This window comes from Rhinolophus hipposideros (genome assembly GCF_964194185.1).
Source record: "Rhinolophus hipposideros genome assembly, chromosome: 8".
In the NCBI taxonomy this organism is placed as follows: domain Eukaryota; kingdom Metazoa; phylum Chordata; class Mammalia; order Chiroptera; family Rhinolophidae; genus Rhinolophus; species Rhinolophus hipposideros.
Window position 1 is genome coordinate 78,369,450 of NC_138054.1, and position 123,758 is coordinate 78,493,207.

At 40.9% G+C, this 123,758-nt stretch overlaps 3 protein-coding genes across 6 annotated transcripts; 1 reads left to right on the forward strand and 2 right to left on the reverse strand.

Annotated features, from left to right (window-relative positions):
• Nucleotides 1–348: 348 nt before the first annotated feature.
• Nucleotides 349–53,302, reverse strand: MACO1 (macoilin 1). Of its 2 annotated transcripts, XM_081056573.1 has the most exons (12): nt 53,288–53,302; nt 52,353–52,540; nt 38,851–38,992; nt 37,267–37,393; nt 33,158–33,281; nt 31,403–31,581; nt 29,628–30,129; nt 13,014–13,172; nt 11,518–11,700; nt 9,258–9,378; nt 6,851–7,025; nt 349–2,293 (listed from the first exon to the last, which is right to left on the reverse strand). In XM_081056573.1, the coding sequence occupies exons 2-12, from the start codon at nt 52,430–52,432 to the stop codon at nt 2,091–2,093; spliced, it is 1,995 nt and encodes a 664-aa protein (XP_080912699.1). In that variant the 5' UTR covers nt 52,433–52,540; nt 53,288–53,302; the 3' UTR covers nt 349–2,090. The 2 variants fall into 2 exon arrangements, with proteins under 2 accessions (XP_080912699.1, XP_080912698.1); XM_081056572.1 differs by lacking the exon at nt 53,288–53,302 and having other exon boundaries at nt 52,353–52,748.
• Nucleotides 53,303–61,200: 7,898 nt separating this feature from the next.
• LOC308501111 (RH-like protein) lies at nt 61,201–94,732 on the forward strand. 2 transcript variants are annotated; one of them, XM_081056843.1, is made up of 10 exons: nt 61,228–61,406; nt 71,450–71,639; nt 75,275–75,425; nt 76,954–77,101; nt 77,987–78,153; nt 79,765–79,902; nt 82,185–82,318; nt 86,537–86,616; nt 89,845–89,921; nt 94,492–94,732. In XM_081056843.1, exons 1-10 carry the CDS (start codon nt 61,259–61,261, stop codon nt 94,516–94,518), a joined length of 1,260 nt encoding a protein of 419 aa, XP_080912969.1. In that variant the 5' UTR covers nt 61,228–61,258; the 3' UTR covers nt 94,519–94,732. The 2 variants fall into 2 exon arrangements, with proteins under 2 accessions (XP_080912970.1, XP_080912969.1); XM_081056844.1 differs by lacking the exon at nt 79,765–79,902 and having other exon boundaries at nt 61,201–61,406.
• A 1,175-nt stretch (nt 94,733–95,907) lies between these two features.
• TMEM50A (transmembrane protein 50A) lies at nt 95,908–113,067 on the reverse strand. Of its 2 annotated transcripts, none has more exons than XM_081056845.1 (7): nt 112,495–113,067; nt 110,193–110,297; nt 108,512–108,624; nt 106,020–106,087; nt 104,091–104,183; nt 101,100–101,160; nt 95,908–96,391 (listed from the first exon to the last, which is right to left on the reverse strand). In XM_081056845.1, exons 2-7 carry the CDS (start codon nt 110,283–110,285, stop codon nt 96,346–96,348), a joined length of 474 nt encoding a protein of 157 aa, XP_080912971.1. In that variant the 5' UTR covers nt 110,286–110,297; nt 112,495–113,067; the 3' UTR covers nt 95,908–96,345. The 2 variants fall into 2 exon arrangements, with proteins under 2 accessions (XP_080912971.1, XP_080912972.1); XM_081056846.1 differs by lacking the exon at nt 112,495–113,067 and adding an exon at nt 111,879–112,486.
• Nucleotides 113,068–123,758: the final 10,691 nt, after the last annotated feature.

A 123,758-nucleotide genomic window follows, 5' to 3' on the forward strand; every position in this document is an offset into this window, starting at 1 on the left:
TCTAACCCTACCTCAAAGTTGATTTTTAAGGAAAGGAGGGTTGTACCAAAAGACAAGTCTGCCTTGGTTCTAATCAGATGCCAGAGAGGAAAAAAAAAAAAAGGAAGGGGGAAGTAAAAGGAGGAAGAGGGAGGGAAAGAGAATGAGAACGGATATGTCTTAAGAAAGACTAGAACTGAGACCCTGGATGGATTCATCCCCAATCCTGTGTTTGCTCCCCACCGCATGGGACACTGCTACTTGATGGGGTGCTGAGACGAGGAGCGAACAAGAGCAACAATCTATGGTCCATTCAGAACAATCTACCTTGTTGTGCCCTCCTGAAAAGTTAAAAAGGCAGAAAACTAGTTTTATCTGTAAGAAAATGTTTATTCTTTTGAACCCCACAGGAAAAAATAAAAGAATGCAGCCAAGACCGAGTATTTAACAAAAACAGTGTCCCAAAAGGCAGCAAAATGGGGGAAACCTCAACACAAAGTCAGTGACAATTTTCCATGTTTTTGCACAAAGATGAAAAAAATCTATGACAATTCTGAGTAACACTTTCATGGTGACATTTACACAAGATGATTCAAAAATGCAAAATGGCAGCAACATGCACACCTGGCTAAAGCTAGAAGTTTTTTTACCCCAAAATAAGATCTGTGATTAAAAGGATGATTCTTTTTAATACTTCTATTTTGCTGACTTGCTTGTCCTACTTAATTTGCTTTAATGATGCGTACATGCCAATTAACAGGAAATTTGAGAAGAACTATGTCCTTCCAGAATCCATGGCAAGGAAGCAAAATCAATCTATTTGGTTTCTTAATTTTCCTAGTTTCCAAATACAATTTTGCTTTGCCCCTCCCTCTCCCAGTCCCTCCCCCCACCCCCACCCCGATTTTTAAACACTTCCAAAAGTTGCCAGTGCAAACACTTTCCTACCAATGTATAATATACACTTGAAACGGACATCTTTGTGCAGAGTTCTGAGTTTAAAACTCTTTAAAAAAAAAACCCTCCTTGGCACAAGAGCTGAGGAATAGTCAAGTTTCTTTTAAACCATCAAACACAAGATGATGAAGAGTGGGAAGCACAGTTAAATGAAATGAAATGAAAACAAAACCAAAATGAAAAACCTAGGACTGCAGCTTTTATTAGCTGTCATTGTAGTCTCTCGTATACAAATGTTCCCAGCTCCCCTTCCCAAGGTGTTGGCCACGTGTCAAGTCCAGAACATTGTGGAGCTTTCTATGAAGGGAAACAGAATATTTAGCCATGGTGGCAATGAACAGCCCAGCTACCCACCAGGGTGACAGCAGGATCGCAGCGAGCTCAATACAGAAAGAAGACAGATGGTGACAAAAGGGGAAAAGAGTTTAAAATCACCAAGTTTCCTCTTGAAATATCTTTTCCCAAGGCACTGTGAACAAGACTGCTGCTAGCAATTTTCTAGAACTAAACACACGGATGAGAACAGAAACATGTCAAACACAAGCCCTGTGACAGTCTCACAGCTAGTCTCATCACCTGAGTCTCTCCCCTCAACTTAAAAGACACTCCTTGAACTTTTTTGAGCCTTAGAGGGGTAACTGATTTTTATTTTCTGTCATATCAACAATCACCTTCTTTAAAGCAGCTATACAATCAAAGCTGCATTCAGTTATTTAACCTTCTCTAACAACTAAAAGTTTTCATTATCATCCCATGTGAATCAAATGTGCAGGTTTTGCTTATTTAAGAACAAAATAAAAATAAAGGGCTGAGAAGCAAAAACCCTGCTTTTTTTTTTTTCTTCAAGAGGAAACTGTAAGAATACATAAAAGGCAAAATTGGCTACTTGAAATCCAAGAATGGTTTTAATGGATTGGCCGAAAAAAATAAACTGCAAAGTTCTGTGAGGTCGTCTAAAAATTTACAAGAAAAACTGATGGGTAGTTCTAATCAGACTTAGATGTTATCTTTTCCCCCCTTTTTAAAAACGACAACATATACAGTCCCACAAAATACAATATAAACTTTTGTTTGTTTTAATCTTGACTGCCAGAGACGCTCCTTTGTGATGCTATCTGGTAACCAAATTGTTGGGCAAAACACACAGCTGGCCTTCACTTCTTCAGGGGCTGGTAAACAGAGGCATTGGGATCGAGTCCAGAGGGGCTGGTCTCCACAAATTTGGAAGAGTAGTGGGGGGAGACAGAGCTCAGGGGGCTGGTGGCAGCACTGTACGTTATGCTGGGCATGACGGCCATGACTTCAGCTATCTTCTGTTTTAGGTCCTTGATTTCCTGGTCTTTCTGAAGAATTTGTCCTGGAAGATTGAAGACCCACCGTTAGTGAGAAGGGAAGGGCCAACTCAATGCAGGGCTCTCTTGGGCCAATCCCACGTGGATTTGACTCCAGCTATGATAGTTTGTGAGGGTAGGCAAGCGGTTCCTAGAAAAGGCCAAGTAGTATTTTAGGTGTTCTGAGCCACACACTCTCTGTCATGTTTTGGTTTGTTTTTCTTTTTTTTCAAACCATGGAAAAATGTGAAAACCATTCTTAGCCCATGGGTGATATAAGAATAGGCATCAGGCCAGATGTGGCCTGTGGACGACGGTTTACGGGTAAAAAGGGATTGTTTATGTAGGGGTGACTAAACAAAGAGGTCAGTTTCCAGCAGCCATGTTTTGAGCATGGTAGTTACCTGTGGCAGTCTAGGAGGGTGCTGATTTTGAACTACGGCTTTCCCTCTTGAGCTGTAATATTTTTCTGGGAGGATGGACCATCTCTAAGTGTCAAACCAAGGAATATGGAGACCTCAGACTCGGTCACAACAATACACTTTGCCCTGAGTTTTCTTGTAGAAAATAAACGGAGCTCTGTGGCTGCCCCACTGGGGGCTCTCACGTGACTCACATCGCTGCCCCTGCCTCCTGGCACAGTGCCCCTTGGACTGACTGCCCAGTTTGCCTGTGGTAGATGCTTTCACAACACCCTCCCTCACCACACTCAGTGTCGTGATCCAACCCGCTCCTGCCTGCCTCAGAGCTGCTACCATTTTTGTATTTCTCCTGTTTTCTCTGTGCTGAGGTTTCCACTTCTACTTCACAAAGCTTTTGGTGATCCTCCCATATAAATCCTCCCACCACCCCAACTCCTAGATTCTCAACACATCCTAAACTTTCTTTTCTGTCACTTTATTCTTCGTAATGATCATAATCACAGTAGTTAACACATATGTGCCAGGCACTGTTCTAAGTACTTCCATACACAAACTCATTTATTTATCACAACAACCCTATGCGGGGGAGGGCTATCACCATCATCCAATTTATAGATGAGGAAATGGAGGCACAGAGGTGGAGTGAGAGCCTGGATTCCAGAGCGCACTCCTGCCTACCGCACACTTCCACCTCCAGTAACTGTTCATGTGGGTGAGGATTTGTGTCCATCATCTCTCCACTGGCCCCTGAGCTCCAAGAGTTCAGACTGTATCTCCTTTATTTCCACTGCTACCACCCTAGTGCCCAGCCCAGCAGAAAGCTGAAGCCCTGCTTTTAAGGTATGTATCTTGCCCAAAGACACTCAGTTATTAAGAGGCAGAGCAAGATGTCAACCCAAGAACAAAGCCCATGCAATTTCCACCATGCTTTGAAGCTCCCTGTTCTAGGGGAAGAACATTTAGGAGTAGCCTGTCAGAAACTTAAATGCTTAAAAAAGAGGCTGCATTTGAGCTGCACTCACTGAGTCCTGCAGAAGACGGTAATAGATTAAAAATGTAACAGAGCATGGTGGCACATTTTTTAAAAAGATGTAGTAGAAATGAAAGTCATTTTGGAACCAGGATGAATCAAATGATATAGAAAGTAGGAAGGAGAAAAGCAACAGGAGTTTGATTTGAATTACAAAGTTGGGTTCTTACTAGAATATTCTGAGCATGACAGCGGAGGGAAATAGTGGGGAAGGCAGCAGCAAAGAGCTCCCTCTGACTTCCTTCACATCTGCTCAGCTTCAAGTAAGCATCAAAATCCTTCTTCCCTTTGAACAAAAGCCTCAGGTGAATAAAGTACCTAAGGCATCTGACACAAGAGCCACCGGATCTTTTTTTCATGCTGATTTAAGTGGGATTTCTTTAATCAGTAATATGCAAACATTCCCAGAGCACTGGAAAAGACATTTCTCTTTGCTTTTTTTTGTCGCTTTACAAGAGTTCCTGGGCTGACAACCCAGGCTCCCCTTGCTACTGAGACCAGGTGCTGCTTCACTGCAGGGTGGAAGCTCTTCCAAGTTTACAAATCCAAGTAAATGGGATGAGGCAGAGAGATCATCTGGCCACATCTCAGAGAGCTGAGCCAAGCAGGCAAAAAAAAAAAAAGTGTATGATCAGAAGTTCAGCTTCAAAGGCAGGATTCCCAGGAACCTTTCTTTAAAAAAAAAAAAAAAAAATGCCTTTCCCTGAGTCCACAGATTAATAAGCCTGATTCTCAACTCCCTTCTCTTCTTGCTCTACCAGCTTGGCCAGTCCAAGTCACTCCTTTGGCTTCACTAACTCCTCCCAACTTCTGTATCCCACCCCCGCCCCCAGGGGTGTTGGTCCTCTGGGGCTTAGGCCCTAAATCCCCACTGACTGATGAAGATCTTCGACCTGGGTGTCCAGGAAGCGACTGCAAATGAAAACATCCCAAACCAAACTCATTCTCTTCTTACTCCTTACACCTGGGCTTCCTTGGCTCCTCCGCCACACTCGTCACCTCTGAGATAGAACACGTGAGACAGTGTCCTAACTGGGCTCTCTGCCTCCACTCACCCTTTCAACTCTGTCCTTCACACTGCGAGTGGAAAGAGCCCCACAGTAACAGCCAGAACACGTCGGCCCCTTCCTCCTGAAAATCCAGGGCATATATTCTCTGGTATGTCTTTAGTCACGGTCGTCCTCACCTCCCGCTCTCTTCCTCCACATCCCCCAGCTTGAGGTCACTGGACCTTTCACGTGGACCTTCCCAGCACTTTCTTTCCTTCATTTACACTACTCCCTCGGGTAACAGTTCTTTCTGCCATTCTCCGCTCTCAGAATTCACCCTTCAAAGCCCACTCAGTGAGCCCTCCCCTCATTAGCCATCCCTGACCTCTCTTCTGGCTTTTCAATCCTTGCCTCTACCTAATGGCAGTGGCTTCACCTGGCGTGCCCTCTCACAGGGTCCAAACTATCTCCAAAGTTATACTAAGACACTATTTGCCTTCTGCACACTCATTCCCTCATGGGCGTAAGTGGAGTCTTCCAGAAACATGGCAAGTGAAATTACAACAGATTGAATGTAGGAACAGAGATGAGAAACGAACTATCTTTTATTAAGCCAGAAACTAAAGAGGTTTCCTAAATGTACAACGATGCCACTTTTCTCATTAATTTTTTTGTTTGTTTTGGAAAATTTAGTTATTTTTCACAAAAATGTTACTTACGTTAACAAGTATACATTTATTATGTTATTTTAAAATGAATTAATAAATAAATGTTTTAATTTCTAATAGGTAAATACTGATAGATATAATCCATTAAAAAACAAAAACCTCCTTGGTGTACTCAATAATTTTAAGAATGTAATGGGGTCCCTAAGATAAAAAGTTTGAGCACCACTGCCCTCATGGATTCCCCACTAGAACGTCTTGTTCATCAGTCTCCCCTTTAGCTTCTAGTGCAATGCTTCACACAGGATAAGCATGAATACTCTTTAAGTACTTGCTGAAATATTCTTTTCCTTCTCCTAAGTCAATCGTTTGGATTTATTTTTTTCAGTAATCTACTGGTGGCTGATCAATTTCTCGGACAAAATCCAAATTTCTTTTCCTCAGGTCATGTCATGCCTCTGTTCAGAAGCCTTCCAAAGGGTCCCATATCACTCAGAGTAAAGTCCAAAGTCCTTTCTGGGGGCTACAAAGCCTGGCGGAATGAGGCTCCTGCTGCTTCTGAGGCTGACCATTCTCCCTCTCATACAGGCTACAGCCCCAATGGCCTCCACGCATGCTCCCTCTGCCTGAAGTGCCTTTCCTTTACAGATTTATATGACTCATTCATTCTCTTCCTTTCAGTCTCTGCTCAAAGGCTACCTGTTTAAAAAATCTGCCATGTCCCCACATCAAACTAGCAGCCCTACAAACACACACACACACACCCTACCTCACCACTGCTTTCTTTTCTTCACTGCACCATCACCACAGACATATTATCCATTTGCTTGTTGTTGTCTGTCCCCTCAGGGATTCTCACAGTGCCTGGCACACAGTAGGTCTCAGTAAATATCTGCTAAGCAAACAGCCAGCTCTGCAGACTCTCCTCCCGACTCCCTCATTTGTCATCTTCACTCCAGTCAGGCAGAACCAACTGCAGCTCTGAACACATCAGGCCCTCCTAGCTTCCCTGGCCTTGCTCAAGCCACTTCTTTTGTTAGATGCCTCTCTACTCCTCATCCCTGCTACCTTGCTTCCTCACCGGGCTAAGCCCTTTTCATCATTCAAGACCCAGCTCAGACATCAGCTCCCCTGAGAAACGTCCCTCAAACTCCCCAGACTGCCTTAGGCCCTGCCTCTTTCTCTGCTCCCACAGACCTTGGACATGTGCTGCACCAGCACCTTTGGGTGACTCTGTGGTTCTCTGTTTCTTCAACAACACTGTGAGCCCTGGAGGACAGAAGCTCATACTCTTCTCTGTATGCTTCACCCCAATAGGTGATGTCTGTGGAATGAATTAATGTGATGACTCCTAAATGTCAATGTTGGGCGCTTGGCAAACCACTTGAGGAGGAATGGAAATGCCTTTGGTTCTGAGCTCTAAGGGTCCCTGTGCATTCCCAGCCACACCACCTAACCTGTGGCCCGCTGCTCTCACCTTGAGCAATCTCAAGTTGTCGCTTCGCGTCCCCCAGTGCAGAGAAGAGATCCAGCTTGATTCTTGTTTCTGCGCTCAGGCTGTTCTCCAGGTGCTGCGTTTTATCCTGCATGGCTGAGAGGGCTGACATTAACACCTCAGTGTCCTTCTCGTTTTCCTTATACTTCCGAAGCTCCTATCAACAGCATTAAAGCAGCAGTGTTACAAGATAGTTTGGGCATCAATGTCTACAAATTAGCCTGAAATCACAAGTATTAATAAAATCCCATTATTATTGACTGGGCCCCTAGAACGTAGAATGCTGGTATTTCATGGGTTCAGACCTCACCACTTAGAGGGAGTGCAAAACATATTTATATGGTGATCTGTACATATGAAAACACTTTAGTAGATAAATTTGACTGTGTTGGACTGTTTCTAGATAACAGCGGACTCTATCTCCAAATAAAACACTTTCTTACAAGCTTAATTCAGAACCACAACAAATTTATTCCTTGTTGCTAGGTGCAAATGTTGCTGTAATGCTGTAAACAAATCTGACAAAACGCTACTTTCAACCTGCACTAAAAATAGTAAAGATATTAATTATTTTGATAGGGCAGGGTATATTGCAGAATAAGCCCACTTAAAATTTCTTATAATGTAGCCAATAAATATACAGAGGGTGCCAAAAAAATGTATACACATTTTAAGAAAGGAAAAAGCTGCATAATATATACTGATGACAAAAGATGAATACGAGATGTGTATACATTTTTTTGGCACCCCCGGTGTATACACAGGTATTTTAATTTCTTTGTTTTAATGAGAAATCTAAACTTACTACAGAGAATTAAAAAATATATTAAAGTTCAAAGAAGAAAACAACAATCACCCCAAATCCCTGTGAAAAATTTGATATATGTTCTTTTAGTCTTTTAAGCATATGTGTATCTTTTAATATAACTAAAATCACAGTATATGTACAGTTTTGTTACAGTTTTTAAAAAACATATCTCAACTGCTCTTTGAAAATGTAATTACTAATGGCTGTATAATATTCCCACATGTATATGTACCATAATTTACTAAACCAATTGCCTATTGTTAAGATTGTTTCCATTTTTCTTTTGCATTTATATACCACTGCAATGATCAGCTTTGTATACCTATCATTGGAGAGATTTAAAAATATTTACCTTAGGCTGGAGTCCTAAAAAGGGAAATAGTTAAAAAGTACAGGAGGTTTTTCCAGAAAGTTACACTTTTACCAGCAATGTATGAGGCCTATTTCATTGTAGGCTCCCCCAGACTGGCATTATCATTTAAAAATTATTTGCTGATTTCATAGGAGATAAATGGTATCTAATCTCAATCTACATGGTTTTGGTGATTGATGAGGTTATCTTATGTTCTTCTCAGCCATTTATACTTCTGTGAATTCTTTGTTTGCATCCTTTGCCTATTTTTAGGTATATTTGAGCTTTTCTTAGAAATTTTTATGAGCTTTTTATATATTGAGTGTTAATTCCTTATTTATAATATGTGTTGCAATATCTGTACCTTCCCCAATTGATTTTTTTTCACTTTGTGATTTCTTCCATTTTTGTTTGGAAAGTTTTCTCCTGTTTCAAGATCAAATATGTTCTACAGTTTTACCTAGTTTAAAACAAAATGTTTCTTTTTTTTTCTGCATTCAACTCTTCATCTAGAATTTTTGTGTGGTATGAGATGACCTTCTAAATTTTAAACTTTTTTCCAGTTATCGCTGTTTCAAAGCCTTTTATTGACTAATCCTCACTGTTCCCATTCATTTCTGACTCCACCTTTACAGCACACTTTTTAAGATTTGTCTCTAGGTCATCTATTCTACTCCACTGACCTGCCAGTAATTTCTTACCAGTTCCATATAATTCAAATTACTGTTAACTTTATAATATCTGACATTAGTTTTAAATGTCCCTTTGAAGAGCCAATGCCAAAAACTTGGCTAAGGTATACATGGCCCAGAAAACTGGCTATGTCCACAGCAGTGGTGGCTTTGCTCACAATGCCCTGCTGAGAATTGCAATCTGCAAGGCTCAGAGCCACCCAGAATAAATAGTCAGTTCCCTGGCGATGGACAGAGGGTTAGGGCTGAAAATGGGTGTATACATTCCAAAGGACACTAATCTGGCCTGTAACCTGAAAAAGTATAAAACACATAAAAGAACCGTCAACATTTCTGGCTTGTATCAGAATCTGGCTGAATTAAATACGACATGAATGAGCTGGAGAAGATTAGAGCTTCCTTTTGTCATAGAGAGATTTTCAGATACAATGGGATTTGCCTGTATTGAAAGACACCATCTCCCCATTACATCACAGACCACAAATCAAACACAGATGAGGAATTCAAGGCTGAGAAAGTCTTTTGTTCCCTCATTACCTGCACTTTGAGTTCTAGTTCTCTGATCTGGTCTTCTTTCACCTTCATGTCCATTGTGAGCTTCTTGCCCTCTGCCTCTAATTCTCTGATCCGATTCCGTAAGGTTTCGGTGCATTCTCCCCTTTTGAAAAAGAAGAGAAGAAAATAAAGGGATTACAAGACTACAGTTTTACTTATATTGCATGATTGATATTTCGCTTATACTCCAGAGTCAGGTATTAGCTTTTGGTTCAGTCTGTTCATTCTATTCTTTGATAATTTCAACAAATGATCTAAAATAGTTATCATTAACTGGTATCTAATATGGTCCAGGCACCAAGCTAGGTACTTTACAAACACTACCTTCTTTACAGGGATAGTGTATATTATTCCATTTTCCAGATAGGAAAACTAAGGCTACATACATATAATACTAGTCCAAGGTCACCTAGATTGTAGGTCACGGAACTGGAATAAGAACTAAAGTTTCCCAGGTTCCCTATCTAGCAAGCTTCCCATGAGGTCACAGAACTTGAGACAATGCACACAAGCTGAGCAAGACAGAGCTAGACATACCCAGCAGGGGGCAGTGAGCTCATTTTTTTTGTTTTCACTTTTGAGGGGCTGTGCATTGGGAATTTCACCTTTCTTTAGTCATGAAGTGGCCACAAGCCTGAAGCAAATCAAAAAAGAAGGGAACAGCATTAGTCGGCTTCTCAGGGCTATATAAGGACAAACTACAGAAGATGATGGCAGTGGCCAGTCCAAAGCTGAGTAAGGGTTCAGGTTTCAGAAACAGCCGGATGGAGAAAGGTGTCTTTGCTACCAAACAGGAAGGTCCAATGACAGACGTAACGCCTTGAGATCCATTTAAGAATAAAAACAGCCTGTACATAAGTAACGGTAAACAAGGACCATCCAAGGATAAGACCAAAACAAATAAGCTTAACTAGAAGCAAAATAGATTAAAAATTCTGTGGCATAAGAGACACTAAACAATATGGTTAAGGAACCGTCATATCTTCCTCAGTGGATTTTTTTTTTTTAAAGGGTAGGCGCTGGATGAATTAAGGACAGCAAAAGCCACACTAGATGATTGTTCAGGAAAATCTCCTGCAAATCTTAAGTGTTTCGGAAATGCTTACTAATCTTTAAACAAATACACAAACATAAAAACCCACATTAGGTTAGGGTTAGACAGGTTAGTTAAGGGTCCCGTGAGTCCGCACAGATGCTGATGGGCCAAGTGAGCTCAGCCACCTCAGTGCAGAGCCTGCTGGGGGAAGGCAGGGACACACAGGAGAAAGCATTCTCTCCTGCTGTAACTTCCCAGAAGGTAAAAGGAGGACTGATCAATTATTCTGCAAATGCTAGAACCCAAAGGAAGGCTATTAACACATCAAACACAAAAAAGCAAAACTCAATGAAGAGTTAAAATAGAACTGCATCAGACAGATGCAATTTGTATAGACACTTAAAATGAAATAAATAGTAATAATTGACCCTCACTCTGTATCAGTAAAACCTATAACTGACCCCTATCATATAGATGGACTTCTCTAGTCAAGAAAACAGAGAGAGAAAAAACAAGGGATACAGAGAAGTAGAAGCCAAAACAAAATAAAAAGGCTCTTAACTATCTTCTGTCCTTGCTGGAATCAGATGGCAGTTACGTATCAGGGTTTGGAATACTTGCATACTTTTCAACGGTAGAGGAAGTAGTCCTAATTTTCATTTCTCCACAGATTCAATGATAACTAATAGTGACTTACGTTTTGTTTTTCCCCCCATCATTTCCAGCTCATTTGACAGTGTGCTGATACCCAACAAAGACATGAGCAGTCAGTACACAGCACTTGGGGAACCACGATTTTAACCTTTCTTCCATTTTAAGATAAAAACTCCAGAAACACACACCTAAGAGTAGGGACAATGATAGTTGGATGAAGGGAACACAATTCCAGGTTGGTTCTTTCAAAGCATTTGGTCTTAAAGAAAGTGACCGCAAATCCTTTCATGAGCAGCACTTTGCCTCCTAGGTGTGGGAGGCAGGGTGATTCCCCCATCTCACTTCACAGATTAGGTGACCGAGAGATGAGGTTGTCATAAGAGAGCGCAAGCTTGCACCGATGGCGTTTAAACCAGCTAGTAAAAACGCACTTAAAAGCAATCCATCCGTGAAAGATTATTTCCAGTCCTGCCCAAAGCATCAAATTCCCATGGCTAACTTGGTATACGAAAAGCCAACCGTGGATTAAGCACTCAGGTGACATGGACATACCTAGACGCAGCAGCAAATGCAACAGCCCGGGCTGCAGTAGCTTCTTCTAACTTCTTCCTTTTTTTCTCCTCCATTAACTGCTTTTCTACAAAACTTCGGGCTTCCTGCTCAGCTTTCAGCTTTTTCTCCAACTGGCTGATGTTCTGCTTGTCTTTTTGCTTCATTTGCACAGCATTATGTAACCTATATAGAAATGATTGTCATACAGTTTTACAATTACAAATGCCCACTATAAACCCTGGAGAAACATGGCTCCTCTTTTATCATTTTAAGGCCAAAGGAAACAGGAGGTTTGAACAGCAAATCATAAATGTCAACTCCCAGAGTGCCCAGAGAAAACACACTATCATTATTATTTAACAATCCCTCAACACCGATAAAAAAGCTGCCGTACAAGATACAGAAGCAGACCTCGGCTCTATCAAGGTACCCATTCTACAGAAGGTAATTCAGAAAATGGCATAAACAAGTTGCTATCAGAGGGACAGACAGAACTAATTCGAGTGCCCCAAAGCACCTTCAACGAAGGAACAGCTGATGGAACTAAACCCACTGAAACTAGAGTGGGAGGGGGAAAGTCTTTGCTTGAATATAATTATGCTGCAGCCTTTCCTTTCCAGCTGTGAGACATTTTTTTTCTGAGTATCCCAAAATAGATCTTGTAGAGTCACAGGATGCTTGATTTCAGATAGAAATTTCAACCATATTCCCTTCCCTGCCTACTACTACCTCCGCTTTATCAATGGAAGGTGAGTTTATCTCGTAGCAATAAAGATGAGATGTTCTCTAGTATCAGTGCTAGAGACGTCACACATGTGGGTCAGAAGCAATGGAAAGGCTATTTGCTTATAATGCTTTAGCTTTTGAGTTCCATTCCTTAACAATGTGGAAGGACTCTTTTTCAATGGGACAAGCCCAGAAAGCCCAAGTTTAGAACAGTAACCACTACTGCAGACACACACTGCTTAGAGGTTTAACAATAGGACAGACCCACATGGAGTGAAGAAGTAATTCCAGAATGAATTAATGGAAAGCATAAAAGAATTCACAAAGAAGAGCTGGCCTTTCGCCTGCCTCTTCAAATGAAATCAAAGTTCAATGTCATTTTTCAGTTTCAGAAATCAAAACAAATAGAGTTGATTTAATCATCTGGAAACTCATGCAAAGGAGCAAAAGTTTCAAATTGTGGCAGAAATACTTCTTGTCAGTTTTACTTATATTAGCACAAAGGCTCAATAAGTACTTTAAACTAAGAGAACAAGTTATTCAATGAGAGAAGACAAAATAGTAATATTAATAAACTGTTTTGTTGAAATAAGTCCTTATAGATTTTATAACATGTTGAATATCTGGTATAAAATTAAATATTTTCAACATTTTCTTGAAAAACTCCTCTGCTAGGTCCCTTTGATATCATGAATCTTGTGCTCCAATCCTTGGAAACAAAAGAAGCCGTGAGGTCCCTTGGCTCAGCAAAGGCCCGAAGGTACACGTACTTGTTCTGCAGCAGCTCGTTCTCCTGCCGGAGCTGGCCCATTTCTGAGCGGATGCCTCGCTCGGTGCTCGAGAGGGAGCTGATCTGACTGCGGAGCTCTTGTTCCACTTGCCGGCTGGCCTGCAGGTCAGCCTTTAACTTTTTAATGTCTTGTTCCAGCCTAGGAGAAGAAGAAAGGCAACATTTTCATCTCAGGGAGGGCACCCACAGGGCTCTGTGGGAAGCCCTGGCTGACGTCCCAGACTGCTGGGTGGGTGGCAGAGGACCCCCTCTGGCAGCTCCTGCGTCACCAGGACTCCTGTCTGCAATTGGCTCTTTACTGAGTGCTTCTGCCTGCGTCCCCACCTCTTCCCACCAGAGGGTCACTTCTGATTTCCCCCAAATGTTTGTGAACACTGACGGGTGAGGATGGTACTCAGGAGTATTTGAGCTGCTAATAAAGGGAGAGTGGAAGGCAGGCAGAGGGTGGCTGAAGAGTAAGGTCCCTCCCAACTGCTCCCGTGCCCCTCAGCAAGGGAGAAATGTAACACCCAGCTCAGGACCCACCTGCGCTGAGGTATTCTGATATATCAGATACTGTCTCAGATTCCCCCCAAGCACAGGCTTAGAAGAAACCAGGGTCTGAGATAACCTCCTGAAATTACTAACATCCTTGCTACATGATGTTCATACTTCTGGTGATTGTGACAGGAGGGTTCATCAGACTCAACGACAATGAAGAAAGGAACAAATTCCGTGCTCTAAGTATCATAAGAAAACTCCATCTGTGAACCCAAGCCTTTCTTTTCTCTTCAATTCTTTAATTCTGTTCCATTTTCTTTAATACAGTAATAGTTTCATTTTAAGTGATATGTATTGCAGAACTATTATGTGCCCATGTATGACTGACAAAGATCAATGAAAAGTGTAACATCAAGCCCCTTTCTTTATGAGAGGACTTTACAATTTCATTAGGGTCCAATCAACACTTAAAATGGTTAAACAGTAACACAAGGAAGGCCATGATTAGATACATGCTAGAAGGAATAATAATGTTAAATGAGAACTATGTACCAGCCACTGTTCTATAGATTTCAATATTATGCATTCATTCAATCTGCACAATTTATGGCTAAGTGCAATTATTATTCCCGTTTTTATAGATGAGGAAATCTAGATTCAGGAAAGCTTCCAGCCCAAGGTCACACAGGCATTCTGTGCTCGAGTCCACTCCTCACCAGTAGGCTCACCTGTAACTCTATCAGCCATAGCATGGTACGGGTAGAAATGCCACATAAGTTCTGAGGAGAGAAAATGGGAACTGAGTTGGGCGTTGATAGCTGGGCAGATTTAGAGAAATGGAAGGGAAGGAGGCGGGGGGGCGTTCTAAACAAGCGGAAAACAGGCTCAAAAGTTCAAAGACAGGAACAGCCATAGATACTAGCGGGACAGAGCAATCAGTCTGGCCTCTGAGGAAGGCTTATACTCTGGGAACAGAGTGAGAAAGAACAGAATGGGTCTGATAGATAGGACTGTGGACAGGACGGGCTGCTACGTGAGACTCAGAAGACACCTTTTCCTACAAAATTACAGGTAGGCAAAAATCCGTTTGCTCTGATGAGACTCTCGTGCATTTCACTAATACAACGTACCGAAAGAATCAGGATTTCTGGAGAGCAATGGTGATCTCTCCTTGGGACTGCCAGCTCCAACAGACTAAGTCCTGACAGACATGCTTCATTAAGCACTAAATCCCCAGGGCCCACCAAAGAGCAGCTTTATTTACCTATATAACTTTAGCCAACTAAAACAAAAATCTCAAAAACAAGAAGTCACAAAGCATCAATGGTCATCTTCCAAGTACAGTAGCCAGTCCCCTGTCCAGTGACCAGGAGCAGACTGGAGACCTTGTGTTCCAGAAGCACTGCCGGGTCTCCTGACACAGCTCGCTCCCCAGGGAAGGGTCACAAGTCGACATCACGCCACATTTCCCCTATTGCCAGGGTTATTCCAGTTGAATGTCCTCCCGGAACGGCTCTAAACAATTACAGACTGGCATTTATACCACCCCACACCATCCCTCATTCATCCGAAGTAACCCAAGGGATGTTTTCCGAAATAGGCCGATGTCGTCAGGTTATCTCCATTAAGAAGTTTGGCTGAGAAACGTGTTAGGTAATTCATCTTTCTTGAGAAATCAATTTCACAGTTTAAAGATTGTATTTTTAGTAGAAAGGATGAGTTTTAAGATGAAAATAGGGACTTATCATGGTTTAGTAATAGGGTTTAGGATCAGGATTCTAGACTCGGCTCTGGTGCCAACTCTGTGACCCCGGGCAAGGCACGTACCCTTCTAGGACTCAGTTTCCCCATCTAAGGCTAATGATTTCTAAAGTTCCTCCCAGGTTGGTCTAGGATTTCTCGGCCTGACACACTTACTGCCGGCTGCTGATCTGTCTCTTCAGATTAGCAGCCTGAGCTGTATTATATGCAGTGGCACAGGAATCAAGTTCCACACAACCAGCTGACTGGGGCAGAGCGTGTGCCACGTTGGGAAGGAAAGAAAACTTAAATCTGCACATACTATACATCAATAATTTGCAGTTATTACTTTTTTGCACTTTTTAAATCGATAAAAGCCAATTTTCCTACCATGAACTAAGAATAACAATATTCTGAGTGTAATTTTAGAACTCCCTAAAAAACGTAAAAATGCAGAGTTAATGCAGTTATAAGAGCAAAAACTACAAAATATCTAGAGTGCAACTTCTGGAGACCACAGAACACTTAAACAATATTTTTTATTTAGAACTATGAAAATTTTGTCAAAGACATGTAGTAACAAGAAACAACAAAAATAAGATGATGTGGTTTCAAGGGTTGTGAAAATTATAAGTTGTACACTTAAGATTTACGTACTTTTGTGGATGTGTGTCATACTTCAATAAAAAGTTTATTTTCAGAAATAAAATAACTTAATTTCACAAGACACAGAACAAAAATGCTCCAGGAGAATCATAACTGCTACCATTTATTTTGTAAAACTCTGAATTATCGTTTTCCAAAGAGTTGTATCAAACCTGTGAGTTACCTACCAACAGCTTTGCCCAGTTTAAGAAACACTGCTCTACAGAAGCACTGCATAATGACATGTAAGATACCGTAAAGTGCTAAATGGTAAATTTGAAATAATTCTTAAAATTTCTGAGGGGAAATTTTTCATTGTCTAGCTACAGAAAGCATTAATTTAACCTTGAATGCTCAGTATATTTTAAAATCTTTACTGAGGTAGGTGGCAAAATGATTTACAATCTCTTATTAGATTTGTTTTGTTTAATTGCAAAAGTGATACCCAATCAATATAAAAGAAACTGCATATAATAACAGAAAAGCATAAAGAATAAAAATGTAAATAACTCATAATCCTCTTCAGACAGAATCATTCACTATTTGTATTTCGTTTCCTTCTTTTCTGTCTTTTTTTTCTTTCTCTTTCCTCATACATGTAAATATTTTTAGTATTGGTGTGAATACCACATATACTGTTTACATATCTTAAGCACCTTCCCATACCATTAGGAATTTCTCATCAACAATTTAATTGCTGCATAATATTCCACTGTCTAGATGTACTACAAAATCCTATTTTCTGAGATATATCTCAATTTTTGTATATACTCAATAGAAAAATGTATGCATGAGTTTTGAAAGAATTATGTGAATTATTAAATTGAACTAAATTGAGCCACACAAGTGCCAGCGGCATTTATTAGACAGATAACTACTACTTGTCTTTATGGTTTACTTAATCCTTTGGTGCTGAAAGTATTTCCTAGGTAAAACAGATATGTAATTTATTGATATGAAGAACCAAGAAGTACTGACTAAATGGTGCTAAGAGGTTAATGCAAAATCTTCAAATATATTCATGGGATTTAACCAAAGCATCAATAGCTACAACCTAAATTAGAAACAAGTGGTCAAGAAGAAAATGAGGCAAAAGTAATAGTTTATAACCTTCACAACTCATTTCAGTAAACTGGAATCGAAAGAAAGGAGGAAAAAAATTCACCCATGAGCTCAGACCCCTCTTATCAGAGCTAAATCTACTATTCTCTTCCTTACACTATAGAAGATTGAGGGGCAAAAGGGAAATTTCCTCCAGAAGAGCTACATCTCATCCAAAAAAAGAACAAAATTGGGCCAGACAGACCTTAACCAAACTTTGGTAAAGCTTAGGCAGGAAATAAATACACTTCCTGCTTGCCCAACTCCTGTGGTACTCGTTTTCACCCCTACAAAGGCTGCCCAACGGTGTCACCACCTGGGATACAGACAGGGCCCATGGCAAAGCCGGAGTCTGTGTCCAGTAAACATGTCCATTTCTGCCCAGTTAGGCAAGCCAGGGTTCTAATCAACTCAAATGGTTACCTTTTAGGTCCAGGCACCTTTCCTAGCCATTTCACTGATAATTTTAGAAGACAGCATCCAACCTCTAACCTTGTGAAGCTCCGGCTGAACTCCAGCAGACTACCTAGCTCACAAGCAAGAGGTGGGACCATCTGGAGTGGAACTTTCCCAGGTCTCCACTCTGACGGCCTGGGCTGACTTCAAAGCAAAACTGCCAAGCTGAGGATCCCTGCCTGTACCCACTCCAAACCTTAACTCTATGTCATCTTCTCTCTCATCCCTCCCAACTGTGGTAAACTACAATGTAAGTGGCTGACAGCTATTTAATTCTAATAGGAAAAGATTTACATTTTAGTAAGGGCAATCTCCAAAAGACTGAAGCTCAAACATTAGCCTTTTAGGCAGGCTAAGTAGGAAAGGTATCTTTGAGTATCTTGAAGTACACCTGGTAGAAAATACAGTAGTACCCAAGTGTCAGTTTTTAGTTGAAAGAGGTATTGTTTTTAAGTATCTGAAAGGTAGGAAGATACTTATGTCTAAATGTCTGCAGTCCTCATTTTTTTGTGAAGGACTTGAATTACAGCCCACAGTACTCTGACTTCATTAAAAGTTTAAAAGTCTCCAATGGGTAGTGCCAATAACTTTATGGTTTTATAAAGCCTGAGGCTTTATGAGGCCTGTCTGACAGCACAGAGGAACTTGATGGCTTTGGAGCAGTAAATTTCCTCAGGAAGTAAATCCTGCAAAAAAAAAAAAAAAAGAGGGAGACCTTTTCTACTAGGGATGACTAACTTCCCCAAATACTCTATGAGTCACACTCCATGCCCACTCCAGAAAACTACCTAAGTGTGTATTTCTATGGGCTGCTGGCTCGACCCCATGAGCCCACCAGGAAGACAAGGAGCCTCGGCTCTGCTGGTTATCTCTGAACTCTAGAGAGATAGCCAGAGACGCTGTAGGCTCTGCGAGACAACACAGAACTTATAATTCCGCTTGCTCTGTAAGAAAAGGGACTTCAGAAGGTTATCTCCGAATCATACAGCCAAGTGACTGAAGGATGGATTTTTCTAACAAACTGGTCACATGAGCCAAAATGACCCACTCCTTGTTTCCAGACATCTTCTGCCTTTTATTATAGCACCCCTCTGGGAAGAACGGCTTCCAATTTTCAAATCTTACTCTTCAAGACCCAGTTAAAAAATAAAAACAAAAAACAAACTGAACAACTATCCAACATGAGGCACTGATCTTCAAGGCCTAAAGTTCCCTCTCCTTCTGAAATCTGAAAGCACTTACTGTTGGTACTTGTCGTTTGGCATTAAACCATTGTCCTGCCCTGCTTTTTAATTTGTTCTGGTTTTTAATCTTTTCCTGTGTATCTTATTTCTAAAAAGACTATAAGTTCTTTAAAGCCAGAGACCGATGGCGCTATAAAATTAGAAGCTGGAACCGTATTTCTAAAGTTTGTTCCAATCCTTCCAGACCATGTCTCTAACCCCGATTCTGTGTCCATATCCTCAGTATGTAGATAGAACAGGGTCAGTGTTATGACATACGAGGCTCCAGAAACAATCTATCTACAGCAGGCCATCAGATTTTTAGTTTAAATAGTGGCTGAAGGAGATAGAGGTCAACGGGTATTTGCTTATCATAAAGGCAGGCGCACATGAAAAGAATGAATGAAGAACAACTGCTCCATCTTGGTAGGTACCTAATTCCATTAGGAGATCCCCCGGTACACATTAATCATACAAGACAAGACTCGTCTGGGGACCACACAGCTGTCTCTGCAGAAAGCTGAGCTCATAAATCAAAGCTCGATCCCCAAAAGAAATACTGTTTACCGTCTTCACCAACCACTCCGCTCCCTGCCCCCCAGGTCATTCACACTGACAGGACTGGCAGCATGGGTCATTCACATAAAAACGTGAAGGTATCTCATCACTGACTTGAAGCTGCTCCAGTAAATCCTATAAACCACAGCTGCAGAAATAGCAAAATGATGCTGCCTCGGGTCTCACCGTGGTTCCTGCAACTGCTGCCTGCCAGGCACAAGGAACCCAATATACGCAACAGCCCAATGACCTGATGACTAGGTGTAAGCGTATCACACAGTACCTTATGTCTCTGTTCCCTAATCTGTCAAACACGAAAGGGAGACATTCATTTTCATTAAAGTAAGCGAAGAAATGTAGAAAAGGAATTCTAGAGACTTTTACATGACTGGTCATTTAGGGAAATGGAAAACGGATTTCTTGAAGCCCTTAAGAATAAAGCTATGAGTACCACGCACTAGTATTTTTAATAAGATCCTTAAAGGACATGGTCAGATTTGATAGTTTGTATCAAGTCTTTAAAATGTTCCTATGTGTTGATGCAGCGCCCTCCTCCCAGACATTGACCTGGAGGACTGCTGATATACACAAAGAAGTATGTAGAAGTGTGCTTGTTGCATTATGTATAATAAGAAAAAAATCAGAAACACTTAAATATTCAACAGAAGACTGACTACATATACTGTATATTCATGTGTCTGACTGACACGCAACCGCTGAGGAAGAATATTCAATGACGAGAGAAAATGCTCACGATGCAGTCAGTGAAAAAGACAAGTCACAAAACAATATACAAGGAATGAACTCCACTTTGTAAAAAGGATACGTATGCGTGTAAGAGAAAAATAACTGACAGGCTATATATTAAGATAGTAGCCATCTCTTCTTTACCTTCAAAGTTGGATATAATCAACATGTATAACTTGTTTTTAACATTTTAATTATTATTTTATAATTGGGGGAAAAGTTATTTTAAAAGGAGGCTGTTAATCTGCTGTCCATGGCTTTTCAATGTTCATCGTTGCTCTTAGATTCGTCCACGTCATAGGCCAGTTTCAGAATAATCTGGAAGCCGCAGAGAAAATCCAACTCTTTCACTTCACCAACTTTTTAGGTCACTCCGAAAAAGGGGAACTTAACTTTTTGAAGTAGACAATGCTTCAGTTCCTAAATATACATCAGCTACTTCCCATTCATCAATTCCTACCCAAACAACCGTTTTTCTAAATCAAGATTCTAGAGCTACAGTTCTGCCTCCCTTAGGAAAGAGAGCAGGCATTGCTCTGACTTCAAGTTTGACGTTATACATGTTCCAAGAGATGGTGCTGGGAGGTCCCGATTCTAAACCACCTGGCCTGTGTGTCTGTGAATAACTAGTGTCCATATCCTGAGTTTTGGTGTATTTTATGCTTTTAAATCCCAGTAGTGCTGGGTACAGGAGGCCTACGTAGTACTCTGCACTGAATTGTTTGAGGAACACCAGAGACCCAAACTACCTTTCTAATCACAAGGCTGTCTGGGCCCCTCTCCTTCTAAGTGGTCTGAAAGCCTCATGGTCAGGTGTCAACAATAAAAGGTGTGGTCTCTGACTGGGGGTGGGGTGATGTCAACAGGTCTCTGTTTTCCAGGAGCATAAGAAACTAAGGAGAAGAGAAGGAAAAAAGGTCCCATTAATACACGGCAGATTAGCTCATGGGACTTACTCCCTAAGAGAAAAGTCCTCCCTATAGGAGTCAAGTTTTGATTGGTAGGGCTGGGGGTAGGAGAGCAGGGAGTACAATATAAGAATAACAGGAAGGGTCAGGTGCAGAGGTTGCAAACTGGTGCACCCATCTGGTCCATAAACATGTTTTGTTTGACCCTCCCCCACATGATGTAAAAAAAAAAGGTGTTTTTAACTGGGAGATTTCACATAAACATATCTGTTTTGGGCATCTCTTCAAAACATCAGATTTAGCAACACTGGGCCTGCAATCCCCCGTGGCCACAACTGGTTGTCCTGTTTGGAAGGGTGTGTGCTCCCAAACTCTAAGGTGCCCAGTGCGGTACTGAATACGAATGATGCCAACTACAAACGCCCCCTCATGCTCCGCCATCACGCTCCCGTACTTGTCTGAATCTGCAATGCCTGCTCTAGAGCCAGGGGGAGCATAAGGGCAACGGTCCTTTCCAGTTCACGATTCTATGCTTCTGTTTCCAATCTGTTACAGCACTCTACCAAGAAAGGTGAACTGTACCGCATGAGAGAGAAGACTTGTCATTTTTCCCATAAAAAAGAAACCAAAACCTGTTTTAATCCTGAGAGTCCCAGTTAGCTAGAAAAAAAGGTCTAAGGGATCCCTAAGAGATCTGCACAGACGGAAGTATACCCACACTGGCTGTCAAAGTATTCAAACAGCCAGTTTCTAAATGACAGCATGAGTAACATTTAAAGAATAGAGTGCCTTTTCCTTGGAGTATTTCCCCCCTTCGGGGAATCCACCCCTATCCCCTCAGCTGGAAATCTCAATTCATCATGTGCCAGCGGGGTTGCTGACTCAGATTTTAACACACAGTTTTAGAGTAGTTCCTTCTGAACTCTAGGAAGGAAACTTTCCAATTGTCTTACTAGAAATCCCTGTTTTATTAGCATAAACTCTCAGTACTCAACAAAAAAAATGTTTCTAATGTGGACTCCATCCCTCAAATAAGTTATGCTAGGCAAACATAAACACATGTTTACACAGAGAGAAAACTAGCTCACTAATCTTATTAAACAGAAATCTGGCTCTACTACATATTTTTTCCATGTAATAATTTCCAAATAATTTAGTAGCAGCTAAAACCAACACACTTAATCTACTCTAGTTAGAACCCCCAAGTGTCCAGGTTTCATAATCTTCATTCTGAAAATGTCATACATTTGTCCTAAATTTCACCTCAGCTAGAAATGATTCTGTTACAAGTAAAGGATGACACGCTCCTGTGGAAGTGGAAAAGCCTGCTTTGTTAGCCAGCTCTCACTGGGGAAGGTGACAGGCAAGTCACTGGAGCAGTAGCTGGTCAGCGCTGTGTGTGCAGGGGGCACAGGGAGGGAAACCAGCCAGGGTAAAGCCACAACCGTCAAATCACTGTCTCCCTCCCAAGGTCAGATCGTCTTGTGCAAACTATTTGTAACACACAGCAAAACGTATTCCAGTGCAAAAGAGAACAAATTTGTTCTCTCTCCAGTACCAGAGATGATACGCATGTATAAGCAGTCAACATTTTCTAACTTGGGGAATTTCCTTGGAGGAAAAGTTGGAACAGAAACATGGGATCTGAGCTCCTCCAGCTACCACAATACCACAAAGACAAAGAGAATGGCCACGGCTGGGGGCAGGAGACCCACGGCGAAAGATGAACAAGACCCGGCAAACCGAGATTTCCTTCCAGCTCCTGGCCGAGAAGTAGCTTGTGCCAGATTCCTTGGCCCTGAACACCAACCAACCCACTGCCAGAGCAAATGGCATTTTCAATAGCACTCCCTTAAGAGTTTTCTCCCCTTGACTCTTATTAAGTTCCAGAAGTTCTTGAGCCTCCTGCACAGGCTTGGAAAAAGTACTGACAGAGTACTGATTTTAAAAACTTCCTGGGAAATACCAAGGAATGGGGAATAGAGTGGAAAGTCTTTTAATTTTTCAGAAATAAAATCGATAACAACCTACTCAAGAACAACAGTTTGCCCCTGGATATCTGGTCCTTGGCCTAGTCTAACGCAATATTTAGGTTTTCTAATTTCAACTCAACTTTGAGTTACACTGCAGTCAATGAAATTACTGAGGCCCAACCTCCCTTCTAATATTTTCCCTGCACAAAGGTAATATTCATTCAACAAGTTTTTATTGAGTATCTACTTTGTGCCAAGCACTGTGTACTGTGACAGACAGAACAGAAGGTCCCTGTCCTCATCAAGTTACATTCTATTATGGGAATAAGCTTGTGTACAAATTTAAACCATATCCAAATAGACAGTGTAGAAAGGAAACATCCCCTACAATCAACTACAATTGACCATTCGGCATACACTATTTCAAATAACTTTCTGTGTACATGGAACTATATCCACTCATTATTTTGTAATGGGTTCATACTAGATAATCTGTTGTGCTACTTCCTCCTCTTTAATACCATGTTTCCCCGAAAACAAGACCGAGCCGGACCATCAGCCCTAATGCGTCTTTTGAAGCAAAAATTAATATAAGACCCGGTCAATCTAGGGGTCTTTCCATTACCTTCTTTTAAGATGGGTTTCCACCTTTCAAGAGAATCCCTTTATAACCTTCCCCACTTAGGACTCTTCCGGGCCTAGAGGGCGGGCTAGGATGGTCCTTACCAGGCCACCTCCCCCGGGGTACCTGTCCTAGGAATGCTCTAGGCTTTCCCTCCTCCATTGACTGCTGTGTCTTGTTTCTTCCTCACAGTTAGGTCTCAGCTTTGGATTCTACTCTCGCTTTGCGCCTGCAGTTTGGGACTCCATCTCTGAATCTTCCTCCCCCACTTTCTGTGGTAACCTTGGACCAGCACGTTCTTTGCCCTTCCTCGCCCAGGGAGCTGGGAGCCAGCCCCACCCATTCCTAACCACAATGCAGGCCAGCTCCCTCCACGGGCAAGGAAAGATGGACAGTTGTAGGAAGAAGAACTGGTGTCTCTTTGTTGTTCTGGTAAATAGCATTAGCCCTCAATTTTCCTTGTTGCTTTGAAATGCTTCTCTAAGTTGACAAAATAGGGGTTCCTTGGATTTCTCTCTTCACTTCGCTCTTTTTCAGGTATTCACACCAAATCATACTGAATCCACTGATTATTAAAAATCAGTACCTAGAAATTGGCCCTTTCTTTTCAATGGGTATATACTTTTGGTTGTGTGTGAACATCTTAAAATGTGGGGAAATGAAAAATCGGAAGTATTGTACACTGTCTCCTGTTGTTTTCCCCCAAACAGTAAGACTACACTAAGGAGCCTGGTATAAGTCAGAGGTTCCACAACAATCTCAAATGCTGGTGTATGGAAGATAAGATTAAATTCAGAAGTACAAAGAACTGAACTGCTTATTCAAACCACATTTGGGCAACGTGTGCCACCAGCAAGTCCAGGCAAAGGGGAAAGCTGGATGTTTTTAGTTTTTGCTATCTTCATCCCCCTTTTTAAGAGAAACCTAAAATCATAAAGCATAAATACAAGGTTTATATGGGCTAGAAAGCAGAATGGAGAGCAATGACATTTTGCTCACCACTAGCTTAAACTAGAAGGAGTCCCAAATACTCATATAGCAGCCCACTAAAACACAATACTAATTAACACACTCATTGATGGACTAGAACATCATACAGCCTGTTGATAAAGTATGCTGGCATCAATCTATATGCTCCAAAAGTACTTTTCTAGGACACAGATCTGGTAATATAAGTTAGATTCTAGGTATCAGTGTAAATTAAAAACACTTCTCGGTATGAGTAAGATTTCTTACAGTGCCTCTCTATCCCTCCTCTCTCCCTTCTTCCTCTCTGAGGCAAGGTTACCACTTGCAAAAATCCTGATAAACGCTTTCTCCTTTTCTCCCCAGGATCTCAAGTCTCCTTTCTCCCCAGGCTCTCAAGTCTCCGAATAAGCAGAATTATATGAACAAACTAAGTTATACATAATAACATTTTGGTATACCTGAAATGGTCAAATGAATTTAGGGTCGAATAAAAGAGTGAGTATTCAATATATTACAACTTTCCCCACATTTCCACTTTCCCCTGAAGAAAAGGCTCTCCCCCATGCCATGGCTTCAAACTTTCTCAGAAGTTACTATAGCAGCAATGCACACACCACAGGCCCCCAGGCCTTCCAAGTAGTCAATCTGGTCTCTCCTGGGGATTAAATTGATGGTTATATTGCTGGTCTTAAATCTTCCAGTTCAGGGCTCTTAAGTCTGCTGCTGTCAAGCTAAACCTACTCCAGAACTATCACTAATGGGCAGATTCCATGCTGGGTGGCTCTAGGCTGTCTGGACCAGACTAATTCCCAAGTCAGATATAACGAGAATCAAATTCTCAGAGACCCCATAAGCTTTCAAGGGTCCAAGTGGATGGCCCCCTTCTGTTCCGAGATAAGTATGCCCTTGTGTCTTTGGCAAAAGCAAGAATTTTTAATAAAAACACTTAGAACAGGATCTCTCTAGAAGAAAGGAAAATAAATGAATTCTGAAATTCTAAGCATTTCTTCTACAAATTTTAGCCACTGGAGCAAAAAATCTTGCTCTGGTGCCAATCCTTGGGCCAACTTTAGCTGTATGCGCATTTAAAACAAACAATGGTGGAACAGAAAAGAAACTTTGGTTCTGGTCCTGGCACCGCCACTCAGCTGGGTCACTTGGACTAGCCATTTAATCTTTTAGAGTTCGTTTACTTCACTGATAAAAACACAGGGTTAAGTCTGGTCTAGATGTCTCTTAGATCTCTTATGGTTACCCCTCCAGCCCCAAAAAATCATCATTCTGAATTCTACTCCGTTTTGTGAAATGCTTCTGTACTAGGCAAACGGGATATTTTTCCTTTATGACTCTTCACACCAGACATTATTCAACTACGTTCAAGTTGACATCTTGTTAAGAATAGGCACTAAAAATAAATAAATAAAAAGATGAATCTTCTGTCTTGGGTACAAAAAAAAAGGTAAGTGGAAAGGCAATAAACCAAGAGGAAGTTTCTGCTTCAATATTTCTACAGAATATGGATCACTTCACATTGTATATTCAAAGTTTTAAATTCTCTCCCTTAAGCAGAAAAACTAAAACAAGTGACAATCACCAACAAGAAACCCCAGTCTTGGGCTGTATTAGAGAGGGAATTCTGTGCCAAGTGCAAACAAAACTGTTGGCTCTCCTGCTTGCAGGCCCTGAAACTGCAGGAAAAGTGACTCAGGTGTCACACCCTGATCTGCCCCATCTTAGCGTGACTGCTGAATGATCACACAGACCTGCCATGGAATATTCCACATCCAGTGAAAATGAGGGTTAGGCTAAGTTGGGAAAATGATTTCAATATAATTTAAGTGAAGAACACAAAACTACGGCCACAATTACATAAATTTAGTTGAAAATACAATAAAATTTTAACAGTAACTTGTGTCATAGTGGTGGGACTATTTTCTCCACCTAAATTTTCTATCATTTTTTCCACACTAAAAATATCATTAAAATGACCACTGAAGAAAAATATTTAAGCAAACTTCATTCTAATTTATATTATTTCTTTCTAACCCAGCACCTAGTTAAAAAACAACCAAAAAAAAAAAAAACAACAACAAAAAACTGAGTTTCCTCACTGTTTTTTCTGTTGTCTAGAATTTTTCCCATGTCAGAATTAAAAATATTTTTGGCTACCAACATTGTAAGTCTGTTTCTAAATATCTTGGGTGAAGAATTCAGAAATCAAGCCGGCAGAAATTTTGTAAGATTTATAAATATTTCTCAAAACAAAATAGGTCTTTGGACTGGCTTTAGCAAGTTCCCTGGGAAGGATCCCATAAGCAACACTTATTCCCAAGTTTCCCACCTTCCCCCACGTTCCTTAGCCCTAGTGACCTATCAGCATACTTTTTCCTAAAGGGCTAAACAGTAAACACCATTGGCTTTGTAGGCCATAGGCAGCTCCTCAACGCTGCCACTGTAGCGCAAAGGCAGCCACAAATCCTACGTAAATGAATGAGCGTGGCTGTATTCCAATAAAACTTTTTACAAACACAGGCAGTGGGCCAGATTTGGCCTGTGTGTAGTTTGCCAACCTGTGGGATACAGCACTCTAGAGAATATCCATGGAGCTTGGAGAAATGGAGAAAAGACCTGAAGGACTGCTTGCTCCTTCACAGGGAATGGCCATCAAAGCTTATTTTGACAACCACCCAGATCTACAAGAATTCTCTCTGCAAGTGGAGTACTAATGCATTTTCCCTTCAAAAGTCACTGAATTGATTTCGCAAATATAGCAGTTCTCAGCCATGATATCCAGACAGGCATAGCTGTAGAACGTGTTGCAATTAATTTACTACTAATAATATAGTAATGGCTTTCAAATTATTTTTTAAAAAAATGTTTCAAAGGGTAGTTCAGTCTTCTCCCTACAGCCAGCCTGGCCCAGTACACAGCTCTGAGTGTGTCTGTAGTAGCGAAGGGCTCCTGTACACGGTGTCAGCCCGTTTGCGTTGCATCAGAAGGAGTCTCAGAGACCACTGAGTCCATCTCTCTGTCTGAAGCAGACAAACCCACTCTCGAGCTAACAACTCAAATATCTGAAGTTTAGATCAGTTACAGTCTTAGTAATAGTCATCAAGACATACATGAAGTCGAATAAGAGGAAACAGGAGATAGACAAGAAGGGTGAGAAGAAGTGTGATTAAGTCCTCTTATAGCCAAGTTGGATAATTTGCTCAGACAGTCTTCATTTTATAAACTTTCCTTGTTATTTACCATAGAAAAATGTGAAAGTACATGAAAGCAAGAAGAAAAAATAAAGTCCCGTGTAATACTACCATGGGGCAATAACTACTGTAATCACTTTAGTTTCTTTCCCTTCAAATGTTTTTCTGTGTATATTTAAAAAAAAATGTTTTTAATAAAATCGTTTTCTACTTTATAAAATATTCTGTCATGAGCACTTCCCTATATTGTTTAATATGGCTCAAAAATACGATTCTGTAATGTCTGTATTAAAAGTCCATCAAATGAATGAACTATATAATTTGTTTAAATTTCTCCCCGTTGTTGGGTATTTAGATCATCTCATTTTTCTTATATTACATTCAAAATTGAAAATAATCCTATGGATGCTTATAAAACTATTTAAGTATAATATTTTCTATTTATGTATTTGACAGAGGTATTCCCTAAAACAGAGTAATATTCTGGGACCCTTCAGATCAGACACATCACGAGTGACCACAAGAAAAAGCATACATGCCAGTAGCAGTCACGGGAGCACTGGACCCACCTACTGGGAAACTGGCCATCTGTATGAGTCCTTGAACTTCTTACTAAAGGCAGATCAGGCAGGATAGTTAATCAACACACCAACTGGGGCCCCAGTGAGATGGTGTCTCAAGACTGAGCCTTGACTGCTCTCTCTGCAACACTCACAGGAGAAAATTATTTTGACTTGACTGCTATTACTAAAATTGTATAGGAGAAAGGATATCCAAAAGCTGTGGCAGACGTTTCATTTATAGCATATAATAAATTTGTGGGATATTTCCTTTGAAATAGAAGTTCAACTAATTGGTCTTTCTCCCAGGGGCATCTGGAGGAGGCTACTCTGCTGACTGTTTTCTCTGCAGGGCATAGTGGGCAGAATGTCATAACACACAGATGTGGATACCAGCCCAGCATCAGCAACAGCATGGTCCACTTCCAAAAGTGGCCGGAGGCTAAAAAACCTCAAGAGTCTTTAGCAGTAGAACCCAAATATATTTCCCTTAATCTAGCTACCAATCAAAAAAGTGAAAACAAATTAATAATCTTGTTTATATGATTTATAACACTGGTCACCTTCCCCCCCTAGAATAAACTGCTTCTTAAGCAAGCCAAAGGAAGAGGAATATAACTTTGTGAAAGGAAGGAGTTACAATTGCCCTCTCAAATTACACATTAAAAAAAAAAAAAGCTCCAGTTCAGATCTCAGCTTCCAAATTGAAAAACATGAAGTAAAATGAACATTGGTATTTTATAAAATACATAAAACATGTAAAATACAGCAAAATTAAGTCGGAGCCAGTCAAGGTAATGCAACAATATTATTCTTCTAATTAAAGATGGGAAAAGGAACATTTCTGATTAAAATCACTGTATTTACCTACGGAATTTTTTAAAAGAAATTACTTTCAAACCTAACTTTCCCCGAGTTATCTGGGGGATAATTTACATTGTAAGTGAAAAAACAAAAACAAGTACAAGGTGGTAAGGACAACTTTTCCCACCACCCATTTTTGTATCTATCTGACAAATTTGCATGAACAGGACACAAAATCTGCTTTTTGTGTTTATGCCACAAGAACTTTGGATATGCAGAAAGGAAAGGAGAAAGACTAAAGGTCTGCTTCTCAATATCACTGGAAGAATCAAGTTACATGTAAAGTTGTCAGATGTGGAAAGTAATCACGGTCACCTCTCACTCAGAACACTGGAAAGAGCTGGAGTCAATGCGTCAGAACAGTGGCACTGGGTGGTGAACAAACCCATGTGAAATCAACACTAAAATGTCAAATGCCACAGAGTTAATAGTCAAAGTATCTGATCACAAACAATTCCTACAGGCCAGTATGAAAGTGTTTGCTTTTCAAGACCTAAGTCAAGTTTATTGGAAACTGTTGGTAAGGACACAGCAGGCACACTTACCTTACCAGTGCATCTGGTTTGCTTAGCTGGTTATTAGGAATACAGTTTTCCATTAAGTCCTTGTGTGTACTTGGGCTCTTGCTAGTGCATTTCTGCTTCTTCTCATTTTTACTAGATGAGGAAGGAATGCTCCCATTTGTGGCGCTGTGGCTTCGAGGTGAGGAGTTCACAACTCCACTGGCATTTTTGTAATTTTTTGAGGAAGCAGTGCATGAGTCCTCTTTCAAGAGATTTTCTGTACTTCCCACAAGATCATTATTTAATCTTTTACTATTGATATGGTTTTCCATATACTCAATTTCTTGTATTTTAGAGTCTACAGGTTGTAGAATATTGTTGTTATTTATCCCAAGGTTGTGTTTTTTGGCATCCTTGTCTTTTTCTTTCCCTTTTTCTCGGTATTCTATCTCTGGCAAAGTTGTGGAGAGTTTTTTATTGGCTGGGATACCTCCATTGTGATGTATAAGGATCGAGGAATCCATATCAGGTAATCCTTTGGCTGCTACAATACCAAAAACAAACCAACAAACAAAAAAACCACACCGGAATATTTAGTTGTATAAAAACACAAAACAGACTGATTCAATAAACGGCATCATCTATGCTTAGAAACTCACTACATTAATCTGCAAGCTCATTTATAAGAAGTAGTAACTACACCACATCATGCTAACTTCAAGAAGCAAATCCAAATAAATTCGAAAAGCTGAACATTTAGAAAATTGCCATCACTTATAAACACCAAGTTATTAATGTTTTTGCCTTGAGAACAAGATGAGGATTTTATAATTAAGTCATATTTCATTATCAGTCAAATCAAACTTGTCTATCACTGGGGTGAGAGGACACGGGCAGAGCGTATTCTTAAGAGGCCATATTTTAAAAGATGCTTGGATTAAACAAACTGTTAATAACTTTACTGAAAAGAAAGAGATTAAATGAAACAAAAGGAGAAGTGTGATGTTAGGATATAGGGCACCTATATTTTTTCTTGACTCTAGTGTTGACTTATGAAGTTTGTATCATTTACTAGGTTACTTGTAAAAAATGTTCAGTATCAGGTCTACCCATTCCAATTTGTTAAAGTCTACTTGAAGAGATATTTTTACACCATACCCCAGAATAAGATTTTGGCACATATCAACTGAAAATATGAACTCAACCTTTCATTCTCAAACCAAAGAAAATTGGTACTACTGTCGATACATCTACTGAATTGGTTATATCCTCATTCGACAGGTCCTGTTACAAAAGGTTCAATTTAAGCTCCACATTGAATTTTATGAACCATTTAGAATGGGACCTATCCATCTTTGCTCTATTCAGAAAAATTTTGATGTATAAAACAATTCTATTTGTCTACATCTCCATTTTATTTACACTTTGGTTCTTGGCTTGCTTTAATTACAAACTCATAGAGTTATACATACTATTTTGCTACTGAGAATAAATATTTTAAAATATTTGTTAACAAATCAAATATTAAATAAGCCATAAAAACAAAATATATAAAAATAAAATAACATATTTGCATACTTAAAGGCACATGGTCTTCAGACACTAGATGGAAATCACCCACCCTGTATTTTATGAAAAATATTTTCATAGAATTTTTTCTTATAAAAGAAAAACAATGGTTCCTAAAGAGGAATACCGTAAAACTGGAAATCCTTGGTAATTTTCCAAAGTCCTAGCAACTTTTCCAAAAACAAAAATTCTGACAGATATAATAATGAGTAACCTATTGAGTCAACAGCTTTAGGGTAAAGACCTACCTTCCTCAGACTCTTTGTCTGGCTTCTGTAACATCTGTTGCTCTGGGGGTAGGGCTTGTTGAAGAAGCTGCATGTAAAATTCGTTCTCTTTCTGCACTTCCTTTTGCTTCCTTAACCGCATTTTGTAGCTTACGTAACTTTTGAAGCCAAAGCCCAAAGTCACCACAGGGTACCCAATACTAGAAAGAAAATAATTTAGCCAGTAATTGCAAGTTAAAAACAAAACCATGTGCATCAAACACATGAGGACACCTAACACTGCAATTACGAAATAAATTCTAGGTGATGATGATGACAGTTGAGCATTCAGTAAACACGTAAATAAATGTGAGGTCTCCTTGTAGAAATCAGAGGCTGTGAGCAGTTGGTATGCAGAACAAACCGCCAGGGAACAACATGACTCCTAGACCATAAAAGGCTGCCATTAAACTTTGGCATTCTTCAAACCAACTTGAGAAATTAACCACAGTGACTGTTGGACACAGTGGCTAATGTCGTTAATTAACATTGAACTGCCTTGTACATTATTAGAACTTGGGCACTATGCTTTTAAGAACTAACAGAGTAGAGATTTTATAGGTGGTCATAAGCAAACATTGTCAAGTGTTAAAAAAATCAAAAGGACATCACTTGGTTTTCAATACTAGAAGAGAGAGTCAAATTCAGGTGACTCTTTAATCTTCTTGCTGCCTGAGGGATATTATCACCAGCTATTCCTGGAAAATTAGTTCATAAACACTCTGTCATACATAAATTCTAGAATCATTTAAATAAGTATCCGACATTATTAGTGACAACATTTGGTTTATGCCACCAAATTAAACCAGCTGTACTTACAACTCTAACCTGCGGGATAAAAAGTTGAAATATTTTCATTCAACTCATTAGTCTGTCTAATATCATTTCAAAGTCTCTGCAAACATCGTCAAAACTCATATTAAACTTCATTAATATTAAAATTTATCAGTCATAATTAGTCTAAAAGTGATCTCAATTTAAGTAACAAGTTTTATTGACCAAGTTTATTTAATTCACTTATTTGTGAAAATACTTTTAAAATATTAGAAACTATTTTTTCAGTTGGTTGCTATTTATTTTGCTTTCTGCCATAAGTATTAGCAAAAATTGGTTGTGTTTAGAAGAAACACAATTTAAGTGGTGATGTCTACAATATATTAACAAAAATCAAGCTCACTTTTCAAAAAGGTTTCATGGGTAAGATTAAATGAATAAAATATTTTAATATTCATTTACATTTCAAAAGGAAAACTAATATTCCTTTAAAAAGTATTAATATTCTCTTGCTTTTGTAAATAGCTAAGGAAATTATAAGTACATTAAAGCTTCAGGAAATAGCCATATATTTCATCAAGACTTTTTGGAATCAACATGATATGATGAAAATAGATTAACAATTACCAGACACCTATGTGCTTGGCATTAAGTTAAACACTTGGCATATATCACTTCGTTTCATCTTTCCCATGACCCATGAGACAGGTCCCCAATATACAGATAAGAGAACTAAGGCTTAGAGAGAGTGATGTATTCAAGACAACAAAGCTGCTGGGGACAGAGCTGGGATTCTAACGCTCATCTGCCTGAATAGAGCAGAGAGCTCATGCTCTTTACAACCATGTTATGTTGTCTTCTGGGTTCATGTAAAATTTCTAAGAAAAAATTTACAATTGAACTTACCATTTATATTAAAAACACTGAATTGAATTAGAGATTAAGAATATAAATAATACTCACCAGTGAGCAGCAAATGGACGACAAAGGTCTACATGAAAATTTTTGAGATCTTTAAATCTAATTGCTGCTTCAATATAAACAAAGAGTATCCACAGGGACACTGTGGGCAAACACACTCCCCTTTCTGTGGAAAAGCAGAAGAGAGGCAAGCATCAGTGATAAATATTAACTAGCAGAACAGGTAGCTTGTTTGAGAGATTGGTTCAACTACAGTAACTTTCATTAAAACTTTTACAAACCAATTACAAAGCAATCTGACCCAAACTGAAAGCTTTTATAGACAAAAGATACTATGGAATCATAGACAAAATAAAAAGACAAAGATTCTGGCAGAAAATACTTACAATATATGTAAAACAAAGGAGTTATAGCCCTAGTATACAAAGAGCTCCTACAAATCAATAGACATGCAACTGAATGCAAGTAATAAAAGAAAAAATATAGATGGTTAAAAAACATGGAAAGACGCTGAACTTCACTATTGATTAGGGAGACACAAATTTTAAAAATGAGAAACCATTTTTTTAATCTCTCAAATAAGCAAAAATTTAAAAGACAGGTAACAGTATAGAGAGGGTATGGGAAAAGGTTTTCTCATACTTGGCAATAATATAAATTAGGACAACCTTTTTAGAAGGCAATTTGGCAGTATAATTAAATTTAAAATACTTATACCTTTGACCCAGAAATTCCAATTTCAGAGATCTACCCTACAAAAATATATAAGAGCCCTGGGATAAATGTATAAGAATATTCATTATATTATTATTATTTGCAATAGTAAAAAAATATAGAATTAATTTAAATGTCTATCAATAGAGAACTGCTTCATTTTGGTAAACCTATATAACAAAATACGATGTAGTTTTCAAAAGAATAAAGATCTGTACTAATATGAAATGATATGTAAAAAAATAAAGACTGAGTTACAGCACAAAGAAATGTTTCTGACATTTAAGTACTATCCAAAATTTTTTTTCCCTAACTACAAGCTCACATTCCTTTTAATTAAAAACAATTTTCAAGGGATGAAAAGCAACTTGCAACAGAATAAGATACAAATAATGGGATAATTTTCAGTGGTTTTAGAATCAAAATCTGTTGACTAGGTAGACCTTTGTCAGGACATGATCCATCTTTGTCAGGACATGGCTAATAATGGGGTGGGTATTTTATAAAGATAGACTAGACTACATAGGCATGAGGTCCAATAACTGTGGCAAGAGCTTCTTCGAGACTGTATGAGACAAGCAAGTTACAGAAATGAAAATAGGAAGGCATAATCAGTGACCTGAAGGACCAAAGGGCTTTTTACTAAGGCTCTCTGGGATGAAACAAAAGAAAAATCTTGGAACTAGAATCTTGGAACTAGAAAGACCATTTTATTGAAGAGTGAAGTGAGACCCAGAGTTTATATAAATTGGTCCAGCTTTACAGAAATAATACTAAGTCTACTTCTAAGGAGAACCTAAGTCCCCTTAGACCTAGTCCATGAAGAAGGAAGACATTCCAAGCTCTGTGAAGGTAGCTAATGGCCTCAACTGTTCTTATAGGTTTAATATACTAAAGAAAAAGGGTACTTTCACAATGGAGGAAGACAAACAGGAACCAAGGATAATGCATCTTCAAATTCATTTTAAGATGCATTTTCAAAAATTTGTATTTCCCACTCCCTATATTAACTTCTAGCTATCATAATAAGCGTGTTACAGAAAAAATAGAAAAATTTTAACAGAATACCTGTATATCTAAACCTATCAAATAATAAAATAAAACCATGTTGAAAATATTTTTGAATAAATGTAACAGTCATGTTGTACATACATGTTATGTATCCTGTTTTTTTCCTCTTCATAGCAAGGGGAAATAAAGTTTATAATATTATCATTCTTTTGTGGCAATATCTAATTTCATCAACCATTCCTAACATTCTTAAGGAAGAATTTTATTTATTTATTTATTTGTTTATTTAAGTTGCAAATGATTTTTTAATTTTTAATTCTTTCTGTAGTAAATGGCCTTCACTAGACAGATACCTCTATTTTTTTTGTCTTTTAACATTATTTTTATTGGTTTCAGGTGCACAAAACAATGTAATAGTTAGACATTTATCATTATCCTTCACAAAGTGACAGCCCCCCTGTCCACTTAAGGAAGAATTTAAAATTTTAACAACTGGAAGAGAAACTAATCCAAATTATATAAATTATACTCTTATTTGTTGGGCCCAAGAAGAACATTGTTTTGTTTGTTTGAGCACTAATCATTCCAAATTAAAACATACCTCACAGCTTAGCTATTCTAACACACGTTTCTGAGCCTAGAGCTCAGTACCATTTATGACATTAGCTTCATTGCTACCCTGTGGGTCACGTACTGAACTTGTTCCCAATAGAGTCTATTAACAGTTATATGAGTAGTGTTTTCTCAACTACTAAGACATTATTAAAGTAATTTAAAGAATCACAACAGTTCATTGGAGTCAAGGATTATCTGAGCTGAAAAGCTCCCTTAAACGTTATCTAGATTACTCCACTTTCATGTGACAAAGAAGAAACTGAGACCTAGGGAGAATGACGAGTGTAAATGGCAACTCACTCAAAAATGAGGCCCACGACAAAGAAATATAACTAAAAACTGGTGTGTAGAAAAATCACTTTAATTAGAGGTTAGCAGACCAGGGAACCATCATGCTAGCATATAAATCAAGTGAGGTATGAGTGAGTGCTAAAGTTGGAGAAACCATGCTTGTAGTGGATACTTTCAATAACAGAGCTGAACTGTGTCTTCTACATGGGCCAACATCACCCTCTTAGCACTTTTAAGAAGGGGATGAATATTGCTCCAGAGAGCTTTTATTAGTTAGCGTTCCGTCAGTGGTCAAAATCCTACAGGTTGCAGCTGGGCCTAAGAATCAAGTTTCATGCAGCTTTGCAGACAAGTATAATGATCTTAGAGCCAATCCTCACATCCCCATGCAACCCAAGTTCAGGTTTTCACAGTGGACTGGAGCTGTCAAAATATCTTAGTTTGAAGTAGCAGAAGAATAGCTCTAAGAAGGGAGATGACTATCTCCGGTCAAGTCAAGACATACCCAAAATAGTACATTTTGGTGAAGAGAACCACTAAGAACTACGGAGATCAAGATGGTGAAGTGCTTAAAACATACAAGAGAAAAGCAATAAAACCAGAGATGTTTTGTCTATAGAAAAGAAGACTTGAGGGGATGTGACAGTGGCTCTAAGGCGTGTGTGTGTGGGGGGTCAATGTTTCGCCTCGAGGGGATGATCTATAGGCCCCCTGAAATTTTAAGAAAATGTTTTGTACATTTCCATATATTTTTCCTGGGGAAAGCCTCTTTATATGCTCTAAGAGATCAGCGAGCCCTAAAACAGTCAAGAACTGCTGGGTCAAAAATGTAAGGAGGAAAATTGTGGCTCAGTATGAGAAAGAATTTTCTATTACAGCTGCCCAAAAACAACAGTACTAAGTTCCTGTCACTGTAGAATTTTGATCAGAGATTAAACCACCATGTGCCAGGGACGCTGCGGGGATTCTTGTACCAAATAAGGCTTCAACTAAATGACCTTTAACTTCCTTTCAATGCTGAAATTCCAGGAACATTTTTCTTATTTGGCACATGGCTGTCTTCAAGTCTACCTAAATAGAAATCACTTCAACTTTTTAAAGAAATGTGTATCTCCATGATGAGAGTGGTAACTGAAATGCCTACAATTGAGATACCAAATCATAAAGGCTTAAACTTTTGATTCAGTGATGACAAAAAGATAAAATATATTTTAAAGGTATATTATAATCTATTAGGAAAAGTCAACTTTAAAACATCCACATTAAACTCAACTCTAAATAATTTACTCAAAGAAATCACCACATTAAAAGTTTGAGTCTGATCAAATATATGGTGATGGAAGGAGAATTGACTCTGGGTGGTGAACACACAATGGGATTTATAGATGATGTAATACAGAATTGTACACCTGATACCTATGTAACTTTACTAACAATTGTCACCCCAATACACTTTAATTAAAAGGAAAAAAAAGTCTGAATCTAATATTTCTACCCGTCTAGAAACCATTAAGACTTACCTGTATGCCATACGTACTGAACCCATACGTATGTGCTAGCAGCAAAAAAAAGCCACTGTATGGGGATGAACAGCAGACATATTATATTTGATGTGAATGCTACACAAACAAAAAACACTGAGAAGGCCTAAAGGAAAAAACAAAACAAAACAAAAAACACATCTTAGAACCTGTTATTTTCAAATAGAGATGACTAAAAACATGTTGGACAAAATCTCTGAAACTGCCATGCAATAACTACAGAGCAAGTTACAACAAGAAATTTTAAACATTTAAAATCAACCATATAAAAAAAGCAGTGGTTAATTTAACACTAAAAAGTAATCCTATTTTTGGCCTCAAATCATAAAGAAAAACTGGACCAGGACAAATTGAGGTTGGTTCCCAGTGAGTTTACTTGGACTCCACAGGTGGGTTACCTAAAGAACTAGAACTTTAACACAGAAAAGGTTCCTCTCTCCTCACCCCACATTGCTAAAGAGCTTCATTCTTAAAGGCACAGTGTTGGAGCACAGATGGACCACAATAGTAGTAAGAACTACACTGATGTTGATCATTTTAATAATGCAGCCTTCCTCTGGATACCTCTACCTATTGCCAAAAGGACATGAGCTCAAAACCATCTTTTCAAGGCATGGATTTGCTCTGACCAAAGCTCCAGGACCAGGCAGAAGAGTTACAGGTTTAAGCTGTGGCTGCAAAACACAACAGAACTACAGGTCAACCAAGGGAACAAGACCCAGCCTGCGCCCTTGTTCTAACCCAGTAGTTCTCAACACACGGCCTGGGGATCCCTGGTTGGTCTCTGAGATCCTTTCAGTAGGTTTTCCAGGTCAAAATTATTTTCATAATAATAAGATGTTATCTATCTTTTCCATAAACATTCACTTAGGAGTTCTGGTGGTGTTTTCTAGAAGGTACGTGGTATGTGACTGAGTTCAGAAGCAGATATGAAAATCCAGCTATCATCCATAAAGCCAGACATTATATAAATTTGCAGAACTGTAGTAAACCTTCTAAGTTTTTTGTTTGGGAGAATATAGTTATTTTTTTCATTAAAAAATGTAATCTGTATTAACAAGTAATAAGTTTGTTATTTTCAAGTGAATTAATAAATATTTACATTTTTTGTTTTAATTTCTAATATATTAACTATGGACAGATGTAACCCACATAAATAAAAGCTCTTTGGAGTCCTCAATAATTTTTAAGAGTGCAAAGAGGTTCGGAGAACAAAACGTTTGGGAACCACTGCTCTAACTCTAACCCAATCACTAACTTCAGAAACACTTCAGAGTAAAACTGGGCAATTATTTTTCCACTACTTTCTCCCTCCCCAAATCTTTCCTCCCTCCCCTTTTTTTCACTGGAATGACAGAGAAGGGAGTATGACTTGATCAATGGGTTTAGACAAAACAGATTTAGAGGCCAATTTCAGTCCATAGAACCTACTTATCTCAATATAGTCACCTAAGTATTGCTAATAAAATCTACTTTAAATAGTTTCACTATCAATTCGTGGAGATTTTCTTGGAAGGGTTATTAAATTCATTATACTTTAAAAACATGTATTAATAAACATACCAGTCCCTGGTATCTGAAGGAATCATAGACGCTTCTGATGAAAAGCCAAAATGGCCACAGGTATTCAAATCGGAACTCCAGGACAAAATCTGCCAGTAGGACAAGTGCCCACACTACCAGAAACTTCAGGTACAAAAATGTACTGCAAAATATAAAAGTAAAGAATTAATTCGAAGTCATTTGTGAAGAACTAGAAAGAAAAAAATGTACCGTTTTGCTTAAAAGGGACAAAAAATATCTGTATGTATCATGAAAACAATGGAAATATAGGTTAAAAGAGATGCTGCCATGGCGCGTCTAAAATTTAAAAGCTCTGGTGTTCATTCTGAGACCCTCAACAATCAAAATAAGATGACAACCAAATATGCTTAATTCAATTTCAGATGAGAAAAAATTAAATCTCACCACTATTTTAAATGTGTTAAGTGTCTGACATCAGAATACTGCAACACTCTTAAAATTACAGCTTTCAAGCTGTTCTTCATTTAGAAGAAAATGTCACGGTTGAAAGGCTTCAAATTTGCTATTTCCCCACCCCTCTACATCTGTTTAACGTCTCTGAAATTCTTGATGCACATCCCTACATGCTTGAAGAATTCTTCCCTCCCCCTTCTTGTTTCTCTATGTAGTATTCATCTGCATTAACCAAATAAAAAAACCAAATGACTTCCCAAAATAGAAACTAACTTAGGGAGCAGATGCCAATCAATGCTAAGGGCTGTCAGGGCACAAAAGTGTGCATTAAAGATGAAGCCCTAACGCATCCCAGCCTTGCTTTGGCCGCGATATAAATGTGTGCACCCAGTTCCCTCTGGACTTATGTTAAATAGAAACACACTTTGACAAGCCAGTTAGAACACACAGCTAACCATTGCAGTAGCTCGAAACAAGGTTAAGAACAGCGATAAAAGAAATTATTTTTCATATAATCTAAAAGTCCATTCTTCTAGTTCATTAATTGTATAATAGATAACAGAAGACCTGATAATAGAAGCCTTCAGATTTTACCTATTAATAAGCCCCTAATTCTATGTCCTTAACCCTATCAATTCTGGAGCAGGTTAAATTTAGGTATTAAAAGGGGGGAGGCATTTATAAGATATACGGATTTGAAATACCTAAAACTCACTTTGACTTGGGCTAGAGCTTTGCATGGTGTTTTGCAATACAAATATCACAATATTGATGGGATTAAATTAGCTGTTTGAATATACACCAGCAACAACGAAATCAATATTTTTTATTTAATAAATATCTTTGAAATGAAGGTACAAAAAGACTTAATATACTTGGAGGGGAAACAATAGAAGCAGGATCCAGCATTGAGGATTCTTCCTACGTCCTCTCAAGCCACACAGGTAAAAAATGTCAAGAACAGACACTCAACAGACCCTCAACGATCCAGCACCATAATGATACACATAATTTGTAACTAGGGTCAATTGCTAATACAATTCTTGGTAGAACTCTTTGGGCTTGGTAATAAGTTTCGATTAAGAGGTTTTCTGTAGAATTGAGGAACCCAAGGCAAACCAGAAGAACACAGGCTTAAATCTTAAATTCTACCTTTTAGTTTCATTTCACTAGAGTCATGTTAGCCAAATGAGGATGGGGTCCTAATTCTCACTTATTAAATCCTATTATTGGTCCGGTGAAGAGCAAGGCATATTTTATTAGAAGGAACAACTGAGTCATGCAGGCATTCAGAAGCACAAATCTAGTTTGCAACTAGATTTCCAAGCTGCTTGGCTTTAAAACTGAAAGGTTTTTTTCCCCCCTCTTTTTTCTAGGTTGTAAAGAAGAAATAATAGCCCCTCGTCCATGATTCTAAGGCACTTAAGAAATGGCATGGAAATGTATTCACGGATGAATTCTTTTTTCCATGGGGCTGCCCCTGGAATGCGTCTGAATGAGACCTGGTAGTACTTCTACGTGTCTAGCTGTTATCATTCTCCAAACGGAGAAAGTAAAGTACAACCAACTGCTCTTTGCCCCAAATGCTCCCAAGGCATGGCAGGATCTAGTGGGCAACATTTCATTTCACTTGTTAAGAGAGCATTATCCACAGAATGGCAACCTATTGAACACTTTTTAATAACTCAATCATTTAAAGCTAAGGCAATACAGAAATGACATCTTTGTTACACTACTCTTCTTCAATTCTGCAATTTCAAGGGGATTCCCTTTAACATATTTCACTTCTTTTCAAACAACTACTCTCATACCTTTGATGTTCCTTGACACCCAGTTCTGAGTCCCAGTTTACATGTACAGATATCTAAGAACACTTAATCATTCACAAAATATGCCATACCCTTAGCTTTCCTTCCTTTTAGATGGGCTTGCATCTAAAAAAAAAATCAAGAGTCAATCTAATTAACAAAATTGACTCTACTTTAGGACTAGTTTTGAATTCTATTGATTCAACCTTATAAAGTTTAAGAAAGTTTATGACAGTTGCCTGATTTAGCATTCTCTTAGCCCTCTTTATCAGTAAATTATGCCTATTATCCTTCTATAGGTACCTGTACAAAAGTTAAAAGACAAGTAACCTAAAATGACTGCTCATCACTGTAGAAACCCTAATTCCTTTCCTTCCATGTTCCGAAGGTCATAAGATTTTGTCAAATCCAAAGAAACACATTCTAAAGGGGGAGAAAACTAGACAGAGTTTTAAGCCTTTACAGCATTCTAAAATATTTTTTAAAATCATGAAGAGAATGATTAAATATAAAATATTTTATATACAGTTCATAATGACTTATGTTAACTTGATGTTACTTTAATTCTCTGATCCAAATAAGTTTACTAACAACCATAAAACATATTGAACAAAAACTTAAAAGCATAACTACAACAAAAAGATATTTTCCATAATAATATAGTGAAACAAGAGCAGATTAATAATATCTTTGGATGGTCGTACAAGTTTCTATTTTGGATGTTAGCGTAATAAAGAAGAGACATATGCAATTATTAAGCTTAATGGTGGTGATTTTTTCAAAGCGGATATTATCTATAAGATTCCTTCTCCCCCATTCTATTTTTCCCCCATCCTACCTTTGCCATCTACAATTACTTTTTACCTGAATCTATTTAGCAATACCCTCCCATCTATGGATTAATCACCTATGATTAATGAAAAGTAGTATTGAACATTCTCCCTTTTCCAAGTAAAGTGCACCTTCTCTCTAGTATCTCTAGCTGCGGGTCACTTAGATCATTTTCTGGAGTCCACATAATTACCAGAGGGTGGCCCTCAATCCTCAGTACTTGACCTTTTCCTTCGGTGGATTAATGGCCATTTAGTTTACTTATTCCTGACCACAGAAAAGACTCTGTGGAATATTTCACTGGCTGTGCTAGTGGACATCTATCTCAATCCCTAGCTTTCCTGTCCTCTCTGTAATAGTAACTGTGAATTGCTTTTAGCTTTCAGGATGCAGCATGATACTTCTTGCACCAAACTGCTGTCTTCTCTGTTATCAAATACGTCTCCCTATTTGGACATCACCTCTAGAATATTCATTCAGCTTTTGTCCAGCTGGTATTCCTGCTTAAGTCTTATTACGTATAATTAGAGTCTTGCTACTCAAAGTGTGGTCCATGGACCAACAGCATCATTAAGCATCATGTACGTGCTTTTTAAAACAGCAGTTATTTCTGGGCCCACTGCAGGCCTATTTAATCTAAGCCAGCATTTTAACCAGATCCTGAGGCCATCTGTATATACATTAAAATTTGAGAAGTATTGGCCTATAATAAAACCTCTCATTGCCACGGAACTTCCACTGAATTTCACAATTACACTAAATGAAGTCACTGCCATCACTACTCATCCTTTAGCACATAGCATGAACATCGCTTCCTCAAAAAAGCCCTCCCTGACCCCAAAGTAAAGACCCCATCATAAGCTCACATAGCATCGTGTGCCCTAAAAACATTTAGTCAAAATTATATGAATAATGTTCTGTGTAATTAACTGTTTAAATGTAAAACCCTGCAGAACAAAGGAGCCCCCCATTTTGTTCCCTGCTCTATCCTCAGTGCCCAGCACAGAACCTTGCACACTGCAGGAGCTTAACAAACATTTGTTGAACGAATGGCCTGCAATGCACAAGAGTGCTTAGGACCGACAGTAGGGTTTTTATCAAAGCACACACTTACAATGACGGGAGAGGGATAGACGAGGCACAGGTGACTGACAAGGGTATCTGAACAAAGCAACACCAACCATGATAACAAATACAGCTTCTGCCTGATGGATTACAAGCCACCTGCTTCCAATCTGTTCTGACTGTTCTTCGTGGGGAAGAAATGAATCTGACCAGCCTCGCTCTGGATGCCAGACTATCGCTCCACTTGCCTTACCCGCCCCTGGCTCTGACTACAGCAGGGGGCTCAAAGTGTCTTTTATTAAGATGCCATTAAAGAAATCTGCGAAAATGGAAAACCACATCACTCTTCTCTTGGATTTATTATTGCTATTTTTATATGAATTAGTAATTAATTTAAAATTTTCTGCCTTAATTTAAAGATATAACCCATATAAATCAAAGCTCTTTGGGATTCGCAATCATTTTAAATGTAAAGAGGTCCTGAGAACCCCCCCAAAAAAGAAGAGAGGGAGAGAGGGAGAGAGAAAGAGAGAGAGAGGGAAAAAGAGAGAGAGAGAGAGAGAGAGAAAACGGTGGACTACAGAAAGTTGTGCCTAAGTCTCAAGATAAAATGGACTAGAACCAGTGCTGCATTCTAAAACTACATCCTTGTATAAGCTATTGCATATTTTTCTTTTCTATTCCAGACCTCCTGCAGACTGCAGAGAGAACCTTTCTAGAGCCAATTACACACACACATTCAGACACACACACACGTATATATATACACAGCTACTGCAACGACAAATCTAATAGTGTGAAATATGCCCAATTTAAAAGGAAAAGAAAACCCCTAGAATGGAAATCACTAAAAAAAGTTTTAAGAACTGCGTGGTATATAGTATTTTTACAAAATACTATGTAGACTACGGAGATATCAAGGACAGGTGCTGTAACCTAATGCAACTAAAGTTTGGAGTTTTGGAATTTCTGCTTCAAAAACACTTTCAATAGTGTGGACTCTGGGGTTTGGGATGGCAATGGGTTAAGAAGCACATTAGGAGAAGAAAATAACCCACAGGCCCTAGAAAAACTGTGTTAATGTTGTGTAAACATTAGAAATTCATTTCATAAATGAATCAAGGATTATGCTTCGTATCTTCAATAGTAACACTTATCTACCTAATCTAACCACACCTCGAATTTATGTCACATATGTAACTTTTCCAAATGCTTTCATATTATCTCATTTTATTCTTACAACTGGGAAATAGGCAGGGTAGTTATTACCATTTTATAGGAAAGAAACCTGAGGAACAGGGAACTAATAAGCTGCAAGACAGTGCTGAAAGAGCACAGAAATGAGAGTTAAGAGACCGCAGAGAACAATGAATTCTCATGTAATGCTGTGTTGCTGCGAAAACAAAAAAAAATTATGTAAAGAAATAGAGAAGAGATTAATTGAGGAAAAACGCCAAGAAACTATTGTGTAAAATAGAACCCTACTTTTGTTAAAGAAATACACACACCTGCTTATATAGCAAAAGGAACTATCCTTACAAATTTTACAACAGTGATTATCCCATAGCAGGTGTACATACTAAGGTCTTTTATATTATACGCTTTCATATTGCCTTAATTTTAGTTATAACAAGCATGTATTACTTTTATTTTTTAATTGTTCATTTTGAAATAATTTTAGACTTATAGAAAAGTTGCATAAATAGTAAAGAATTCCCTTATATCTTTCACCCAGATTTCACAAATGATAAAAACATTTTATAAAGTTTGTTATTATTCTCTTCCTATATATGTATACCTATTTTTTTCCTAAACCATTTAAAAATAATCTGCAGACATAATACCCCTTTACTCCTAAATGTCTTGAAAATAAGGATAGTCTCTTATATAACCACAGCACAATTATCAAAATCAGGAAATTAACAGTGATATAGTACTATTAAGTAACCTATAGACCTTATTCAAATTTCAGTAATTATCTCACTAATGTCCTTTATGCAACAGATAGATAGATAGATAGATAGATAGATAGATAGATAGATAAAGACAGATAAATAAATCAGTCCGATCCTGGTCCAGGATCACATTCTGCATTGTTGTCATGTCTATATTGACTTTTTTTTTTTTAAGAGGAGAGAGTCTCTTTTTTTTTTTTTTTAAGAAGGAAAAAAGGTTAATGGCCTTGCACAAGACACTCTTGGTACCTGTTGCTCCACCTGGAAAATGAAGACAACGACACTTTCCGTACATACAGTGGAGACTTTGAGAGGATCACATGACTTATTACATAAACACCATTCAGAAAGGATGAAGTCGCACAATACAGTAAAACAAAAGGTGGACAGACTTTGGGGTTGGACACACATGGGTCTCTATCAAGTAATTAAACCTCCAGCAACCCCGGTTTCCTCACTATGAAACCAAAGCCAATATCCTTAAATACCTTTACTGGAACTAAGTAAGACAATGAAGATAAAAATGTAATAACAGTAGTAACAGTAAATAACTTTTTAAGTAATTTGTCTGTGTCAGGCACCATGCTAAGTATTTTATGTGACTTACCTCAATTATCCTTATAATAATCCTATAAAGTAGGTAATATTTACTACCTTCATTTTACAGATGAGAAAACTGACAGTTAAAGCAGATAAACAACTTGTTCAACATCATACAATTAAGTGTCAGGGACATTATTTGAACCCAAATTTATATGACTTTAAAGTCCATATGCTTATCCATCACACTGGACCTTCTCATCTCACATTACATGCTCAATAAATATTATTTTCCTTCTTTATATCTCTTCTTCATATGTATTCAAGCTACATAAGTTTTAAATTCTCCAAGAGAACCGAGTTTTAAAAAAATGAGCAAAGGTACTTTATGAAAGAATAAACCCTCAGTATCTTAATTCATAAACTATGAATCTGTAAACACACTATGAAGCTCTGTAGAAGAAAAAGTTTTAAGTGACATGCTCTTTACAGAGATAACAAATGGCACAAAAGATGAGGCAACTCAAGACTACTTTCCAATAACATTCACACTCCCAGAATGGTCACTGTAATAGAGAAACAAGCAATTTAAAAATAAAAAGACAAGTCGTTTTTTAAAAAAGTCAGAAACACAATGAACCATGAGGTATAGCTTGTCAACCCTAGAAAAAGACAAGAAAATAACACATATTACATCTGAAAAAAGACTTCAGTTTGTATTTCTCTTATCTGAGACAGGATATTTTGTATGACCATGAACATGGTACTCATTCTCATTACAGTTCAAGTGTCCTCGCTGTAAGATATGCAAAGTACTAACTTCAGTACTGAGCAGCTTATTGGATTCTTAAAAGTGTTTTGAAGATGAACAAAGTAATAACACAATTTAAAAACAGAGCGAGATTATTTCTAGCCACCTCCCCTGAGCTGAGTAGGAAACAGATCCCAAACAGCTCAAATGAATCGCTGATATCTACAGATACCCCTAAAGTGAACTAGCTGCATCATTTCAATCCATGAAACCTAAAAACCTCTAACTAAGAAAAGGCAACAGAGGAGACGGGGTGAGGGATAAATTACTTCTGATGTCACAATCTCATGACTCAATGTGAGCACATGGTCCTTAAGGGAAGCATAGGAAAAAATACAAAGGAATGAAGGCCAGTGCTATGAAAGGGTTTCAAAGTCTGGGGATGACAGGAGTCTCAGCAGGTTAATGAGCTGAAGACAATTTGATGTCAGTTAAGATAAATGCCAAAGTAAAGATATAAAGCCTCAACGAATATATTATACTCTAACAGGTGATTACATTTTTGAAAGTTTCCATTACTAGGGTACATGTGCCTGAAGGTGAGAGACTTTGAAGAAATGGTCACTCAGGTATTTGAAGAAATCCATGATGAAAAAAAGACTAGCAAAAAATATTTATTTCTGTTGGTATATGCCATTACATTTATGCAGTTTGTTGAACAGACCGCTTATTTTTCTTCTGGACCTATTTCTTGAAAATGATCCAACTAAAATAAGTACACCCAAATCTAGTAAGTCTAGAGAATAAAGTAATCAGTGTATTTGAAGAGCACACTAAATCTCATCAGGAAAAGCAACCCGATTACATTATTTCACTTTGAAGTCTTAACTACATTGGTAAAATTTCTATCTTACCCTCCAGACTTCATAAGATATATACTCGACAAGTTCTATCTTGTTTTTTGCCCTTAAGTGATACCTGGATGGTAGCCTAGAAAATGACAAAACAAAACACACATCCACACTCATAAAACTCAAAAGGGTTAATATTAGTTGGGAGATCTGGGAGAAATGGCCAAAGAAAAAGACTCTGGAAATACAACCCTTTATAGAATGTGAATTGGGTCCACCTAGGCATATAACAAGAAAGTGAAAAGAATTACTAAATTATTAAGTCTACCATTAAAATCAATCTCCAAATCTAGTGAGATTCAAGAAAGACCATAATGAATCAATGTGAAGAAAAGGAGAGTAGCACTGATAAAACAGGAAGCTTTTAAGCAAATAATCTGAAGTAGATCATGTTCTCTCCTTTCCCTTCCTCAACCCATAGCAGTAATTTAAAGGGATTTTCACAACATCTAGTGAAACTGAACTGCCAAGAATGCTCACAAAAGCAGAATCATAAATGAAAGTTAGACAAAAGTACTTTTTTAAAAAAAGTAGCACATTACTAGCAAAAATTAAGTACAAAATTCCAGTGTGGCAGATTTGTTTAAACGTATTTCATAGACACTACAAGTAAAAGGGTTTAGCAAAACACCCAGCTGGAAAGGTTAACGAAACATTTCAGTTTCCCCATTGTACCTACCCCATTGTACCAACACCTCTCTAAAACAAAACCGAATTTATCACTCAAATGTCAAGTCCAGCATTGTTGAAGTTAAAGCCTACCAAGATTACCAAAATGCTTTTAGGCTGTGAGGTTGCAACATTGGAATCTGGGGTTTCAGTTGCAGAACACATGTACAATCAAGGCAGCCAAGGGTCATGCCAACCTCCAGTGGCTTTAATAAGCATAGCCCAAAGGAGTCTAAAACTAGGCTTAGGAAATATCATTAAGGAGGCAGGAAAAACAGTAAAGTGAAATCTCTGGAGACCAGATTCTTTAGACAAGGGTCTGAAAAAGGAAATTAGGAAGCTGAGAAGGATGCAAACTTTGACCATTTAAAAAGTCAAAAGCCAGAAAACTCTTCTCTGAAATAAAGATGGGAAAAGGTATCATATATTCCAGGAAAGTCCTCAGTCCTCAGTCCTAGTTTTAAAACATAAAACTGTAAAAATGTGAGAGTTAGCTACAGTACTGCACTGCCTAAGCTTTAGGCAACATGTCAGAAGCAGAACCCAGCACGATGACAGGAAGTATTCATAAATGCACAAGTGAAGAGGTACTTCCTTCAACCACCAGTAACAAAGATATAAAATAGTTTCCTAAAGCTTAAAACATGCACCTTACTTAAAATTTTTATTATACTTACTTCGGTAAGTAACAATTTTAAATGCAGAGACTTTAAACATAAATGTTTCTGCCTCTGTCTTCTACTTATCACATCTTATCTCCTCATCTTCCTATTGTACAGTAATTCTCAGGTGAAAGGGAGTGGTGAGTACGGCAAGGAGAAAGGTGGGTGAATCACACAGAATCCCCTGAAGGCTTTTAAAAACTACAGAGCACTCCAAGCCCACCTCACCTGGAGAATCACTGCATGTAGTTAGACATTACTGCTGGGAGTCAGTGGTACCCGTGTAAAGGCAGACACAGGGAGAGAATCTGCCAGAAAACCCGAGGACCTCTGAAATGCAATGGTTAAGTAGAACTATTCTTTTTACTTTCTATTAGTAATAACTTCTGTTCATAACATCGAAAGTACTTCCACATCTATCTTGAGTTAGAAAATAGTCCCTTATTCAGTGTCTACTTCATCATAAAATAGCACAGCAAAATAAAGCTGGTAATGTAGCAGGTGACCCACTAACACACAGCCAACTAAAATTTAATTCAACATAAATATTTTTACTTGAACAGTTCTTTAGACCTCAATCACTGTACAAATTTAAGAGGGAATTATTATGGCTTACTAGACTGTAAACTCCTTGAAGACAAGGAAGTATGTCTTACCCTGTATCCTCCATAATTCCCTGAACAATGCAGGCTCTTAAATGAGTAGAATCAATTAGCTTATATTCATTTGTTTATTAATTCACTTACTCAACATTTATTGAGCACTGAATTCCTACTCTTTGTCAGGTTATGCGTTGGCTCAGATATTTTTTAAATGACATTGAATTTTAGCCCTTAATTATTTACATAAAAGAAAATGATGGCCATTCTTGTTTCCTTTCTCTCATTCTTCATTATTAACTTGACTGGAAGAACGTATTTCTACATATTTCAATTTTCCAACGATGGGCATATATCTAAATGTAGCTAATGTTAACATAATATCTAAAACCCATTTTCCTTCTATCTTGCCCCTGCAACAGCATTCTGTCCCAGCCATTAAATACTGACAACAATATCACTTGACAATCACCTCAGTCACAGTTGCTGGATTGCAGCCCATGATTAAAAGAGTATCAGCAACAGGGTTTTTTTCAACCAGACCAACAGCAACTGACCCTTGTTTTGACTACTCAACTTTTGTTTATAGTTATATCAAATCTTATAGTCTTTCCTGCCTCCTTAAAGCCAAACATGTGATAACAACATGGCAAATAATATTTGTATAGCATGCTGGAATTTATGAAGTTTACAAACTGTATATACCTCCTTTGGTCCTCAAAACTCCTTTGATAGATGAGAGAACTGGGGATCAAAGCTGTGGATGCCCTGCCTGGCCTAAGTGGCAGAGCTACGATGTGGAGTCTGAACCTAGATCTCCTGATGCCCTCAGGACAGTGCTCTCTTCACCACAGCTGCCTCTTTGCTACGCCAAAGCTCAGAAGAGTTGTACAGACTGAGAACATGAAAATAATAAGTCCATGAAAGATTATGCTGTGAAAGAGTGAACAGTGGTTGTCAAAACTGTCAACAGAGCCTCAGAAAAAAAAAACACAAAGCTCTCTGTTTAATGAGACCCAAATTGGCCAGATGTTGAGAAAAAAAAATGGGCAATAGATTGTGTGAAAAACAATTTAGTATAGACTTAAATTTGATCATCAACAGGAATTTGATATTCACAAATTCTCAAACACCACACTTTATAACTAGTCCACTTATTCTGTTTGCTTTAGAAATGATTGGAAATTTTCTAAATCGCTTTTTAAAAACAATTAGAAAAAAACCAACTACTATGATCTTGTTCTTTAGTCCAATACTCCATAATATTAACTAAGAAACAGATAACTGGAATATTCATTTGGTATGTGATGCTCCAATGGGAAAAACAGGTAGAAATATATGTATGTCTTTTATTAACACTTAACTTAAATGATGCCAAATAAAAGAAAGCAAACAGATTTTAGAGCTGAAGCATTGTTGGTTTCTTAAAATTTTACAGATGAAACTCTAAATCACTTTTCATAAGGAATTTACTTAAATCTTTAGCATAAAAATTCAAATTCCAAAGGGTCATCAGTAAAATAATTTTCATTAGACAAAGAATTCACATTGATTCACACTGATTGAGTGTTGACAATGGGCAGGTACTAAACTGGACATATTTGTTCAAACACAAAAAGAACTGAAATACAACAAAAGCTATGTAAACAATATGGGATTCCCAATCTTCTTACTACATAAATGGAGGTACATCATCATGTTACTGTAAATAGCAGCCATTCAAATGCCACAGTTGTCCTTGGTCTACCAACTCTGTTTTATATACTTTTTCTATTCTTGTATCACTATTAATATTTAATTGTTCGAATCTTTTTCAATAGCCAGGAAAAAAAGGCCTTTTCTTAATTCAAGAATTAAAACATATGCAACTTGAAGAGACTTTTCCCCATTATTAAATGTATAGGAGAAACGGTGTTCTTTTTCCCCCGCCCCAGTTTTAGTTAAAATGGTCAGGTTTGATTCATTCAGCAGGGATTTTGGTCTGTTTTACTCACTGCTGTACTTTTACTGGATAGAACAGGGCCTGGCACACAGAGGATATTTTTGGTGAATGAATGAATGATTACTGATCTATGGCTCATTACATAAGAATATATCCCAGAACTTTTTCCTTTGACTTAATGCTTTTAAACTTGAAATAAAGGAAACCCTCAATGTTTACATCAGTCAGCTGCTTGTGAAAAGCAACCATTTCATACGTGTCAACAAAGCATGTGAGAGAGGGGTAGTTATGCTAAGACAACGTGCGCGTCATCAGCAACCTCACGGATGTCTCTTAAGTTCCCACAGCTAAAAGAGCTCAATTGTAAAACACCAGGAGGACGCAATTACGCCTATATCCACCTGCTGAGAATTCTTTGTCAACTACTTCTCCACTGAAATAATTGCTTTATCAGGGCAAGTACCATTTAGCATTCACATTCTGAGAAGAACCAGAAAATAACAGTCGTACACAGATTCCGCTTAGGGAAGCTGTGATGGTCACTAAGCCGCCCCACGAACCTGTTGTCCTCCCCCCATCAGAGTCCTGGATTCAATTTCTACGTAAAAGCACATTGGTTTTCTTTTTGAAGGAAAAAAATACGCGAATTTGAGAAAACCCCTTTGAAAAGGTTCGAAGAATACCATCCGCTTGGAACTGTGAAAATCATGTTTGTTGAGCAAATGATCATCCGCTCCTTTGGAGTCTGGAGCGGGGCCACAGGGCATGAGTCGGGGGTGTAGATTTCATCCCTGGGGGCCAAGTTTGAGATACCGTAAGAGAAGGAGAAGGCAATAAAAAGGGTCAACGTGGCCACCTGCCGGTCTGCCAGGGGCCACGGGGCCACGACCTGTTCCCAACTTTGTCAGCCTTTCCCTCCAGTACACATGGCCCTCGAGCTTCCCGGCTCAGGTCCGCGACTCCCACGCTAGAGCCGCGCTGGGACGGCCCGCGGAAGCCCGTCGGCCCCGAGAGCGGACCTCGGAGTCGGCGGCGCTGGCCAGGGCACTCGGGAGACCAGGGGGCTCGCCGCCCCTCCCCCCGCCGGGGCTCGGGCGCTCCCAACGGCGGAGCCGCGGCGCCCTCAGGCCGCGCCCGCCGCGCCCTCCCAGCCCGTACGCGGCCCTCGGCCACACCCCGCGCCCCCGGGGCGGACCTCCGGCGGACTGGCTGGGGCCCCCGATGCAGCGCTCCTCGGGAGGGCCCCCCGCGCGGGCGTGCGGCCTAGTCGGGGTTACATAACGGGGCCGGGCCCCTCTCGAGCGGCCCGGGGCCGCAGGGCCCAGGCCGGGGGAGGCGGGGGCGCCGCCGCTCACCTGCCGTAGATGCCCTCGGTGATCCGGTTCCGCTTTAGGGGGCGGCGGAGCTTACTGCAGTCAGCGTTCCGCCGCTTCATCCTCCCGCTGAGGGGCCGGGTGCCGCCGCCGCCGCCGCCGCCGTCTCTCAGCTCAGCCGCCGCCGCAGCCGCCGCCGGCCCGCCCCGCGTCGGGCCTGGACTCTACCCCTGGGGCCAGTCACACAGACATGGAGCCAGCACCCGGGGGGGAGGGGGTGGGACGGGGAGGGGGGGACTCAGAGCCTCCTCCGCCTTCGGAAACAAAGAAATGACAATTCCGGGGCCCGCCCGCCCCAGCACCAGCCAGCCGCCTGCCCCGCCTCTTCGGCTCCGAGGGACAGCCCTCGGGGCCAATCGAAGACGCCGCTACGCCGCTGCTGGCCAATCCCAGGGCCCGCTAAGGCAAAGCGGACGCTAGAACCCGCCTCTTTGAAGGACAGAAAAATACGCCAATCATTATGGTGTCTGGGCCGGTGCCTCGGCCTATCAGAAAAGATTTAAATAGAGGCTTATAAATAGGCCCTATAAATATAACATCCTATATTATGCCTTGTCGCGAAGGTACACTTGATTATTGGAGTGCGTTTCACTGTATTGTAATTCATACTATAGCATACCGTGCTATTTTCATTGTAGGCTATCACTAGCACTAACCAAATCGGGAGGCCGGGGTTTGCGGCATGTGCTGTTTCTGCGCTGACATGTGCTCCAGTCAGTCGCGTCATTATGTAAGGGGCTCGCAGCATCCTCCCCATCCGGGAGCCTCCAGGGGCAACGCCGGGACTTTTTCTGCGGATCCTGGAGCGCTCGGCCCGGCCCGCGTCAGCGCACACGGGGATATGAATGACAAAGCAAACCCCACCACACATACGTGTACCCACACACACACACATACACACACACACACAAACGCACCCTGCCAGCTTCCCGCGACGTGGTGACAGCACGGCGGCCAATCGAAGGAAGCGCGAGGCGGGGCTACTGCGGTTCCGCCCCCTGTAGTCACGTCACGGGGGGCGGGGGCCGTGGGTGCGCGACGTCGCGCGAGGTTGCCGAGGGTGTGTGGGGCGGTGCAGCTGGGGCTCCACGTCCGCAGGGCGGGCTGGGCGGCAGGCTCTGCGGGCACAGCGCCCGCTGCACTGGGCGAGCGTCGGCGTGGGAGGCGTGTCTGCCCTCGGGCTGTGGGGACTGGGGCTGGGCGAGAGGCTGCTCCGCGGGGGCTGGGCCTCCGCCGGTCTCCTCGCGGGTGGAGACGCCGGGCCAGCTCTCCTTACCTGACACTCACTCCTAGGGCGTTGATTTTGTGCCAGGCACCGTGGTTGGTGCTTTGCGTCTGTTTGTTCATTTACTCCTCATTACTCCCCTGCAACATAGGTATGGCAAAATCACTACTGAAAAAGACAACAAAGTTTTTGTTTGTTTGTTTAAGAGAAACAGAATACATGTCATTAAATCATACGGAAGATGTAGATAGAAAGGCGCTGGAGGGAAAAAAACACCTAAGTATCTCATCACCTTAACACAACCACTCTTTGTACTCTACATTTTTTCTTTTCTAGTACTATTACTGTTACTGTTGTTATTAAACAGAATAGTGATCATACTAGATACTCAATTTTGTATTCTGTTCTTTATTTAACAAGCATGTTTATGTGTTACAGTGAACCCTTCCTAAATATTTCTGATGTTGTAGAATCTATCAAGTGGCTGTACCAACTTTACCACTCACCCACAGTGGTACTGTTAGGTGACCTTCCGGCATGTTTTTTTTTAATTCCAGGATGTAGATGGCATCTTGTTTTGTCATGAGCTTGGGTAGACCTCTCCCTGCCCTGTGATCACCCCCTTAATCAACACCCACTCCAAGGAGGAACTTGTAATTTATACCAAATGCATCCTCCTCAACCACTGCTCTCTGTTACTTTATCCTGCTCACACATCTTCCCCCAGCACCTGAAGGAGAAAACCCATTCTGCTTATTATGGCATCCAGAGCTGGTCACAGTGGGGGTCCACTCTCCTTTTCCAGGCCTACCCAGGCAAGCAAGCCTTATCTACTCACTGTCCTCAAACCCACTACAACCTTATTTTCCCGCCTTCCTTCCTTTGCTCCCACACTGAGCATTTTTCATCAGTACTGCTCCTGACACATGGTTTCTTTGCTGAGGCATGTTCATCCACTTAGTCAAAAAGCTTCTTGGGGTTTGTTTGGATCCATAGCCTCTGGAGATGCAGTTTCGAAAAACGGCATGAGTACTTGCTTTTTTAGACTAGGATTGAAATTCCAACTTGGCCACTTACTAGCTTGGCAAGTTACAGAATCTCTCAGAGCCTCTGTTTCTACTCAGGTATGTTTTAAGGCTTCCAGGATAATGAAGTTTCAAGGCAGACAAGAATAGGTAAGAGTAAGTAACTACTGTTAACAGGATACTTTTTTTTTTTTTATCCCTCACCTCTACTCCAGCATGTTGATAAAGTGGCACTGGGTGGCCAAGAATACACTCTGAGCTCAAACTTTCACCAAGGCCACCCATCATTGTGAAAGGATCTGAATGGAATAGTCTGCTTGAAGCAGCAGAAAAAGGTGGATTTGTTGATGGGGGAGGATAACAGGCAAGGCCTAAATCAAATGGCTAGAGACTTGAAGGCATTAGGAAGGACAGGTACATAGTGAAATCCTGGCTCCAGACTCCATGGGACCCCAGATCTGAATAACCCTCATCTCCATGACTGCAAGGTTCCAGATTACCTGGGTCAGAGACTGAGACAACCAACGTGATGAGACCATATCTGTGGTCCTTTCCCACTCCCCACTGTGTCCCTATTATCTAGGACAGTGTCATGGTACACTGTGGAATGGATAGGTGAGTGATCCAGAGAAAAGATTATAGAGGCACTGGGGACACATGCCAGCTTTCTGGAGCTTTCTGTCTAGCCTGCCATCAAATAGGTTCCTCACAAGGGCATTCCGTGCTGTGACAGAAGTGTGGAGCAGCTGGGAGCTATTGGAGTGTGTGGCTAAGTGGTACTGTTGGGCATAGAACTATGTGGCAGCAGAGAAAAGGCGGAGAGAATCTCAGTGTGCTGGCCCAAGAAGAAACAATCTGGAGGTCTGGGTTCCAGTCCCAATTCAGATGCCAACTCACTGGTGTCCTCAGTTGAGTCACCTGCCCACCCTGTGCCGAGATCCCTTCTAGAGACGCTTCAAGCCTTATGTTTAGAAACAGGCCATGTTAGTTCCATTTTACAGATGAGAAAACTGAGGCTCAGAGAAAACAAGGTCATGCAATTATAATGGTAGAGCAATTTAGCTCAAGGTACAAGGTGAGCAAGACCAAGTCTTAAAGCTATAGGCACATGCTCTGGTGCCTGTAAATGTCTGCTGATGGTTAGGGTTGTTGATTTGGTAGTTGGCTGGAGTAGGGTGGTGGGAGTCCCCTCCTTGCTGAGAGCTCAAGGGCAGGCTACAGTAAGACTGCCCTTCTTCATTCCCTTCTCTTTCACTCCTCCTATCCCATCTGGATCTTCTCTTTTCCTTGCCCACCCTAGCCCAAGCCCCTTTGGCTCTAGCCTAATGCCAGCCTTTTCCCTCTGAGCCCTGAAATGGCCCTTTGGGATATTAAGGGTACAGAACTGGGCTAAGATGAGGCAGGCCTCCTGCCTTGCACAGAGCTCCCCAGCTCTTCACACCTCCACCACCAATCAGAAACCAGAGATCAACAGTGGCCATTTTACAGAGGAGTAAGATTGAAAGGGAAATCATTTGCTCTCATTCAAAAGACCAAGGCCAGACCGGAATTCAGGACTGTCCTTCCTCTTTTAGGACTTTCTGATGGGCAAGGGGTTGGGATTTGCACTTGAGCTTCAATTAAACTCAGAATAACCTGTAGAGACCACATCACAGCGTATCACAAAAAAAGGAAATTGCATTCCCACCTTTCAGCAGCTTTGGATATCAAGCCCACCAAGTAAAGCTGGCGTAGCTGCCTTGAACTTTGTTCCTGTCCCACAGGAATCACGAAAAGTTCAGACACTGGGATGGCCACCTCTTATGCAGATACGTGTATCCCCCCAGAGAACCTTGTTAATGGAGGGTGTTCACTGTAGTGCTTAGAACAGAAACAGGATAGAAATAACCCAGCTATCTTACAAAGGGACTGGTCAAATAAATGATCACATATCCCCATCATGGAAGTCAGTGTAGAATAGAGAAGGATGACACATGGCACTGTGTGCAGTCACTCCTCTAAGTACCATATGCATTTTCATCTAATTCTCACAACAACTCTATAAGGTATAGATTATTACTGACACCACATTACAGATGAGAAAACTGTGGCATAGAGCAGTTAAATAATTTGCCTAAGGTCACACAGTAAGTGATAGAGCTAGGATTAAAACCCAGGCAGTCTGGTGTCAAACCTGGGCTCTTAGCCAGCAAGCTATAGTGTTATGTAAAGATTTTCCTGGCTTGGAAACTGCTTGTGATATACTGTTCATGAAAAAAGCAAGTTATCAAACAGTATGTGCTATATAATCCCATTTTTGTAGGGGGCAAAAAGGCATAAATTCACATGAATAGAAAAAACCTGAAAGGATGTGTATACAAAGAAGTAAAACTGGTTTTTGGAGATGCTGAACTCATGGGCGCTTATGTAAGTTGTATGCACCTCTTCATTTTCAAAGTTTTCTACAGTAGACCTGCCAAATGTGTGCAATAATAATAAATACTAACACATATGGAGCATTTTCTACACATCTGACACTTCATGTGTCATGTGTCCTACCTTATTTAATCTTCGCAACACCCTAAGAGATTGACACTGATTTGTCTCCATTTTACAGATAAAACAAATTCAGAAATATTGATCGTCTTACCCAAGGTCACACAGCAGACACAGGATTTGAACCCAGGTTGCCTGACTCCAAACGTCATGTTTGTTAAATGAATGAATAATTAATTTAGCCACATTTTAATCAGGAATGCCCAGAGCAGGATCACACCCTTGGTGTGGAAAAGCTTCTCGAGAAGGAATGGAGGGCCTATGTACCTCCTTGGCCACTGCCCGTGACTGAGTTTTACAATTCTTGGCTCAGGTGAGGAGGGCATGGTGAGTATTCCCAGAGTCCTGTTTTTACAGAAAATGCATGATTATGTGTGAAAGCTGCAGACCTCTCCGACTTGCTTCATCACACCTAGAGCAAGCCTGACCACTCAGACCAGGATGCCAGGGTCATAGAACCACTTGCTCACCTTCATTTCTATAACACAAGTGCCAAGCCTGCTTACATAGTCTCACATTTATAATAACCCTGTGAGGAAAGCAGAACAGCTCATCTTGTTTGACTCACAAGGAAATTGAGACTGTGAGTGGTTTAGTAAATGGAAGGCAGAATTGTAAAGTAGATAAAAGCACAAGCTGTGGCGTCAGAGGGAGGTGGGTTGAATCCCAGCTCTGCCATTTATTAGCTGTGTGACTTTGGGTGCTCCTACTACCTCTCTGAGCAGTAGTTCCTTATTTGTAAAACAGAAGCGATGATGCCTGTATTCACAGGCTTGAGGGGAAGATTAAATGAAATAATGTATGTAGATGTGGACGCGTGGCTCAGTTGGTTAGAGCGCGAGCTCTGGGCAATGGGGCTGCAGGTTTGGTTCCTACATTGGCCAGCGAGCTGCACCCTCATCAACTAGAATGAAGTCAATGAGCAGCTCCCAGGTGGCCAGATGGTTCGGTTGGAGCGCGGGCTCTCGATGACAAGGTTGTTGGTTCAACTCTAGCAAGGGATGGTGGGCTGCGCCCCCTGCAACTAACCATGGCAACTGGACCTGGAGCTGAGCTGCGCCCTTCACAACTAAGATTGAAAGGACAACAACTTGACTTGGAAAAAGTCTCGGAAGTACACACTGTTCCCCGATAAAGTCCTGTCCCCCTTAAAAAAAATAAGGTTGCAAAAGTCTTGGGCCAGTGCATGGCATTCCAGAAATGACAGTTCTTAGTCATTGAACAAATATTTATTGAGCACCTTCTATGGACCAAGCATCGGGTGCTGAGGACACAACAGTCAAAGGTCCCTGATTTCCAGGTGCGTGTTTCTGATATCGGGTGGAAGGAGTGTTTCAGGCAGAAAGAGCAGCAGATGCACCCAGTGCTTTTTTTCTTCAACATTTTATTGTGAAAAATTTCAAACACATACCAAAAAAGTAGAAAGACTTGTTCAGTGAAAAGTCATTCACCTCCCACCTAGATTCAACAAATACCATTTAACTCTGTTTGTTTTATGACATATCTTCCCTAGATCCCCTGTGCTTTTTTGTACCAGGTGACCTGCCTTGAAGACTGTAGACAGACAATCTGGAACTGTAGTCTAAAAACAGGGGACTTTTGGAAGAGTCAAAAGGGAAAAAAAGAAAACTCCCCTTTGAACAAATCTATTGCAAGAGGCCAATTGCAGGGGACACCTCCCTTTATTAAAGAAAGCCTCTCTGTTCAACGAGGAGCTTGATCTTCTTGTCAAGCAGCCAGTCCCTCACTGGGGCAGGATTAGGATGTACAGAGATTTGGGGTGCCATGGACCCAGGCTAGTAGGGGCCACATTCATTTATCCCACACAGAAGGGAGTCCTTTCTTAGGAACCCAGTTTATAAGAAATGCTGATGGCCAGAAAAAGGCCAGAAATCAGAACCAGGGGTGACTATGACGGGCAGAGACTTTTGATCTCCAACCTCCTGGAATCAGAGCACCTGCTCCCTTATTTACTGTTGAGGTAACAGAGGGCTTGGAATCCTCTGTTCCTAGACGTTTCGAATTGGAAGAAGACTTAGAAGCTATCTGGGCTAGAGTTAAGCAGCTAAATATCCAGGTGCACAAGTCAGACTGCCTGGGTTTAAATCCCAGCTCTACTATTTACTAGCGAATCCTGGGCAAATCAGTGAACCTTTCTGTATCTCAAGTTCCTCGTTTGTAACCCAAGACTAATAGTACCCACCTCACAGGGTCATTAACTGAGTATATATATATATATTAAGTACCTAGAACAGTGCCTTAGTAAACGTTAGCTCCAGAAAACATCTGAAGCAAAAATAACCAGCGTTATTGGTTTGCAGCCAATTTTTCCCCTATGCATGTGTTAACATATTGTTATTATTATTTTACAAAAGTGGGAACATACTGTACACACTGTTCTGTAACTTGCTTTTTCACCAAATAGTATGTCCTCCACCCTCTTTTTGATATACCTTAAAAGCATTTTCCTCTGGATTTTTCTGCCTATCTTCAGAACCATCATATTGGTGGCAAGTAGTTTATTTAACCTGTCCTCTACTATTGGACATTTAGGTTATTCTCAATTTTTTTCCTTCTGTGCGTAAATCTTCTGAGCAAGAAGTCAGTGATGCCAACTGACTGTATGACCTCTTGGGTCTTAGTTTCTTCATCTAAAAATAAAATGACAAATTCTATTAGGTGATAAAATTTTCCTACAATCCACATATGAACCACTTCCAAGACATCTCTGACAAGTAGCCATTGGTTTCTGCTCCCATTCCTCTGGTGACTGGGTGCTCACTACCTCATGAGCAGCCTGTTTAATTGGGCAGCTGTAATGGTCAATGAAGTACCACTCATGTTGGGCCAAAGTCTGCCTTCCTGCAACTCCTAGCCTAAGTTTTATTCTCTGGGGCCCCACAAATTCAGTCTGTTCTCAGTGGCCAGTGGCTGGGGCTGTATAGAAGGTAAGGAAATTTGATTCCTTCTTCCTCCCTCCCTCCCTCCCATCCTCCCTCCCTTCTTCCCTTCCTCTTTCCCTCCATCTTTTCTTCTCTCCCACTCTCTTACCCTCCAACCCTCCTTCCCTCTTTCCTTTTCTCCCTCCCTCCCGTTCTTGATGCTTATTATATATGAGATCTTCTGCTAGACACACGGCTATGTATCATCGGAGAAGTTAGTGGCTGCAGGGTCAGACCTAGATCACAGGTGCCCTAAATCCCATTTCCGGGGACTGTCCACCACTGTGGGATGGAAGTGCTAAAGCTGGTGGCCTTCCTCAAATGCACTGTAGTACTTGTGAGCCAGGCCTAGTCCTGGGCTGCTCTGTGAGGAGATGACCAGAGGTGGCGGCAACTTCCGCCTAGAACTAGATAAGGGCTCCTAGCAGGTTTTTACCAGAGCTGGACCCAAGCCTCCTTTCCTTTTCCCTATCTACCCTTAAAAGGTTTAGAAACAAGTCGATTTAAATACAGATTCAAATATAAATAATTTCAACTGTGTAGACCGAGGCGTTAGTTCTCTGTGAGGTCTGTCTATATCCTCCCCACGGTTAGTATTGTTCTTTGTTTTCATTCATTCATTGATCCATTCTCATTTAATACATCCCTATTAATAGCTCACTGGGTGCCCTCTGACACCGTGCTCAGGTTGTAAAGAGAAACTTTGCAAATCCAAAACCCATTCGGAGCTTCTGTTTCCCCATTTGTAAAATAGGAGTGTTGATACTATTTTCTGCCTTTCTTGCAATAACACGGTGAGGGTAAACTAAAGGAATGAATGAAGGAGGGTGCTTATGCTCGGGTGCCAAATGAATGAATGTCCTCTGTTATACTGAGAACAGTGCCTGCCCTACAGTAGCAATGCAGCAACTACTTGTTGAATGAATAAATAAAGGAATAATTGAATGAATGAATGAATGTTGAAATAAATGCATTTCTTCTCCCTCCCTGTCATAGTCCCTCTGCTCTTGCCTTAACTCCATAGACAGGCCAGCAGAGCCAGCCTTGCAGCCTGAGATAAGGCCTTTGGCGGGTATCTCCCCATCCCTCCCTGGAGTGGGTGTGGGGACAGAGAGGTGATGCCTGGTGCTGGTGGAACCACTGCACAGAGACGGACACAAGATGGGCTCTAAGTACCCACCGTCTGTGCGGGGCTGCCTGCCCCTGTGGATCTTAACACTGGAAGTGGCTTTCATTCTTGTCTTCTTCTTTTTCACCAAATATGAGAGTTCCTCAAAGAATCAGAAGGAGCTCATGGGGACCTATGGAGGTGAGTGCTCAGAGGGGAGGTGGCCACAGAGGCAAATAGCAGGGGCAGGGGAAGAGGTTTGTGGTCCCTCAGGAGCCTAGGTGTTCCTCTCCACAAAGTCTCTGAAGAAACGGGTTCCCTCATCTCCTTCCATAGGTTGCACGAAGACCCAGCCAACAATGTAGGCTCTCCTTTAGGACGAGTGCGAGCATCACCTCTTCCATGAAGCCTTCCTTCATGGATTTGTCAGGGCAGAATGAGGGGGCCTCCTTTTTTGTGTTCCCAGAGTTCCCTTTGCCAAATAGTCTGCATAATTCTCTGCTTCTCTGCTTCCCGCCACTTTTTTCTCCTTAGCAGCAAGGAATTTCACATTGTTGATGGGTTTTTGTTTTTTTAAAATCTTTTTGTTGGTCTCTCTTGCTCATTTCTTTTTTATTTTATTTAAAAAAATTTTTATTGGGGAATATTGGGGAACAGTGCTTCTCCAGGTCCCATCAGCTCCATGTCATTGTCCTTCAATCTAGTTGTGGAGGGCACAGCTCACTGGCCCATGTGGGAATGAAACCAACAACCCTATTGTTCAGAGCTCGCGCTCCAACCAACTGAACCATCCGGCCACCCTCTCTTGCTCATTTCTGTACCAACCTTCTTTTAGAAGCTTTAGCCTATTGACCCTCTCTTACCCCAGCCTTCTAACTTAGGGGCTGGGCAGTCTGCATTCTGTCTGCAAATCCAGAGCCATCAGGTATGGCTGAAGGGGAGTGTAGGATGGTTGTTATTTTATACGTAGCTAAAAATATTCACAGACAGTGATGAGAACAACTGTAAATAAGACGGACGTCCACAGTGGTGTGGCTTTCGCTTTTTATAAAAATTGAGATGAGTTTTCAAGCATCTCAGTGGACAATGGAGGGGTCTCCTTGAGTGATGCTCCTGAGATAAAGGTGACACTTGAGTACCTGCTGGTTCCTAAGTGATGTTAATTGACTAGTTAACTGGAAGCAAAGGGAAGCCACCCCTGGGCCCTAAGCAGTGGAAAGTAGGACTAAGAGGTGAATAATGGGCTGGCCCAGAGGGGCCCTTGGCAGAAAGGCAAGGTCTGGGCACAATTTTAATTCCTTCCCATTTACTTTAATTCTTTTCAATCCAATACAATGTAATCCAAGGCATTCATTCACTTATGCATTTAACCCTGTATTATACCCTGTGTGGGATCCAGACACATGCTAATTAGAGCTGATATTTATTGAGCACTTACTATATACCAAGCACTATTCTAAATGCTTTACAATGAACCCTTATATTAACCCCATGAGATAGGTACTATTAGGATCTCTGTTTTTTGTACAAGGAAATTAGGTGCATGGATGTTAAGTAATCTGCCCAAAGTGGCTCAGCTAGCAATAACATGGCACATTTAAATTTAGGCAGCCTGGTTTTAATTTCCATTCACTTAACCATTATGCTTTATGGTCCCATTTTATAGTGATGTTGAGTCACTTGTCATATAACTGGTAAGCATAGGAACCAGTATTCCAACTTTGTAGACTGGCTCCAGGGTCCGTGTTCCTCCCCCCATGCTGTCGTGCTAACACAGGTATAAATTGTCCTCAGACACTCACTTTATATGGAAGCACAGAGGAGGGCCCACAATGCAGGCAGGGCAGCTAGTGGTATCACGGAAGGCTTCTGGACGGTGGTAACTGCCCAGCTAGGTCTTGGAGGCTCAGTAGGAGTTAACCATGTGAAAATGGAGGGTCAAGAGCACAGTAGGAACCATTGTGTATGCACTCATTGGTGCAGACCAGGCTAGGGTTTGACAATGCAGTGTTGTTAGAACATAAGGTGGACCCATTGGGTTGAGTAAGGAGTTTGACCTTCATTCTGCTGACCTAATAGGAAGCAGGAATGTGACAAGTTTGGGTTTGGAATATGGAGAAAGACCTTCCAGGTCTGGCATAGGAAATGGGGGAACAGACATGACTTCAGTGGGGGAGACCAGTGTGGAAGCTGTCGTGTAGTATGGACCAGAGGACTTCATCTTTTCAGATTGTGCATACCATTTTTCTAGCATAAACACCATATTTATATGTTATACGAGTACTCAAGTACTGCTGCGTGAATATATTTTATACATTACAATACATATGTACAAATTAGAAAATTCAAAAGAGATCAAAATGAAATATATAATATTTTCCAATTATTGGTCATGATGGTGTCCATCAATCTCAAGGCAAGGTCTGTTGTCACCATTAATGATAGTGAATGTAAATCCATCCCTCAGAGTCTCCTTTTATTTTAATTATTATTTTTTAAATTTTTTATTGGGGAATATTGGAGGACAGTGTGTTTCTCCAGGGCCCATCAGCTCCAAGTCGTTGTCCTTCAATCTAGTTGTGGAGGGCACAGCTCAGCTCCAAGTCCAGTCGCCGTTTTCAATCTTTAGTTGCAGGGGACACAGCCCACCATCTCATGCGGGAATTGAGCTGGCAACCTTGTTGTTGAGAGCTCATGTTCTAACCAACTGAGCCATCCTGCCGCCCCCCTCAGAGTCTTCTTGATAATTTCACATTATCTTGGTTGACATCTTGTCATCTGATTAAACTGACATTTTTTTTAAACCTTGAATGTGACTGACAAAAAGTTTGCATAAGGAGACATACCACTCTGCCCTTTTGTTTGTATGCTTGGCTGTCATTATTATTTTGCCTTCCATCCATGTAAACTATAATAAGTTATTTACACCAGTCAATTCTAAAAAAGACACTTTTGAGACAATCAAAAAATCTGAATATAGCATGAAAATTATATGATGTACAGGAATTACTAGTTTTATTAGGTGTGATAATAACACAGGTGGGGGTTTTTTAAGCCTTTATTTGTTAGAGAAGCATATTGAAATGGAATGATGTCTGGGGTCTGCTTTATGCCAAAAAGAAAGAAAGGAAAAAAAAGAGAGAGGAAGGGAGAGATGGAGGGAGTGAGGAAGGAAAGGAGGGAGAGAGAGAGAGAGAGAGAGAGAGAGAGAGAGAGAGAGAGAGAGAGAGAGAAAGGAAGGAAGGAAGGAAGGAAGGAAGGAAGGAAGGAAGGAAGGAAGGAAGGAAGGAAGGAAGAAAGGAAGAAAGAAAGAAAGAATGAAAGATAGAAAGAAAAACACGTGGACAAAGATAATAAAAACAAGATTGGTTCTGTATGACAATCAAGGCTGGGAATGGGAGGTGAGGTTCACCATGCTACTTACTCTCTCTGTTTTTGCATACGCTTAACATTCTCCCTAATAAAAGAGTTATATAATAATAATAATAATAATAATAATAATAATAATAATAAACCCTTCCATTAGTTGCAACATGATGAATATGGAAAAACACACATCAACCCCTTCCTAGTGGCCCGATATTCCCTCAGGGCACGTTCCAAAGCTAGAACAGCTTCTAAATTGTCTGACTACCCGAGCAAGTGAGAGGAGGCTTCCGGGTTAATCTGACTTAAATACTTGCAGAGTTGCAAACTTCACCATGTGCCTTTAGAGACAGAATAACTTAGATCAGTGGTTCTCAAAGTGTGGTTCTCAGATCAGCTGCCTCAGCATCCCCTGGGAACTGGTTAGAAATGCAGGTTCCTGGGCCCCAGTCCACACCTACTGATCAGAAGTCTAGGGGTGTGGTACAGGAATCTGTGTTTTACCAAGCCCTCTAAGTGACTCTAACACACACAAGAGTTTGAGAACTACTAGAGTTAGATTGATTCAAATCTTGACTGCTTCTTCTTCCCCCCGCCCTTCTTCTACCTCCTCCCTCTCAGTTCAAAGGGTTGTTTCTCAGTCTAGTTGTGTAGGACACAGCTCCCTGGTACATGCTGGTATTATGAGCCAACCCCCAGGCTGAAGGGGTTGGTCACCAGTCCTCGCCTGCTGTCAGCCACGCGCATGGCAGCCTGCCGTCCAGCTTCTCACGACAGCTCCAGGGAGAGCTGTTGTTCATAATCTTAGCTGTAGAGGCCACAGCTCACTGGCCCACGTGGGAATCGAACCTGCAACCTCAGTGTTAAGAGAATGGCGCTCCAACCACCTGAGCCACCGGGCCGGCCCAACTCTGCTTCTTCTTAGCTGTGAGACCTTGGGCCAATTACTCAACCTCTCTCTACCTACATTTCAACCTCTGTGACATGATAACAATTCTTATTTCATTAAGCTGTTGAAAGGACTGAAATAATTAACACATATAAAGACTGATACAAGATTAGCTTTCATTATTAAAAAACTTTAATTTCTCTCTCTCTCTATCTCTTTTTTTTTTTTTTAGTAAAAATAAGTAAAACTAGATAGAGGTGCTAATATCTTCTTCCAGCAGCCCCTATGGAATGTCTGGACCATCTTCTGAGGTGTGTGTTCCCTACTTTGATGACACTAGTCTGGAGAACCTGTGATGGGGCTAAATGGGCAGGGGGAAGCAGAGTCAGATTCAACAGATATTTAGGAGATAAAATCAGCTGCACCAGTGAAAATGAGGAAGGAATCAAAGATGGCTTCAGATGTGTGATTTGGCAGATGAAGGTGCCAGTGGGAGGGGCAGGTTGTGGGCAAATGGGGAGGGGCAAGTTGTGGACATATGTTCATTCTGGGTTTGTGATTGAGGTGCCTATGAGACACTTAATGAAAGCAGAGTGTATCAGTTATCTATTGCTGCATAACAAACCACCCCTAAACTTGGTGGCTTAAAATAGCAACCATTTAATTTGTTTATGATCATTATCCTGGGAGTCAGCACTTTGGGCTGGGCTCAGCAATGTGGTTCTTCTGTTGGTTTCACCTGGCATCTCCAACCTGAAAGTTTCACTGCAGCAGACGGCCTCAGATGGTCTCATTCACATGTCTGGCAGTTGGTGCTGGCTGGGAGCCAGCCCATGTGGTGCCAGCTGACTAGCCCAGACTTCTACACATGGCAGCAGAAGAGTTACCACAGTAACAAAGGGCAAAACCCAGTGTACAGGTACTTTTCAAGCCTCTGCTTGTATCATGTTTATTAATGCCCCACTGGCCAAAGTAAATACAAGGCCCAACCCAGGTGGGAGGGGTCTATACTGGAAGGCATGATTCACTGGGGGCATTGCCATAACAATCTATCACAGAGCCTGCTCTATGGCTGCCAGATTGGGGGAAAAGCCTAGGCCCTGCACTGTGACTACCATCCAGTTCCCCCTATACTCCTCAGAAGCAGGGAGGAGAGCTACTGAAAGATGAGAGGGACTTTGCCAGTGACATATAAATACCCCCAAATCCTGATACCTTCTACATCTTAGCCTTGGCTGTCCCTTTGATTGTGAAATCTCTTTCTCTTCCCAGGCTGCTACAGGGGTGGGGTGGGAGTAGAGGCCGTGGGGAGCGGAAGGAATCATGGGGCTCCATGGATGGTCCTAGTCTGGGACTGCAGAGGTCTTCGCAGTCAGCAGTGGGGAGCACAGTGTGGTGGTCAAGCCTAGAGCCTGAGGGCAGAAGCTGGGCCTGGCTTCAGAGCTGATGGTACTAGAGTGTCTATGGACCAGAGCGAGTGGCAGAGGTGAGTGGGAACACAGAGCTAGAACCACAGGGGCAGCCAGGCCCAAAGAGGGGGGAACAGTCTTGCCCAAAGTCACACAGCTGACAAGTGGTAGGCATGGGATAATAATTATTAATGCTCATTATGCACCCAATGCTAGTCTGAGTGATTTGCATGAGCCAGCAAGCTCAATGCTCACAGCAATCCTCTGAGCAGGTGCCATTGTTTCATACCCATTTTACAGAACAGGCAACTGGGACACAGAGGTAGAGCCAGGCTGTGAACTCTGACAACCTTACTCAAAGGCTCACACTCTATACCATTACACTATATATGAGAGTCAAGACGGTGTAGTGCTTAAACCCAGAGAGTCAATATTCAGAAAACCAGGTCTTATATTAATTTTTGCTCCAAAAGACGAGTTAGAGCTGATTGTCTGGCTAGGTCTTGTTTTCAGGGAAACAAGGTAGCTGTGTGACCTTGGCTAGTTACATCACCTCTCTGTGCCTCCCTTACCCCACCTGTAAAACAGGGATAAGAATAGTACCTACTGCATAAGGTTGCTGCAGGTTAAGGCTGTAAGGCACTTAGAACAGAGCCTAGTACGTGGAGGGCTCCATATAGATGCCTGCTGTTACAAGGATGGTAATTATTGCCTCATCTCATGCTGCTGGGCTCCCAGGTTAGACTTTCTTTCTCCAAGTCATGGGGCTTTCGTAAACATCCCCTGAGGGCCTGTCTTAGACTATAAAATTCCTTTCTGGGGCCCAGTCATTGGGGCCCCTGTCACACATCCACTCCTTATCATCCCTGAACAGCTTAAAGTCATTAGCTTATCAGACCAGTGGCTGACGCAGGGGCCCTGAGATGTACAGGCTGACACCAGTGGAAATGCCTCAGCTGGGACACAGCCCTGAAGTGGGAGTCCAGGCAGTGAGGCTTGAAGGAGCAGGTGTGGGCCTAGGGCACTGGGAGATGGGGAGAAGAAGTGGGAGGGTGCAGGGGGGGTGAGAGAAGAGGGGCCTGATATCAAATGTTATTTACTGGCCAGTATGGGGTGAATGGGCTCTGTCAAAACCTCCCAGAAACTGCCACCCTAACTTCATCCCCCTGGTTCCTCTCAGGAACAGTGTGGGGCCTTGGGGAGGAAGGCCCTGAGCTCCAGTACCTGGCATCAGGGGAAGCAGCTGTGCCTGATAAAGCCCCCACCCAAGATCTTCTGACTTTCTAATCTTTAGGGCCCCACCTCTGCCATAATCCTGGTGACCCTCCTTGCCCCAACCAAGGATCCCCACTTTGGAATATGCCAGGGCAGTGAAGTCCTTAGAGAATTTCAAGTCCAACTCCCATGTGTTACAGACAAGGAAACCGAGGCCCAAAGAGGGCAAGGGACTTGCCTAAGGTCCCTTAGGAAGGCGAGGGCAAACAAGAACAACAGACAGTCTAGCCTGTGGAAGGATACTACCAGGATTCCAGAGCCTGGCTCTGCTGCTGGCATACTGTGTGGCCTTGAGGGAGTCGCAGGCTTTCTCTGGTCCCCTTCTGTAAAAGGAGAGGAAAATGGAAGGGTCTCCCTACTGGTAGAATCTTCAGTAAGTCTGAACCCTCTGCCTATAGTGTTGCTCCAAAATGGCAGATGTGTTTTTTTAAACAGATATATTTAATAGAAGATTGAATATCTAAAGTGGAGTGTGCAGTGTCCACAGATCCCACCACTCCCAACTATGCATTGCACCCTTCATACACATAGTTTCCTGCTTGGCTTCTGAAGGAACTTGAGCAATCCCAACAGGAACCCCTATGCAAAATGTGCCCGGCCCACCCCCATTCCTAAGAGGATGCAAGCAAGAGACTGAGACGTTGCCTGCACCCACCACCTCCCTCAGGTCAGAGAAGAAGGTACTGGAAGCTGAATCCTCCTGAATGCTCATTTCCCCACGCACTCCCCCAAACCTCAGATCCCATGGAGGTCCTGGGGTCAGGGGTCTCCTACATCCCAGTGTTGTCAGATTGATCTGGGAACATTAGCACCTACTCAAGACCCTAGGTATGTGTGTTTTCAATGAAAGTGGATTTAAATGTACCTTGAAGGGGCTTTCTGAGACTTTGCAGAGTTCTGGGTACGAGCACTTCCTCACTGTTATCAGAGCCGGGGCTGGAGACCAGTGGAGACCAGGTGAATTCTTACTGCTGTGATGGTGATGATGATGGTGATGATGAATAGCCACCATTTGCTGAGCCACATGCCAGGCACTGTGGCAAGCACTTGAACAAAACATTACTTCCTTCAGATCTCCCAGCATCCTCTGGTGGAGGTGAGGACACAAATAACTGCCATTATTTAGCTGATGAGGAAAGTAAGTAACCTACAAGGCTACAGGGCTATGAGGTTGAAATATATAAACTGCCATTTTTATAGGTCAAAAATGGTCAAATGTGGGCAATTTACTACGGTTTAACCTAATAGGGAATGACAGAGCTGGAATCAAACATAACTGTCTAAACTTGAAGCCGGTGCTATTTTTCTTTTATTAAAAAAAAATTGTTTACTATCTACAACTGGTTGTAGAAAATTTAAACACCGAAAATCTTAAAAAAGTAAAACTGGGGCCGGCCGGTGGCTCAGGTGGTTAGGGCTCCATGCTCCTAACTCCTAAGGCTGCCGGTTCGATTCCCACATGGGCCAGTGGGCTCTCAACCACAAGGTTGCCAGTTCAACTCCTCCAGTCCAGCAAGGGATGGTGGGCTCCGCCCCCTGCAACTAAGATTGAACACGGCACCTTGAGCTGAGCTGCCACCTTGAGCTGAGCTGCCTCCTGGATGGCTCAGTTGGTTAGAGTGTGTCCTCTCAACCACAAGGTTGCTGGTTCGACTCCCACAAGGGATGGTGGGCTGCGCCCCCTACAACTAGCAACGGCAACTGGACCTGGAGCTGAGCTGCGCCCTCCACAACTAAGACTAAAAGGACAACAACTTGAAGCTGAACGGCACCCTCCACAACTAAGATTGAAAGGACAACAACTTGACTTGTACACACTGTTCCCCAATAAAGTCCTGTTCCACTTCCCCAATAAAATCTTAAAAAAAAAAAAAAGTAAAACTGTCCCAAACCAGAGATAATATTCACAGGGGAAAAAATTCCTTCAAGGTCTCTCTCTCCAGGCAGTTATACATGTGTAAAAATACCGTGTTTCCCTGAAAATAAGACCTATACCAGAAAATAAACTCAAGCATGATTTCTCAGCATGGCATCCCCTGAACAGAAGCCCTAATGCATCTTTTGGAGTAAAAATTAATATGAGACCCAGTCTTATTTTCGGGGAAACATGGTAGCTGGTGTTGGTGGATAAAACAGTCTTTACTATTCTTAGTGATTCTGTGCACTATACCATTGGATTCTGGCAACCTGACAATGGTGGTATGACTATTTTCCTCATTTAATAGATGATAAAACTAACAGGGCACGTGGTGCTGTAGTTAAGGGACAGGCTTCACAGCAGACCATTTAGGTTTAAATCTTAGCTCTACCTGCTGGGGTAAGTTCCTTAACTCCTCTGTGCCTCAGTTTTCATAGCTATAAAATGGAGGTAACAGCACACACCTTGAAGGTGGGTAAATTAAATGAAATAGTCTATGTAAAATGATTAAGACAGTGTTGGTACATGGTGACCACTTAATAAATCTAGGCTGTTATTAAAGCTCAGAGACATTAAATAATTAGATTAAGCCCACGTAGCTGGAAAGTGCCAGAGACCTTGATTTGAACCCAAGCTTGTCTGGTTCTGGAGCTCAAGCTGCTAACCATCTTTCAAGCCTAGAATGAAATCGAAGAGTCCACCCTTTTTCTTCTGCTGGATCTCTCCCTAACATTAGGTATATCTCTTGCACTCACCTACCACCACAGCAGCCCCTCCACCGGCTCTGAGGTTGGAAAGTTGTGGGTCATCCAGATGGTCCTGATGCTTTCTGCTGGCCCACCAGGTCCCTCTCAGCAGGTGGCAAAGGGAGAGAACTGTTTTCTGTGAAGATAATTTGGTTCTGGCCAACAGAACCTCTGGGCCTGCTTCTGCTCCCTCTTTTCTGCATGACCTGAGCCAAGCCTCTGGCTTCTGTAGCTTTATTTTCTCATGTGCATCATCGGGAAGTTGAATTTGATCCTCAACAGCAGCAATAATTACCTTTACTGAGTGTCAGCGACTTGCCAAGCACTGGTCCTAGTGCTCTACACTTGCTCATATCATTATATTTAACAATAACAATAATTGCTACATTTCCTGAGTATTCACCATGGGCCCTGCCTTTGTGCTTAACTAGCATTAGCTCAGCTAATCCTTACCTCAACCCTGTATAGTATGCATATGCTATCCCCATTACTCAGATGAGAAAACTGAGGCTCAAAGCTGATCAAGTACTTTCAAATGATCTCTATTGTCCCTTCCAGCTGGCATTCTGTAAAACTCTAATTTTATGCAACCTTCTACCTTGTCTGCTTTTCTTCCTCCTACTCAACATATCCTCCTTTAGCCATCTTCCAAGATGTTACCGTCATGGCGGCCCTTGGCTTGGGCTTCCTCACCTCGTCTTTGTGGAAACATGGCTGGAGCAGCGTGGCCTTCAACCTCTTCATGCTGGCCCTCGGTGTGCAGTGGGCAGTACTGCTGGAGGGCTTCCTGAACGTGTCCTTCTCAGGGACTGTGGTCATCAATCTGCCCAGGTAACTGGGTGGCTACTGGATCACTTTTGGGTCCTTGAGAGTAGGGAGCCCAAGAGGGTGGGTACTTGAAGAGCCAGATGTCCCCTTCTCTTTTTAGCACCGAAGCCATGTAATATTTAGGACATACTTGTACTGACAAATTAGTCCTTGTTTATCTGAAATTCAAGTTTAATCGGGCTTCCTATATTTTATCTGTCAACCCTACGTCCAGATCTACACCTCTCCCCAAGTCCTTTCTTTATTATTGAGTATGTTTTTGTAAAGTCATCCAATCAATACAGATTTAATGAAAAATTAATAGAGATTAGACAAAAAGAAATAGAAATGTCACACTCAAGAGAGACTGTCTCTTGAAAAGAAAGACGTACTCTTAGTCCTCAAATGCTGGTAGACAAGAAATAGCCGTGTCTTTACTTTCTTTAAATTAATTTTGGTCCATTGAGGTGCATTTATATAAAATTCTAAGAACTAGCAAAATTAACCCACGTTGCTAGAAGTCAGAATAATTGTTACCTGGGCAAGGCAGGGGTTATTAATTAGAAAGGGGCACAAAAGAAACTTGTGGGATTCAGTAAATGTTCTCTATGTTATCCTGGGTGATGGTTACACAAGGGTATATATACATATACACAAACATATACATATACATATACACCTACACATTCACATACATACACACACATATATATGTGTGTATATATATATATATATATATATATATATATATATAGCTGTACGTGATTTTTGTGTTTTTTTTTTTAAAGACACTAGCGCTTGTTGACAGGAGGAACTAGGTAAAATTTTTCCTTAAAAATAGTTTTTATTTGTTTTATCCAACTCTGAATCTCTGTCATGCCCAGATGATGGTAAATCCTATTTCAGGCATCTTGGGGAACCTGTCACTTCTTAAGGCCACTCCATTCTCCCCTCTAAGACCCTGCTGGGCACTGCTGTTACACATCTCTCCATGAGCCAGGCACTATGCCAGGTGCTTCACAAACATTTTGTTGTAATTCTTCCAGTAGGGGTCTAACCTGGTATACAGGCAGGGAAACAGAGACTCGGAGACACTTGCCTAGGCTCACACAGCTAAGTGGTAGAAATGACTTTAGCTTTACGTATGCCTTCCAGCATACTTCAAATAGTTATGATATGAAACACAGTCTAGTCAACTCCCTATTGGTCCTGGAAAAAAATAATCTCCACATTTTTTCTCCTAAAACGTTTTAGAGCTAATCCTCGTGGGAATTCAATCACTCCAATAACTCCATGGGAAGTGACCAAGGGCACTCTGGGGACTCTGACAGTGGTGGCCCTGGTCTGGCGTTTCTGCTGCCTTGGCATAAGGTCACACAAGCCTTCATCCTCTTGTGTGCCAGTCTCCGGGCATCTCTGAGCTGTTCCCTCTTCTGACACCCTAACTGCAGGGACCTGTTTGTTCTTGGCTTAATCCAGGGAGACCAAAAAAGTCATTTGCAGCCTGAGTGAACGCCCCTGCCCAGCCTCTGACCACTTGGATCCTCCCAGCTGTGACCCCCTCCTGGGACTGGCATCACAGATTTGAACAATGGGCACCTTCCTGACCATCCCAGCTGGGTTGGACTGGTGGGCAGTGCCCAGGCCGGCCCCCCAGACTAGCACTCTCTTTCTCCCTGAACCTTACTCCCTCCGTGCTACCTGACTTGGTACTGAATCGTTCTGCCTTGAGTCACCCATGACCGGTTCCTTTAGGGCAGGGACCTGTCTTATTCAGCTTTGCCCTTTGTTTTCCTCACATAGTAAGGACTTAGTATGGTTACTGGAACAGAAACGAAAATAAAAGGAACCCTAAAAGTTGTGATTATGTGTAACGCCATTATTTTTGAAAGGCCCAGGAGGGCTCCCCCTAGAAGATAATCACAATAACCAACCCTGTTATTGTGCTTGACATATGCACTCACTTTGCCCTCACAAATACCTCCACAGACCTTGCCTCTACCTAATAGACAGAACACTGAGGTATAGAGTGGTTAAGTTAATTTGCCCGAGAGCACACAGCCAGAAAGTGGCTGAGTCAGGATTCCAACTTAGGCAACCTCAACACAGACTGCACTCCTACCCACTGTACTTCACTGTCTCAACACCTTCCTAGCCCCAGCTGGCCCCTGAGGTCTGAAATCCCACCACTGGCACACATCAGTTTCAGTTATGCCTTTGCCTATTAAATGAGCACTCTCTCGAAAGACATAACACAGCCAGCCATGGCAAAACATTGAGTAACCCCCTACGCTACATAATTCCGGGTCCCTGTGGGACTCCTTCCCATGCCCTTTGCCCTCTGACCTTCCCTCTGAAGTCCTCGAGCCTTAAGCAGGAGGCTTCATCGGCCACAAACACTGGGGAGGCTGTGTCCGGACTTCAGAGCACCGGCTTTGGATCCAGGCCAGCTAGGTTTGACCCTCACGTTTGTCATTAACTAGCTGTGTGGCAATTGCCAAAAATATCTTCTGTTCTAGTCTCAATGTCCTCTTTTGTAAAAGGGAGGAAATGAATGGTACCCTAGCACCATTTACAGAGGGTTACTTGGAAGATTAAAATTTAAATGAGGTGACATGGTTGCAAGCCTGTTATACATGATGCTATAAATTATTATTATTATTGTGGTGGTGCTGATGGTTGTAGTGTCGTCGTCATCATCATCTCCCGGGGGAGGAGGGGATCGCAGAGCAACGTGCCCAGAGGAGGGTGGGTTGGTTTACTCAGTGACACCTCTCCCAGGTAGCCTTCCCTGATGAGTCCAGGCCACACAGTCTCTCCCTCTAGTGAATCCCTCTAGCCTCATTATATCGCGGATAGTGATATCAAGGCTCATGATGTCAGCCCTGTCCCCCCAGCTGAATCCCAAGTGCCTCGAAAACAAAAATTGTTTTCTTCTCCTAAATCCTCACATTGAGTTTGCTCATTTGTCAAGGGAAGGAAAGAATCAATCATAGCGCTGATAGTCCCGGCTTCTGTTCCTGGGTTAGGTCTTTGTGCTGTCACGGTGCTCGACACACATGCACGAATATTCCTTCTAATCCCCACAGCGCTGCCTTGTGATAATTGTATATTCATTCTTATCCACAGATGGAGAAACAGGCTCAGAGAGATTAAATAGCTCCTCAAGTGGAAAAGCTGAGACTGGCTTGTTCTATTTCCAAACCCAGTCTCTCCACTACGGTGGAGAGATGCGGGTGGCGGGTGGGCTGCTAGGTGAACAGCGCCCTCTATTGAGCATCTGTGAGTGATGACGGCAGAAGAGAAGAAGCCATGGGCAGAATCCTGGTTGTCAGATCCCAGAAGGAGACTCTGAGGGAACATTGCTGTGAGAACCTCAGAGCAAACTAAGTATGAATGAGTGTGTACAGATCAATTCCTAGGAGTGTAAATGCCACCCTAATGGGGGAAAGGGACGAAGGAGACCCCAGGCTGGGCAGCATCAGTCCCCATGGAGGTAGAAATCTTGTCTTCTTGTTCTCCTACTGTGTCCCCCGTTTCTTGAACAGTGCCAGGCAGACAGTAGACCCTCAACAAGTGTTTGCTAAGTGAGTGAATGAATGAATGAATGAATGAGAGGCATCCTTCTTCGTCATCCCTGTCTCGTCCTCTTTCCCCAGTATTCAACAGGCCACCATGAGTGCTATGTCTGTGCTGATCTCAGTGGGTGCCGTCCTGGGGAAGATCAACCTGGGGCAGCTGGTGTTGATGACGCTGATGGAGGTGACAGCCTTTGGCGTCATGAGGATGGTCAGCAAACGAATCCTCAGCGTGAGTCATGGTGCTATGAGGAGATGGAAGGGGAGGGTGCCACCTCCATTTGGAGGCTTCTGCGATTTAAAAAAAAAAAGAAAGACAGGCCCAAAAGGGGTTACAAAGTGTGGTCTATACTAAATGTTTAAACATAGCAAATGAATGCCTTTAACTCCCAAAATATAATACTGCAGGAATCACAAGATAATTATGGGATGTATAAAAATATAATTAATTCCCAGGACCTCATTGGCTATGGTCCAGCAAGCTGCATGGCCAGTGTCTGCTTTCAAACCAGTCAGTGTGTGTCCCTAACCGTACATGTGACATCATTGGGGAGATTGTCAAAAGTCTAAGCCCAAGGCCAGCTGTGAAGGTAATGCCATGCCCAATGGCTCTTCCAGCTCCTCTGCTGTAGCCGTGACCTTGTGGTCAGGTACAATTAAGTAAGATAAGAGCTGATCACAGATGAGAGAGCTGATGCCCAGAAAGGGGAAGTGATTGCCCAAGATCACACAGCAAGATAGTGGCATTTGTCTCATTACTGGGGATGTTAACTCTGATCACTTGTTAAGTAGGGTCACCAATGGACACTTGTCTCATTAGGGAGACCACCTCAGGGATGATATAGATGCCTGATCACTGCACTGCACACCTGAAGCTGAAACTGAACAATACTGAATGTCAACTACAATTTTATATGTGTATATATATATATATATATATATATATATATACACATATATATATATACACACATATATATATATATACATATATATATGGTTACAAGAAGCAGAGTACAACATTAGGAATAGAGACAGTGGAAATGTAATGGCTATGTGCGATGTCATAGGGGTAATAGATGGGGGGAAAGGGGTTATCACTGTGTGAGGGACCTAAATGATAAATGTCTAACTATTACATTGTTTTGTACACCTGAAACTAATTTTAAAAAAAGAAGGTTATTACAATAATTTTGGGTAACAGTGAGCGTGGCTTAAACTGCTTAAACAATGAGGTGTGGTGGTATAAATTCTGCCAATTCTGGACATTTTTTGAAGGCACAGTTGATAGGATTTAGGGGTAGCCCACTACATGAATTATTAAGGATTAGTAAATTTGATATTCATAAAGCAAAATTAGCATATATCTAGAATTTACTAAAGACTTCAGTTTGGTGTCATAAAAAGTCTAACTTTTTTATGTTGCGAAGTTTATATCACTCATCTCTCCATGAAATTCCGCTGAAAAGTAGGAAGCAGTGGGGGGTGGGGGAAGTGGCCATGTAGCTTTTGGTCCCACCTAAGTGGACCTCAGCCAAAAGCATTTAAGAGCTACTGATAAGACCAACCAGCAACCTCCCTGGAATAAACGCTCAGTTACTCATGGGGCTCCTCTGAAAGGGGAACCGCTGGTTTGGGTAAGCTCAGAACACTCATGACTTCCAGCCACATCTCCTACACAAAGCTCAGAACTTTCTCCAAGGAACATCGGGATTTGCCAGTGGGCAAAGGGTACTGACACTCGCTGGCTTTTGTTGCAGGTGGAAGACCACACAAGTATGATGCACATCCACGTGTTTGCGGCCTATTTTGGGCTGACTGTGGCCTGGTGCTTGTCAAGGCCTCTGCCCAAGGGAGCGAAGAAGAAAGATCAGATGGCCACGAGCCCCAGTTTGTTTGCAATGCTGGGTAAGGACAAGGTGGGTGGGTGGTTTCATACCTGAATGAGCAAGAGGCTCCAAAATGTTCTGCGAAAATCTCCTTTCCGGGGTGGCCAGTTAGCTTGGTTGATTATGAGCATGGTCCTAATAACACCAAGGTTGCCGGTTCGATAGCCACATGGGCCAATGTGAGCTGCGGCCTCCTTTAAAAAAAAAAAAAGAAAGAAAGAAAGAAAAAGAAAATCTTTCCCGAACTGCCCTGGGTGTCTGAAGTCCCTCTATAATGACTCATTTCCTTAAGTGGTGTTTGATGAATTCACACCTTTGAATGAAGCCTTCCCCTCTAGGGAACTTCTCTTCATTCATATCCAAAGGAGAGGAGAGACGTTACATTTGAGTTAAAATAAGTGTATCCAATCGTTTTGTCCTCAGCTTAAAGGAGAGTATTGGAGGAGTGATAAAAGTAGGGCCCTGGGTTGGAGGAATGAAAAGGGGTGGGAAGAAAAGGGTTATAATGGTATATTTTGAAAAGCTGTGTGAAAATGATGTACTCAGGCTGTTGGGAGAGGCTTAGAGGAAGTCAGGCAGTGGGCTGGCCAGCAGGTAACTGAATGCCAGGCCATGGGGCTGAACGAAAGAGGCATGTTGATTCTTTTTTCAAATAAGCCTATGGCCATCACCAGCCAGAGTCAGGAGGCCTGGAATTTGGTGATTTCAAGTCTCAGAACCTTAGTTTCCTTGCCTGTGAAATATGTTAGCTGAACCGTACCAACCTGAGATTTCAGAAAGGACACATGACTTGCCAGAAGTCACATAGCTAGAAAGTGACTAAGCTGAGACTTGCCGGCTCCGCAGAGGCTCAGGCTTTGGAGCAGCAGTGCTGGTTCTGCCAGTGACCCTCTCTGGCCCCCAGGGACCCTCTTCCTGTGGATGTTCTGGCCAAGTTTCAACTCTGCTCTGGTGTCCTCCCTAAAGAAAAGGAAGCTTGCCGTGTTCAACACCTACTATGCTCTTGCGGTCAGCGCAGTGACAGCCATCTCCGTGTCAGCCTTGGCTCATCCCCAAGGGAAGATCAACATGGTGAGGAGGGGGGCTACCCTTTGGGGGACACACAGATTCACGTCTCCCCTACCCCCATCCCGCGCCAGCCCCATGGCTCGGGAAAGAGCTTGCTGAGTGGTAAAGCCTTGTCTGTAGTTTCGTAGAGCATAAGGAAGAGTGCTAGGTTGTTAAAATGGGCCCTGGAACTGAGGAGACTGGGAAATGATCAAAGGCTTACTGGGGGGAGTAATTTAGTCCATCAGCGTTGATGAACTCCGTGTCTGCTAAGTTTGAACCCGTGTCTGCTAGTTACCAAAGCCAGCCACTCTGAGCAACAGTCAGCATAGACAAAGTAGAATAGAATTAGTCAGCCTTTCCCCAAGAAATTGTTATTATTTATTTATTTATTTATTTATTTATTTATTTATTTAATGGGAGGCACATCTCACACAAGAGCGTGAACATCCAATCACCACCCTTTCCCTAATAAATTTGAAGATTGGAATGATCAGGATCAGAAGTGAAGAAATATATTACCCTAGCCATGTTCCCTTGGTCAAGCCACTTAAATTTTTGAACCTCAATTGCCTTATATATGAAGTGGGAATTAATAGATAATGCATGTAAAGTGCTTCATGTAGAATAAGTGCTGGGCAAACGTTAGCTGCTATGATCAATGGGGCCAGGAGGTCGTGTGTGAATTCTGGGAGGAGAGATAGGTGAAGAGTGTAGTGCTAAAGACAAAACAGGTTCCCATGATGATCAGGGCTTGGGGTCAGCCAGCCAGAGGTGGTGGGGAAAAGTCTACACAGTGAGGCCTGGAGAAGAGAGAATGTGGCCATGGGTGATGGTTAACAGTACAAAGGGGAGTTATGTGTCCCTACAGGTGAACTCCATGGTGACTCAGAGTCCAGGATCAGATAAGGTGGAGACATCCAGGGAGGCAGCTTTGGCTATTAGGTCAGCGAAGCCCAGAAGCCGGTCCAGGGGCCCAGAGCTCCTAGACCTCGTTAGAGTTGAAGGGGGCAGGGGTAAGTTGAAGGGGGCATGCTCTTATAAGATCATGGCAAGGCCCAGTTCTGGCAGAGACGTGACCTAGGAACACAGGCCAGCTTATTGGGTCCAGTTATACAGGGTGGTATAGGTTACAAAGCAGCCCATCATCATCATCATCATAACAATAATAATGGCTTATATTTATTGGGCGTTTACTCATGTTCGATGCCAGGCACTGGGGCTAAAGGTTTTACATGTGGTAACTCATTTAATTCTTACAATACCCTATATTAAGCAGGTATAATCAAAACCTCATTCTTCTGGTGGAAAAGTTGAATCACTGAGCCATTAGGTGCCCAAGGACACATCACGAATGAGTGTGAAGGTGGCTGGATGCTGAGTAACTGTGTTTTCAAGCTGATTCCCCAAATGCCTCCCAATCAGGGTGACTGCTCCCTGAACCTGAGAAGTCGGGTGAGATAAGAGCCTTGATAAGGGCTGGATAATCTCAACAGAGGGGAGTGGATGATTTCAGGATCAGCGAAGCAGGGAAGACATTACAGTGTTGCCTTGCTACCAGCTTGTTAAGTAACTTCGGGCAAGATGCTGTCCTCTGTGCCTTGCTCCATTCACCCACGAGCTATTTCTTTGCAGGCTCATATCCACAATGCAGTACTGGCAGGAGGTGTGGCTGTGAGCGCCCCATGCTACCAGATCCATACTCCTTTTGTTGCCATGGTGCTGGGCCTTATAGCCGGGCTAATCTCAATCGGGGGAGCCAAATGCCTGCCGGTAAGGAGCTGGGCAACTAACACCCTCTGTTTGGCTTAGGTCAGCAGGACCCTGGAACCATAATAGGCCACCGTGTGTTGCCATGGGCTGTGCTAGGCAGGTGTTGGCACCTTTTCACTTTGGCTTCAAAGCCAAACTGCCCAGGTTGGATGATGTATTTGTTGGGGTATGGGGAGCAAGTAACAGAACCCATTCAAGCTTGCTCAGGCACAAAGGGGAATTGGTTATACGGCTCCTGGGGTGTCACAGAACCCAAGGACAGCTGGCACCAGGGACAAAAGTGTTGCGGGGAGCCCAAGAAGTCCCCGCTCTTCTTATTTCTTTGCTTTTCCTGAGTATCTGCTTTATTCTCACTTTGTACACTTTCTTCCTCTTCTTCTACTCTTACTCCACATGGTGGAATGTTGCCTCTCTCTTCAAGAAAGCAGCTGGGTGGACTCTCTTGACCCCAATTCCAAGTTCTCTGGAGAAAGGGCTCATTGGTCTAATTTGGATAATGTGCCCACCTTTGGCTGGGGTGGGGGTGGGGCAGGTTGTACATACATAGCTGCTGCCAATGACCATGTGAATGGGGGTGGGAAGGTCCGAACCCAGAAGAAAGATGTTGAGTTGATAATCTAGGTCGTGTCCACTTCTGATTGTTTAGTTTTTCTTAGTGGATAGATTTTTCTCCCTTCAGTATTCAACAGGTACAGATAATATCAGAATACTTCATTATAGCCAAGTCGTTATAACATACTTCTAAAAGAAATATTTAGGAACAGCAAATCTTCATAGCTTTGAAGACTTGGTGGGGGAGAAAGGAGTACAGGAAGGAGTTGATTGGAGTACAGAAAGGAGAAAGGAGTACAGAAAGGAGTACTCGGTGGCACAGGAAGCTGAATTGGGTGAACAGTGGATATTCAGGAAGCGTTTCAACCCCAAATCAGGAAGAATTTACCAACAATTTGATTTGAGCAAAGATAGGGCAGTCTGCTTTTCACTTTGCAATGGGAACAGATGTCTTTTATTTCCTCTGGCTTGGAGGCCATAATGATGAAAAGAGAACATGCACAGCAAAAGGTGCATAACAAGTTATCAAGCTCAGAGTCCATGGCTTTCTCTGTGCCTCAGTTTCCTTGACTCTATCACTGGGAGAAGGATTCAAAGATGATTCATTGATTGATTCACTCATTCATTCATTCATTCATTCATTCATTCATTCATTCATTCATCACACATGCTTTCACATTTATCCTGCTTCCCAAGCTGTAGGGTAATGGGGGAAATGGACAAATAAACATAACTCAGTGTGATAACTGATCCAGGAGCACATCTAAGCTACCCTGTGATGGGTCAGGAAATGCCTCCCAGAGCAGCTGAGCGTTGACAGATCACTAATATTGGCCAGGCAAAGAAGTGGAAAATGTATTTCAGGCAGAAGGAACAATGTATTCAAAGGCTCAATGGTGAGAAGAGCATATGGCTTAGCCAGGAAACTGAGAGACATTCTCATGGCTAAAGCATTGGGTTCACCTGGGAGTGTGATGGGACCAGAATCTTGAGAGAGAGCAGGTGCTCAGGTATGTATCCTGAGCTAGTTGAGGAATCTGGGTTTTTATTCTGGAGACAATAACGAGTCTAAGGCGAGAACTAACGTGATCGAATTTGCATTTGAATCTACATCTGTTAGCTCATGGCCATCTGGGTGGCTAAGTGGTGAGGTGGAAGGAGAACTGAATGGAGTCTTCAGGTGTGATCAGATTCTTTTCTTCTGACTTATTCTAAATAGTTCTGTTGTCTTTGGGATGGTAGTTAAGTTTGGGCTAGACCAGTGGGTCTCAATCACCTCTTGGGGACATTTGACAACATCTGGAGACAATTTTGGTTGACACACTGGGTTGGGGGGTGCTACTGACATGTAAAGAGTACAGGCCAAGGATACTGCTAACCATCCTGCAATGCGCAGGGCAGCCTCCCTCACAACACAGAATTATAGCCCAAAATGTGGGTAGTGCCTGGGCTGGACCCTTGCTTCTCAAAGTGTGGTCTGTGGACCAGCAGCACTGCCATCACCTGGGACTTGGTTAGAAAAGCAGAATCTCCAGCCCCAGACCCAAAACATCTGGCTCTGCAGTTGAACAACCTCCCCAGGTGATGTGAGCGCATATTCAAGTCTTCTTTAGGTGGACCCTAAAGCCTATCCCCTTTTGGTGGCCCTGGATGCCAAGGATTTGTGACAAGGGTGAGTAGAGAATGTCAGTGTCACATGCAGATCTGCTTATAACGACATTTCTCCCCAGGTGTGTTTTAACCGTGTGCTGGGGATCCAGGACTCGTGCGGCGTGCACTACACCTTTGGCTTGCCGGGTCTGCTCGGAGGGATCACCAATATCGTGCTGATGGCGCATCACATGAACTGGATCAAGCATCCCATGTGGGTTACTTGTCTTAATCCCTTAACACCCCCACCCACCTCAGGAAGAAATGTGCCCAGAGCCCTTAGCTGCGGTGTGTGCTTTCAAGGCCAGGCACTCATAGGCCTCAGCAAATATTTCTTGGCCAATTTATTCAGAAATTCTGCCCTAACTTGTATGGAGTCATCACCTCTCCAGGCCACTTCTTTCCAAAGGTGACAGTTTAGGTGCAAGGTAAAGGCGGATAGCCCTGAGGCCCCCAAAAGCAGACAGAACAGGGCAGTCAAGCTCAAGCCAGTTGAGTCCAATTTTCAACCGCTGATCGTTTAGGTCATGGTGAAGAGTGTGGCGAGGAGTCAGACTAGTCAGACCTCTTACTAGCTGGTCATGCTACCTCGCCCCTCTCAACCTTGATCGCCCAATTGTAAATGAAGGTAAGGCTCATACCTCCCCTCACGGGGTTGTTGGAGGCTACTTGAGGCCAGACACCATGTGGTTAAAAGGATTTAATAAGTTAATATAAAAAAATGCCAGACACAGCCTATCCCTGAGGTCCAGAGAGAGAAGGGGCGTGGCCGAGGTTTCGCTGTGAGGTGGGAATGTTGGCCTTGGACCAGAGTCAGGTCCTGTGCCCCCCAGACAATGACATCAATAATCAATTTGATGTACTAGAGCCCCGGCTGGCCATCACCTCCTGGAGGTTGTGTAATATCTTCTGGACGTGTCTCACATAAAATGAAAGAGTGACTTGGACATGATATAGGGATAGATTTTTTTCCAGATGAAACTGATACCAGTGATAACAATATTACTGATGACAATCACTACTGTTTATTGACTGCTTTCTAAGTGTTAGGTATTATGTCAAATCATCCATTGCAAGCACTCTGTGAGTATATTATCATACGCTAAGAAGTGATACTTAGGGGGAATTACCTGCCCAAGACAGACGAAGGTCACATTTACCAGTCGTGTGATCTTAGGCCTGGTCCTCTTTTTAAATCTCAGTTTTCTATCTGTCAAATGGGATAATAAGATCTACATTGTCAGGGGTGGCCGGTTAGCTCAGTTGGTTGGAGTGTAGTGCTGATGGCCCCAAGTTTGCGGGTTTGATCCCTGCATGAGCCACTGTGAGCTGTGCCTTCCTTAAAAAATAAAAAAGATATGCATCGTGGAGGTGCTGTGAAGATTCAGCAACATAAAGCATTAAAGGGCTCAGGACAGCGCTTGACGTGGAGTAAACACTCAACACACGGCCTCTTTCTTTATGATGATTATTGATGCTGCTGCTTCCATAGGAGGGGCATCTATACATGAAGACAGGACTTCGCTGCAAGTCAAAACACTTCATGTGAAATGTGGATCAGCTGCTTTATTAGCTTGGTGTCATTGGGCCAGTGGGTTGACTTTCATTCCTTCCACAAACCATATTTGTCAATTTCCTATTCAGGGCAGCAAATGTGAATGAGTCAGGTGCTGTGCTCCGGGCCTGGATGAAGACACATTTAAAGAACATTGAATCACACAGCGCAGAGGCTCTTTTTCCATTCTCATTCAATCCTTTGATTCTATCAGGGAGAAAGTCTCCCCTTGGTGCCCAGTGTCTGCACCCTTCGGACACTTGCTGACCTGACTTTCAGTTTTCATGACAGCAGAAGAAGCCTGAGGATGAGAGACTTGACCAGGCTGCAACATCTGGGGAAGATTTTGGCAGCCTTTTGTTTTCATTATATATTTTTTTTAGTTACCTCTCATTTTTCTTCCACTTAAGCTAGTGACACAAAGTTTCCTTTTAAATACATTTATTTAACTTTTAAAAATATATATTTAAAGAAAAATATTTTTAAAAATAGTGTTCCTGGAATGCTGATTTGGTCAAATTTGTGCTGAAATCTGGAAAAGACCTAGCCAGACTTTGTAGACAGACCTGCCTGGTTTGAATTCCAAAAGCCACCCATGCCAAGCCATGTGCCACAAGAGCCCTTGGTTCACTTTCCTAACCTGGACCTTCCCATTTGTGAAATCGGGACCCTAATAGCTCACTCACAGGGCTGCTGTGAGGATCACGGTGAGATCAGATGGTAAAGCATCAAGCTGAGGGGCCTGGCACGGGAAGCCCACCTTGAGTGGATACTGTTGTTACGGTGATTTCTATTTCATCCATTTCTGCTTTCAGAGGCATCAGGATAGAGTGAATTGTGGGTTGTCACTCAGCAGATCTGGGTTTCGCTTCTATCCTGCCACTTAATATTAACTTAGGAAAAACCATTTTTTGTAGTTTTTTCACATCCAGAAAAGTGCAAACCTCATAAGGTACCACTTGATGAATTTTCTGACATGCCCCTGTGACACTCTGTGTCCCATCCCAGGGTAACCACTAATCTGACTTCTAATAGCATTGATCAGTTTTGTCTGCTTTTCTCTTCTATACACATGGACTCATATAGGAAATTCATGTTCTCGTGTGCTTGGTTTCTTTTACTTAACATCATAGTCGTGAGATTCACCCATGTTGTTGAGTATCTCTGTAGATTGTTCATTTTCAGTGTTGAACTGTGCTTGGGTTTAATTTATAAAGGTGACTGAGTGACATGGAGAAGTCAGTGCCATTGAAAGGAAAGTTTAATGTTACTCACAATTCCCCTGGAAATGAGAGGCATAACATACCAGGCAAGCCTACATGAAGGGACCAGGCAGTAGAGAGAGAGGGGGATTGAGACTGTGCCTTTAGGACTGTAGTGGTGGGGGAGTAACAAGGTGGGGACATCCCCTATTAGGCAGGAAGTGAAAACACATATGTTAGAGTTTGTGCTTGGGGGGTTTATAATATGAGTTTTGCGCTCCCATGAAAGCTGACTTGCAAAAGAGAGGGGTAAACAACTTGGGCCATTAGTTTGGTCCTGTGATAAATGAGTACCAAGTAGACAAATTATAGAGTCTAAGAAAATACAGTTGAAACAAGTGTTCTGTTATGTGAACACAGCACATTTTATTGATCCATTATTGATGAGCATTTGGGTAGTCTCTAGTTTGGAGCTATTATGCACATTCTAGTACTGATGTTATAAACATTCTAATGCTTTTTAGAGGGAAACATATAAATGCACTTCTGGTGAATATATGCCCAGAAGTGGAATTCTTGGATCATAAGTATTCATATGTCCACTTTAGTGGATGCTACCCGTTTTCCATTGTGGTTTGCACCAATACATATACAAGAGTTCCCTTTACCCCATGTATTCATGTATTCTCTAATACTCCACATTTTCCTTCTTTTTAATTTTAGCCATTTAGGAATCAAACTGATCGTTTGGATTTTAATTTCCCTGATGACTTATTAAGTGGAGCACTTTTCATATGCTTTTAGGACATTTGAGTATTTTCTCTTGTGAAATGACTGTTCAAATTCTTTTGCCCATTTTTTTTATTGATTTGTAGGAATTCTTTACATATTATGAATATAGATCCTTTGTCAGATATATTATTATGAATATCTTCTCCCACTTTGTGGGTTATCTTTCACTTTCTTAATGGTGTCTTTTGATGAATAGTTTTTAATTTTAATATAGTCCAATTTATCATTGTTTCCTTTATGTTCAGTTCTTGTATGTCCTGTTTAAAAAAAAATCTTTGCCTACTGCATGGTCATGTAAATGTCCTCCCAGGGTCCCTTCATTGTTTAAAGTGAAGTCCTGGGGTTGCCCTGGAGAGCAAACAGGGAAGTGTGTTCAGGGTGGGCAGGGGAGATGGGTCTGATAGTTAAACTGTGCTGCACCTTGACTTAATATTAGGTTGCTGCAAAAGTAAATGCGGTTTAAAGGGTTAAAAATAATTGCAAAAACCACAATTACTTTTGCACCAACCTAATAGAAATAAAGCCTTCATCTTTACTTGCCTAAGGAGGAAACTTGGGGCTCTGAGAGGTTAAGTGACTTGCCAAGGTTCATGTAGCTAGTGACAGAATTGGGACTTAAACTTGGGTTTTCTAACTCCTGCTCTAGTACATTATCCAGGGGGTTTGAGGATTCAAGTAAGCCAAAGAGGATCTTGGAATTACCTCCTTCCCCTCCTCCATGTCTGCATGGCTTTGCAGGAAATGACAGGGGAATATATCACCAGGAAGAGGACACTTGTACTCCTGATGAGCCCTTCCTGACAGTGCAAACAGTGCTTTTTGTCCCCAGTAAGCTCTGCAGCCTGATGCTTCAATGTGACTGCCTCTGCTTGGTCATTTCTAGGAATGGCTACCAACTGCTCATTGACTCTGGTGCACTCAGCTTTTCCATCGCTATGGGCCTAGCATCTGGTCTTCTGACAGGTAAGTGTGAGACCACTCTTCTTCTGCCATTGCCTAGGACATAGGGCCTGGGTCCAGAGTGCACTTGCCCCCTGGCTGGATATGCATGTGCTCATCCTATTCCCCATGAACCTCCCCTCAGCTCCACACAAATGAAGCAGACTTTTAATCAAAGTCTAGAGGTGAGGCCAGACTTTGATTAAAAGTCTGCTTCATTTGTGTGGAGCTGAGGGGAGGTTCTTGGGGAATAGGATGAGCACATGCATATCCAGCCAGGGGGCAAGTCTCAAAAGTCCGAAGCTCAGACTTTGATTAAAAAACAGACGAACACAGAATCCTATTATTTAAGAAGTAGAAAGGCCTTCAGAGGTCACCTGCTATAGGTGTGGATTCTGAGGGCCAGGGAAAGGAAGAGATATTCCTAAGGTTATAACTAGTGAGTGGTGACATTGAGCCTCTTGAGCCCTGAGCTGGTGATTCCACCCAATTTTGTACAGAAAGCCAAGGAAACCTTTATGTCAAAAAGTTTACCTTTTATTCCCTGAGGACATTCATAATATTTTTGGTTCAGCAAATACTTATTCAATATCTACTGAGTCAGGCTCTAGGAACAAAGCAGTGAACAAAGCAGTGAACAAAACAAATTCCCCGATCTCATGAAGTTGACGTCCTAGTGGGGGAGGGGGCTGGAGCTGACATTTTAGTTGACTATAAATGGAGAAATAAATGTGTAATATGTAAGATGGTGATAAGTGCTGTGAAGAAAAGTAAATCAGGGTGGGGGAACAGAGTTGTATGAGGGTGGGGTGCTCTTTTAGAAAGGTGAGAAGGGAAGACCTATCTCGTAAGCAGAGACCTGAATGGAGAGAGGGAGAGAGACATACCACATGTGTATTTGGGAGAAGAGCATTCTCTGAGAAGGGACAGCAAGAGCAAAGGCCCTGAGGCAGGACCATGCTTGGCATATTTGGGGAACAGCAAGGAGGTCAGTATAGCTGATGTGGATAGAGTGAGGGGGAGAGTGACAAGAGTTGGGGACAGCGTGGTAGAAGGAGCCAGATCACCCTGAGAGATGGAAAGCCACTGGAGATTTTTAAACAGAGGGCTGAAGTATGTGTTTGCTCCTCTCATATGACAGAACAGCAAAGAATCTTGGGGAGTTACTAATTTGCCAATCTTACATATATGCCCAGTGAAAATATGCATTCTGTTTAGAAATGTTCACTTTTATTCTACAAGCAAACAGCTTTTATTGATTAGACATTCATACATTATGGCCCTACACAGAGAGTGGATGCCAAATAAGAGACAAAATAGTATAAGCAGACACTAATAAATTGGTGGCATTAGGCATATCGCTTCACACTCTCTGGCTTTGGCTGGCTTCTCTGTGCAATAGAAGGATTATGGTAACTAATCATTTGGCTTCTGTTCAGCTCTGAAACATGTATGAAGGTACTTCTTGGAATTATCTGGATAATTTTAGAGAGTGAGATTGGCTTGAATTACCTTAATGTACCAACTAGCCTCAGCTGTGGACGCAGTCTGAGGTGATTATTTCAATACGGATGAGAAAAATGCCTCCCTCCATAAGTTTACCTTCTATCCAGGACAGCCTAACCTTACATAGGGTTGTCAGATTTAGCAAATGAAAGCACAGGTGCCCATTTTTTAAATTAAAAATTAACCAAGTATCCTGTATTTTATCTGGCAACCCCATACTTGGGCTGTCCCACCATTCACCATTGTCACTGGTATTGACAAAGTGACACGACCTGCACTGTCTTATAAAGCCCCTGGGACGGCTTTCCTTATGCTTCACTGGAATAAAAAAAAAAGAGAATAGAGGAAAAGCCACCCATATCATTCCTGTAAGAGTTAAAACCAATGAACTTTCCTCTTTACATGTTACTTTGGGCACGAGGGAACTGGTAATTAAAAAGAACTTGGACAACGGAAAGCAAAAGAGGCCTTCAAGCAGCCAAAATAGCACCAAATTACCCCCCAAAGCCAAGCATTTTACTTGTCAGTAGACCCCGCTATTTGGGGTCTGTCTATACTATTTAAGAAACAATCCTATCATGTATGGTTGTTGGGTTTCCCAGTACAGGAAGATTAGAAATAGCCAATTAGAGATGCGGTAGGTTCCTAGAAGTAAGGCGCACTGGTAGAAGTTAGAAGCGAAAGCAGAGAGCCTAACAGAGGAAAAGAAATTCTTAAAGTCAGACACAAGAACAGGAAAAGCTTGGGCGGCAGGAGAGCAGGCTAACACCCCGCAACAACTATATACCTTCTCTGTGTTATATAGCAGTTTCCTAAGTGGATGTTCCTAGCAATGGTTCTGATTTTTTTAAAAGTCTAAATGTGTTCAGGGTTGACTCATAAGACAAGAAAATACAATATGGATTTATGTATTTAGATGGATTTTCATGAGGATAAGTAAGCCTCTGCTATCTGTAAAATCAACGTAGGCGATAGAGATAATTTCTGAGTAAATCTAGCTAAATGAGGTGCACTAATTGCATCTTACCTGCCAATACCAGTTAAAGGCGTGCACAACAAAAGGAAAATATGAATATGCCCACACCTCTCGTTAATCTTGCTGTTTAATACATTGGAACCGATCATCATTAAAAACACACAGCTAAATCTATGAATGGCATTTCCCTACTTCATGTGAAAGGTAATGCTCACTTCATGTACCCTGGAAAATTCGGCAGACTTTGTGCAGCTGGGGGGATGCACAGGGCCAAGCTCTCTGGGCAGAGGCTGGACAGGTGAACAGAACAGACACAAGTGCAAGTAGTTACAAACTACTTCCCTAACTACACAAGTGGAATCTTGAGCTGAGGTTGCTGGGAGTTTATTGGGCCTACACGGGCGCCTACTTTGAGTCACTCTCCACGGTAGCTCCTGTGTGTTAAATGGATCAGCTTTAGGTGGGGGCACCTGATAAGGCCCTTCTAGTGCATCTTGGGAAGCATGTCAGATCCATGGCGATTGTATACCTTTCAGCGTAATCTACATCTTTTGCACATGATTGCTCTTGCCAGTTCCTGTTAAAAGATGTCTATAGAATTAATTAAGCTGGTCTAGGAAGAACAATGCTTCAAGTTGCCCGTCTCCTGGTTATGGAAGAAAAAAGGATTTCCGTTGAGACACCATAATTGACATATGATATTTTGATTAGTTTTGAGATAACAAATGCTGTGCTCCAAATGTTTAACATTTAATTATGAATTTAAACAGGTTTACTCTTAAAACTCAAAATATGGAAAGCGGTATCTCCTGCGGCAAAATATTTCCATGACCAAGCTTTCTGGGAGGTAAGATTCTTAACCTGTTAATGGCACAGATTTTTGAGTGAGTGAACTTAAGAAGGTATCTAAGCATGTATATTAACTTGATGCTCAGGAGAGTAAAATAAAAACAAATGAAAATGAAGTAAAGAACACTGGAAGAGGAGCAAATCCGTGTGTGTGTGTGTGTGTGTGTGTGTGTGTGTGTGTGTGTGTGTGTGTGTTGGGGTGGAGGATGGGGAGGTGGTAAAGATTAGTTTCCCTGATGCCTTCCAGTCCCTGAAGGTCAGGGATAAGACAACTGTCACTAGCCACAATTCTCTCCACCTGGAGTCGTCACAGTGGACAAATAGTTCAACGTGAAGGTGACAGAATCTTGCAATGCAAGAGCCAGAAGGACCACAGGGGCCAGCAACTCGAATCCCCTCATTTGACAGATGCTCAGCGTGGAGCCAGGATGTTAAGTTCTCACAGTGATTGTGCAGTGGAGCTGAATCTAACACACAACTCTTGATAAATTATAGCTTGTGGACTCAAGTAAACTTGTAGTGTAGGAGTCTGGGGTCATTCAGTTCAAACAACTCAGCTGCCACTGAGAATCTCTGTGTTACATCGTAGCATTTGTTGTCATGATTGGGCTAGACACTGTCACCCCACTGCCCTCTTCCTTTTGACCTATACTCACAGTCCACAAAGCACTCTGATGTGTGTCACCTTGGGTAATCTTCCAATCGATGCTGAAGTTGTTGGCTGGCAAGGAGGGATCAATATTGCCAAGTTACAAATGGGAAGTTGGGGCCGACAGGGGTCAAGCGAATGCCCGGTAGCATACCTTTGTGAGTGTCAGAGACAAGACCAGGAACCAGGCCTTTGGAGTCCAGGCAATCCTTTTCCCACCTGTATCCGACATCTGATCAGTAACAGGCCAGACAACCAGCCTTATTATTATGGGCCTTAACATCAGTGTCTGTAGGGGCAAAACAGAACCTGCAGATAACGTGCCTCTCCTCCTTTGTCTCCTTCCCCTTCAAACAGCTTTATGGAGGTATCATTGACAATGAACCACACATATTTAAAAGTCTACAATTTGATACATTTAAACAGATTCTACACCCATGAAACCATCACCACAATTAAGATAACCAACAAATCCATTACCACCAAACTACTGCCTCTTTGAAACTACTCCCTATCCCGTCCCCAGGCAACCACTGGGGCCATCACTATAGTTCGCATTTTCTATAATTTTATGTAAGTGGAATCATACAGTATATACTCTTCTTTGTCTGGCTTCTTTTATTCACTATCATTATTCTGAGAGTCATCCATGTGGTAACCAGCCTTACCTTATATCAGCTTCTCTCTATAGTCATTGACTCTTGGCTTTTCCCAATAGTCAGTGTCTTCCCACCCCCTGCAAGTGTTCTTGCCCTTTTAGCAGAAGCAGGATAATCAAGTGAAAGGACTCAGAAAACTGGTTTAATCCATCCATTCATTCCACAAGTATTTTATTGAGCAACTATTATTTATAATACCAAGCATTCTGCTAATCAACCAGCGATACTACAATCAGGACAAACATCCAGCACAGTTTCCTGAGTTGCAATAAATTATTTGCTGAATCAATGAAGGAAATCTGAGGATCCCCACCCAACACTAGCCATTGCAGCAGCAGGTGAAATGGAAGAAGTGTGTACCTGGAATTAAAGGTTCTGGATTCCAGTCACCATTCTGCAAGGTATCATGTAGGCAAGTTCCTTGACCTCTCTCACTGATAAAATAAGAATAGTAATCTTGGTTCTACCTCAGTGGGTTGTTTTGGAGACCAAATGAGATAATAATATCTGTAACTACATTCTATAAAATGCAAACTACCAGGTGAATGTGAAAGTTTATTACTAATTTAGCCATCTAGTGCTGTATCCCACGAAGGAATGTGTAAGCATAATTGCTATCATTTTTTGCAAGCCTACGGTTTCCGATTTTTTTCTAGCTGCTTTTTAACATTATCTGATTTTATCTTTGCAACAACCCTGTGCAAGAGTAAGTGTCCCCAACTTAAAGACGAGGAGTAACGTCTTTCAAATGACATAGCTAGTCAATGGAAAAGGAGGAATTTGAATTGGTGTCTGTCTGGCTCCAAGGACACAGCATGTGTGTATGTGCTGTGGGCAGCTACTGAAGAAGCCATTCTCTCCTTCCCCTCAATTTTCTGATTTACTTTCTTACAGCTCAGGAGAACCATTTATTCAGCAGTATAACACAGCTTGTACTTGAAAAGTCCAATATCCATTATAGAGGCAAGAATTTTAAACTTCCAAAGCTGATAAATCCAGGGGTGACTTTTTTTTTGGTGAACCATCTAGAATGACAATTTTTTCCCCTAGCATGGTTAATCAAAATTTTTATTTTGTTACTAGTATTTGGCATGCATAAAACATTTCCCATACATATTCACTTTATGAGTATGGTTTTGTTTGGATCGAATGACATTTTAAATTACTAAATGCCCTTAATGCATTTCATAGAACCAGAGTGCTGGGAGTTGGAAGGGCCATCCTGGTGTCCGGGGATATCAAGGTGTCTGGCACTTGCTGGGATGGGGCACTCATACTCCCCAAGGGTACCCATCTCCTCCAAGGATGGTTCTGAGATGCACTTGTTCATTCACTAATCCCATTAAATGTATTACCTATTATGTGACAGCTTTTGTGTGAAGAGCTAGAGACAAATCTAGTTCTATGTCTCAAGGAGTTACAGATACTAATCCTCTAATTTCCAGTAGATTACAACAATCTTAACCCATGTACTGGTTTCTAAAAATTCAGTTAGTAACACCATGTTTCATGTGCTCTCACTAAGAGAATAAATTACTTCCTTCAACGCTTTATTTCAAATTAATAAACCATGAGTTTTATTTCTTGCTTTCCAAAGCCCAAGAACCCCCTGACTTCCACTTACTAAAACTAATTCCACAGTTAGCCTTTCTGAAGAAAGGACACTTTTTGTGACTCTACCACGGATAAGCCCGTTTTGAGTATTGTGGGGGTATAAACAGACAAAGTAGGGCTTTAACTACTTTGAAGGACTGGATTTTCATATGTGCACAGCTCTATCTATTAAGTACTAAAAATGTAATCCTGGCAGTAGCTGCTGGAAAATTAGAGAAGGGAGTGGTCATGAGTTTGGGGAGGTCAGGGAAATGGAACTTGGAGATGTGTTGAGTTTGGCCAAGTGACAGGACATGAAAGGCATTGCGAGGGCAAGATTGTGAGCAAGAACAGAAGCATGAAGGAACCTGGCTCAGCAGAATTGGTGAAGAGAAGAGCTAGAGCCCCCTGAATCATCCTTTAGGCAACTGGAAGCTCCCAAAGGTTTCCATGGGGAAATGATGCAATGAAATGAATGTTTTGGAATTGAGAATGACAGGAGTCAGCATGTAGGAGGGATTCTGAAATGACTTCAATGTGCTGAAGCTCATCCATTGGCTTTTCAACAAGTATTTAGTTTCTTTTGAAAATAATTTTATTGCCAAGAAATATAAATACCACCACCGTTTTGGCACAAAAACACAACAAAATGTGTTAAGTTTCTCCTGCTGTTTTATACATAATTCTCAAAACCAAGCCTTGTCACACTGATATCACCCTGGCTTCTGATTGAAAATAAATGTTGTAGACACACAGTAAGGGTCCAACAAATGCTTGTTCATCCAAACTGAGGAGAGCTTGCTTTCAAAGCAAAAAAGGAAAACAGATGAGGAACCTGCCAACTGACTCCTCCCCTCTTGGAGAGGCCTATGCAAAGAGCCTTGTTCCAGGAGGCCGATCTGAATTCTAGTCCTAGCTCACTACTGGCAGGCTGGTGCCCTCAGCCAAGTTGCTTTACTTCTCTGGACCTCCATTTTCTCATTTGTAAAATGAGATCAAAATCCACATGCTGGATTCGGACAGACCTGCATTCTGCCACCTCTTAACTCTTTGATCTCTCAGAACTTCAGTGGGTGGCCCCCCATCTCTGAAATGGAGATAATAGTAACGTCTCCCACATCGTTGTAAGGATTTAAAGGAGATAATCAGTAATTAGTACACTGATCCATACAAAACACTCCATGAATGTTAGCTACTCTGATTTCCAGTTCTAGAATTGTGATCCAAGCTATTCCATGAGCAGTGACGTTGTATGGCAAAGTATCATAGGCCACACCTGAAGAATTCAGGATATATTTAGCTTGCAGAAGAACCAAAGGAGACCTAAGAATAATCCTCAAATGCTTAGAAAACTGTCACTTGAAAGAGAAAAAAGTAGCCTGCAAAATGGAATGAGTGCCTTCATGTGGTAGCGAGTTCACTGTCAATGCAGGTGTTCAAATGAAAGTCAGATAACTATTTATTTAGCAATGATCAGTGTAAAACTATACTAAATGGGATCTAAGAGCTCTTCCAATTAGAATTTATGAAAGAATCTCTAAGGGATTTGTGATGCGACAACATTTTGGTCAATATAAATTTCAAAGATCAAGCCATAATCAGTATGTGTACAGATTTAAGAGTATAAGGGTTCATCTGTAATAAAAATGTTTGCTTTGCTTTTATAGGTTCCTCATTTGGCTGTTGGATTCTAAGCAAAAGCATCCAAGGAAAACAAGGACCATTCCAAAACAAGAGCACTTCCTTTCACTGCTGCCCATCTAGTTTTTGTGGGTGACAAATACTCGTTACAGCCAAGTCTCCTTATGTACAATGAAACATGGTCAGCAGTAAGATTTGATTTTAAAAATAAAAGACTTATTTAAGTGGTAATTTCATAACAATTTAAAATAAATGTTTCGTTTCCTTAAAAATGATGCTATCAATATTTTCTTGGGTGCAGACACATAATCAAGGTTTTGGTTCAACTTTACTGAAAATTCTTATGATTTGTTTTCACGCTTACCAAAATATGCTACCCAATTAATTCTTTCTTATTTATACCAGCACAGCAGATGATAAAAAACAGGGAAAAATTAAGAACTCACTTATATTAGTCCTTGCAGACATTATGTTTTTATTCCAGCAGTTTTCAAGGTAGTTCTTATTCCCTGAGCACATGCTGAATTTAACTGCAGAGATGCACTGCCTCAAGGTCAAAACACTAGTTCTATGATCTAGAGAAAGTCATTTAAATTTCCATACTCTGGGTTCTCTCATCTGTAAAAAGAGGTTAACTTCAACTTCTAAAATCCCTCCCATACTCGCATTCTATGGATCTAAAAACTCACGATGACTGACCTGCTGTGGGATGACAGCCATTTATTTGAGTAGAGTCTTGACAACCAGGCCATATTCAAAACATACATACTGGGAGATAACTACCGCTGACATGGAAAAAAGTACCACAGGTTTAAATCACCTGAGATATTTTGTGTTTAATGAAGGGATAATTGTAGCAAGTTTTATGAAAGAAAACATTTCAAGCTGTAGTTCTAAAGAACATGTATCCCATAGTTAGCTAGTCCATTAAAAAAAAAAAAAATTCCAATTTTGCCAAGGTAGGGAACCTGGGGAGGAACAGACTATGAGAATTCCCAAGAGTAAATGTTTATAATTATAATTGACCTTGCTGGTCTATTTTGAGGTTAGCGGTTTAGTACAGAGACACAATGAAACATGGAATCCAATTTATTACCAAACCAGCAACAACAAAATTTGTCACCTGAGTAGAAACTAGTATCAAGTCCCTATCCTTCTCTTCTTTAATGGCAGATGTGGAGTGACTGTGGTCCCACCAGGACCACGTGTCACAGCAGAGTTATTACCAATCCCCCACTCTGTGCCCCACTGAATCGGTGGCAGAGAAGGGACATTTTTGAGGAGCCTGGTGGCTGGATCAGGAGCTGCTCTCTTCCGACACGTTCTCACTCACCTCTTGGGAGGCCCTTCAAAGCTACTTACACTGAAATGTTCATGGAATTTTTGGCAAAACTGTACAAACCAAACACAAAGTACAGTAAGAAAGAATTCTGACCACCAAATAGTTTTTAAAAACACGAAAATGTTTATATTTCACTTAACATTTGACACAGAAGAGGCCACATTTACATAAACACATTATATTTGCAGAGCACTTTAATTGCAGTTTTGGACCTTGGATATGACAAATATTCATAAGATGTATCCATAATTTCTTTTGTAATTTATTTTCACAAATTACATCATGATAAAACTAATAAAAATTACGTGAAACATTTCTCTTTAACATTTTATAAGTTAATCAAATGTGTATACCACAATAGATTTTGTTGTTGTTGTTTACATAGGGAGTTCTCATGATTTCAGTTTTACATAAATTTAAGCTGAGATTACACTCAGAAATAAGTTTAGAAATGGCATTACAAAAGACTGGAGTGGGTAGCAAAAATGAAAACAAACCCATGCGGGGCTGCTGTACAGTAGTAGTAAATCAGATGCTTTCACTGCCATAGGTCTTCAGTGCGGCCAAACTTAAAAACCAGTCCTCTGTGAATAAAATAAGAAACACCACATGACTAGCTAAATTTGGGAAAAAGAAAGAACATGTGAGATTTAGAATTGTGGGCAAATAGTATCAACGAATAATTGATGAGTTGTATGAAGAAAACCATGGGCTGTATCAGAACAGAAACTGATCATTCTAAGGTGGTCAATTCTGCCACCGTGCTCAGCTGCGCTCGTCATCACCAGCTTCCCCACAGCCTTACCTATGAGTATTGGAGACATACGCATATGTCCCTCTTAAAAAGTTGACCAGTGCTTAGTATATAAACATTGTATGTCTGACTTGATCAAACTCATTCAACAAACGTTTTTTGAGTGTCGAGCTAGGTGCTAGATGCTAGGGCTATAAAGATAAGGAAGATTATAGGGGCAGCTGGATGGCTCAGTTGGTTAGAGCATGAGTTCTGAACAACAGGGTTGCAGGTTCGATTCCCACATGGGCCAGTGAGCTGCGCCCTCCAAAACTAGATTGAAGACAACGAACTGCCGCTGGGCTTCCAGACGGAAAGCTGCATGGCTCAGTTAGTTAGAGCGTGGGCTCTCAACAACAAGGGTGCCAGTTCAATTCCCGCATGGGATGGTGGGCTGTGCCCCCTGCAACTAAAGATTGAAAACGGCAACTGGACTTGGAGCTGAGCTGCATCCTCCACAACTAGACTGAAGGACAACGACTTGGAGCTGATGGGCCCTGGAGAAACACACAGTTCCCCAATATTTCCCAATAAAAAATAAAGAAACAAACAAATAAGATATAGTCCCTGCCCTAAGTTGTTTGTTGCTCAGATTCTTGATGACGCGATGTAGTTAAGTATTTGAGGGAAAAACAGGTATATATGCCAAATGTTAAGGGAGCACTGCCTGAGTGTGTTAGAAAAGGATTTACGGAGGTGGTGATATTAGACAAGCTTTGAAAGATAAGCAGGAGTTTGAATGGGAGGTTGGTGGGTACGGGAGCTAATGGAATGATGAAAGATGAAGTTCAAGGACAGGAAACAGTATAGCAAAAGACAAAGAGGAATAAAAGACCATGGGGCCTAGGAAAAGCCCAGGAGGAGATCAATGTGTCAGGAATATGCCCTCACAGAGTTTACAGTCTAGGGTTTAGGTGGGGAAGTATCTATAGTTGTCCTTAAGGCTTCAGTTTAAGAAACTCAAGAGGACAATTGATGCATTACAAGACATACTCGTATATGTATATATCTATATCTCTATAGATATAGGTACAGATACCCGAGGTGTAGTAGAACAGGGCAGAGGCCAATATAGCTGGACTACAGTTTAGGAGACAAGGAGGACAGGGAATGGAGGCGGCAGAGATCTGGTAAGCCAATTGACCAGGCTGGCAAATTGCCTGCAGGGACCTTCGGGGTGCCTCCAATGAGCCAAGAAGGCAGGTGCCAGCCTGTATGCTCTACGAAGGGGGCGACTGGTAATCAGTCCCAGACAATGAATGAAATGGGGCGACGTGGACATGCATCCCTTATTTAAAAGGAACAACTATTCAGCTCCAGCTGATTGTTGCTGTGTGGGGCCCAGGGTTGTCAGATCTTCCAGTTTTTCAAGAAAAGCCAAAACTTCATATTTTTATGTAAAAATCTCTCGATTTTTAAATGTCAGCTCAGTAAGACAGGAAATGACTGTATAGGCTAACTAAAGCAGAACTGTGGGCAGGGTCTGGCTAGATGGCCACTAGTGGGGATCTCTTCTGTAGACAACTGAGTTCTGAAAAGTGGAAAATCAAGATGGAAATAATAGGATTATTGGCATACTTTAGGAGGAAAATTAACAAAGGAAAACTGGATCTAAGGGGGGAACCAGTTAGGGATGCAATCTGCTCAGGAAGGGATGATGAGGACTGAACACTGGAAATGGACAACAAGATCACAGGCTGGAGACAATTCAGACGCAGATTCAACGAGGCTTGCATGTGAGGGGTAAGTGCGAGGGAGAAACTGAAGACAGAAGTGGACACTCCCATGGCGTGTACTGGTTTTCATTCTGTTTTCCCACTGTTGGTGTATACTCAAGGTTAAATTCCCAGTCATAATGATCAATTTAAAACAGGTTTCATAGGCCTTTATAAAGGTAAACACTGAGTGTTTTTGATGAAAACAAAAATGCAACCAGGGAGTCACCTATAGTCTCTCTTGGAAGTATATTCCTTTCTCTTTATAAAGGATTTCATACACCTCCAAAAGGTGATTTGATCTCTGCTCTTCCAGCTAATATCAGAACTACTGCTGCAAAAAAGAAAAACCCAAGTTGGTGATTAGGGGCCTCTACTCTCCAGATAGCTTAAGAGACATGGTAACTTCAGAACACTAGCTAATAGATGTAAACTGTGAACTGAAATGTCTTGGGCAAGAGGCGGTCCCTCCTACGCTGTCAGATGGTCACCTTGGTACTGAAAGTGGTTCCTGATTTCTCAAACAGTCATTTCTAACCTGTTGCTGAGTATTGTTGTTATATTAGAATGGTAGGCAAACTCTTCTGATAGTGGTGTCCACTAGCTGAATTTAATTTCAATTTGCTCATAGGATTTTCAAAAAACTGATTAGTTTTTAAACTTAATAGGCACACAGTAACAAATGAGAAATTAACCAAACTTGTTGCATATAAAAGTAATTTCTTATAACTAATTTGAGATGGTAACAAGTCAATGAATGGTTTCCAAGATTTTGTGAAATGTGGTAACTACTGAATGAACGGGTTTCTGCCTTCCTTGGAAGAGAGAAAATTTTCGCACAAATCCTCCTCTCAATCCTCTGTTCCTATGTGCTGTGACGGAGTCACTTCTCTGCCGAAAGCAGCACCTCAGGGTGGAACGTGCTTTATCATTTATCTTTACGAGGGTAAATCATGATGAAAATAAAGAAGGCTGCAGCTTGCCCCTCCCTGGCTGGTTCTCAGTAAATCCCCTCCGCAGCACTCCATCCCAAAGCCTTTCTTACCCGCCTCGGACCCCGTTACACTCCCTTCCCTTGGCTGAAGTTGTGGGGCACTGGGTTCCCCTGACCACCTCTAACCCTGTGGAGATAGTGGAGTAATGAGCTCAGGATGCCTGGTCCTTCTTCAAAGACGCTCAAGCCTCAGCATTGTAGCTTAAAGGAAAAGAAAGCCTAAATATCAACTTTCCCTCTCCTAGGCACATGCCTCACTACCCTACAAAATAACAAACTCACACAAATGTTATTTCATAAGTTGGAGGTTTACTCATTTTGTACTTTTCAAGTACAGTGTTACAGTCTTTAAAAAAAAAAAAGGAGGAAGGAAACAACATTAAACAACTGGTTAAAGACTCAGCAAAGGGAGAAAATGTCAACTGAATTCATCCTAAATTTCAAATTTCATTATCACGGTAGCTAGAGCCTGAACACTACAGTCAGAGAGCCAGAATTTTAGCCACATGATCTCAAACAAGTTACCTACCTTCTCTGTAATTGCTTTCTCACATATAAAATGGGGAGAATAACAGCCATCCTCAGAATTGTTACGAAGATTAATTGAGCTTACATGTAAAGGATTAAGAATAGTGTCTAAAACATAACAATTGCTGAATAAACTTTGGTCATCATTTTCTGCATAAAATCAAAGAAAGACTTAAAGAAAAAAAAAAAAAAAAAAAAACTCTTTGGGTTTTCTCCACTAGTTTCAGGACACAGGACCCAATGAGGTTGTGTACCTTGCCTCATCTAAGTTCATTTTTCTTATTCCCAATGGATTTTATAAAATTGCAAAAATGCCAGCTGGTGAAAGGGAGTAAGTGTGAATAACTGCTGCCTATCACTGAAGTGCAATTATTACCATTAGCATTTCATGAGCAGTTAAAGGAGATACGGGGCTTCTATTTCCCTTTTGGGGGTGACGGGGAAGGGATAGGGAAAGGAAAGTCCTAGAATAGGCTGTCCTAGAATATATAGCAGTTTTTCAAAACCTTTTTTAGATTAGGGACTTCTTTGAAAAATCTCTTCCCCGAAACAAGCGGAAACAGCAATGTCTTGCACATGGAAACGGCTGGTGGTTTCCCATCATCAGAAGCCTACCCATGTAATGGAGGTTAAGATTCCGGATGCAGAGGATAAAGAGGTCATTTTTGTTTGTTTGTTTTTAAGGTGGGGGGTAGAAGGGATAGGGAAAAGTGCAGGCCCTAAATGTGCAGGAAACAATGAACATTAGAGAAGATTACCGATAAAAGTATTACGGTTTTTAGGGGTTCTATTTATCTTGTAATATGTCATTGCATCAGAAGGATAAAACATATTACGGCTTTTCCTCCACACCTCAAATCTCATGCACAAAATCTAACACCACCAAGGATAGAAAGAATCCAGAAACAAAATTTGAAGAAGAAATGGTGTTAAGCTGGCTTTTAATAAAAGCGACTGTTATTAGAGCTACAGATTTAAAATGAACATTGTCAGTGTTACATAACTAAATCTACACTAATCACAGTTCTCCATTAAAGGGGAGATAACAGCAATTTTTAAAATCAATGTGCGTTCCGAAGGTTAGCAGCAAACCAACCATGTATAAAATATCTCTTTCATTCCTCCTATTTTATGACAATAACATTGAAGGAGGAGTGCTGGACGGGGTAAATTAAGCCACTAAATAGAGTAAATGACATGAAAGAAACTATTACAAAAAAAGAATTTAAAAAGTTAGGATGAAGAATACAGAACAAACTTACCCAAAAAAGATGAAGGCATTTTGGAAAAATACGGCAATTCCAGGGTATACTACGGATTTTTCTGTAAAAATAATGGGAATACTTAGTGGTTTATTATCTTAAAACATTTAGTTTCTGATATACTGGTGAACATCAGTTTTCCTGCCTAACAGAATTGATTTTCCTGGTAATTATGGTTGATTTGAGTATTAAATGACATAATAGGCATGACACAGTCTAGCACTGGTTTAGTAAACGATAGCTCCATTCATTTAACAAATGTTTACTGAGTGCATACTATGTTCGGCACTGTTTAATGTGCTGAGGATACAGCAGAAAATAAAACCGGCAAAAATTTTTTTTTTTTGCCTTCATGGAGCTAGACGATCTAGAGAATAAGTAAGGAGAAAACAATAAAACAGGAAAGGTACAGGAAGTGCAGTGAATGATGACATTCTATAAAGGTGGACAGGGACCTCATGAGAAGGTGACACTGGGTAAGGACAGGAAGGAAGAGCAGGCAGGGGCCACGTAGAAGCAGAACAGCAAGACAAAAGGCCTGAGGCGGGAACACGCTGGTACATTAGAGGAATGGTCATGTGGGCAACAGAGAGAAAGCAGAAGACAGATGGGAGACATATGAGGGACAAGCTGGGGGGTGAAGATCCTACAGAGCCGTGAGGTCATGGCGAGGGCTCTGACTAACTCTACGTGAGATGAGACTCTAGTGGAGGTTTTGAGCAGAAAAGTGACACGAGCTGACATATTTTAATAGGATCCCTATGGCTGCTGGGCTGAGAATAGACTAAGGGGAGAAGGGGAAAAACAGACACCAATGCGGAGGCTATTTCAGGAAAACAGGCAAGAGACTGTAATGGACTGAACCAGAGTGGAAGCAATGGAGATGGCAAAAACCGGTTGGATTCCAGTTATGTTTTAACAGCAGGATCAACAGGATTTGCTGATGGACTGGATGTGGAGTATGAGAAAGAGAGGGGACATCTTTGACAGGCCATAATCACCTAGGGTTTTTGGCCTAAACATCTGGAGGGACACAGTAACCACTACCTGAGACGGGCAAGATTGCCAGAGGAACACTTTGCTCTGATTTTATCTTGGACTAAAGTTGAAATTCTCATAAGTTTCTACTACTAGCTGTCAATGATTACGCACTGACATCCCAAGGCATGATGAACAGATGAATTGTCAACTTTTTCTCAGAATAGTTTTAAATTAATCTGGTGTTCACTATAACATCTGGTTTGTACAGGCATTCACTACTAGAAAGCCACATTAAATAGTTCACATTAAATAACTATTATCACTAGAATGGCTCATAAAGATCCTGAAGAAAAGCAACTTTTTATAAAATCACAAGTCTGTTGCCAAGATCTCAAAGCATAAACCTGGCTCCAAAAGCCTTTTGGAAAATAATTTAAAATGCTATGAGGGGATTGCCGGATGGCTCCGTTGGTTGGAGCAAGGGCTCTTGGCAGCAGGGTTGCCGGTTCAATTACCACATGGGCCAGTGAGCTGCGCCCTCCACACTCGGTTAATGATGATGAGCTGCCGCTGAGCTGCTGGTGGAGCAGCCAGATGGCTCAATAGGTGGGGGAGCGAGTTCTTAACAACAGGGTTGCCAGTACAATTCCCACATGGGGTGGTGGGCTGTGCCCCCTGCAACTAAGATTGAAATCGGTGACTGGACTTGGAGCTGAGCTGCGCCCTCCACAACTAGATTGAAGGACAACGAATGATGGGTCTTAGAAAAACAGTGTTCTCCAATTAAAAAACAAACAAACAAAATGATTTAAAAAAATGCTGAGATGAACACATTCCTACAAAAAGGGGCTCTGTATTAATAGTTGTATCTGGGAAAGAAGGATTATCTATAATTTTATTTCCTTCTTTGTGCTCTTTTAGTCTCCGTTTCTACAATAAACAAGCATTATGCCATTCAAATGATAAAAAAGCAATTTTTTGTTTTTAAAATATGATGGTGACAAAGATTTTGTAGCAGCAAGGGAACTACTTATGATGTCACATTAAATGCAAAAGGCTGGGCTCAAAATTGTTTTTATACTATGATTCATAACTACATAAAAAAACAGAAGAGACCACAGGAAATACACCAATTATTTAAGAGGACTAAGATTATTATAGTTTTTTTAAATGTTTTTCTTTTCTATTTTTTTGGGAACACTGTTTGATAATAAATATATAAACACAGGGAAAAAATATAAATTTTTTAAATGCCTATCATTCCTGTCTATAAGATTTAAATGATTTTAATAAAAATTTAACAAGCCCATGATTTTAATCCAAGACACATTTTACTAATGTATCCAAGCTACATTAGAAGGGTTAAATGATGAGCTAGATTAGATCTCTGCTGGTCTAGTTTTTGCAAATCATTAATAATGTATGTGTACTATGATAACCATAGTCAGTATTACCTGGAACATTAAGTGTTTTTCATATTTTTCTGGGGTCTCTCAGGGCAAAGTTTCAGTTGAGGCTCTAAGAAGGGCAGGACTTTTTCCTGAGTTTGCCTTAAACTGGCCTTATATAGTAGATGCACACTAAATGCTAATTTACTTTTCTGTCCAAAAGGAGATGATTTCATACTATCAAGGAGATTTAGCTCAATAAATTTCAATTCTAGGATGTTACAGCTTTGTATGGATATTATTCAGCAAGTCAAAACCTGCCAAATAGCTAGACAACATATATATTCCGCTTTTGCGGTTTTTGGAAGCCAAAGAGAGCAAGGTTTGGAGTTATGTCCCATTCCTTCCAGGCTCTAGATTAGAAGGAAAAATATAGATGAAAGGGATACTAAAAACATACTGAACAAACAAAACAAAACACAGATGGGAGAGGGGAGTTCCCAGGCATAAAACCATTGCTAGTAGTTGGCCTGTCTATATGAAAAAAGCTTTATTCTAAAATAATTAACTTTATTGCGCGATTTCAGGATTCCATTGAAGTAAAATGTAAACTTTGTCTTACCTTTAGCAACATAACCTCCAAAGAGAATCCACATAGATGCTATCAGAGAGCCAAAGGCCAACATGAAACCAATGAACAGCCAAATGCGAGCACCTTAAAAGAAACATTTTACCAGAACGGTTTCTCATATGGCAGAAGTCAGTTCAATCAACTTTTCAAAAAGAAAACAAAAACCCGTACCGACAAAAATGTGTATTTGCCATTAAAGTCTAAAATAAGAAGAGTGGGAAGATGTGTTGAGTATCTTTCAACAGTGAAGACACTGGCCTTTTTCTTGTTAGACAATTTGTGTATTTTAAGTGCTTGTATTTACTTTCCCTAAGTATGTACACCGAGAAAAACTTTCCTCAACCATCCAATAAAAATCTCACAAAATATATTGCACCATATTTAGAGCTCATTTTTCATTATTTTTAGAAATTGTGCTCCAAAATTTAAAGTTCTCCAAGAGACCGTTCAAACAAAAACACAGGTGTAATTACCAAAAAATTCATATTCAGCAATGTGAATCTAAACACTAGTATATTTCACTTTCAGGGAAATCCGGCAGCAAAATAAATTCAAATTTATTGTGGCTGGCACTTAGAAAAGCTGCATTAAAATTATGTTAATAGAGGAAGACAGTCAACTTTTAAATCACATTTATACAATATTTATGATGATTTGCTATAAACTAAATGATGTCATTAGACTCCCTAAAATGAATTCTGAGATGAGTTTCTTTAATTAGCACGAATAAATTTTAATAAAACACTGCCTTGTTCAATAAAGCATAGCAAACAGAATGCTATATATACATTTCTGATTATCCAAATCATAAGACAGTTATGAAATAATAAGCTATTACTCATAGATGTGATAGTAAAACAAATACAAACTGGTTCTGAACCCCCAAAACTATGCTAACAAACTGTATTTAGAGATATGATGGCCATATTCTAGTCCTAGCTCTAGCTACTGTTGTCTTATTATTACCAACACTAACTGCTAACGTTCACCTATTCTTTTAGAGTTTACAAGGTTATGGAGGATCTGTGTTTCTGTATTTCTTCTACCTAAGTTCATCTATGAAAAGGGTGAACCAAGAAGAGAGTCTGAAACATCAACCACAGCTGACTAATAGTAGTTTCTCCTGTTTCAATTAAAAAAAAAAAAGTCACTTGAAATTTACCTACATCCAAGTTTATTTTTGTATAAATGCAGTATTTTAGGTTTGCCATTTAAATAGCTTAATAAGTATGTGTCCACTCAAATCTTTGAGTAAACTGGACCCTAGGAAGCTGTGCCACACGTGTCCTGTATTGTGCTACCTCGGGTACGTGGCAATGCAGTCTAGGAGACATGAGTTCCTCAGTTGAGAAGGAAGGGCCTGGGTGAACCCAAGCACTAAATTCTATTATTATATTCAGTTTTGCAAGATGAAAAGACTTATAGAGGTTGGTTGCACAACAATGGGAATTTACTTATCTACTGAACTGTACACTTAAAATAGTTAAGATGGTACATTTTATGTTGTATATTTTAAAATACACACAAAAAACTATGATTCTAAACTATTTCAAAATGCTAATTCAATCAAACAAGGTTGGAAAAAAGGGAAGGAAATAATTTATAGGTTATAGCTGAAAGTACTATAAGTTCTATTTTGCATACGAGTATATATTATATACTGTTCTTTACTGTATACTATACTGTATACATTTATACCTACACATTACTGCACAGGATTATATGCTCATAACTGCATATTTGTACTATAAAAGCAACTTAGACCAAATGCAACTTTTCCCTTATGCCTTGGAATCTATAACGTCTGCTCTACATACACCTCCATCCTATCCCTGATCTGAAGGGGTTAGACAAGTGGCCTTTCCACGGATAATTCTCATTTGAAGGATGCATAGCAAGATATTGTTTGCATCAATTTACCTGTTTGCCCCATGCAACCTTCACTGTAACTATCACCCCGGACTTGTCCATTCGATACTGCATTGATCCTGTATGAAAAAAATAAAACCAAGAAATCAGGGTCTCTGACTCCAAGACGAGACTATCCATGACATCAAATTACCAAACACAATAAGCTAGAGTTCCTCAAATTTAAGGTTAGGTCTCATGAGTAATGGGTTCACAGGGTGTTAAGCTAGTCCCATCAACCAGATGCCCCCTAAAGCAGTGGTTATAGTCTCAAGACCAGCAGAATCAGTATCACCTGGGAACTCATTAGAAAAAAAATTCCCTGGCCCCACCCAAATTTAGTGAAGCAGAAACTCTGGGTATGGGGCTCAGCGATCTGAGTTTTAATAAGTCCTTTAGGTGATTCTGATGCTTGTTAAAATGTGAGAGTGCAATTCTCAAAATAGTAGTTAATTATACCTCATTAAAAGAAATTCTCAAAACTAATCTGGCTAAGATTGGAACAATCTTTAGCTTGGTCCTATCTAGTTTTCCATTTGTACATATCAGACATACTCAACACAGAGATTCAAGTGGTAAAATCTTGTTTTTTCAATTCCTGACACATGTTCGAAACATAGTCTTTCACTGACTTACACAGAATACCAATCTAAATTGAGATAGCCTTGCCTTCTTCTTTAGAGGTATCCTCCAAAAACTTTTTAAATGTCATAGGAAAATGTTCACAATATATCAAGTTAAAAAGTTAAATCTTATATACATTTTATACACAGGTAAGGGCAGGGGCTGTGTCTATCTTGTTTCTCATTTTTATTCTCAGTGCCTAGCATAAGTCTTGGCACATGTAGGTGCTCAATAAATGTACTGACCATCTGAACCCTAATTTTCACAATAATATGACGTCTTATTCATTCAAATCTAAGTTTTAGAATGATCAAAATACTCATATAATTATTTTCAGTGACCTCTATATTAACTAAATTATTTGGTACATAAAATAAATATATTTTAAACAAGATTTATATTTTAGAAAATGCAAATAATCCTAGGTTAGTGGTACTTAGTTCTTGTTTTTCCTTGCTGAGCCATTTGAATGAACTTGGTAACTTGGTGTAAACAGCCATGACTCTGCCTTGGCCATCCTTCCCTATTAAGCACATTCTCCAACAATCTCTACTTGTTCTCTGGCATTAGTTTTAGTTCTCTGGCATAGTTTTATATATAAACTTTTATTTATAACAAAAGTTGCAAGTATAGTTCAAATAAACTTTTTTCCTGAAACATTTGAAAGTTGCCAACATGATGCCCCATAACCCCAGAAATTGTACTCTCTACAAGACATATGACTGTATGTATTTCTCACAAACAGGGCAGTTCTACAGAACCACAATACAACTATCAAAATCAGGAAATGATCAATGATCCATTATCACCATTTATCTTCAGACCTCATTCAAGTTGCCCAGTTGTCTCAATAATGGTCTTAAGCAAAAGGATCCTGTCCAGAATCATGTGGTACATTTTTTTCTAATGTCTCTTTAGTCTCCTCAGTCTGGAACAGTTGTTCAGTCTTCTTTGGCTTTTATTACCTTGACCCTTTACTCCAGTCATACTGGTATCCATGCCATAGAGCCTTTGTACTTGCTGTTCTGTCTGGAATGATCCTCTTTTATATATCCCCATGATGAGTTCCTTCATTTCTTCGTCTTTACTCAAAAATCACCTTTTTAGTGAGGCTTTCCTTGACCCAATTTAAAATTTCTACACCCCCTGTTGACATCTCATTATCTACCCTCTCTGTTTTCTCGCTAGCACTTATTATCTAACATGCTATGTACTTATTTCTCTCATTACTATCTGCGCTTATCATTATCTAACATGCTATGTATTTATTTCTCTTTTGTTACTGTCTGCGCTTATCATTATCTAACATGCTATGTATTTATTTCTCTTTTGTTACTGTCTGCGCTTATCATTATCTAACATGCTATGTATTTATTTCTCTTTTGTTACTATCTGCGCTTATCATTATCTAACATGCTATGCATTTATTTCTCTTTTTTTACTCTCTGCTTCACACATTATAGTATACATTCCATAAAGGCATGGATGTTCCTGTTTTATTCACTACTGTATTTCCTGTTTCTAGAGCAGAGTCTGGGAATATAAAAGCCGAACAAATATTTGTTGGAATGAATCAACAAACCCTTAGACAAAGTACATGGTTTCTGACCTAAAATAAAGTTATATAAACATCAGCAGTACAGAAATGAAAGGATAGCTGACAGAAGCTGGGAGACAGAAGTGGGAGAAGAGAGGTGAAAGGAAGAACAGAAACAAGGGTTGCTGCTTTTCTTTGTAAGTACTTCTCTACTATTTGACTTTTAAACCATGCCTAATGTTAATTTAATAATATTTCAAAAATTTAAATCTACTCAACTACATATAAAACGTTTTTATTTTGTGACAATCTATGTCATTAGTGTGACTAACAATGAACTTACATTAGGAAGGCTATGGTTGCTATAACACCACAGGCATGGTATGAATGGTTGAACTCATCCATAGAGGGGTAAATGACAGCTGCATCTATGATAATCCACCAGCCTGTAAAAAACTAAAACAAACCAAAAAAGGTGATACCAATGAGAAATTACAGTAATTTCATATCTTACAGGCTCAAAAGAAAGAAAGGTATCTAAGTAAAGCAATCCCTTCTAATGAATTTCAAAATTTTTGTAAATGTTCCATCAGTTTCTTGCTTGTAATTTGCACACGGCTTAATAGCTCATTAAATATTAGAAACCCTTAAGTCTGATGGCAATCAGTATTTATTAACATAAAATTATTTTCTAAGTCTACTTCAATCATTATTTTCTATTGTCATAATAGTCTGTAATCTAATTTTGTGAACTAGAAATAAGCTACACTATCCCATGACAGGAGAAAGGTAAAACGTGATTCAAATTCCAACTGACAAAAGGAGTGGCCTGTTGCTGATAGATTATAAGCCTCCAGAAAGATATATTTATTGAAAAGTAAAAAATAATTCAATAATATGGGGAACAATTACTGTTGATAGATTTTTAGCTATCTTCTTGGTGCTATGAAATAGGAAATGGCTGCAGTTCTGCTTTTTCCTTTTGATTAATTCCAGGGCAGTCTACATCTGGTTTCAGGTGTGATGCTAAATTCAATTTAAGCACCAAATTATAAATGATCTTACTTGAATTTGATTCTGGATATTATCAAGGATAAATACATAATGAAAAAACACTAACACTGCGCAAATGTTTTTCATCATCTGAGCAGAAACTTACAATAAAATATTAAGCAAATTCTGACAAGTAGCTTAGGTTTTGAAAGTAACCCTTTTCCCTACCCCCACTCCTAAACCTGTCCCAATTAGCTGTGGAAATGCTACCTTCTGACAATTGTTTAAAAATAACTATTTTAGGTTAATCAAATTATTTTTATGATGTTGACAGATTCACATTTTTTAATGACATTTTTACTGGCTAGCACAAGTACTCTTTCACTTTTTTGTTGTTGTTGTTGTTACCCTCAGCTCAATATATTCAAGATATTTATTTTCCTCTTAGACCAAAAATTGTGTTTTGCTTTGTATTTTGATGTTTATAAGAGCAGACTTCTATAGTAGTTTTATATTTGGCCATTACTTTGGGAAAATTTTTAGATAAATAAGAATTTTACACTATAAGTTACTTCTAAGCATTATGTTTTAATGAGTTTCCTGGGTTTTTTTTTTTTCAGTGAAATTGAGAAAGCTAACTCTGGATTATGGAGAAATGCAATTAGATCTCTGGACTGGTTTTGACCTGATTGCTTCTTAAACACTTCTTGGTAACTTAATTTACTCGTTCAGTGGAGGCATAATTCATATAATGAATAAATGTATAAAATACACTGTCTTATTATACCATCTTACCATGCAATTAAAAAAAAACAGTCAACCTACTAATAAAATTCCAAACCGTAATTTCAACTACGAGTTGGAATAAAACAAATAATTCAATCCCCTCATAAACAAAACATCAACATGAAAATAAATTCAGTGGTCAAAGATAAAATAAATAGTACATATTTTAAAACATCATACAGAATTCAAAACATAAAAAGAAACACATCAAAATAATGAAGGCCCAAATTATCAATGACACTTACCAGAACACCAGCAGCAATGGAAGCAATAGTATTGCGTTTTTCCCCCCAATCAATGCATTCTGAGCATCTTAAGCCTTCTAGAAATCCAGACATTTTCTCAGGTCACTTCAAAAAACAAACAAGAAAAAACCAAATAAAATACTTGTATTTACTTCCTTCAAACCTGACTATGTTCTTAGAAAATATTTAACAGTTCAGAATTAATTTAATAAAAGTGAAGTTACAAATACAATTGGCCCGTGAACAATGAGGGGACCTAAGAGTGCCCAACCCCAGGCAGTGGAAAATCCATCTAACTTTTAACTCCCCCAAAACTTAACCACAATCCCTCGGTATTGCGGGGGATTGGTTCCACGATCCCTGCAAATACTAAAATCCAAGGATGCTCAAGTCCCTTATATAAAATGGTACAGAACAATGCACACAGTCAGCCCTCCCCATCTGTGGATTCTCGGGATGGAAAACCTGGAGATGCAAAGCACAGGGATACATAGAGGAACGACTGAAACAAATTTATTGAAAATTTATTGAAAAAGAAATCCATGTATCAGTAGACCCATGCAGCTCAGACCTGTGTTGTTCAAAAATAAACTGTACTTTAGTTTGGGTACATATACTTCTTTAGAATATTTGATTTAGCTTTCGATAAATTTCCACATTATAACTTTGGAAACCAAAATTTGGATTCATTTAGTATTTTTCTTAATTTAAAAGATGGTTTTTGCAGTTATATAATAAATAAATCCTGGGCACGTAATGTACAGCATGATGACTGTAGTGAATAATACTGTATTGTATATTTGAAAGTTGCTAAGAGTAGATCTTGAAAGTTCTCATCACAAGAAAAAAAATTGTGACTATGTGTGGTGATGGATGTTAACTAGACTTAATCACTGCAATATACTTGTAAGCATATCCAATCATTATGTTGTACACTAAAAACTAATATAATACTATATGTCAATTATATCTCAATAAAAAAAGATGGTTTTGTTATATTTAAGTACTATAACAAAGGTTGGCTTCCAAATATTTAAAATTTTTATGATTATTAATTCCAAACTAAGTTATTATATGATTTTGATATTTACAGTCCAGGAGCACTAACATAGTGGAAAGATAAATGATAAACTTTGGCCCTGAGTTAAAGCATGAACTTAGATGAATATTTCTCTTAGGAATTTATACATATTATTAGAGAATGTGTGTTTCTTCACACTCAGATTAAGAAATTAAATACTGTATTGCAAATCTTTTACCCACATCACCTCCTTCACTTCATTATTTTTTCCTTTTCTAAGCCTGGCTTTTCGTGTAATTTCTATGAAAACATCCATTTCATTTTAACATTTTTATCTCTGATTCCCAGCCAAAAGAAAAGACAAAATTGAAATTAATATTAATTCAGATAAAAAGATCCACTGATAAGTTACCATAGCCGACCTAAAATGTCTTATTAAATTACATAAAACTGAGCTGTATACACTTGGCTTGAGACACAGCCGTTTTATCTGTTTCGGAGTATGAAAAAGCCAGAATTACGTGTAACTTGCTAATAATCAAAAAACACCCAAACTCCTACAACGAATCTGAACCCGACCATTGAGTTACTCTGTAGCCAGCAATTATGACTGTCCAAAAACATGACATCCTAAAAAACAGCAATGAATCCAATTGTGACCTTACTTTTAAAATAAACATTTTAAAAAACTGTGATTATAACCGGTGCTAATTTGCCCTTAGGACAAGTTTAATTTTGCAAATTCACTCGTTTTATTCTTCCCTGGAAGGAACAGCACTCCAGTATGTGTTACTTTCGGTTCATCCCAATGACTCCGCCCTGAATCCATTTTCCTTTGCTCTATTACTGGCACACTGATGTCCAAACTCTGCCCTCCAGACTCCGGGAATTTTAGGGGTAGAGTGGACTGGGACTGGGAAGACCTAAGAACTAGTTCTAGCTCGGCCACCTCCCCCGCCGTGTGAACCAGCCGGGTCTCAGTTTCTCCAGCTCTAAAGTCGGGGTGGCAAGGTGATTTTCAGGGATCCTGTGAGTTCCGGGGAAGGGCGCGGTCCGGCAGGCTGGCGGAGTCCAGAGTGGTCGCACTCTCCCGCTGCCGGGCGGACACAAGTCAGGAAGAAGCGGCCAGGGAGGCTCCTGCGAGGCGCTGCCCAGATGCAGCTTCCCAGAGGTCGGACGCAACCACTCGGTCAGCATCAGTTGGGCAGAGCCCTAGGTCGGAGCACTAGCCGGCACTACCGGCCTGCGGCGGCCCTTCCCCCACTCCCGCCTGGCACTTACGTCCAGCCCCGCCCGTTCAGTAGGTCCGTAGTCCGGTGTCGGGTCGCGAGGGGCCGTTGCACGCTGCCAGGCTCAGCCAAGAAAACAAAACAGCGACAGGCCGCTGAGTACCCGGATGGAGCGGCACCGCCCCCGGGCCTAGGTCGCGCACGCGGAGTCGGAGACCCAGGAACGGGAGCCGGATGGGGAGGGGAAAAGGCGGAGGGAGGGCCAGAGGGAGCCACGCCCACCGCGCCAAAGTCTCTGCGCATGCTCCGGTTGCCAGCTGCGGGGGCTTCCCGCTGCGCTGAGTGCGCTTCTGGACTTCGGAAGTGGTAGTTGGAGTACACCTCTCACGCGTGGGTGTGAGAAATCGCTGGTCCTAAACTTTCGAAAGGAAGGCGTCTGTTGGGCATTTGTGTCCATCTTGAGTGAGGTGGTAAATTGTCTAGTGCTGGGATCGGTCTCGCAGGTATCTCAGGTGTGGGTGACAGGCAAAGTGCCCGGTTCCACGTGGTGCAAAAGGTGGGTGCAGGTTGGCGACTCCGCAGAGCGAACCAAGGCTTTTAAGTCTTGTTTGTTTTTTCAGAGCCTGGCCCCGCCCTTGCCGTAGCTCCGCCTCCAAGAGGAGCTACTTAACTCAAGAGTAGGAAATTTTGTGAATTTAACTTTAAATATAACTTTGTGAATATTGTGACCATGTTTTTAAAGTCACTCCCGGGAGGTGGAGACGTCCTGGTTCTGTGTGCGAGGTACTCTGCGTCCCTAATCCCAGCGCCGTCACCCACTTGTGGGATTTGAACTTTCTCCCTTTAAGGCAAGGTTTCTCAGCCTAGGCACCACTGACATTTTGTTTATGGGGGGGGCTGTCCTGTGCACTGTAGGATGTTTATCTGCATCCCCCAACTTTTTCGACGCCGGTGTCATTCCCTCAGTTGTGACAATCAGAAACGTCTACAGACTGCCCGATATCCCCTCCCCAGGACAAAATGGTCCTGGTAAGAACCGCTGTTTATGAGATAATCAGGGTTTTGGGAAGTTACTCTTTTCAAAAGCCGGAAGCAAGGATGTCTTACCCACGTGAACACCTTGTGGCTGTTTCGTCCCCTCTCCCAGAATCTCTCCATCTATGGTTGTCCAGGAGTCAGAGAGGATCTCATTCCAGAAGGCGCCACCAGGCACAGTCCAGGCGCCACTCGCGGTCTTAATTCTGGGAGCAGGTTGCTATCCTGCAGCAGGTCTAGCCGTTGAAGAAGGTCGTCTTACATGATCACATGGAGGGGTGACAGTACAGCTTTAACCATTTGGTATACCCGAAAGAACACAATAGTTGGAGGGAGAGATCCAGGAAGAGGTCACGGAACAGAACCTGGATTCACTTAAATAAAAAAAGGTGGGTGGGTCGGCCATTTGTCCTTAAAGGCACGCAAGGGCCTGCCGGTGGCTCAGGTGGTTTGAGCGCCATGCTCCTAACACTGGGGTCACTGGTTTGATTCCCACATGGGTCAGTGAGCTGTGCCCTCTACAGCTAAGATTGTGAGCAACAGATCTCCCAGGTGCTGGGCTGCTGTCAGCGGCCGGCCACTGTGAGCAGACGGCAGCCATTGTTAGCGGCCAGCAGCCGAGGAGAGCTGCCGAGAGCAGCTTGAGAGCAGCTGTGAGTGGCCAACCGTTGACTGGTGACGGACTGCCTGTGGGGGGTGGGGGAGCGCAAGGCTCATAACACCAGCATGGGCCACGGAGCTGTGTCCTACACAACTAGACTGAGAAACAACTGCTTGAACCAGAGTTGGGGGGGAGGCACACAAGTTCTCCTTTTTTTACATCTAGGGAGACAGTATGTGATCACCTAGGAAACCAAGGTTGTTGAGTCCTTTAATTCCTTTGATTTCCTTTGATGCATGAAATCTCTGTAACTTTGGATTTGGGGGGCATTAACTGACTAGTGAACAAAATGGGACAATACAATCCATAGCCCATTTTTAAATGGACATCATTCTTACTCCTCAGTATTAAAGATTAATTGTGACAATTAAATGGCTCAGGGTAGAGGAACCTAGTGCAGGCGATTCTTAATGGAACCTTTTAAATGTTTGTTAATGACTTAACATTAGTTTACCAGCTCTGAGCAGCCTTTAACAAATCTTGCCTTCAGCATCTAATAAGTTATCTAATGACTGTGGGAAGAATGGTATTAATTTTCTGTTTTCTGTCTCCAGCCTTACATTTACTTGCACTAACATGATAGTCAAGTATTTTATAAATATAAGTGAGCATCTTCTACATATTGCTTCAATCTTAGCCTTTTTGGAATAAGCTGTAGAATTAATACATGTTTCTGTTTTTGTTCTTTGTAGATAAAATGGAACTGTTAGAAATAGCAAAAGCCAGCACAGCTAAATCTTTAGGAATAGCCTACCTTGATTTGCCGGCTAGTCTCAGAACTGTTCCTGTAGCTAAAGAACGAAACTGGTACAGCTGTACCAAATACTGCAAAAGTTGAGGTAAGCCAGATTTATCCAAACAAAACCTCCAGAGAAACTGCCAGAAAGATCTAGTTAACCATTTTTTATTTGTTTTACCTTAGACTATTCTCAGAAAGTCTAGCTAAATATAATTGCTAAAATCAAAATAGCAAATCTGAAAATACTAGATATGCTCTCTCTCATGAAAATGGGACAGTAATGAACTTAATTTTTGGTGACCAATCATCCCAGTTTGAGACTGTCCCTGAGAAACTCATGTTCCTACAAACCCTTCCTGGGCAAAAAAGTCCTGGTTTTCAGCAATGAGTGCCAAAGACTGTAGGGCGAAGGATACAAAACCCGTATTATGGCCTCCAATAAAGAGGCTGAAGACAATACCCTTTATAATGACAATATGGTGATTGTCTGCCTTCTGTTGACCACTAATACTGGCAACCATGATTTGTGGTTCACAGTAATGGATCCATTGTAGCATTCTCTCAGAGCAACTTGAGTTCTAATCATGAGTGTTTAACAATCTAATTATCTGCTTTGTATGGAGATAGTATGAGTTTAATTTTAACTCTGAATATTGTGACCATGTTTTCTAAGAGTTTAGATAATGAAAATGAGAGTGAATACGATACCAACGCCAGCATGACCCAGACAATAACAAAACTGAAGACTAAACAGCTGTGTTATTTTAATGACAGATGGAAGAACACATACAACTGGATCAGGGAGGTAAATAATCCAAACAGAGCATAATCCAAACAGAGCGTACAGTATGCAGAAAAGAATTTGGGGTTGGGCATAGTGGAGAAGGGGATGTGAAAATACATATGAAGACTGATTCCCATAAGTCTGGGGTGAGACAAACAAGTAATTTTTTTTTTTTAAGATTTTATTGGGGAAGGGGAACAGCACTTTATTGGGGAACAGTGTGTATACTTCCGGGACTTTTCCAAGCAAGTTGTTGTCCTTTCAATCTTAGTTGTGGAGGGTGCAGCTCAGCCCCAGGTCCAGTTGCCGTTGTTAGTTGCAGGGGGCTCACCCCCAATATCCCTGGCTACTGGCAACCTTGTGGTTGAGAGCCCGTGCTCCAACCAACTGAGCCATCTGGCCACCAGGGAGCTGAGCGGCAGCTCATTGACTTCATTCTAGTTGCGGAGGCGCTCGCCAAACCAGCAGCCCTGTTGCCCAGAGCTTGCGCTTCAACCAACTGAGCCACACGTCCGCCCAACAAGTACTTTTGAATCAATTCAGAATGTTATTGTCTCCCCCAAATGCTCAGTCAAAAATAGGAGCCGCTGAATTAGCTTGGGCATACCACACAAATGAACATGCATTATCATATCGCTCCCTTGATTGCTCTGAGACTGAGTAAAGTTACATTTCCTGATTCAGAGGTTGCAACTAAAATGTCCTGTGGAAGAACAAAAGGGGAAATTTTGATTACGATATCTTGGTCCCTTACAGTGTAGAGCTGATTCTGTCAGATCTTACCAATGATCATGATTTCTACAGTATAACAAGTGATATGTTCAATCATGGCAATAAAAAAGTGTTCCCCCCCAGCTCTTAGGTACTTTGATTTGAAAAATGAAGTTTCAAATCGTCTTCTTGATTTCTATGAAGATTTTAATGAAACCTCAGAAAACATAAAACAGAAAGTCGTTGATATCCTGTCCAAATACAAACTAGACTTTGCACACCTATCTGCATATTCAGCAGATAGTACAGACGTAAATTTTAGCAAATTCCATTCAGTCTATAAACTTCTTACCAAAGAAAATGAAAAGATCTTACCTGCAAAACGTCCTGTACACCTTGTAAACAAGACTTCTAAAAAGCGGTGTGATTTGCTTTCCTGTGACATTGAGACTTTCATAGTGAAAGTTTTTGGTTACTTTCCAGTTTCTTCAAAACATGCAGAAGTGGGGCTGGCCCGGTGGCTCAGGCCTGGTGGCTCAACTTCGAAGGCTGCCTGTTCGATTCCCACTTGGGCCAGTGGGCTCTCAACCAAGGTTGCTGGTTTGATTCCTCGAGCCCAGCAAGGGATGGTGGGCAGCGCCCCCTGCAACTAGCAATGGCAACTCGACCGGGAGCTGAGCTGCGCCCTCTACAACTAAGACTTGAAAGGACAACAACTTGACTTGGAAAAAAAGTCCTGGAAATACACACTGTTCCCCAATAAAGTCCTGTTCCCCACCCCAATAAAATATTTAAAAACACAACAAAACAAAACAAAAAACATGCAGAAGTGCTTAATGAGATGTTTGACTTTGTAGAAATGGAAGGAGATAGACTCCTTAGACATATGCATACAGGGTGGCTATCATTGTTGCCAGCCATAGAAAAGATGTTAAAATATTGGCCTGCCCTAAAATCCTATTTTCAAAGTGTGGGAAAAGAAGAATGTCTTTCTCTAACTTGGAAATACATTGAGGATGAGAATGGAGAAAAGGATTACAGTACAACAGAAATTTATATGCTGTTTCTCCAGAGCTGCTTGATGATCTTTGAAAAGGCCATATAAAGAGCCTAGAAAAAGATAAACTGTCTGCACCTGAGTTACTTGATATTATGTGTTAAGTTCAGACAAAAACTCACACAGCAAAAAAATGATTCATTTTTTGGAAAGAAGACTGCTCTAGAACTGAAAAAACTGTCACCAGAAAAAGGCACCCAAGTTAAACAGGACTTTCTGAATTTCTTTCTTAGAACTATAACTTTTTTGGAATCCAATTTTGATTTTACCAATTCACATTACTTTTGTGCTTTAAAACCATTTTCCCTGAGAAAGAACAGTTTAACTTATGATGGCCTCCTGTGTGCTTCAGAATGTTTAAAAATGATGGACATTTTAAACATAGATAACCTCTGTGATGAATTTATAGATGCAAACGACCTGATTGACAAATAACTGGTCTACCAGAACAAGCCTATAGATAAAAAAATGGATGGACATCTTTGGAGAGCTGGAAACAAATTCCTACAAGTCTAAAAACCTGCTGTTGCTAGTAAGCAAAAATCCTAAGTTTTCCATGCTCAAATGTTTTTGTTGAGAGGATATTTAGATTGGTGTCACCACATTGGACTGACACCAGGAATCAGTATAATGTGGGCTTGATAAGAGCACAGCTGCAAGTCAAAGAGAACTTTACATTTGATTGTCTTCAGTTTTACCACTACATAAAAGAAAAGGAGGATATCCTAAAGGCTGCAGACAGTTCAGAGAAGTATTATTGGAAAAGGAAACACAAAGTAAAAATTTTCTACTATATCATAAGACTGGAAGAAACATGCCATTGTGATTTTTAATAAATGTAAGAAATGTCTGTTTACATTTTCCACAGAAGACATACCAATGGCCAACACGTGTATGGAAAGTATCACCAATTATCAGGAAATGTAAAAACCATGAGGTGTCATCTCACACCTGTTAGGATGACCATTGTCAAAAACAAACAAGCAAAAATATTACAAGTGTTGGCAAAGATGTGGAGATATTGGAAACTTGTGCACTGTTTGTGAAAATGTAAAATGGTGCAGCTGCCATGGGAAACAGTATGGAGGTTCCTCAAAAAATTAAAAATAGAACTACTTTATGATCCAGCAACCCTACTTCTGTGTATTTATCCAAAAGAATTGAAATCAGGATATTGAAGAGATATTTGCACTCCCATGTTTATTGCAGCATTATGCACAATAGCTAAGATGAGAAAGCAACCTAAATGTCCATTAGTGGTTGAATGGAAAAAGAAAATGTGGCATATACATACAATGGAATATTACTCAGTCTTTAAAAAGAAGGAAATCCCGTCATATGCAACAAGGATGCGATTCATTCCTATCATGGATGAATCTTGAGGACATTATGCTAAGTCAGTCATAAAAGAACAAATACTACATGATTCCAATTGTATGAGGTATCCAAAGTAGTCAAACTCATAGAAACAGAAAGCAAACGGTGGTTGCCAGGAACTTGGGTTCAGGGGAAGGAGGATGTTGCTTTTCAATGTGTATAAAATTTCAGTTATGCAAGATAAAAAAGTTCTAGAGATCTGCTGTACAACATTTTACTTATAGGGTGGCCAGATGGCTTAGTTGGTTGGAGCACGTCCTCTCAATCTCAAGGTTGTGGGTTCGACTCTGGCAAGGGATGGTGGGCTATGCCCCCTGCAACTAGCAACGGCAACTGGACCTGGAGCTGAGCTGCGCCCTCCACAACTAAGACTGAAAGGACAACAGCTTGAAGCTGGACAGCACCCTCCACAACTAAGATTGAAAGGACAACTTGACTTGGAAAAAAGGCCTGGAAGTACACTCTGTTCCCCAATAAAGTCCTGTTCCCCTTCCCCAATAATTTTTTTTTAAAAAAGAAGACGGGGAGGTGCTGGATGGCTGCCTGGTGCTTCCCAAATTCCTCACATTACCACTTTTATAAGCACTCCATATGACTATTCACCATGTGACATAATTTCATAATGACTCAAATTATGAAAAACTATTGGTGGAGTAACTGTTCTAGGTTAGTGAGAAACATCTAAATCAATAATCTGCCAATCATATAACCTGGATAAGTCCATTAAAGTGGCTCCAGGAACTGCTCCTCCACCATCTGGACCATTTGAACATTGGCAGTTGGATTTCATTCATTTGCCTCCTTCTATGGGCTATCGTATATACCTAACAATAGTATGTCTATTTTCTACATGGGTAGAAGCTTTTCCATATTGGAAAGCTGAGGCCACCACTGCAGCAAAGAAATTATTAGGAAATGTTTTTCCACTTTGGGGAATCCCAAACTTAAATTTCAAGTGATAGATTCACTTTACTGGACAGGTTACAAAACAACTAAACAAGATTATTCAAACATGATAACACTATCAAGGTCCCTATCCTCAATCTTCAGGAAAGGTTGAATGTACCAGTCGCATTCTGAAATTAAAATTGGTAAAATTAACTGAGACTTCTGGGTTACCTTGGTCTAAAGTTTTTCCTTTAGCTCTTATGAAAATAAAATCAACAACTTTTGGAAAACAAGCTGACGCCTTATGAAATCATTACTGAGCGACCCATGCCCTTAACGGTAGAACCCCAAGTTCATCCAGCTCTTGCGAACTCTGATATGACCCAATATGGAAAGGCTCTATTGCAGTATTCAAAAGCTTACTTCAAACATGCCAAAGAGGACTTTAGAGACCCTCCACCTGATGAGAATTTTGTACCCCACACATTGTAACCTAGTGACGGTGTTCTGGAAAATTCATCAATGAAAACTGCACTTAAACCTTGATAGAAAGGACCTCATCAGGTTCTTTTAATCTCTCAGCAGTTATTTTTAAATTACAGAGTGTGGAACCGTGGGTTCATGCCATTAAACAACAACAAAAAAGCTCCTTTATACTCTTGGACATATCGACCCACAGCTAACTTAAAATTAAAGATATCCAGGAAAAAGGATATCCCCTAAAGTACACAACCACATTTCTTAAATATCTTTCCCAAGTTGATGGAATAAGACCATTGGTGCCAAAATTAACATGCTTCTGTTATTAAGAATTAGATTAAGCTTTACTACTGTTGAGTGCAAACACTCCTTAATAGACTCTGTACAAAAAAATAGCATCTGTGACTAATCGAATAAAATGTTGGATATTTACCCATATTGATGAAGAACCTGATATGTTCTTAAAGTCGTATCCTGCTAACAAACAGTTTGCTGTCAACCCTATGGGATATGGACACATCCCCAATGCCTAACTAACTAGGCCTCCCAATATTTCCTACTCATTCCTCAAAAAAAGGGAAAAATTTCCCCTTTGTATTTTTAGTAATCAAACCAGTGGTCTCTCTTTGGGATTTATCACTCCTCAATTGTGTAATGAAACTGGTTGGATTAGACTTTCTCAACAAAGCCATACCAGGTTCTCCTTTACCAATATTGTGACCCCAATAAAATTTCCCCAACTGGATGTTTTTTAATCTTCAATCCCACAGCAAACTCTGCTTTCTACCTAAATTCAGTAATTGGAAGCACTGCTTACTCGTGGTTCTTGAAAAAATCCAAGGTATCCAATGTACAAGTTGCCCAAACCAAGAACATGAAAATTTAACTCTGTCCCTGTCGCATCCTGTGCAACAAAGGCAGTGAAGATGCAAGAAGCGTCGGTTTGGGTTAAGTTTTTAAGCAAGAAACAGAGACTTAATGCAGTTAAATTTCTCCGAAGGCCAGGGGTCTCTCAGTCTCAGAGGACTGGAGCCCAGAATAAAGCTGGCTAGAGGTTTTTATTGATAGGTCTACAACTACAAGAAAGCCACATTGTTTGTTACACGTCTGTGAGGCTCAGACTTCATAACAGAAAAATGTTTATTCCAATCACCCTTTGTCTGTAAAAAGCAGAAGCACAAGGTTCCAGGAAGTTTTTACTTAAAGCATGTACCTTTTCAGGATCAAGTCTTTCACATTGTAACAACTCGGTTGAGAGAAGTGGAAACAGGTACAAGGGAAAAGCCAGAGCTGGCAACAGACTTTCCCAAGCAGGGGGAAGGGGAGGCAAGGCCCTTTTCCATACCTGTCCAAGGCAGCTCATTTGGTGTCCCTACTCGGTTCTGCCTGGCTTAGGTTGTATCTCCCGTGAGATATCTTACCCGTCTTTGGCTGCAAACTATCTTTTGGGGACCAGACAGAGAGAAATAAGGGGTAAACACAAGGATGGAACAGAGTCCCAGAAAGGCACAATCTCACAAACTCTTCTTTCCTTAAGGAAAGACATGGAGGGACAGTTGGCTAGGCTGTTGTGCGACAACATGTCCCTAAGGGCAACGGTACTTTATTTTCAAGGCAACACCACCCTATATCTGGAACTTCCCCAAACTGGAACTGTCATTGTGGATTAGGACTATTAACTCCCAATATTCAGATACAGGAGAAAAAACTATCTCTGCAAATGAAACCACCAATCTTGGTTCATTTATTCATAAGATGACAGCTCATAAGTGATATCCATGAAGCACCAACACTCTTACTACACGTAATACTGGATTCTACTCACTTGTCACAGCATTAATTCCTCATATTGGTGTCTGTATATTAGAAAAAGCTATTATAGATTTAGAAAAAAGCTTCAATGACACAGCTAATTCCCTCCAAGCCTTACAACTAAGGTTTCTCACCTCGTTTCAGTAGTCTTGCAAAATAGACGAGTCTTAGACACCTTAACTGCCCAGTAAGGAGGTACATATGTTGTAACTGGTGAAAAAATGTTTCTATGTTAATAAATCAGGAACTGTTAACCCAAATGAAAAGATCTTAAAGATCATATGTGAATCTTTCATTAAATAGGTGCCACGTCATCCGTCAATTTATTTGTTTAGTTAAATCTTGGCTCCTGGGAATTTCTGCTCTGGGGAATTTTTCAGTCCTTGGCTATTATTCTCTTCATAGTCATCATATTAGCCTCCCTAGTGTGTTGTATTCTCTCAAGAGTTTTAAATGCCTTTCAGCAGCCACTCATACATCAAATGATATCCATCAGGATGAGACAGCTAGAAGAACTCAATGATCAACTGCCCATGTCTACCATTGCTATGCAACTGTCGGTAATAGCAACTGCATGACCATCCATCCCAATGACATCAACAGTGGTACCCAAAAGTAATGTTATATTTGAAGAGGGCAGGGCTCAGAAGAGAACACTCAAGTTTTTTTCTAGCTTCCAATGCCAGGGTACACAAGTTTAAAAAAAAAAAATCATGCAAGTGCAGAGCTCAGATCTTATGGGAGAAAAAAGACAGAAATCAATTTAAGCAGAAAAATCAATGACCAGAAGAATATATAATAAAATATAGGTATAGACCATTAGAGAATGAGGGTGACTCAAACTACTAACAATATGAGGCGTGAACTTTCCCTTGTAGTACACACAATTCAAGAAATAATAAAAATTATAATCTTGTCTCCAGTGAACAAAGAAAATCATTGACACCTTTGGCTTTAGAGCTATACACACCCGAGTTTAATGCCTGGCTTGGGCACCACCTATGTCTGTAATACTGAACATATGGTTTAACCTCTAGGCTGCAGTTTCTCCGGTTGATAGCAGTACCTCTTTCCCAAGCCTGTGATGAGAATTACACAAGTATGGAAAGGGTATTAGCATAGTTCCTGGTACCTAAAAAATGCTCATAATTATTTGTTGAAGGAATAAATATGAGCTAGTAATCTTAGGACCTAAAAGCAGGATAGAATCACATGAGGAAAAGCTTTCTGGAGGAGGTAAGACCTTGGAATATACGTAAAATGCAAGAGGAAGAAGGGTTCCAAGGACACTAATTGAGAAACAATAAAGCAGATGGTTAAGAAATGGGCTTTGGAGGCAGTCAAATCTGGGTTCAAATATAAATTCTGCCACTTAACAGTAGTGTGACTTGAGCAAGTCACCTAATTCTAAACCTTGTGAACAAAAAAAAATTGATGTAAAAATGGCAAACCTCTTCTTCTTGTACTAAAATATGCATAACATAAAATTTCTCATTTTAACCATTTTTAAGTGTATAGTTCTGTGGTATTAAGTATATTCACATTGTACAATCATCACCACAACTCCTTTAAATTCATACCCATCAGGATGATTATAATTTTATTTTTTAAAGAAAAAATATTTTAAGCAAAGTGTTGATGAGGATGTAGGGAAATTGGAACCTTCATACATTGCTGACAGGAATGTAAAATGGTGCAACCACTGTGGAAAACTATTTGGTAATTATGCAAAAAGTAAAACATAAGAGTCATCAAATGACCTAGTAATTCCA

Bases quoted from the DNA above. Each gene is read 5' to 3' on its own strand.
- MACO1 (XM_081056573.1), bottom strand. From the start codon at position 52,432: ATGAAGCGGCGGAACGCTGACTGCAGTAAGCTCCGCCGCCCCCTAAAG. The intron at 13,173-29,627 runs GTAAGTGTGCCT...TTCTTCTCCTAG, and splicing joins AAACCAGATGCACTGGTAAG to GCTGGAACAAGACATTAAAA. The intron at 7,026-9,257 runs GTAATGAGGGAA...TGCTGTTGATAG, and splicing joins AACTAGAACTCAAAGTGCAG to GAGCTTCGGAAGTATAAGGA.
- TMEM50A (XM_081056845.1), bottom strand. From the start codon at position 110,285: ATGTCTGGATTTCTAGAAGGCTTAAGATGCTCAGAATGCATTGATTGG. The intron at 108,625-110,192 runs GTAAGTGTCATT...GGTTTGTTTTAG, and splicing joins CCATTGCTGCTGGTGTTCTG to TTTTTTACAGGCTGGTGGAT. The intron at 101,161-104,090 runs GTAAGACAAAGT...TTATTTTTACAG, and splicing joins TGGAGGTTATGTTGCTAAAG to AAAAATCCGTAGTATACCCT.
- LOC308501111 (XM_081056843.1), top strand. From the start codon at position 61,259: ATGGGCTCTAAGTACCCACCGTCTGTGCGGGGCTGCCTGCCCCTGTGG. The intron at 77,102-77,986 runs GTAAGGACAAGG...TCTGGCCCCCAG, and splicing joins CAGTTTGTTTGCAATGCTGG to GGACCCTCTTCCTGTGGATG. The intron at 86,617-89,844 runs GTAAGTGTGAGA...GAATTTAAACAG, and splicing joins AGCATCTGGTCTTCTGACAG to GTTTACTCTTAAAACTCAAA.